Source organism: Daucus carota, chromosome 2 (genome assembly GCF_001625215.2).
Source record: "Daucus carota subsp. sativus chromosome 2, DH1 v3.0, whole genome shotgun sequence".
NCBI lineage: Eukaryota > Viridiplantae > Streptophyta > Magnoliopsida > Apiales > Apiaceae > Daucus > Daucus carota.
The window spans coordinates 53,426,895-53,554,305 of NC_030382.2; the positions used below are offsets into that span (position 1 = coordinate 53,426,895).

General features: G+C 34.5%; 19 protein-coding genes across 27 annotated transcripts; 7 read left to right on the plus strand and 12 right to left on the minus strand.

Moving 5' to 3' along the window:
• The first annotated feature begins 5,406 nt into the window (after positions 1 to 5,406).
• LOC108209960 (LRR receptor-like serine/threonine-protein kinase FLS2) lies at positions 5,407 to 9,245 on the plus strand. Its single transcript, XM_017381179.2, has 2 exons — positions 5,407 to 8,628; positions 8,727 to 9,245. The coding sequence occupies exons 1-2, from the start codon at positions 5,457 to 5,459 to the stop codon at positions 9,143 to 9,145; spliced, it is 3,591 nt and encodes a 1,196-aa protein (XP_017236668.1). The 5' UTR covers positions 5,407 to 5,456; the 3' UTR covers positions 9,146 to 9,245.
• A 257-nt stretch (positions 9,246 to 9,502) lies between these two features.
• Positions 9,503 to 10,536, minus strand: LOC108209961 (chlorophyll a-b binding protein, chloroplastic). The gene has a single exon (XM_017381180.2). The coding sequence runs from the start codon at positions 10,462 to 10,464 to the stop codon at positions 9,670 to 9,672; it is 795 nt and encodes a 264-aa protein (XP_017236669.1). The 5' UTR covers positions 10,465 to 10,536; the 3' UTR covers positions 9,503 to 9,669.
• Positions 10,537 to 11,572: 1,036 nt separating this feature from the next.
• On the plus strand, positions 11,573 to 12,540 carry LOC108205957 (chlorophyll a-b binding protein, chloroplastic-like). The gene has a single exon (XM_017376092.2). The coding sequence runs from the start codon at positions 11,639 to 11,641 to the stop codon at positions 12,431 to 12,433; it is 795 nt and encodes a 264-aa protein (XP_017231581.1). The 5' UTR covers positions 11,573 to 11,638; the 3' UTR covers positions 12,434 to 12,540.
• Positions 12,541 to 13,003: 463 nt separating this feature from the next.
• Positions 13,004 to 15,768, plus strand: LOC108206846 (uncharacterized). Of its 2 annotated transcripts, none has more exons than XM_017377264.2 (6): positions 13,004 to 13,171; positions 14,542 to 14,742; positions 14,845 to 14,984; positions 15,140 to 15,286; positions 15,376 to 15,457; positions 15,534 to 15,768. In XM_017377264.2, the coding sequence occupies exons 2-6, from the start codon at positions 14,601 to 14,603 to the stop codon at positions 15,587 to 15,589; spliced, it is 567 nt and encodes a 188-aa protein (XP_017232753.1). In that variant the 5' UTR covers positions 13,004 to 13,171; positions 14,542 to 14,600; the 3' UTR covers positions 15,590 to 15,768. The 2 variants fall into 2 exon arrangements, with proteins under 2 accessions (XP_017232753.1, XP_017232752.1); XM_017377263.2 differs by having other exon boundaries at positions 13,005 to 13,171; positions 15,376 to 15,435.
• A 5,010-nt stretch (positions 15,769 to 20,778) lies between these two features.
• LOC108206919 (two-pore potassium channel 3) lies at positions 20,779 to 23,613 on the minus strand. Of its 2 annotated transcripts, XM_017377350.2 has the most exons (3): positions 23,468 to 23,613; positions 21,959 to 23,100; positions 20,779 to 21,362 (listed from the first exon to the last, which is right to left on the minus strand). In XM_017377350.2, exons 2-3 carry the CDS (start codon positions 23,074 to 23,076, stop codon positions 21,215 to 21,217), a joined length of 1,266 nt encoding a protein of 421 aa, XP_017232839.1. In that variant the 5' UTR covers positions 23,077 to 23,100; positions 23,468 to 23,613; the 3' UTR covers positions 20,779 to 21,214. The 2 variants fall into 2 exon arrangements, with proteins under 2 accessions (XP_017232839.1, XP_017232840.1); XM_017377351.2 differs by lacking the exon at positions 23,468 to 23,613 and having other exon boundaries at positions 21,959 to 23,394.
• A 9,097-nt stretch (positions 23,614 to 32,710) lies between these two features.
• Positions 32,711 to 36,247, minus strand: LOC108206152 (uncharacterized). The gene is made up of 7 exons (XM_017376357.2): positions 36,089 to 36,247; positions 35,253 to 35,321; positions 35,082 to 35,131; positions 34,867 to 34,931; positions 33,256 to 33,347; positions 33,104 to 33,175; positions 32,711 to 33,013 (listed from the first exon to the last, which is right to left on the minus strand). Exons 1-7 carry the CDS (start codon positions 36,089 to 36,091, stop codon positions 32,975 to 32,977), a joined length of 390 nt encoding a protein of 129 aa, XP_017231846.1. The 5' UTR covers positions 36,092 to 36,247; the 3' UTR covers positions 32,711 to 32,974.
• Positions 36,248 to 37,602: 1,355 nt separating this feature from the next.
• Positions 37,603 to 41,597, minus strand: LOC108209942 (pterin-4-alpha-carbinolamine dehydratase 2, mitochondrial). The gene is made up of 7 exons (XM_017381161.2): positions 41,449 to 41,597; positions 41,299 to 41,345; positions 39,842 to 39,966; positions 38,938 to 39,023; positions 38,746 to 38,869; positions 38,455 to 38,523; positions 37,603 to 37,858 (listed from the first exon to the last, which is right to left on the minus strand). Exons 1-7 carry the CDS (start codon positions 41,485 to 41,487, stop codon positions 37,770 to 37,772), a joined length of 579 nt encoding a protein of 192 aa, XP_017236650.1. The 5' UTR covers positions 41,488 to 41,597; the 3' UTR covers positions 37,603 to 37,769.
• A 1,619-nt stretch (positions 41,598 to 43,216) lies between these two features.
• Positions 43,217 to 48,009, plus strand: LOC108209943 (coatomer subunit zeta-2). Its single transcript, XM_017381162.2, has 7 exons — positions 43,217 to 43,341; positions 44,520 to 44,679; positions 45,076 to 45,223; positions 45,363 to 45,440; positions 47,105 to 47,189; positions 47,541 to 47,596; positions 47,712 to 48,009. The coding sequence occupies exons 1-7, from the start codon at positions 43,339 to 43,341 to the stop codon at positions 47,713 to 47,715; spliced, it is 534 nt and encodes a 177-aa protein (XP_017236651.1). The 5' UTR covers positions 43,217 to 43,338; the 3' UTR covers positions 47,716 to 48,009.
• A 409-nt stretch (positions 48,010 to 48,418) lies between these two features.
• On the minus strand, positions 48,419 to 55,777 carry LOC108209185 (uncharacterized). 2 transcript variants are annotated; one of them, XM_017379968.2, is made up of 11 exons: positions 55,390 to 55,777; positions 54,496 to 54,539; positions 54,191 to 54,308; positions 53,989 to 54,115; positions 53,419 to 53,612; positions 52,524 to 52,889; positions 51,584 to 51,866; positions 51,216 to 51,501; positions 50,454 to 50,606; positions 49,540 to 49,998; positions 48,419 to 48,937 (listed from the first exon to the last, which is right to left on the minus strand). In XM_017379968.2, the coding sequence occupies exons 1-11, from the start codon at positions 55,571 to 55,573 to the stop codon at positions 48,653 to 48,655; spliced, it is 2,499 nt and encodes an 832-aa protein (XP_017235457.1). In that variant the 5' UTR covers positions 55,574 to 55,777; the 3' UTR covers positions 48,419 to 48,652. The 2 variants fall into 2 exon arrangements, with proteins under 2 accessions (XP_017235457.1, XP_017235456.1); XM_017379967.2 differs by having other exon boundaries at positions 49,540 to 50,001; positions 55,390 to 55,771.
• A 1,113-nt stretch (positions 55,778 to 56,890) lies between these two features.
• Positions 56,891 to 58,881, plus strand: LOC108208246 (carbohydrate-binding X8 domain-containing protein). Its single transcript, XM_017378766.2, has 4 exons — positions 56,891 to 57,049; positions 57,427 to 57,990; positions 58,215 to 58,257; positions 58,343 to 58,881. Exons 1-4 carry the CDS (start codon positions 56,989 to 56,991, stop codon positions 58,563 to 58,565), a joined length of 891 nt encoding a protein of 296 aa, XP_017234255.1. The 5' UTR covers positions 56,891 to 56,988; the 3' UTR covers positions 58,566 to 58,881.
• A 3,617-nt stretch (positions 58,882 to 62,498) lies between these two features.
• LOC108209532 (pre-mRNA-processing factor 39-2) lies at positions 62,499 to 76,841 on the plus strand. Of its 3 annotated transcripts, XM_017380489.2 has the most exons (13): positions 62,499 to 62,651; positions 62,827 to 62,871; positions 63,549 to 63,646; positions 64,783 to 65,012; positions 65,815 to 65,982; positions 66,482 to 66,842; positions 66,978 to 67,121; positions 67,761 to 67,913; positions 67,997 to 68,113; positions 69,802 to 69,882; positions 70,254 to 70,403; positions 71,252 to 73,174; positions 76,410 to 76,841. In XM_017380489.2, the coding sequence occupies exons 1-13, from the start codon at positions 62,609 to 62,611 to the stop codon at positions 76,641 to 76,643; spliced, it is 3,747 nt and encodes a 1,248-aa protein (XP_017235978.1). In that variant the 5' UTR covers positions 62,499 to 62,608; the 3' UTR covers positions 76,644 to 76,841. The 3 variants fall into 3 exon arrangements, with proteins under 3 accessions (XP_017235978.1, XP_063944284.1, XP_063944285.1); XM_064088214.1 differs by lacking the exon at positions 65,815 to 65,982; XM_064088215.1 differs by lacking the exons at positions 62,499 to 62,651; positions 62,827 to 62,871; positions 63,549 to 63,646 and having other exon boundaries at positions 64,869 to 65,008.
• Positions 76,842 to 79,046: 2,205 nt separating this feature from the next.
• On the minus strand, positions 79,047 to 84,386 carry LOC108210191 (uncharacterized). 2 transcript variants are annotated; one of them, XM_017381476.2, is made up of 7 exons: positions 84,295 to 84,386; positions 81,921 to 82,166; positions 81,667 to 81,797; positions 81,389 to 81,497; positions 80,817 to 81,290; positions 79,888 to 80,225; positions 79,047 to 79,484 (listed from the first exon to the last, which is right to left on the minus strand). In XM_017381476.2, the coding sequence occupies exons 2-7, from the start codon at positions 82,081 to 82,083 to the stop codon at positions 79,326 to 79,328; spliced, it is 1,374 nt and encodes a 457-aa protein (XP_017236965.1). In that variant the 5' UTR covers positions 82,084 to 82,166; positions 84,295 to 84,386; the 3' UTR covers positions 79,047 to 79,325. The 2 variants fall into 2 exon arrangements, with proteins under 2 accessions (XP_017236965.1, XP_063944286.1); XM_064088216.1 differs by lacking the exon at positions 84,295 to 84,386 and adding an exon at positions 82,837 to 83,342.
• A 1,343-nt stretch (positions 84,387 to 85,729) lies between these two features.
• On the minus strand, positions 85,730 to 92,915 carry LOC108209871 (protein MEI2-like 5). Its single transcript, XM_017381052.2, has 13 exons — positions 92,720 to 92,915; positions 91,365 to 91,407; positions 91,130 to 91,276; positions 90,565 to 91,031; positions 89,793 to 89,951; positions 89,592 to 89,708; positions 89,348 to 89,499; positions 88,608 to 88,699; positions 87,578 to 88,511; positions 87,408 to 87,492; positions 87,248 to 87,316; positions 86,555 to 86,734; positions 85,730 to 86,243 (listed from the first exon to the last, which is right to left on the minus strand). Exons 2-13 carry the CDS (start codon positions 91,393 to 91,395, stop codon positions 86,100 to 86,102), a joined length of 2,577 nt encoding a protein of 858 aa, XP_017236541.1. The 5' UTR covers positions 91,396 to 91,407; positions 92,720 to 92,915; the 3' UTR covers positions 85,730 to 86,099.
• A 2,401-nt stretch (positions 92,916 to 95,316) lies between these two features.
• On the minus strand, positions 95,317 to 99,123 carry LOC108206899 (pentatricopeptide repeat-containing protein At5g46460, mitochondrial). Its single transcript, XM_064088217.1, has one exon. It carries the CDS (start codon positions 97,718 to 97,720, stop codon positions 95,627 to 95,629), a length of 2,094 nt encoding a protein of 697 aa, XP_063944287.1. The 5' UTR covers positions 97,721 to 99,123; the 3' UTR covers positions 95,317 to 95,626.
• Positions 99,124 to 99,326: 203 nt separating this feature from the next.
• On the minus strand, positions 99,327 to 102,967 carry LOC108210259 (chitinase 3). Of its 2 annotated transcripts, XM_064088218.1 has the most exons (5): positions 102,603 to 102,945; positions 101,390 to 102,073; positions 101,205 to 101,332; positions 100,978 to 101,076; positions 99,327 to 99,628 (listed from the first exon to the last, which is right to left on the minus strand). In XM_064088218.1, exons 1-4 carry the CDS (start codon positions 102,676 to 102,678, stop codon positions 100,984 to 100,986), a joined length of 981 nt encoding a protein of 326 aa, XP_063944288.1. In that variant the 5' UTR covers positions 102,679 to 102,945; the 3' UTR covers positions 99,327 to 99,628; positions 100,978 to 100,983. The 2 variants fall into 2 exon arrangements, with proteins under 2 accessions (XP_063944288.1, XP_017237055.1); XM_017381566.2 differs by having other exon boundaries at positions 101,205 to 102,073; positions 102,603 to 102,967.
• Positions 102,968 to 106,430: 3,463 nt separating this feature from the next.
• On the plus strand, positions 106,431 to 110,659 carry LOC108209021 (putative disease resistance RPP13-like protein 1). The gene has a single exon (XM_017379702.2). The coding sequence runs from the start codon at positions 106,590 to 106,592 to the stop codon at positions 110,589 to 110,591; it is 4,002 nt and encodes a 1,333-aa protein (XP_017235191.1). The 5' UTR covers positions 106,431 to 106,589; the 3' UTR covers positions 110,592 to 110,659.
• Positions 110,660 to 111,729: 1,070 nt separating this feature from the next.
• LOC108209023 (protein SRG1) lies at positions 111,730 to 113,930 on the minus strand. Its single transcript, XM_017379706.2, has 4 exons — positions 113,543 to 113,930; positions 112,904 to 113,151; positions 112,327 to 112,651; positions 111,730 to 112,159 (listed from the first exon to the last, which is right to left on the minus strand). Exons 1-4 carry the CDS (start codon positions 113,825 to 113,827, stop codon positions 111,896 to 111,898), a joined length of 1,122 nt encoding a protein of 373 aa, XP_017235195.1. The 5' UTR covers positions 113,828 to 113,930; the 3' UTR covers positions 111,730 to 111,895.
• A 222-nt stretch (positions 113,931 to 114,152) lies between these two features.
• LOC108209022 (transcription factor GTE10) lies at positions 114,153 to 118,695 on the minus strand. 2 transcript variants are annotated; one of them, XM_017379705.2, is made up of 11 exons: positions 118,535 to 118,695; positions 116,862 to 117,843; positions 116,550 to 116,607; positions 116,334 to 116,480; positions 116,200 to 116,249; positions 116,057 to 116,111; positions 115,862 to 115,945; positions 115,650 to 115,768; positions 115,476 to 115,542; positions 114,851 to 114,972; positions 114,153 to 114,768 (listed from the first exon to the last, which is right to left on the minus strand). In XM_017379705.2, exons 2-11 carry the CDS (start codon positions 117,732 to 117,734, stop codon positions 114,538 to 114,540), a joined length of 1,806 nt encoding a protein of 601 aa, XP_017235194.1. In that variant the 5' UTR covers positions 117,735 to 117,843; positions 118,535 to 118,695; the 3' UTR covers positions 114,153 to 114,537. The 2 variants fall into 2 exon arrangements, with proteins under 2 accessions (XP_017235194.1, XP_017235193.1); XM_017379704.2 differs by having other exon boundaries at positions 116,550 to 116,610; positions 118,535 to 118,671.
• Positions 118,696 to 119,231: 536 nt separating this feature from the next.
• On the minus strand, positions 119,232 to 121,383 carry LOC108208401 (bidirectional sugar transporter SWEET2a). The gene is made up of 6 exons (XM_017378934.2): positions 121,210 to 121,383; positions 120,900 to 120,936; positions 120,575 to 120,791; positions 120,201 to 120,359; positions 119,992 to 120,111; positions 119,232 to 119,536 (listed from the first exon to the last, which is right to left on the minus strand). The coding sequence occupies exons 1-6, from the start codon at positions 121,268 to 121,270 to the stop codon at positions 119,423 to 119,425; spliced, it is 708 nt and encodes a 235-aa protein (XP_017234423.1). The 5' UTR covers positions 121,271 to 121,383; the 3' UTR covers positions 119,232 to 119,422.
• Between the last annotated feature and the right edge of the window lie 6,028 nt (positions 121,384 to 127,411).

The following is a 127,411-nucleotide window of genomic DNA, read 5'->3' on the forward strand; positions in this document are numbered from 1 at the left end:
TAATATATTTATATATATTATACTAAATATTATTAAAAATAGATAACTTTTATAATATAATTAAAATTAGAAAATGATCTTTATTTTTATTGATTGATTATAAATATATTGTAATATAATATAATTTAAATTGTCGTTTATTTATATTATAAATCAATTTTAATATGATTTGATATTGAAAATATAAAATAATATTATATTATTAGTATATTAGGAGTTAGTAGTTTGTTTTTTTTAATTAAAAATATATTATATATTATAAAATTAATATTTTTATTAAAAATTAAAATTCCCCAAATCCCCGCGGGGATCCCCGTTCCCTGTTCGGGGCGGGGACCAGGGAGAAAAATTATCCCCGTTCAGGGTTCGGGGCGGTTCGGGGCGGGATCGAGGAGGGATATTGAATTCGGAGATCGGGGTCGGGGATAGCACTCCCGACCCCGAAGTGCCCCCGAGCCCATCCCTAATGGTCCTGCTAGAGACAGTAAGTTTTCCATTATTAATTACTATATCATAATTTATATAATTGTAGATTGAAAAATATATATTTAAATTACTCAAACTCAACATATAAATAACAAAAATAATTTTTTGAGAAAATCACTACTTCATAGTACTTACACGTAATTTACTCTTTATATTCTAATGCTCTACTTTTTATTTTATAAAATTAATTTTTATGGATAGATTTACATTTCTGGTTAATTGCATTTCTATGTTATTATTCCATTGAATTATTGAATACATATAGCGGGTATTTTTTTTTCCTCATATTACTGTGTTTCTATTCTTTGTGATTTCCTTGTCTGATTACAGATGCAATGATATGATGAAAATAATTAATTGAGATATTTGTAAAATATTGATTGTTACATTTGTACATATTAGTAAAAAAATAAATCATTCAAAGACAGTTCCAGAGGATAAAATATTATAATTAATTAAATATAAATTAAAAGATTTACCAAATCATATTTTAAATACTTCTACGCAAAAACTTTCAAAAGAAAAATTAATATTGTTATTCGTCCAATTATATTATCTTGGAGAATTTTTAATTATATGTTGTAAAAAGCTTAAGTTACTAATTAAGAAAAATGAACAAAATTATTCAATAATATTATATTTGAGTTTTAAGATTTAGCTGGTCACCTGTCTCCCAATTGATTGTGTATGAGAAGAAATTTATTCTTACCAAAATTACGACGACGGTGTTTGAAGGTTTTAATTATAATAAAATAAATTATTTTAATCTCATATCCATTTAAATTATAATTTCAGTCAAATATGTTGGTGATAGTAGGTAATGCGTTAATATACAAATTAAGGGGAAAATGTCTGTAAAAAAAAAGAATTAAGTGGAAAATGTCCTGAAGTGAATAAATAATGGAAGCATACGAGCAGCAATGCCAACGATGGCACCAAATATCTGTACACTCGTAGCGGCACAGTTGTCAATTCTGTCTTTATCGACACTATTTAAACCGTGTACAGGTCATGGAATATTACTTTCCATCTTGAAAAGAAACAATAAAGAGGCAAGATATAATATACTCTATCTTCTTCAATAATGATTTTCAGGTTGCGTCTCTTTTTACATGATCAAGCTAAAGACCATATATATTCCATGATTATCAAGAGAAAATGTCCTAATACTCTATTAAAATTGAAAAATATATAACATAATATTAAGATATATACTGTAACATTATTTATATATATTGATAAACCAGGATAATTAGTTTTGTTAAATTAATTAAGCTTTTAATGATTTGACAATGATCATGTTGAAATGAATTTAACTGTTTGGATAAAGTATAAACCATTGGACAAATAATTCTTTAACTAATTTTTTATGATTTACTAGACACTAGCAATTTGACCCGTGCTTCGCACACGGGTAACGCTTGAATTTTTAATTTTAAATAATTAATTGTAATGTATTTTTAATTATAACATTGACTAATAAAAATACAATAGGTTCTCATAACGTTACGAATCACAGTTGTTATTCTTTGACCCATAATATAATATTAATTTTTGTGTGATTCGGACTTTAACGAAGTAAAGTTTAATTAATTAGACGAAACTGAATATCAAATGTTTTACACGGTGGAAGCATTAGCTTGAAACTTTAGACCAATTAATATAGTAAAGTGCCTGCAGATACAGGGCAAGATTGCTTCCGCATGTGTGCTAAAAAAGGTTTGAATTTTGAACAAAACTTCAGTTTAATGAACCGCATGAAACCCCTGCCTGAATATTGGAGAATAAACTCCAAGACAGATGAAAGAAATAATATTTCTCCTCATGGCATAAGTAGTTCATTAAATCTATAAATTTATAAGCTTAAATCATAATGCCCGTGCTTAGCACACGGTACTTTTATTATGTTTTTCTAATTAATTTTAACATCATTTTATTGTGATTAACGCAATATTTGTATTTTTTTACTATTTTATTTTATGTTTATCATCAATTGACATTTATATTAACAACTAATATTCAATTTGAATATATAACTATGTGGGAAAACGCTATCTACTATCAAATTTTCATTATTAATTAAAAAACTATGAATAATATTAGCAATTGTGTCATGTAATTTTATTTATTTAAATCATTATATATAATTCTCCATCTTTTTTAATATTCGGTGTTTTCCGAGTAAGTTCTAGAATTATGTCAAAGTTCAACACGGTGTGTTGAACACATTATATCTATTTATATTTAAATATTAATATGCGTAAATTTAGATTCGATTTTTATCAATATCAATAATTTTTTTATATTTCAATAACATTTTTTCAAAAAGACATTCTGGAAATTTCTAAGAAAATGTATAATAGTCATTGTTAAATTAATATAAATATATCGACCATGAAACATGTGCGCGATAAAACTAATAATCTTAACCAAGATTAACAATGTTGAAGCATAATCGACTTATAAGACATTAAAAATTCATAAAAGTTTCGGAAAATGTAGAGCAGACCTCAACGACCACATGCTTCAAATATCTGTATATGCTTAAGATGATAAAATTATTAACACTTTTCAAAGACTATAATGTTATAATAACTATATAATTAAATATTTTTATAACAAAGTCTTAGAATATGAGAAAAATCAAAAATAAATCAAGTACAACTCACTGCATATTGCATATAGTGCAAAGCAAAAGTATTCACTTTATTTAGTTAAAAAAAACATACATATTTTCATTGGAGAATTTTTTTTCTTTATAATCACCTTGGATTAAATTAACCCCAATATGAAAGTACAATTCAATCTACATAAAAAGACCAGAGTTCCTGCTTCTTAGAGCATACTACCATAGAAAAAAAACAAAGACAATTTTCACAATTTTCACTAAAGACCTGCTTTACTATTGTTATCGTTGATCAGCCTGCTTTGGACACTTCAGAACAACTCCCACATGCACTTTGCAACTTTTCATGCCCACCAACTTCATGAGTATTCAAAAAATTTCGATCCCCAGCTGCTAACCATCTCATCCCTGGTGAAACCAGTTTCCTTACGCAAACAATTTGCATCCTAACAGATGGCACAATTGCACAAAGAAGTTTCAGACAGAAAAGATATATGGTTCAACCTTACGAACAAAACATAATTACTACTAACCACCAGACCTTACAATAATTATATTTTAATTTTACCGATCAATAGAATACATAATTAATATAAAGTATAAATCATTGGACAAATAATTCTTTAACTAATTTTTTATGATTTACTAGACATATGTCAATCCTCTGACTTAAACTTTTTAATCAGTTCAAATCTCCAACTCCTTACTAAAAACTCTAGCTTTCTCACTCCCAAAATGGCCAGTATAGAAACCCAAAATGGGCAATATATAGAAATTAGCACCCCCGGATGCTATTATATTACGTATTCATTTTCTGACCTGAATATGCTATTATATCCAATATTATAATCATTTCGTGAAATTGCTGTCTTTATAGTTAGTTCAAATTTTCGCCTTCTCAGGCTTGCTGCCTTTCCCTGAATTCACAGTTAACCGGCTACCCTTAACAAAAAAATGTTAGACATGCTGCAATACGAAGTTTGACGTCCCTCCTGAATCCAGGTTGATCAGACTTATTTATCATGTAAAAGAAGCCTCGATGATGTAATAAGTTGGTACAAAATTCAACATTTACATGCACCCTCTACATAAAAGTGGACTTTTCACGTTAGTCGGTTTAATTTTGTGTGTAGATCCGCTCCTGTCCCCCGGCCATGTTTGCGGGATTCACTCCTTTTTTGAAATAATTGATGTATGCATGAATTACGATAGCGGCATAACTACCTCCACTGCACTCACAAGTGAAGTCGACTACGGCGCAACTATGTGTTGTGTGGAGCCTCTAGGTGCACCTGACAACCTCTTTCACAATAATATTCATTCAGTGTCTTGGTTTTTAGGCAGAACTCCCCCGTATCTTCCATTTGACTTTGACCCGCGCCAACTGGGCTACTTGCATAGTATCAAGTAGGCATGCATTATCTCTGACTTTTTTCCTACTACTGAGTTTGTTACATTATGGGGCCGTTTGGGTAAGCTTAAAATAAGTGCTTCTTGCTTAAAATAAATAAGTGGAATAGAAGTTAGAAGCAAGATAAGACTTATAAGTGATTAAAGTGTTTGGGAAATAAGTAGAAGCCCTGAAACAAAAGCTAGCATTCCTAGCTTTTTATAAGTGCTTCTTGACTTATTACACAAACGGTACAAATAAGTGCTCCTAGCTTATAATCCAGAAGCTGGACTTATAAGTTGGAAACAAACACCCACTATATTGTTTGTATTCTTCATAAAATAACAGTATGCTTGATTTTTATAACCCAAAAACTAAATACTTAGAAAATAAATTTTCTTCGCGCACTTTAAAATTTTAGATAAATTGATTTCCGATATAGTATCAAAATTGGTTCGTCGGAGTTCTTAAGTTCGACGTTTCGTCGTCTCCGAGATCCTCAAAATATAATATGGACACAAAAGCGGAGCTGAGAATGAGTGTTAAAAAGAACATAAAATCTATTCGGACATTTTTCTAACTAATTATCAACAATCACATAACATTTTTTGACATATTTCTTTATTTCGCGAACTGTAAACATTCTTCATAAAAGGAATGATCAAAATAATTCTCCAATCTCTATCCTTGTCCAAAGTAACCATGCTGCATATGGCCTTGCGTGCTTTGGATTCATCCTCAAGTTGCAGCTATGCATTTTGCTACAATCATTATCCTTTCACAACTAGATATAGTAGTTGCTAGGAGTCGTACACTTGCAAAATCTAACTTGTCTGTTGAGTCAAACATTCACATTACTATGTCAAGGTACAAAGAATGTATGTAATTTACATTTCCAGAAATTAAGAATAGTTCTGCAAGCTGAATATGCATATATAGTAGCATGCATTATACATGCTCATTACCACTTCATTTCATACAAGCATAGCTATGGGAATAGTACCACAAAATGTTAGCTTTATAGCACTTCTTGCTTTCTCAGTGCTACTTGGCACTGTGTTAACTGCAGAACCAAGCCTGGATGTCGAGCTTGAAGCTCTGAAAGCATTCAAAAATTCAATTACAGAGGACCCTCTTGGTGCTCTTCAAGATTGGAATGATTCTAGTCATCATTGCAACTGGACTGGGATCACGTGTGATACTTTTGTCGTCTCCATTTCTGTGGTCGAAAAGCAACTTCAGGGCTCCATCTCTCCATTCCTGGGAAATCTTTCTAATCTCCAGGTTCTTGATCTAACTTCAAACTCATTCACTGGTCACATTCCTTCACAACTAGGCTATTGCTCACAGCTTACTGACCTCATCTTTTATCAAAATTCACTTTCTGGTTCAATCCCACCAGAGCTAGGAAAGCTTGAAAATCTACACACTGCTGATTTTGGTAACAATTTACTCACTGGAAGCATTCCAGAGAGTTTAACCAACTGCACATCACTGTTGGCACTTGGCTTAAACTCTAACAACCTCACCGGTGAAATCCCATCTAGCTTAGGTGAATTGGTTAATCTACAGGTTTTTGTAGCTTATGATAACAGTCTAACAGGTTCAATTCCTCCTTCCATTGGTAACTTGAAATATATTCAAGATTTTGACCTAAGTGAAAACAAGTTATCTGGTCCAATCCCCCCGGAAGTAGGAAAATTGTCTAAGTTGCAAACACTGCAGTTATTCACCAATTCTCTCACTGGCACAATTCCAAAAGAATTAGGCCAGTGTACCAATCTTGTCTTGCTAAACCTTTATGGCAATCATTTCACTGGAGCCATTCCTTCTGAACTTGGAAATTTGGCGAGTTTACAAGCCTTACGGTTGTATGATAATAAGCTGAATTCTACATTTCCACTTTCATTTCTACGATTGAAATCATTGATCAATCTGCAACTTTCACATAATGAATTAACTGGCAGCATACCTTCCGAAATTAGTTCCTTGGCTTCATTGCAGATACTGATGCTGCATAATAATAGCTTTACTGGTGAGATCCCTTCATCAGTAACCAATATGACAAATCTAACTTATGTGTCGATGGGCTACAATCTTCTCACGGGATCATTACCATCAAACATGGGGGCACTACACAATTTAAAGAACTTGTCATTCTACTTTAATTTTCTTGATGGTGTCATTCCTCCTAGTATCACCAACTGCACAAAACTTCTTTCAATAGGGTTGTCTTCTAATAAACTGACCGGAAAAATTCCTTATGGCCTAGGGAAGTTGCCAAATCTCACATTTCTCAGCGTAGAAAATAATCATATGTTCGGAGACATTCCTGATGACCTTTTTGAGTGCATAGGTCTGACTACGCTCGTCTTAACTGGAAATAATTTCACCGGATTGCTGAAACCAAGCATAGGAAACCTCACTAATCTTGAGACGCTGCTTCTTGGTACAAATTCATTTTCAGGAAGGATTCCAAAGGAAATTGGGAATCTTACTCAGCTGCTTAAGTTATCCCTTCGGACAAACAAATTTTCAGGCTTCGTTCCTCCTGAACTGTCAAAGCTTACTCTCCTCCAAGGCCTTGCACTTGAAAACAATCTCCTGGAAGGCTTGATTCCAGGAAGCCTTTTTGAGCTCCGAAAGCTGTCTGTACTTCTGCTTCACAATAACAAGTTCACAGGAACCATCCCGGATGCTCTTTCAAAACTTGAGCAACTGACGGAATTGAACCTCAGAGAAAACAAGCTTTCTGGGTCAATCCCTAAGAGCTTGGCAAGACTGAACCGACTGTTGACCTTGGATCTCTCGCGTAATAATCTCACAGGATCTATTCCAGGATCAGTGATATCAAGCATGAGAACATTGTCGATGTACCTCGATCTATCACACAATTTATTTTCTGGAAAAATTCCACCTGAGATGGGAATGCTAGAAATGGTACAAGTCATTGACATCTCAAATAACAATCTATCAGGAAGCATTTCTGCGCTCAGAGGCTGCAGAAATCTGTTATCACTTGATGCATCAAGTAACAAATTATCTGGCCAGATCCCAACAGACATTTTCACTCAGATCACGCAGCTTACCAACCTGAATCTCTCAAGTAACCAGCTAGATGGGGCACTCCCTGAGAATTTGGCGAGCCTGAAGGATCTTAATTCGCTTGATCTTTCACACAATATGTTCAAAGGCATAATACCTGAAAATTTCACCAAAATGTCCACCTTGAAATACCTCAATCTTTCTTTTAATCAACTTGAAGGACGTGTTCCGGAGACTGGTCCATTCAGAAACATAAGTGTAGCCAATTTGCAAGGAAACCCATCCCTTTGTGGAGGCAAATTTCTCCAGCCATGCATCAACCAGAAGAAATCAAAAGGCCCTCTTTCCAAAAAGAGGCTGATCATTCTTGCTTCAGTAGGATCATTTGGCATAGTCTTGCTATTATTAATAATAGTTCCCCTGTTTCTAAGATGCATCAAAAAGAGTAAAACAAAAGAGCTCGAGGATGCAGCACCAAATTACACTTCAAAATCGATCCTCAAGAGGTTTGATCCGAAAGAACTGGAAGATGCTACTAATATGTTTGATGAGGTTAACATTCTGGGTTCAAGTACTATGAGTATTGTGTACAAGGGTACACTGGAAGATGGACAGCTAATAGCCGTTAAAAATTTGAAGGTGCATCAATTTGCTGTGTCAAGTGAAAAGAGCTTCAACAGAGAACTCGGAACACTTGGTAAACTGAAGCACAGAAATCTGGTGAAGCTTATAGGTTATGCTTGGGAGAGTTCAAAGCTGAAGGCAATAGTATTAGAATACATGGAAAATGGTACTCTGGAGAGCATTATACATGATCCAAGGGTGGATCAAGCACGGTGGACATTGTTGGGGAGGATTGATGTTTTAGTCTCAATTGCAAGGGGTTTGGTTTATTTGCATTCAGGTTATGATTTTCCAATAGTTCACTGCGACCTGAAGCCTTCTAACGTTCTTTTTGATGGGAAGTGGGATGCCCGTGTGAGTGATTTTGGGACGGCCAGAATTCTAGATATAGATTTAAACAGCAGCAGCTCTACCTCGGGATCAGCTTTTGAAGGAACTATTGGCTACTTGGCACCAGGTAATTCTCAGCTCTTCCCCTCCCTCCCCAGACTTAAGTACCTTTCCTCTGCTTTGAACCTCTACTAATTGAATCATTTATTATGTTTTTATTACCAGAGTACGCATTTATGAAGAAAATCACAACAAAAGTCGATGTTTTTAGCTTTGGCGTGATAATGATGGAGTTTCTCACAAGAAGACGTCCCACAGGGCTTTCTCTAGAGAATGGACAGCCAATCACATTGCCACAACTAGTTCAGAATGCTTCTGCAGATGGAAACGAACGATTACTTCATCTAGTTGACCCTCAGTTAACTTCAGATATCTCAAACAAACAGCAGCTGGTAGAAATCTTTAAGTTAGCCTTACTATGCACGTGCCAAGAGCCAGAAGGTCGACCTGACATGGATGAGGTGCTGTCTTCACTTGCAAAGATCAGCAAAATGGCAGCACAAAATGGGATCACAGAAGATAGCAGATCAAAAAAAGGTCAAACAAGCAACGCTGCCCCTCAAATTGTTCGCACTGCATCTTGAATCCTAGTTAGCTGTAAAAAGCAATTTTCAATTGTTTGCATTTCTTACAGTGCATCCACTGCTTTATATCATCGAGCATGTTCTTAAAGCATTTTGTTCAGTTCGTTTTTATTTTGTCTTTTTTCTTCCTTTTAGCTATGCCAAATTGTTACAATTACCAGAAATACTCGCGCATATTAAGCTGCCTTCCAGTTCAAATAAACGAGCAGGGATATGGAATAACTTGTGTATTAACAAAAAATGTCTTCAAATATGAAATCTTTATAAACTTTTCGTCTTCCAACTAAGAGTAATCTTCATACAGGTCTCAAGAAAAATAATCTGTAATAATCTGCAACCTATACGAAAGGAACAGGATGAAGAGAAGAAACTACAAGTATAGACATTCCACTACTCCAGGAGAGTTTTAGTAGGATCAAATTTACACTTTTCATTAATAAATTACACTACTTGGATAGCAATATTATGCACTACTCAAACAGAACAGAGAAAAAAAAATGAAAATTCAAAATCAGTACTCAGATTCACTTTCCGGGGACAAAGTTGGTGGCGAAGGCCCAGGCATTGTTGTTTACAGGGTCTGCCAAGTGGTCAGCAAGGTTTTCCAATGGGCCTTTCCCGGTGACAATAGCCTGAACAAAGAACCCGAACATAGAGAACATGGCGAGTCTTCCATTCTTCAGCTCCTTCACCTTAAGCTCAGCAAATGCCTCTGGATCCTCCGCAAGGCCTAATGGGTCGAAACTTCCTCCCGGGTATAGCGGGTCTACAATTTCACCAAGTGGTCCACCAGCAACACGGTAGCCCTCAACAGCGCCCATCAGGATGACTTGGGTAGCCCAGATGGCCAAGATGCTTTGTGCATGGACCAAGCTTGGGTTGCCCAAGTAGTCAAGTCCGCCTTCACTGAAGATTTGTGAGCCAGCCTTGAACCACACAGCTTCTCCGAACTTGACACCATTACGGGCCAAGAGCTCAGGGAATACGCAGCCAAGAGCTCCAAGCATGGCCCATCTGGAGTGAATGACTTCAAGCTCACGGTTCTTGGCAAAGGTCTCGGGATCAGCAGAAAGGCCAGCAGTGTCCCAACCATAGTCACCTGGGAATTCACCAGTAAGGTAAGAAGGAGCTTCACCTGAGAATGGGCCTAAGTACTTGACACGGTCAGGGCCGTACCATGGGCTGTTAGAAACTGGTGCCTTGACAGTCTTCCTCATGGAAACTCTTCCATTTCCAAAGAGCTCTGATGAAGATGGAGATACTTGCACCGCCTTTCCAGCGAATGATGGCGAAGAGAGAGCCATTGATGCAGTTGCCATTGCAAAGTTAGCTAGCTAATAAAAGAGAAGTAGTTGCTAATGTTTGTGAGCTTGAAATCAGTGAGTTACTGAGCTGTTTAGAGGAGTATAAATATACATGCGGGTCCTTATCTTTCGATATCTCTATCTCATTTCTCATTGGTTGATAATATTTCTAAGGACTTGATTTGATATCTAGTTGGAGATTGCTGAACCAGTGGCTAGACGCTTAGGTGTTTGGTGTCAAATAATCTAAATGTAGACAGAACTGCATGGGCTAGAATTAGCGACCATTTGAATGTGGTGGAGGAAAAACCTCTGTCTATGGCCAATGGCCTCTCTTATATCTCTCTGAAACTAATGAAATGCTTTTATAAAATTTAAGTCCAGCAACTACTACATTGTTCTGAAAACTTCATTCTTGCTTCCAAAACAACTAGACTCTTGTGACAATATAATTGTGGATTTTAATATAAGAAGTAATTCCCTGTACCTATATAGATTAATTACTCCCTTTCCTTGTCTAGCTCATAAATTATCGTTACATGGGGAAACTATATTTTTCATACTGAAACATCAGGGGGATTGTTGAGCTAGTAGTTGTGTATAGTGACCATACTTAATGCTCTGTTTCAGGTGATTACGGTTTCCATATAAATTTGAGCAAATTCTATTTAGTATAGACTCTTTCAAATTATTATGGTTTTCATATGAAATCGAGCAAAGTCTTTCTAGATTTTTAAACTTGTCAAATCAAACCTATTTTTTTGAAGTTTTCTGATATTGATGAATAAAGCTGTTAATGTTATTAAAGTTAACTATATAATGCTGTCACTAATCCAAAAAATCTAATGCAAAGGCATAAAAGATGATTTATGAAAGAAAAGATGGGAGCCCTGTCATCACCAACGACTAACTAAAAATATCTGTTGAAATGAAGCTAGTCCACTGATTTCTAAGGTGGGACAACATCACTCAGGGCCGTGCAATGTTAATATCTCAACACTGGTGGCTTAGAGGAATCCAGTGTCGATAAAGAATCCTGGAAGCCAATCAGAATGCAGATATAGATGTCATGAGATGAGCAAAGGGATAGCTCTAAGCTTGTATAAATAACTGCCAAAACCATGTTCTTCAGAAATCACTAACACCTTGTACAACTATCATTATTTCTTTCTACGCCTCTTTAATATAAATGGCTGCTTCAACAATGGCTCTTTCTTCGCCTGCTTTTGCTGGCAAGGCAGTTCAGGTGGCTCCATCCTCTTCTGAGCTTTTCGGAAATGGAAGAGTTTCCATGAGGAAGACAGTCAAGGCACCAGTCTCTAACAGCCCATGGTACGGCCCAGACCGTGTCAAGTACTTGGGCCCATTCTCAGGTGAAGCTCCATCATACCTTACTGGTGAATTCCCAGGTGACTATGGTTGGGACACTGCTGGACTTTCTGCGGATCCCGAGACTTTCGCCAAGAACCGTGAGCTTGAAGTCATTCACTCCAGATGGGCCATGCTCGGAGCTCTTGGCTGTGTCTTCCCTGAGCTCTTGGCCCGTAATGGTGTCAAGTTTGGCGAAGCCGTCTGGTTCAAGGCCGGTTCACAAATCTTCAGTGAAGGCGGACTTGACTACTTGGGCAACCCAAGCTTGGTCCATGCACAGAGCATCTTGGCCATCTGGGCTACCCAAGTCATCTTGATGGGCGCTGTTGAGGGCTACCGTGTTGCTGGTGGACCACTTGGTGAAATCGTAGACCCGTTATACCCTGGAGGAAGTTTCGACCCATTAGGCCTTGCTGAGGACCCAGAGGCATTTGCCGAGCTCAAGGTGAAGGAGCTGAAGAATGGAAGACTCGCCATGTTCTCTATGTTCGGGTTCTTTGTTCAGGCTATTGTCACCGGGAAAGGGCCATTGGAAAACCTTGCTGACCACTTGGCAGACCCTGTAAACAACAATGCCTGGGCCTTTGCCACCAACTTTGTCCCTGGAAAGTAAATTTAGATGGAGATAGGAGTGTCTTGCTTGTTTGATCTTGAGTTTGTAAAATTATATGTGAATTACTATGACTACTAGAAATTAATATCAATTGAACTTCAGACCCATTCCTTTGGTGCAAATTAAGCATACATATTTAGATTGATGACTGCTGTAGATGATCAAGGATTTCATCCTATTAACATGATTAAACTGAAACAGTAAATCTCTCAATGTGAAATTAACCAGCACATTATTGTTGTCTCAGAATTCTTACAAGTACTCTGTATTGCACTACATGTTTTGAAAGTTCTTTTACCAAATTACTTGGGGAGGACTGAGGAGATCTGGCAAATATTACTATTAGTATAAATGAATGAAGATCTAATGCATTCCCAAATAATTAAAATTATTATACATAAAGATCCAAATATTTTTCAAGGCATCAAGATCAAAATATTTTTCATATTTTATGTTATTTTTTAATGTTTTTTCAATTTCTTTTGGATTTTCTTTTATGACTATAGAAGTTTATATATTAAAGCTTTAATAAATTTTACAAAAATACAAAAATAGCACTTAAGGACTCAAGGGAGTGTTTAGTTCTATACATAGTTACCTATTTATTCCAGTGACCGTTGACAAACAAACACCAGACGGATGCTCAGAAATCACCTGCAATTAGCCGGAAAAGAACCTACCGGAGAGCGCCGGCCGATTAACTGAACCAAGATTCCGGCAAAGCTTCTAAATTTTAAGGTAATTGACTTCCTTTCTTGATAAACGTTAGTAATGTGTTGTAAGATTAAAAATTTTAACTTCGTTTACAAATTCGATTTGGGTGCTAATCTTTTTTAATGCTAGTTCTATTACAGATTAATAACTGTTTTTTATAGGTGCATCTTGATTTTATGGTTTGTTTGGTACCCATTTATTCATTGCTTATTCTGTGCCTTTCATTGTAGGTTTGTTCTTGTTCTAATTTTCTATTCATTAGAGTTGTTAAGGTGGGTGTTACTTGTTAGACATACTATAATTTTCACAAGTTTGCGAAAAAATACTAGCTTTTGCTTTAGTTCGAAGAGAGGGCTCTCTGAATTTGTTTGAGGTGTTAGGCTCGTCAGAAACGCGATCAAGTATCCTGCATTTCAGACACTTAAAAAATTAGTTACCCATACTAGGATCCCGTCAAATGTGTGGGTTTTTGAGAAATCTTTTTATACTGTAGTAATTTGGTCAGCATATCATCATATTTAAGTATCTTGGTGGATCTTTTTTTTGATAAGGTCTATAAATCAATGACATTGAGCCTAGCATATTCTTGTGCTTGTGATATTAGATGTGGTCATGACTGATGAGCAACTCAGCAAGTCAACAATTTTCTAATCTTGAGTGAGAATATAGCGAGACAATGGGAGATGACTAGAGACAAATGGTGGCATTAATACTAGTTTATGTGTATTAGATGTATATTAACGTGGATATGAGTGACAAATGCCTGTGTCTGTTAATTTTATCCTGAAAAACTATAGAACCAGGAACATCTATTCCAACTCAATAAGAAGAAAAAAAAGTTAAAGATGAGATGATGCAATGAAGGTAAAAAAACAATTGTGCAGACAAAGAAAGATTAATATAGACCTAGTCTGGTTAGATTATTGTGGCAATAAATAATGAATAAGGAAATAGATCTAGTCTGGGGTCACAACATGCAGAATGTGGAATTTTAATGCTGGATGGTGGACTTCCCCTGAAAATGATATGGATGTTAATATCAGAGGTGGTTTTCATGTTTCTGCTACTAATTGAGTAGTGATAGTCAGTACACAACTAGTGGAGATTGTGTTGGTCATTGAGGTCTTTTGGATGCCAGATAGGGAATTAAACTATAAGCTAGAGGATTAAATATTGTAGAAACATGCCTGAATATATTACAATACTGTCTATAAATATTGTTGTGTTTTCTAACTATTTCATTGGCTATTATTGAAACTGGGACTAATTATATTCTCATGTAAGATGCAATTGCTAAACTTTCCATTAGAGTCCATGAATTGAATTTGTAGATACTTTAAATCTTACGCTTTGTTCTCTAGTATTTACTGGTTTTTGTATGACAATTGACACAGGCGTTGAATGACTGATATTAGTATCAGCACAGAAATGCGATAGTTCTTCCCTTCACAATATGGAAATTAACGTGGTAACTATAATTACTGTATTTATCTCGTTAGTTGTGTTTCGCATTTGTTATGTCGTCTACTGGAGCAGCAAACCATTTCGAACTAAGTCTACAAATTCTCTTAGTACACTGATCATCCTGGGCTCAGGTGCGCTCACCTACTTTCTTCAAATCATGTTTCGGTTTATTTTTGGGGCAGGGTATTTTTTAATCGTTATTAATTTGGTCCATATTCTTTGATTATAATTAGGGGGTCACACAGCAGAGATGCTAAATCTCTTGTCGGTTTTGCAAGAAAACCGACTATATCCAAGATACTACATTGCTGCTGCCACTGATACTATGAGTCTCCAGAAAGCGCGTGTGTTTGAGGACTCTTTAGCTGATAAGGTGATTTTTGTTCTTGATCCCAACAAGTAAAAAGATAGAGCATGATTAAAATTTGGAAGACGGAAGATTGTATATTAGACAAATTTGTATTTGTCCAGATTATATTGGCTTCTCAATGGGAATAATTGATCTTCTTTTACTTTTCTTTTCTTTAGAGGGGAAGTAAGACAGAAGAAACTGCTCAGTTCATGCGGATATATCGAAGCCGTGAAGTAGGCCAGTCGTATGTAACTTCTGTTGGAACTACCATTTATGCAGTTGCTCATGCCCTGCTGCTGATGATAAAAATCAAGCCCCAAGTGGTACTCCCATTGCCTTCACCTTTATGATAGATCACTACCATTTTCTTGTATATATGAGTATTCAGCTCACTTGACATATCGCTGAACAGATTCTATGCAATGGCCCTGGGACTTGTATACCTTTGTGTGCAATCGCATTTTTTTTCAAGGTTCAGGTTATCAGAATCAAATGTATATATTTGTAGTAATATTCACTCTTTAGGATGGCTACAGAAAGCAGTACATAACTTTTAAATGTTGTACACAGGTGCTGGGAATAAGGTGGTCATCTATCTTCTATGTGGAGAGCATAGCACGAGTTAAGAGGTTATCTTTAAGTGGTATTATTCTCTACAAATTACACATGGCTGATCAGTTATTTGTGCAGTGGCCACGACTGCAAAGAAAGTATCCACGAACTCAATATGTGGGCCGTCTAATGTAATTGACTGACCTCGTCATTCCTACGATGACCACTTCATTGTATGAAACTTTTTGTCTGATATCCCTGCTTATCTTTCTGCCAATATTTAAACCTGAAAGTAAATATAATTGAAAGAAAAGCTGAGAGTCCAGCTCTAAAGAGGAATAATGATAAAAGTGGTGGTGCAAACAGAGTATATTTGTATATAAAAGCACATAAAGTTTGTTACAGCAAAAGAAAGACAGAGCAGGTGCTTATATAGCCACAACTTCTAACTGACTAGAGCACACCTAACTAACTAGAGCTGATGTGTACAACTTTACAGCTCACTACAGCTGGCAACACAGCTGGCACCAGTTGTCATAGAAGCATCTAGACCAGTCTCTCTAACAGCCCCCCTCAAGTTAGGAGCTGTGAACAAATTGCAGGCTCCTAACTTGGAGAGATGAGACTGTAACAGTGGGAAAGACATGGCTTTAGTGAAGAGATCAGCTGGCTGTGATGCAGAGGAGATGTGCTCAGTAGAAACAAGACCTTGCTTTAATTTCTGACGAACCAAATGGCAGTCAATTTCAATGTGTTTGGTTCGTTCATGAAAGACTGGATTAGAAGCAAGATAAAGAGCAGACTTGTTGTCACAATAGAGAGTGACAGGAGTAATGTTGGAGAACTTCATTTCCGTAAGAAGAGAAACTATCCAAGTAAGTTCACAACAAGTATCAGCTAGGGCCCTATATTCGGCTTCAGCAGACGAACGGGACACAATCAGCTGTTTCTTGCACTTACAATTAATCAGAGAGTCACCAAGCAGTACACAGAAACCAGTCAACGAACGTCGAGTATTAGGACAGCTTGCCCAGTCAGCATCAGCATACGCAGTGACAGACAAATCAGACTTAACAGAGAAGAACAAGCCTTGTCCACAAGTGCCCCGTAGATATTGAACAATCTTTACAGCAGCTTTCCAGTGACCTTCACGAGGGGAACACATGAACTGAGCTAATACATGAACTGGGTAGGAGAGCTCAGGTCGTGTGATGGTGAGATAGATGAGTCTGCCAATAAGTCGACGATACGCAGAGACATCATGTAAAAAATCAGAGGTGTCTTTGAGTAAGCAATGATGTTGGTCCATAGGGATGGAGGTGGCTCGAGACTCATCCAAGACCACATCTTTCACAATGTCCAAAGTGTATTTGCTTTGATGAACATAGATCCCCTGAGGGGAACGAGACAACTGGAGACCCAGAAAATATTGCAGGGTCCCTAAGTCCTTAACTTTGAAGTGAATGCCAATGAATCTGATGATTTCATTGAGCAAATTCATATTATTACCAGTAAGGAGCATGTCATCAACATAGATGAGAAGATAAGCAACCATATTGTTTCTCTCAAAACGAAGCAGGCTGGGATCACTCACCATTTGAGTGAAACCAAACTGAAGTAAAGCATTGGTTAAAGTAACAAACCAACGTCGAGGAGCTTGCTTAAGCCCATAAATCGACTTCACTAATCTGCAAACTAAGCGCTGATTGGGGAACTTAGCAAGAATATCTGCAGGAGGTGTGTAACCAGGCGGCAAAGCCATATAAACCTCTTCCTCTAGAGTCCCATGTAGAAAAGCATTAGCAACATCAAGTTGCTTTAACATCCACTGGTGTTTAGCAGCTAGAGCAAGGACAAGACGCAAAGTTGCCATTTTAGCAACGGGGGCGAAAGTTTCGAAGTAATCTAGCCCTTCAGTTTGTGTGAAACCTTTCGCAACTAAGCGTGCTTTGTACCGATCAACCGTCCCATTCTCCAGATATTTGACCTTGAACAGCCACTTACAGCCCACCAGTCTCTTATCAGGAGGTAAAGGTTGAACTATCCAAGTGTGATTGGCCTCCATTGCAGCTAATTCAGCACTTATAGCTTCACACCACAAAGAGTCTTTGATAGCCTGTTTGTAGGAGGTAGGAACAGGTATTGTTTCAGCAGATGCCGTGAAAGCCACATGAGTAGTGTCAAATGGCAGAGCTTGACAATAGTCTGTTAGCGTAGACACAGAAGCTGCAGAAGCATGAACCACTTGAATGCTATTAACCAAATGACTGGGAAGACCAGTAAAGTCTGTGAACCTGGTAGGTAGTTTGTGTTGTCTAGAAGGCCTACTGTGACCCACAGATGAAGTGTCAAGCACATTTGCAGGTTCAGATGTCCTTGTAGGTTCAGTTGTAGGATTAAAAGAACTTGCATCCATTAATGGAACAGGTGGCAAAGCATCTGTATCAGCAGAGTAATGTTCTGGAAAGAGATTGACTGGAGGAGGCTGAACTGTCTTAAAAGGGAAGATATGCTCCGAAAATTGAACATCTCTGGAGATATGGATTTGATTAGTACTCAAGTCAAGAATTTTATAAGCCTTTTTAGCAAAAGGATAACCCACAAAAACACCTTTGATGGCACGGGAGGCAAATTTATCAGTTGGATGTGGCAAAATTAATGCAAAGCATAAACACCCAAACACCTTGAGAATTGAATAATCTGGAGAGGAGCTGAAAAGAGCCTCATAAGGACTGCATCCTTTCAACTGTGGAGTTGGAGTACGATTAATCAAATATGTAGCTGTTAAAAGGCACTCTCCCCAATATTGAATTGGCATGGCAGAGTGAAATCTGAGAGCACGTGCAACATTCAAGAGAGTCCTATGTTTCCTCTCAACACACCCATTCTGTTGAGGTGTATAGACACAAGTAGTCTGATGTATGATGTAGTATGGATGATCAACACTAAGCGGAGTGAAAGTTTGCGATGTAGACGCCATGAGAACAAGAAGAAATGCAAAATCGAAGAAACGAAGAAGCACAGTAATGGCTAGGTCACCATGAGAGAGTGTTTGGCTCTGATACCATGATAAAAGTGGTGGTGCAAACAGAGTATATTTGTATATAAAAGCACATAAAGTTTGTTACAGCAAAAGAAAGACAGAGCAGGTGCTTATATAGCCACAACTTCTAACTGACTAGAGCACACCTAACTAACTAGAGCTGATGTGTACAACTTTACGGCTCACTACAGCTGGCAACACAGCTGGCACCAGTTGTCATAGAAACATCTAGACCAGTCTCTCTAACAAATAACCAGATAAAACCTTTGGCAAAAACATTGCAAGTGTACCCTCAACAAGATTTGATATATTCTTTTTTCTGCTAAATAAATTTAACTTTATGGCAGGATACTACTTGACACTCCATGGCCTTCAACTAACAAATATTGCCGATCATTATAGCCCAAGATCATTATATACCTTGGGCAAAAAATGTGCGTGATAAAATTTGTACAAATGTTACAACTTACGAAGACACTCATAAGCTAAAGTAATAATGGTACTTGTATAAAGGAATATTTTGGTTCCTCTTTAATAAATCCGGTTAAGGGATTGGAATCGTTCACGGGTTTTTGGATTAGTAATTTGTTATTTGGAATGAAAATCTCGATTTCATTTTGTGGGTAAATTATTTCTCCCACGTTTCTTAGAACATCCATTTACATATCCGTCATTTTCATTGTCCTTCCTATTGCCTTTTCAAACATCATTTAAATCTCTCCAAAATTGCTGTGACTGCTTCCCTTGTCCTTCACTCCGTTCAAAAATGCAAACAGCTAGGATCGGATCAATAGTCATGCCGGAAGTACTAATTACATGAGAGAACAAAGGAGATATCATGTAGATCAGACCCAATAGAACAAATTTGTCATGATACTAAGCACACATGCATATCAAGTATTATTTGACAACCTTTTATCTATAATAAGTAGGGATGAGCAGAAACCGAACCGAAAATTAAAACCGCACCAAAAACCGCAAAAACCGCACGAAACCGCACCAAATAAAACCGCACCGAATAAAAACCGCACCGAAGCTTTGGTTTTGGTTTTGGTTTCTAAAAATTTTAAAACCGAATACAAACCGAACCGAACCGCAATAATATTTATATTTATTTATTTTATATATTTAGATATAGTATATAAATTATATCTATTATAAAATATATAATTATATATATAGTATATACATTGTCAAGAAAGCTTTGCTTGGCAGACTGTCTACTAACTTTGACAATGCTCGAAAGTTTTACATTGCACACTCGCACACTCGTTTATGTCGGTCCATTTTTGTTGGGTTAATCGTTCAGGCCTATGGTGTCTGTTTATAAGTGAAATTTATGTGAATAAGTGAAGCTTGACAAGATAAGATGAATAAAATAGACTAGTTTTTGGCTGTTGGTAATTTTTGCCTACTGCCTTGACATCTAAATATGCATTAGTCTATCTGGTGCATGTAATGTTTCCGAATACGTTTATTGCTTTCCGGTTAAACTCTCTTATTATTTAAATATTACTGAATTTGGCATACTTATTGTAAAGTTGTTAAAGATCCTAGCATTCGAGAGTTTATCGAACTCTTCACGGTTTGAAAACCGAACCGCACCATGTAAAACCGAAACCGCTTATTTTTTAAACCGAACCGCACCAATGCTATTTGGTTCGGTTCCGATTTCGAATTTTAGAAACCGCACGTCGTGGTTCCGGTTGCGGTTTTAGATGTAAACCGCACCAAACCGCACCACGCACGTGCCTAATAATAAGCTGATTTATAATCTCTACATGAGTGAAATCTTTTATGGAAAGCATTTAACCGATGTATGCGTGTGAGCGCGTATAAAATTGAGAGGTAGAAACTAGAAAGAACAAAGGAAGGGCAGAAGAGTGACCAACTTAAATATGATATATTACCAACAATATCCTAAAATAATATCCTAAACTAAATTTAAGGTATTTAAAAAAAAAAAAAAAGAGTGCTTCAATAATGATACCGGGACATCCACCATGTGCCTAATTTTCTATATGTGTCCTAAACCATTTTTATCAATTAAAAAAAAATCAAATTTCCTCCCTTTCAAAACATTTCTCTCCTCCTTTTCACTTCCCTAATTCCTTCTGATAGTAATTCAAAATATTATTACTTGTTAATAAGCCGCTCTTTCACTAGTCAACAAGTTGCAGAGCATGTATAATTTGTTAGCATCTATGCAGCAGCAATGCGGAGGAGAAAAAATTTAGCACTCTGTGATATATTAGGCATATAGCATAAAGATGAGAATATCGTGTAAAGTGTACAGGAGAAGTACTCATCTGGATACTAAATCAGATCAAAGCCTGAACAATCAGACAGTTATGCTGAATAGGTTCCCCACACATATATAAGTATATAAGTATCTAAGGGAACTGTCTCATACTTATTCAGGGAAAAAGTGCGACTCAACTTAGCAATATTGGCAGAAAAATAATGTAAAGTTGAGTTCTTCAAGCAACTGCACTGGTCCCGTTCCCATTATGCATTCCGGGCTCAGATGATTCAGTTCTTTATGTCCAGAAGATAATGCTGATCTACTACTTAGGGATGAGATGTTGAGTGGCTCAAGTATACTTTGTAGTTATTTCTCTGTTTGATACCTCATACTACAAATCAGTTAGCTTTCCTAGTGATGATGTTGCATAAGATCAGCAAGGCTAATCTTTCCACAATTGCCAGTGTCTATACGGTCGAACGTCTGACTGATCTGCAAGATGTCTTTCTCAGACACTTTACCCAGCTCCTTGAGCTTGTATATTACGTACTCAGATTTACTGCAACAATAATTTGATACCTTATGCAATCAGTAACGGCTCAACCAGTAGGGTAAAACATTGTTTATAGCACATACAGAGAATATTTTAGCAATACTAGGGTGAATTAATAATATCACACACAATATATTGATCCACTGCAATATTAGAATGCAATCATGATATTACAATAACATATTTGATCATGAAACTGAAGCTCAACTATTAATCCTAGACATTCTAAACAAGAGGAGTCTGTCATCAGAAAGAAAATTGTGACAAGCTAAAACCTTTTGATGCAACCAGAATGTGAATATTGATATTAAGAAGAAAAACATTAAACACTCTCAACTTCAATCCTAATGCTCCTATGGATGTTCTCTGATTTTCTATGAAATAGAAACGATTTCAACATCAGTGTTGGTGCACAAAAGATCCGATAATGGATACAAAGTTCTTTTAAATCTCTACTACCAAGCATTCTTTGGAAAGATGCTCGAATCATAACACAAATGTTATGGATACCACTTATTGGTTTCATGCAGAGCAGAACTATAAAGAAGGCAGGTAATGCAACTACCTAAGAATTACATCAAGTTACCAACACATAATATTACCTCACAAAGCCATTGTTGTCAATATCAGCAGCAAGAAATTGGGAAACAGTCAAATCCTGACCAAGAACCCATTTCGCCATCCTCCTATGACGCTTATCCACTCTAGCCTCGGCCAAGTAAAGAAAGGCTCGAGCAACTGCAAGTGTTGATACTAGCAACCAAATAGAAGCAAAAATCCGACCAGCCATGGTAGTAAATGCCCGGTCACCATATCCAACTGTAGTAACTGACATGACTGAAAGATAAAAAGAATCTACCCAGCCAAGTCTCTCAACAAAATGCATAACCGCCATTCCAAGTCCAGTACAGAGAACCACAACCCCCAACGCTAGTCCCACTTTCATTCGAATCCTCATTCTCCCCTTTTTAAAATCGATTAAATACGATCTGCCATCATTCTCATGCTCTTTCCCAACTTTAGCAGTTCTCAAAAGATAGCTTTCTTGCAAGTCAAGAACATAACTAACCATCGCACTTAACAAAATATCAATGAATCCAAAACCAACCAATACAAACAAAACCGAGAAGAGCTTAGCCGGAGTGCTATTAGGCGTAATGTCCCCATACCCAATCGTACACATTGTCACAATGCAAAAATACAAACCATCAACAACCGGGTGCGTCTCAATTGCCATAAAATGATCTCTACAGAACCAGTATATAAGCACACCAAGTGTCAAGTACAAAATCAACAAAACAACAGCCTGCTGAACAATGGAACCAGATGAACTAAACTGAGGTTGTTTCTCCCTGGATGAAGGATGTGCAAAATCATTAATCACAGCCATAGCGGGAGCAGTTTTCGACCTATGAAGATTGGTTTTGTGCTTAGGGTAGTTAGGATCAACCAACCAAGATTGATGAGGAGTTTTAACATTTTCTGCAGAACTTGGAGTGGGGGATCTAAAGGATGAAGCCAATGCATCAACAAAATTAGAAGATGATGGTGGTGGCTCTTTCGGGGTCCCGAATATCAAACGTTCCTTAAACTCTGATGGGGTTAGAGGAACAGAAATTTCATTATATTCAGGGAGTGCAAAAAGGGGTGGTGGTATAGGTATTGGTGATGGTGGTGGTTTCTTGGGCTTAATATATGGCAGTAGTGGCTCTTCTTCCATAAGGGTCTCTTCTGAAAACCACTTCTGATTCACCAGAATGCCAGATTTCAAATAGGGTTACAAGAATCAGACAACATGATTCAAGAAAAACATAAAGATTGAAACTTTATCACTAAAATTATTCAAGAACAACATAAAGATTGCAACCTTATATTATCAATCGCACTAACTCACAATATACTAAAAAAAATCATTAACAGAGTGTTTTGATCATTGATGTCATTTTCAAGAACAGGAAAATAACTGATTTTTTAAGAAAAACAATTAAAAATATTTAATCGACAGGGAAAGTTAAAATCATGAGAGAAAATTTGACAAACAAAGATTTGGTGGAAGAAAAAACAGATTGTGCGTGTATGTATGTATATATTGTTACTGTATATGTAAGTACCTTTCTTGATTCGGTCTTTACGGGTGACTACAAAACATACATGTTTTTTCTCCCGGATTTGGCTGATGTTGATGAAACAGTATTCTTGTTTTTATATTAATCAGGATTTCATTTGAATGTGACTGTAGTCTGTACAACGTAAGTAACAGGAATCCCCGTCTGCTGAAGAAAGTTTAGACAAAATATTAAATCCCTCAAAATTTATTCTCAATTTTTTTTTTCAAAACTACTAAAACCCGGCATATGTCTGTCACGTCATTTAAAAAAAAAAGGGACAAATTTTAATGTCCCTAACGAAAAAATTCCGGAGAAATTTTGAGATAACATTAGCCTAAAGTTTAAGAATATTTCTTTTATGCATTTTAATTATTAAAATATTATCTGGACATCTGTACTCAGTTAACGTTAAGATTTTTCTTTCCAACCAAACAATTATTCATGCATCTCATGAACAAGATTTTTGTGTGAAACTTTAAATTTTAATATATATTTATTCATAATCTAGATTGCTTTTTTTTTTTTTTTTTGAAACAAAGGTGTTAATCTAATAATAAAAGGCCATACGGCATCTACACCAATGATCGAGTCGAACAAACAGTAAATTGCAATCGCCTGTTCTCACAAAGAGACAGTTAAACAATATTTTGAAGAAAATGTATGTACAAATACAAGTACCCGCTTCATGCATTCTCGTTAAATTACTGGTACCCTCTTCATCATGCCCCGATAGAGCTATCGTTTGAGCTATCGACCAGAACTGCGATTCCATACAAACTTTCATCACCAAATCAAACCCCGCTTACAATTAAGAAGCGAAAAACAAAGCTCTCACCAGGGAAAGAAAACAACCTTAGATGAAACCACAGAAACAAGGGGAATCCGACTGAAAATCCACCCACTTGAAATAGAGGAGAAAGCCAACGAAATCTCCGATGGTTTTAGATCTAAGAATCCCCCGAGAATAGATCTGGAGCAGAACCACAAAAACAAGAAAAATCGGACTATTGCTTTTATAAATTGATATTATCTCATCGTAATCAGTAAATATTCTGATGATCATATTTATATGTGAGATCTTGCATATTCAATTATTCATGATATAATCGGTTTAGATTTTCAAAGATAATTTTGTCAGAGATATTTAAAGATTCACCGCACTGGAATCTTTGATATTAAGAATAATTTCAAATTTATCTCAATGATAATCTGTTCTTCTTTTTTTGAAACCAACGATAATCTGTTCTTAAATAAAATTTAATAATAATATTTATGTCAATCTAAAATGTACTACCTCCGTCCCATTTTATGTGAACGGATTTGACTTTCACGGAGATTAAGAAAAAGATAGTAAATGTAGTTGAAAAGTGGGTAAAGTGGTGGGACCGATCAATATTTAATACTCCCTCCGTCCCACCCAATTCTTTACATTGGGTTTGGGCACGGAGGTTAAGAAATATGTATAAAGTAGTGGAAAAGAGAAGGAAAAGTGGGTGAAGTGGTGGGACCCATTGATTTTTAATATATAAAAGGGAGTTGGTGGAGTAAAAGTAGTGTGAAAAGGAAGAAAAAGTGAAAAAGTGGTGGGACCCATTAACTATTTTAGGAAAGTTTTGTGATGTAAAGAAATGGGTGGGACGGCCAAATAAGGAAACTGTAAAGAATCTGGTGGGACGGAGGGAGTATAGATTTGAGATAGTGCAGAAAAGTAGTGGGTGTAATAGTGTTTATTTAATGATAAAAGAGTATAAAATATAGAGTTAGTGGGTGTAATAGTGAAAAGCAGTGTTCAGAAATAGTAAGTATTCTAGGTTCATTCTTTTTGGGACGTCTCAAAAAGGAAATGAGGTCACATAAAATGGGACGGAGGGAGTATCATGTTTCTCCGTTCATAGAATCCGACGAATCCTACGCACGACAGAGGTGGAAGGTTCTCCTGGACGTCAATGTTAGATTTCTAGAATTATATATTTCATTATATCATATCACCACACGACCTCATCGCCTCATCGGCTAGTTTTAGGGAAATTTTTATTTCATATTAGTCCTGTCATAGTCGACTAGTGGTACTAGGCACCCCCGCGGGTCGGGTTGGGCGGATTATAGGTTAAACCCTAACCCAACCCATTTAGTTCGGTTTTTTTAATTTTTAACCAAACTAAAGTTCGGTTTAAATTTCATCGGGTTGGGTCAGTTAGGATTTATTTCGGTTTGGGTCGGTTTGGGTCGGGTAGAATAGGTTACTAGAAAATAAGTGTGAGGTAAGGTCACTTAGTTTTGTAATTTCACAATTTTTTCGAGACAAGTTGAGCTCATTATCGAGTTTGTTTGCCAATAGCTTAGTTCTTATTAAGCGGAACTCATGATTCGTTCAAAATAGAAATTGTTTCACGCATTTATTATAAATTTAAGTAATATGTGATATATTTTTAGTTTAGATAGAAAGACACCTAAAATTATTTTAGTAAAAACAAATAAAATATATGAAAATTAAATAAAATATGCGGGTCGGGTTAGAATGGACGGGTTATAAGCAAAACCCTAACCCAACCCATTTAAATCGGTTTTAATAATTTTCAACCCAATCAAAATTCGGGTTAAATATTTTCGGGTTGGTTTAGGGTCGGGTTGGATCGGTTCGATCGGTTTGGGCGGGTTTTGATAACCCATGGGCACCCCTAAGTGGTACTACTTCTCTCGAGAACCTCAAAGTAAAGTGCCCAAAGTAAAAAAGGCTGAAAGAGGCGTAAGGGAAAGTTAATCTCTTTCTCACAAAAGAACCTATTTTTTTTTGCCCGTGCTTCGCACACGGAAATTCTAGATGTTCCATTTAATTGTTTAGTGCTTTCGATGGTGACGAAAATATATATCACAAACGGATATTAAGAGTTCTGTAAACACGTACCATAAGTTCCATAGATATGTATTGGTAAAAACTGAAGAACTAAAAAAACCCACAAAATACAATAAATGTCCCGTATTTTTTTCATACTCTATATTTTAATGACATGTTTGTTTTTTGATTTATAGTATTTTTTATCTTTTATATGTTGTTATATAAAATTTCATAAATTACTTTTAGTAAAATATAATTATAAAATCACTATTTTAAATATAAACTCTATCATATTTGTCAAGTCTCTCCAACCGTCAAACTCCGTTTTGAAAGTGTGCAAATCATGATTTGCACGCCTTTTCTTTTAGTTTTTTATTTACTAAAATAAAAGTGTGCAAATCATGAAAGATCTTGGTCAGTGTTTGTTCAAAATATTAAGATATGTTATTGAGAATTAGTTTCTGAGTTAACAATATAAAATTTTTATTTATATATTTATTAGGAAAGTTAATAAAATCTAAAATATATCATTTACATATATTTATATATAATCATTAAATAATAAATAATTATAATAATATTGTTAATGTCGATATCAAATACAGTCCAAATATCAAATTTTTATATCAATAAGTCTAATCTTATTATGCATTAGAAAATTTGAAAATCAATAAATCAATTACTATTATATATAAGAAAAATTGATTTTCATGTTCATATATGATTTTAAATATTTTTTCATTAAAAATCCAAACTGCGTAAAAAAAATATAAAATGTGATAATCTAATTTTGAACATTATTTATTAACATGAATTTGTTTATCGCCACACATTAAATAACACCGGTTGATATGCCCGCGCTTTTCGTTAATTCTAATTTTTAATTATAATCCCGTCAATTATTATTTTAAAATTTTATATATTAGAAAACGGTTGAATAGATATATTCTACAACCTTTAACATGAGATGACTTGTAAAACAAATAGACAACAGTGAAACATGAAGTAATATCATTACAGATATTGAAATGCAAGAATCCAAATGTTTAAGAAAAGAAATAGATGATTTACAAATCTTCGCAACCTTACATTCTAGCTGACTAAATGCACTGCTTATAATTGACCATTTCCTTCACAGTAGTCAGGCCTCATTTTGCCCTGTCAATGTGTTTACTCTGCTGAGCATTTTACTTCTGTCTATAGGTCCCAATGATTGAAATACTATATGCAGGGCATTAAACTTCCCAGGTGTCTTACTCTCATATGATTCATATGACTGATCTGTAATGCTCCCTGAAGTAATTTTCTCGAGCTTCACTGTTGTAGCCTTCATCACATTTGCTTGGGTATCAGCATCAGCGGAGACATTAGTGCGAGCTTCACCAGATTCCTTGCTTGGAGTTGGATCACCGAGACATACTTCATCAGTGATGATATTTGCCGGAGTCAAGTCGGAGGAATTCTTTGAAAGAGGATCTTCAGCGATCAAAATCTTCTCCCTCTCTTTATTATCCTCATTAGCATCTTCCGGGCACAATAAAGGACCCTGATGCTCTTCCTCATCAGACGGGTCTAAAGGTGAATCCCATGCTGGTCCTATAACAGAATCTTCTCTAGTTTAGAGTGTCTTTGAAATGAGCGCCTTGAGGAAGTTCATAACTCATACAACATACATCAATGCAGTTAATGGATCTGCCATCTGCAAACACAAACATCACAAGGATCCTTAAATAATGTATATGGACTATCCATGAAAAGGATTTAGGTTGGTTGTATTTAATTTCGGAATAAAAGAAGAATGTTATAGAATAGACGAACACTGCTCAATATCATTTAAATTCAAGACACACACACATATCTGTTTATTATTAGTTCATTTCTACATAAAACTTCAAATTCTCTGCTTTTCATAAGTTACATGCTAAAGTGTATTCTATTTTATATCAAGTACATTACATGCTAAAACAGAGAATGTCACCTCCCTACCGATGGCAAGTACATTACATATCTATACAGAGAATTACATAACAAAACTGATAAACAACACAACCTGCATGATATACTAATGAGACAAATTATATCACGCCAAGAGCAAGAAATATTGATCGCAAAACCTGTAATTTGAAAGTTGGGATTGGAATTTTCAGAAAATGTGTCTCTCGCTTGCATGTCAATGTCAAAGTAAGTTGGGATTGGAACACCTTCATGTACTTTTAATCATATATTTACTTCAGTTGAACCTCCTCCTCCAGCACCAACAACTTTTGTCCTAAATACATTATAAATATTTGAGCTTAATGAAATAATGTATGCAAAGAGCAACTCACATAAAGCTTGAGAAAGAGCAGCCCAGGGGCAAAAAGAACATGAGTAAAGAGCAACTCATTAATTATGGGTGACCATGAACATTCTCACATATTTTAAAATCCTAATCTGAGAACTCTCTCTTTTTTTTTTTTTTGCTAATACCCCCTTTAGAGTTAAGAAAAACCAAAATTTTCAATTAGCATATTCGTGATATTGATATATTGAGTCACATATCAATAATGACTTTGGGATTAGTAATGAACAAAGGATTAAGAACTTTAACATTTGAAACTCGAAACGATCGAAACTAACCACCGACAACATCATGCACAGATATACCATTATTATTAGCATATATTGAGTATGCAATAGTTGATTTAGTATGCTAATTATTTGAACAATAAGAATGCTAATAAGTTGAGCATAAAGATAAAAACAAATGAACATAAAGAGAAGAGAAAGATGTGAATTAAAAACTCCATACCTGAAATATTGCAGAATGCTACAACAGCAAAGCGAGGGAGATCATGTTTCTTCTCCTTCCATCCCTTTCTTTCTCTCATTAAGGTCCAAGCACTATCCTCTTCCGTCCGGATCTTGTGATCAAACAATAAGCAATTATCCATAGTTTAATTGACCTGTGGCATCCATTAACACCGAATAATATCTATACATGAACAAACACTAAGCCAGAATGCCACATTATACTGTATCATAGATTACCTCAGGAAAACAAAACATATAATATCTCATTGAAACATCAATCGCAAGAAAGCTCAGGGATACAAACACTTAAGACCGTGAATAATTTAGTGAAGAAAAAATATTGAGAAACAAACATGTATACCTGCTAATAGAATCTGATCGAGCACATATGTTCGAAGATATTTTGAATGCGGAAGTAAACTTCTTCATTGCAGCATTTTATCAAACAGTAAGATGGAATAATGTATATCAAATTATGAACGGAAGAAAATTTAGCAATCAACATTCATAATAATGATAATATTATTATATCATAAAGGAGGAGATGAAGTAGGTTGACAATTAATAATTTCTGCACCTTCGCTTTTCAACAATTCTGTAACTTCTCTTTTTCCCAGATTCATGATTCTGCAAAACAAAAACTTGAATAGGTAAAGGACGGTAATGAATCAATCGGATAATATCAGTATCAATGCGTTTAGGAAGAAGATGACCATAGATGTGAACTGTGGATTATATTGGAAGGCAGAAAACCAACCGGACATGTCGGTGAAGAAGCCCGCAGGGACCTGTGATTGATCAGAGAAGCCACCGGAATGTGCTGCAACCGACGATAAAAGTGAAAGGTATCAAATCAGGCCTCCATGAATCAAGAAATTTGAAATTCAAACTGATGAGAAGATAATAATCGTGTGAGGAGAGAAATCAGTTGAAACCCGCAAGGACATGGATAATCCATCATAAGCACCAAAAAAACTGAAATGGACATGGGTTTGACCCGTTTAGGGATGGATGATCCAAGGATAAGTAAAAAGTCTAAAGTGTACATAGAGGCTAATAGTAACTCAATTTCACGAAGGGCAGAATTAGTCATTTGGAAGAGGCTAATGCTAGCACAAATTTAGAATATATTGATTGATATATTGATTGATAGAATTTTATAAGTTTGATTCATTTTTATTAGCTCTCATATCTTCTCATATCTTAATAATAGTGGATCTTCTCTGCATATACAACCACACCACCGATCAAAATCTCTGAAATATATAAAATTCCTCCCTTAGCATGTGTCCGTGGACACACACTAGACAAACTCTAAAAGAAAACTTAATTTCATATTCTTTTTAAACGGATAAATATAAATTATATATTATATAGATAATTTGGTTGAATATTGATGGTCTTCTTACGAAAATCTTATCATATGTTGAATTGTAACTATGCTGATTTTATTTTCCCAGGCACTTGTCAAGTTCGATAACTATAATGCCTTAAAACTGTTTGCTTTGTAAAGATTTTCATGAATAACAATTTTTTTTCCGTGGCAAAAAGAAACAACCGAATTAACTATAATTTCTTGTTAAAATACAATTATTCATTTTTTACTGATTATTTAAATTGATATAACTTAAAAATGAGTATTAATTCTGATACTAAGAGCAAGTCCAAGAGATGCCCTATCTCATGTCCTAAATTATAATTTAGGGCAATTGATGAAAAAACTTGATCCAACAATGTCCTAGTGATGCCCTATATCACTAGGACAACCTCCCCAAGCCCTATTTTTAGGACACATCTCTCCTTGCCCTATTCAATATTTTATTATAAATTCTCATCAACACTCTCTTTCTCTCTCTACTTTTATATTATGTTTTAATGATGGAAGAGAGTTTTTAATAATAAAATATTAGACATATTGTGAGAATAAGGCACATTGTTGGAGTTCAAATTACTAAAGTATGTCCTAAATTACTAGGACATAATATTTTATATTATATTTGGGGCTTGAACTAGGACACTGTTGGACTTGCTCTAAAAAACCCATACTCAGACTATCTAGTCTCATCGGAGTATTAATTTAATTAGGCCTTAAATGAAGCCTTATCCGATAAAGACCTGACAGCAGCATGTACCTTAAAGCTAAATGCATATTAGAAGGCATCACGCTAACCTGGAATCCTGCGAATTCAACAACGGCTCGTCTCTGACAGGTGGGAGTTGCATTTATGACTTTCGTTTCTTTCCTACGTCTGAGGACCATGTCAATTTATTCGGCTAAAAACAGTTGAACACATTTTTAAATAAATTGACCATATTATAATTACCTAATATTTTTGTGAACTAAAATTTTAATTACATATTTTTATTCAGAAAAAAATAATTTAACTGCAAGGCATCTCACTTAAATGTATGAGGCAAAAATTAAAACATTACATGAAAAAGGCAGCAAGAAAATATTACTTCTACTCCCTCCGTTTCAATTTATATGTCCACTTACAAGAAAATTTTTTGTTTCAAATTACTTGTCCACTTCAATTTTCAATGCAAAATCATATTTTCAAAATCAATTCTACTCCACATATCTCTTATTTATATTTCCTAAATCAATCTCACTCCACATATTTTGATCATTTAATGTAATTAATTTGTAAACATCCACTTTTCTTAAACTGTTTGATTTTTTTAAAGTAGACATCTAATTTAAAACGGAGGGAGTATTTTCTTATGACAGTTCAACTAACTTGCTCAATATTTTTAGATGAGTTGACCGTATTGTAAAAAATATTATTTTTAGTTGATATTTTTGTAAACTTAATTTTGATTACATATTTTTATTCAGAAAAAAAAAATTAAATACCTAGACAAATCACTTTTAAGGGGTCGAACATGATAATAACTATAACAGCCAACCTCAAAAGCACTGGAGAACAATGTAACATGGCATGAGGGATAACATGTTAAGCTAATTTCAGATGCAATAATTCAAAATCTAATCAAACACATAGGACATATATATTATTTAATATGCGCTAAATGTACCAATCATCACAAGAGACATGAAAGGGCATCAACAGCTGAAAAAGAAAAACACACGTTACCTACTTTATTACTATCAAATAAAGCAGAGGTGCAACATACAGTATTAGTAGCGTAGTTTCCTAATCATGCAAATGAAAATTTAGGCAACAGTTCACATACTTAGCATGATTCTGCTCAACAACAAAGTGTAGTCAACTTGCTGCAATAAATGTGGCAATAGCTTGATTAGTACATCTAAAACAGAGCTACTAAGGGTATCACAAGGATCTCATCTCCAGCAAGGTAGAGCCAACCATAAAACTAAGACAGGTGCATGATCCAAGGAACTCGAGGATTGTTTAGCACCTTATCTAAGATATAACAGCACAGAGAAGTACAATAGCTTAAAAACGAGTAAGCACTACTGTGTAATCATCCGAGGTGAAATATAAAGCTCCTACAAGACTATCCTGATTTAGAAAAAGAACTTGTAGAGAAGTAGATTACGAGAAATCACTAATTAAGCCACAAAACATGACACTGATTTAGTAAGAACTAAATAAACAAAGGCCTCTTTGTAGAAATAAAACATCATGGTATACCAATGACAATAATTCTTAAAATATCAGCAAAATGTTAATGGGGGTATTTTCTTGTGCACCATAAACATATTTGTGCACTAGCAGGATGCTTAATACCAAAATCACATTAATGGGTACCCAAACTCAAATAAGTGATTACACAAAAACAATTTGGGAAGGATAGCAAAGCCAAGTACGCAATTAAAAGTCTAACACCACCAAACCAAGTGCCTGATATACATTACAAATGTGAAATAATAACTATGTGTCAAATAATCTCAGCTAATCATCATCGTCAAGAACACTACGGCGCCTCTGGATCTGATATTAAAAAAAGTACATAATAAGTGACTAAACAGATAAAATCATGCAGTAAAGAAGCAGGCCAATCAAATTCACAAGGTGGCTTACTGTGACTCTGGTTTGCTTGGTTGTCTGGGTGTTAATTTGTTCCAGCAACGATATAAGCCTCTCTTCAGAAACCTAGAATTTAATAATCAAGATTAGAACTTGTGTGTACCAACTGTTACATATGAAACATAATAAGATTGTACAGCCAGTACTTTTTCAACAATCTGACCCATTTGGGCAGCTCTCAATATAACATCTTCAACTCCTCTGGCCTTTTCAGGCTTCACCAACGCAATTCGAGCAACTGCATATATGACATGAGATGTTTTAAACAATATCTCCTTGAGAAGTGATACAGAACGTGATGTTCCATTTCCAAATAAATTCCAAATGCTTCTTCCTCTTACTTTAAGTTGGTCAAATATTTACTTAAATATATATTCCCAACTATTTTGCTAATACTGTCTCTTTTGTTATCTCCATAACCAAATTTTCATGTCTGTAAAATCTGTATCATGCCTATGTTAATGCTTAAAAGTAATTTTGCCAAATTCTTTCAAATTAGTGCAACACCTTGATGTCTTAATCCTAGAGAAATGCAATTAATTTAAAATAATAAATAAATTATCATCCCTTATCGATATATCTGACATGAAAGTATGATAAACAGATCCAAAGTCTTTAAATGTTTTAGAAACAGAGATCTACCTGACAAAATATATGGACTATTATACATCAAAAACTTAAGATTGAGGCAAGATTAGGTTAAGAAAAGATGGATGAAAAAGAAGAGAATAAGGGGTGATAGGACAGAACACATCCCCATAAAGGAAAAGTAGAAACTCGTATCAAAAGCAGCTGAACTTAATATGATAATTACATTGAAAGAAAGTAGTGCAGAAGGCAGGAGCTAAATGTTAACTTCGGGAAATGATTAATTTTCAGAAAGTAACTTTCATGCCGCAGTGATCTTGTTCTTCTCTTGGAGCCCTAATGTGATTCACTCTCATAATGTTCAATATTTTGTCTTTTCATTGTAACTAAGGCATAAACAAACCTACTTTATAGTCCCGGATCCTAATCCATCACAGACCCCGAGCAGAATTATTAAGTGCTGAAATGGCTCTCTGTTTAGGATTGAATAGTGAACCGTTTCTATACCAAAAAGGCAGTCAATATAGGGGTTACCCTAAAGTTCTACAGAAACGCAACATTCACAGCTTCTGTACAATGTCATGGGGATATATGCACAAAGCGTTACCTAATATGTTAACATTATTAATCAACCCAGCAGGACCATGTGTAGTAACTCATTTCTCAGCTTGCAGTATATATGAAATATTATAGAAGATCACATCATACAGAGTAGTAAAACATGATATGCTAAATTAATTCCACAAAACATTAATATCAAATTAATCTGCAACACTTTCAACTCTTGCACTAACATAAGTGTGTTGACCAAATAGAACAAGAACAACCTTTTCAGTATATCCTACTTAAGATCTAGTAAAAACCTTAAAACTTGATAGCAATTATTAGAAGCTATGCATAGTGGACAAGGAAGCAACTAAAAGTCGATGTAGTGTCATATGCCCACATGTTACGTATAATCATCCAAGAATGCAAGTTACCCCCAGCTAAGTCAGACAATGCAGACATTATTATAAGTTGCATACTGAGGGAGCAGAACACTGATGTATTTCACATTAAACAAGAATTTTTTAATTATAGCCTCAGAGGATGTCGATTTAGCCAAAAAAACAGTTCCAAGGTATTAAGAACCATCCCAATCTATTGATATGTCAAATGTCATAACATACTTCTTTCTCGTGCTTCAGATGAAACTATCTGATTAAGCATCATCTGTCGCCGCTCATCTGCCTCCCTGCGTAAGTTAATTAGTAAATATAGTATTATAGATCAAGGTAAGAATAAAAAATGAGATGCAACATTGTAATCTGGTATTGCAAACAGTACACAAACAAGTGCCACGCCAATAATAAACTAACACCAGGAAAAAAAAACAAAGAAATACCTTTTAGCTTCCTCCTGGGCGTTCTGCTGTTCAGGGTTAGGCTGATTTGCCTGTAAATCAAGCAGTTAAATTCAGTGTAAATATTAAACTGTACTACAAACCCTTAGCATATATATTGATACACAACATATGTAAAGTGACAGATATAGATCCAAAGAGCAAGTCACATACAGCGCCTCCTCTCTGAGCCATGAGCTCCTGCATTCTTCTTTGCCTGATAGCTTCCAGCTCCGGGTCAGCCTAAATTACAGTGACAACAAGAAACCAACTATTAACAAGTAAACCTTGCAACACCATTATAAAATAAGAAACGAAACGAAACTCTAGCTCTAGAACAATTAATTGAGTAAATTACAGAGTGGTGGCCATATTTTACACAATATTTAAAAGAAGTGGCCAAACTTGTTCGCACATCAATGGCTAGCTATAGTTTTTGCATTTTAAGATAATGGTGTTCGCTAGTTTTTCATTCGTTTTCTTCTTAAAGGATGATAAGATTTTATTTTCACTTTCTGAAATTATGGCTAATTCTCACACTACAAATTAGCAAGAGCCGTTCTTTAAAATATGGAAATAAAAACTGGCCATTGATTAGTGAATTTGAAATTTTGGTCACTTTTTAAAAATTTAGTGAAAAATACGGCCAGCACTCTGTAAATTTATCTAATCAATCATTAAAGTCTACTAATCCTTGATAAGCTAATAAAAGTGTGAATGAAGGCCAAATAAACGAATCCAACTCAATCGATAATTTCCCCAAAAAAGTAAACCCAAAATCACACATACAAACATTCTACATATGGAAAATTACTTCAAAACAGAGTCACAGACAGTGTAACACAGTAGATACAGGTAGTTCCAAACAGAAATTAAAGGTCTTAATCACCAAATTAAACTCAAAAAGTTAAAGAAATCACAGTTGTAACCCTAGGATTGATACATATACAAACACAAAAATTGAGCTAGTATATACAAGTAAAATGCAGAGAGATAGAGAGAGTAGTTACCATGGAATTGAGTAGCAGAGTGATTGTATGTTTGCCTTAATTTCACGCAACAATGAGAAAAGGGGATTTTGCTGATTAACGCAACCAAAAGCAAATTCGGGTTTAACTCGGGTGACCCGTATTTGTTTTTAGTCAGCTTTATATTATTATATATAATACTCAGTGTTGGGACTTCGAAGCAATAATATTTATTGGGTTGAATATATAACAGAGGTAGCGAATTTTTTTCTTTTTTAAAAAAAGGTAACGAATTCTTTTAAATAGAAAGTAAAGAATTTGAATTTAATTTATTGAATATCAGATATTTTAGATTTTATCATGAATCTTTTGTATATAGATTTTATATTATTTAAAGGATTTAGAAGTTACGGGTTACCATACGTCTTCTATACTTCACTAGTTTTAGAAAATAATATGTTTTATGAATTGTTTTAACTCATGTTTATATTTATATCCTTAATAGTTTTATGAAAAAATACAAAAAATATTTGATATACCTTTTACACAATAAACAAACCTCAGGAGCTAATCGCTTATGTAACAAGTTCTTTAATATACTTTCGCAGGTTCCATATTTGAATAACTTTTTTTACCGTTGTCCAACGGCCATCAAAGCTCTATTTGTGATGCAGTGAGGTTGGGATTCAGATAATTTGTTCGTCTCGTTTATTTTATATTTATTAGAATGTTATATCTTTTTCTAAATCAAAATTTTAAAATACATGTCGAGTCTTTTATTTCAAATGTATACAATTTGCTAGAGACACGGAGAGAAGATTATAATCCTTTTTGAATCCAGACTTGTTCTGGTTCTCGAACTTCAAATTATTAGGAATATCATGATTAAATTTGAAAATTAAGGAATTTGGATTTCAAAATTAAACAATTCATTAAATCCTGACATTTAAATAATTACTGTACTACCATTTCCATATATGAAGTACTGGGACATATTATTGTTTTTCCTTTCTAAGACAGCTTAATTAAATAATAATATTGATGTTACATTCACAACTAGAGTTTATAAACAATACAGTGTGGTCTATGGTCAGGAAAAACAATTTGGCAGGTTTAATTTGAATATAATCCGATCCCGAATCTGGACAAGTTTTTTTTTTTGAGTAAAACAAGTTAAAAATAATATAATCCAATACTTGAGCAAATAATACTCCGTATTACCAGCAAACATAGCACTGGATGGAAGGTAGCAAACGAGCACCTATCATTTTACAGCCCTTCAAATCATCATACTCTAATAGTCACAGACAACCAACAAAATTTCTTTCACTCTAGTACCAGTGTGCCAAGTGCCAACACTAGCATATAAATATATTACCGACCACTCTGTTACACCAATATACGTATATACGGGTTATCTGGGTTCGAGCCTCACCTTACATAATAGTAGATTAATATATGTGATGTAAAATTTGAAGTCAAAACTATAATAGTATGTGTGCCAAATACAGTTAGCCGTTGAGGGGTTAGTTTTACAACTGAAGGCTAGTTGGAAGTTAAAATCAAAAGAATGACAAATATAAATTCAAACACGGACAAGAGTTTAAAATTTATTACCAGTCATGTCAACTTCTATATTAAACATTAATCCATCATATCTCAGGTGGTTACACTTCCATAGGTATTACTTAACATTCGCTTCCTGAGAAATTTGTACACCTGCTCATTTACCAGCTTGTTTGCGTAGAAGGTGAGGCAAGTTTAGCCCACTGATCTTTGCAGCAAGTATAAAATCATTTTCCGTCAGTCCAGCTGCAAAAGCATAACATATCTTTTAGTAAAGCAATCTTATGAGTAATTTATTTGCGAACCAGGCATGATAGTCCAACGTTTCATGAGGATGAGTCATGCCGTCAATTAAGGTGGTATCGTAGATAAGATCTGAAATTTTAATCAATCGTTGAGGCTTGTAGTCCAAGAAAGTAGTATTACACAGAAATTGACTTGACGCACAGAGTAGATTGGTAAATGTCGTATATCATCGAACATTAGTTTTAAAGGATTTTTATTATCAAGTCTAGCATAATCATAAGAGATTAAGAGGCCACGATTAATAACCTTAAATAAACCAGTAAATAAATCAAATATTGCGGTTGGAGCTTCACAGAAACCTTTGATACCAAACTGTATAAGAATCACCTTTTGCATACGATTTAGTTCTTATTTTTCAGTTGTAAACCAAATCATTCTTCTAAGTTCAAATGAGTGATAGTAACTAGTAAGATATAAGTGTTTTCTATTATCAAGTATCCTATGGTGACAATATCAAAGTATTATCATTGTTTTAGATAATTCATAAACTGATTTCTAGGAGATTGCTTAGAGATATTAAGAGAAACCATCCATACCTACAGAATGTGTCCAGATATCTATTTTCACGTTGTTCCATCCAACAAGATGAAGATCCGGGTGATGACCTGCATTTAAGACATGCCAACTGGTCAAATTAAGAAAACTACAGTAGACAGAGTTTGCTATTATATTTGTCGGGGTATATGACAGGTAAACATGATCCATGAGATCATGAGGCTCACCAGCATTCATCTATACAGAACATATATGTATTAGTAAACCTTTAGCTAGTGAAAACACACGTACCGAGAGTGAAATTTGGATCATTAAGACTGTTACTAACATACCTTCTGCTTCCGCAACATCAGCTACAGCTTGAAAAAACTCCAGCCCTTTCATAAAAGTCTTCGCTTTCCATGATCTTTGAAGCTTTAAGATGCCATCTTGATTGATCAGGTTCCATTCAGGGACCTAGCAGGAGGTAAAAGAATTAAGTACAAACAAAATGAACCATGTCTTGAAGCAGACTGAAACAAGACCTGGCCAATTAATGTATTTGCAGCTTCTTCGGTCATGGCTTTCAACGTGTCTGAATTGCATGGCACACATTTCTTGGTTGACAAATCTGTCATAGGCAATTACAGACAACAATTATCAGCAATGAAGATCAACAGCCTCTCCTATTAAATGTTTCCTATTCTCTGCTTCATATTATACATTTCTAAATATGAAATTGGCACATAAGGGGGCACTCCCAAACTTTATTAGAAACAAGGTTCTAAAGTATTACAGAATTTGGTAACATTTGCTGTTAGAAACAAATTGGGTAACCAATTGGGTAACCTATCCTATACCACTAAGTCAAGGTAAAATCCCTCCAACATTTGCTGTTAGAAACGAATTGGGTAACCTATCCTATACCACTAAGTCAAGTTAAGTGGCTATAACCATAGAAGCACCATTACAGTAAATCTCATCAAAATCAACTGACCTAAAACATTCTCCAGAGACTGTAAAAGGAGGAATGTAACTTTTTAAGAAACTGCAAAATATAGTTTCAGTTAATTAGTTGTTTTAATTGTTGTACATATCTATAACATTACAAGTTAAAATTGTTAGTGTGACTTGATTCATTTATTTGAAAGGGTGATTAGAGTATCGCCTGCATTGATTTCAAAAAGATTGAAATTATTTGAAAAGAAACTGTTAGCATAATAACCCACCCATTTATGATATTAGGTTCTTATGTCTTCCTGATTCCTCTTTAATCGACATTCCAGACTTTATCCCACAATGCAAGGAATCTCAATACATAAGCATATGCTCGCATTGGCAATTTTTTATACTGACCAGTGAAACTTTAACTGTGAAAATATTCTTCGAGTTTAGAAAAAGTCGGACTATTACTAAGAGATTCTAAATGGTCTAAAATTTAACACGCACCTTTTACAGTACAAAAACTCCTAAAACCACCAAGTCTATATCTATCTGATGAAACTTCCTGAGTGCCCCAGGGGATCTGAGTTACACAAAAGCTGGAGCTGTATGACGGCGTGATGAATCTCAACCTAATATAATAGTTCCAAAAACTCAGGTAAGGAAAATTAATGTATTCAGCAGAATGGGGAAAAAAGACCCACAGCATTTGCAAAGATATATCCGACCCTCTAGGAAATAATGGCACAACTTGGAAGAAAGTTTGATGGTTCACATGTATCTATGGTTGGGTGGGTAGTCAATAGACTCAATACTATTCAGAAAATAGGGTGCTTAAAAACTTCAGAACATTAACATAAACACTTTCTCCAAAACTGACCTGATTGTATAAGATTGAAAGGACCACCTAATGATATTCAAATTTCACATCCCTAGTTAATTAACATTAGACGCTTTAAGAATTTGTTTTACATATGTGAAGTAATATAGAGATTTGTTTGGGACAGTTTACTGCAACAGCTGAAACTTGTTGTGTTTGGTAGCGGAGGATGGAACGAAATGAGTAAAAAGAAAATATAAGAGGCAGGAGGAAAGTTTTGATAAAAAAAATGAGATGAGAAAAATATTATTATGAGGTTTGAGAAGAAATTAGCTATAGGAGAGAATGGAACATTCCTTCTTAAATTGGGGGTGTGACTTCTAGTAGAGGGGGTAAGGAATGAAAATTTCAAACAATTGTCCGAAATATAGTTCAGATTTCATTATATTCCGTCCACACTCATTCACCCCAACCAACCACAGCATATGTTTCAGGATGTCAGCAACACAAAACAGAAACAGAAGCAAGACATAACTGAGAGTATTAAGTAGTTTTCGCAGGTGTAAGAACATATTGTCAAAGGCTGAAGTTCAGACATGCAGATATAAATACAACTCCACATTCATCATCATCCTAAAGTATATATCTACGAGTCAAGGCATAACCACAGACTGATATTGTGTAGTTATCTATATTAGCCTAATCAATTTCAGATTAAACAAAAGCAAGCAAGCTTTTGACAGGCCTACTCCCTCACAGTAAATTACCAATATCTACACAACTTTCATAACATAATACTCCAAATATTCAACTAATAACACCTTGAGTTGCCCTTCTCCAAATAAGTTTCATCAAGATAATCACTCCCCCTTTTGCACTAAAAATCTTAACCACACCCAACCCAAATCTTCAAATAATTCAAAAAATTACCAAAATATATTCAAGTGTCAGTGAAACATTACAGCAAACACATAGCCCACATGAAACCAAAGGCGAATTACTAATAGAATGGGCACAGTAATGATCAATACAAGTAAGTGGGTCTTGAAAAATAATAAATACAAGCAATCATCAGTATACGCAAGTGCAAAATCAAATTAAATGGAGAGAACAAGATTGGGTGCTTCAAATGATCAAGATTTACCTTCCATGTGGATTGTTTAGGCTTTGCTGCAGTGTCGCTAGCTGAACCTACAAAATCCAAGAGAGGAATTAACATCATCACATATACATACACACACACATATATATGTCTATACACATATCATAGAGACAGATAAAGAGAGGGGAGTACGCGTGAGAGAGAGAAGAAGCGAGGAGAGATGATGGGCATTGTCTGTCTGCGACAGTGAACCAAGAATATCTGTCCGTTACCAGGTGTACGTGTACCACTGCTATTTGATAGTATTTGATTCGGAGGAGTTAATTTGATTGGGATTTTAATGAATTGGTTTTAATTTATGAATTTTAATGGATTGTATGTGATTTTGATTTTATGCGGATTTTTGATAAAATGTGGCAGAGTTGATAGGATTTAAGCATAATGGTTCAAAATTCCATTGATTTTGGTAGGATTTCAAAAAACTTAAAATACACTGAATAATGCCACAAAATCCATTATTTTATAAAATTCAAAAAAATCCATCAGCATTTGAATACCATCAGATTTTAGAGGGGTGTATTCGATTGGGATTTTAATAAATTGTTTTTAGTCTGTGGATTTTAATGGATTGTATGTAATTTTGATTTTGTGCGGATTCTTGATAAAATGTCGCAAAGTTGATAAAATTTAAGCATAATGCTTCAAATTCCAATTGTTTTTGGTGGGATTTCAAAAAACTTAAAATACACTGAAAAATGCCACAAAATCCATCATTTTATGAAGAGTTAATGACACTTTGTAACCCCTGAGTTTGCTCCAAATCGCAATTTAGTACCTAAACTTTAAAACGTGTCAATATGCACCCTAAACTTAACATTCTCGTGCAAGTTGTAACCCCTAGTCACTATTCCGTTCAAATCTACCGTTAACTTTAACTGTTTGAGCGGTAACTGTGTGTATATCAGTTTCCAACAGCTACTTTACCCACTGTGACCCCTCAAAAATTATGTATTATATTTTGAAATTATTTCTGAACAGACACAACGATGTAAAAAAAATTTAAAATAATTTTAAAAATATAAATTTTCAGATTCTAAATCTAGATACATATTTTTAAAATTATTTTAAATTTTTTTTACATCGTTGTGTGTGTTCAGAAATAATTTCAAAATATAATACATAATTTTTGAGGGGGCACAATGGATAAAGTAGTTGTTAAAAACTGATATACACACAGTTACCGCTCAAACAGTTAAAGTTAACGGTAGATTTGAACGGAATAGTGACTAAGGGTTACAACTTGCACGGGAATGTTAAGTTTAGGGTGCATATTGTCACGTTTTAAAGTTTAGGTACTAAACTGTGATTTGGAGCAAACTTAGGGGTTACAGAGTGTCATTAACTCTTTTATGAAATCCAAAAAAAAACCATCAGCATTTGAATACCATCAGATTAATAGATTTTAAACAATCTCAATTGAAAACTATCGAATTTTAAAGTATAATTTAAAATCCCAATCAAATATCACCAGATTTTGTAGTATAATTTAAAATCCCAATTGAATACATCAAGATTTTAATGGATTTCAAACGATCTCAATCGAATACTCTCGGATTTTATAAATACAAAAAAATGCTTTAAAATCCCAATACAATACACCTCTGTTAGTTTTTTCAAGGTTTATTGTGTTATTAATATATATATATATTAATATTAACATATTAATATATTTTTGTCATAATGTATAATCTATTCGCACAAAAAGAAAATGGGTACGGGGATAAATCTTTTATGTGATATTTTTATAAAAATATGATTTGATAAATTATTTAAAATATATTTAGTCAAGATATAATATTTAAATTTTTATAAGAAGGAAAAATATTAAATATTATTTATAAAATTATGTTTTATATATATATTATGAATTGTGATTGTGAGTGAAAAAAATTGCAAATGAGAGAGAGAGATGCGTGTGTGTGTTTGTGAACATAAAGAGGTTAAAGTCCGATATATATTTTAAGTTGTAGCTCTCCGACTTTTATTCTACCCCTTTGTTATTCTCTCTCTCTCTGCAAAGAAATGGTCAGTGTTATTCTCTCCGACTTTTATTCTACCCCTTTGTTGCGTGTTTCTTGCATTCTATTTCTGCTGATATATTAACAATCCAACCCATCACTTTTATATCGGCTTTTGCTGTAATCTCATCTAATCCCCATTACGATTTCTGGGTTTTAGAAAGTGTTCTTGTTGTAGTATTTACTTATTTTCTTACACAACTTTGTAATTAGTTGGATTAGATATGTATTTGCCCCTTTGCTTAAGATCACTAGATTCAGATCTATTTGATCGTAGTTGCTTCTCTTTAGTGTAGAATTGATTTTGAAAGATTAACATTATCAAGTTATATATAAGGCGTCCAACTGGTTGTGGTTGCGGGGTATCAGTATGAAATTGGTAACTGGGGAAAGCTTATTTTATATGCAACGATTAGTTATGACTGGGAATTCTATCATTTTGTCTGCAATCAGAGTAATGACATGATTGTTGAACTTCTTAGAGATTGAGTGGAACAAAATGAAACATGATTGTCATCAAAGAGAAACTCAATAATCAATATGGATAAAATTGAATCACTGCATATATCAAATAAAATCAACCAAATTAAAACCCAACAAAACAATTCTAAGTAGACCGTAATTGTCTGTTCAACAAACGTAACTTGCTTTCACAAATATAAAATAAATAGACATATCAATGAAATCAAGTTGTCTTCATTTGCCCGTCACCTTCTTAAAATTTCTAGAAATTTCCAGCTCTAGTTGATAAATTCAATTTTTTGTTGATTAGAATTACTGCCCTGGCAAGTTCTTATCTTGTAACACATTCCCCCCTAAGGGCGCGTAAAAAGGCACCTGCTTAAAGTGGGCTAGGCTTTTTTAAGAGCACGGCATACATGCACACTTTGCTGGGATTTACTCATTTTTACAATTATGATAATCACTAAAAAAACTTTATCCATGTATGTTGATGTGAAAATTGAGATTCTATTTTTATAGATTTCTTTCAAACTTTGCCATAATAAATATACTGAATCTCATATTAAATTTTGAGCAGTAGATACGACAGGTTCTATAGGGGCTAATTCTTTGGAAAATTTGCAAGAGTTTGATTTATGTATCATTAAGATCATGTGATACTTTGATATAGCAAAATGACCAACAAGTGACTTTCATGCTATATTATTAATATGCTGTTTGTAGGAGGCCTGCCCATCTGTGAAAAATATTCTTCTTCTAGATTCTGAAGGAAAACGTGTAGCTATCAAGTACTATTCAGATGACTGGCCTACAAATAGTTCAAAGGAAGCTTTCGAGAAATCAGTTTTTAGTAAGACTCAAAAGACAAATGCGCGGACAGAAGGTACATTTTTGTTTCTAGTGATATTCTAATTATCCTGGTTTCTTTTCAATTAGTATTTCTTTCTATAAGCCAAATGAGATGGGGGAATACTGTTTCTTGAAGCTCTTTAGTTTATTTTTGCAATGTACTTCTATGCAATCCCAGCAGACCCGCGAGCCTTACTAAAGTATATCTCTAAGTGTGTTCCCCTTGTTTGATGCATAACATGGTGATAAAAGCTTTCAAGTAAAATGCCAACTCACTAACACCAGTTCTTGTACACTCTTTAGAGGGAAAATTCCTAAAAAATGATAGAAAAAGGAATCATATGTTTATAATTGAATCATGTTTTAATAATATGTGAAGCAAATAATAACTGAATTTCTTTGGTTTTCTAAACTATGTTTATTTCTGCAGCGGAGATAGCAATGTTCGAGAACAATATTGTTGTGTACAAGTTTGTGCAAGATCTTCACTTCTTTGTTACTGGGGGTGAAGATGAAAACGAGCTAATCTTGGCCACTGTTCTTCAAGGATTTTTTGATGCAGTTGGCCTTCTGCTTAGGTATTACAATATAATATTTTTTTCTGTTTTTTCTATTTAGTTTATTATAATATTTGTTTCTGTTTTTTCTATTTAGTTTTTTTTATGTTGGCATCGTTGTGATAGTTTTTCTATCTTATTGTGTATTTTCGTTTGTTAGGGGCAATGTAGAAAAGAGGGAGGCACTTGAGAATCTGGATCTCATTCTTCTATGTCTTGATGAAATTGTTGATGGCGGGTACGTTTGATAACTAGAAGTTTTCCATAAAAGTGTAACTTGTAAAGTGAAATTTGCTTGTACATTCAGGTGTTATCTGTTAAATGGAGAAGCTGATACATGATAAGTGATTAATACTCATTGCAAGACTGATTATGATATGTTTCATCCTTCTGTTTTCTTCATTGTTGATGTTGGTAAAAAAATGTCAAACTTTAACTTGTAGAGTTTTTATAATTCAACCTAGAAATAGCCATGACTTTAGGAAGATTGTTTGACATTAATTTGTAACGATAAATTGCTTCGAATAGTGGGACTTGGTTGTATCACTTCTTTTACTGTGGTCCAATCCTCCAAATTAATAAACAAAGAGACAATAAATTTGTCCCCAAATTATTAAATTTTTTTAACATATGTAGTAAAGGAACATACTTGTCTCTCAAAAAACAAACATGTCGATCGACGGCCACAGGCTTCCTTATGTTAATACATGGGGATTGAGTATAACTCCCTATGCTTTTCTCATTTGTCACTAAACTAATATTCCTTTGTTAAAGGCAAAGATAATGTGATTAAGTTTCTCACTTGCAACCAACCTCTTATTATATGATTCCAAACAATGCCTATTGTAATCATTTTGTTTAGATATTCTAGAGGTACCAATCTCCTCTGCAATCACTGCACAGTTCAATAGCTGATGTTTCTTGCAAAATTGATTAGACAGTTAGGCTAGGTGATGAGGGACGGGACAGTAAAAAGAAAAAGAAGGCTTTTATTTATATCATTAAATAATTTAATTCTTTTTTTTTTTTGACGAATAATTTAATTCTTTTTAGTGTATGGAACTTAGCATATCTAATTATTGTTATGTAGGGCTAGTTAACAAGCCCAATTGTTATGGACCTTGGTCCATTAGGGTTATTAATTAAGTAATCTATTCTCCATGTATAATGATGTGATTCCCACATTAATTAGCTTTGATTATATAGTTTTCTTGGGAAAATTATTGTTTGCGATCAATTGTTCTTGGGAATTATACTGAGCAGTGGTTAGGTTGTGAATTAATCACCCATGAATGTGTATTCTTTGCTTTTGCTATCTTGTCCTGCATCACTAGGTGGATCATGAACCTCAGAATAAATGCTTTCAGATACAAATTGAATGAGAAAAGCCGACTCCTAAGAGCATCTCCATCCATGAGAAGCTTTTAGCTAAAAACTTAGTTGACATACCAAATATAAAATTATAGCCAACACCTTCAAAAAACGGCACTCCAACCATAGTCATCCCTTGTCTATAATTATAGCCAACCTCCTATTGATGGCTATATTTGTCGATCCACTACATGTCTGTAAAAAATTTGTAAGAATATTACACATCACTTGTTACCATATTAAAGTGATAGATTCTATTTATAACAATCTAAAATATTAATAACATACTATTTTTAAATTATAGCCAACCAATATAGCCAATACCATCGAAGAAAAATGTCTTACAGCTTCAGCAAATTTTACATAATTGTCCTACAGGTCCAATTTAACCAACCATTACAGCCAACCCCGTTGGAGATGCTCTAACTCTACAACACATAATTTTGAAGGCAGGCTCGGCCTTGATTAATATAGTCATATTAAGCTTAAGAAAAAGTTATCATAACATGTCTACCTTCATATATGGTGCAGTATTGTTCTTGAAACTGATGCAAATGTCATAGCTGGGAAGGTTGCTACGCATAGCGTGGATTCAGGGGCCCCTTTATCTGAACAGGTATTACTCTATAAATATTTCGTCCCCTACAATCGTCAGTAGAAAAAGAAAAGTGAACATTGATTTTATTTGTTTTAATCTTCTTTGAGCCAATTTATCTTTGTCAACACTCAATAATGAAGATCAGACCATCTAAAAATCCCCTCCATTATACTTTTGTGGGGCTTTTGAACACACACTGGCTATAATTTTGTAGATCTAGATTCTAGTATACCTTTTTTCTTTTAAAATAAAAAAGAATATTCTATGGGCTTGCTTAAACTTAGCCATGCACTTTAACCAAAACCATTAGAAATCAGATTTTTTGTCATGGAAAATATGTACATGCTTATGTGAGGTTCTCCTCTACAGACAATCAGTCAAGCGCTGGCAACAGCACGTGAACACCTTGCAAGATCTCTGCTGAGGTAATGATATCCCCTAACATTCAAAACAGAATTGAGACAAATTTCCTGAATTTGCACTCAAATTTAGGGCTCTACAAGGCTCATTTTTAATTGAATTTTCTCTTATTTCTTTTAGCTAAGGACGCCAATTGGTCTGAAGACAAGGATTATCTGGTTGGAAAGTGGGCTGTAGCTGGTCTATTGACATATATTGTATGGGGTAACCTGAGATTTGTTTGTCTGATGAGTATTAGAATGGTAATTCATAAAAAGACAGCTAATGGTGCTTCATCACCGTCGGTCCCTAAACCGGTGTTGGAGGATGTTTTTTTTTAATATACTATGTTTTAGCCAGTTTTTTGAAGTATATAAACATATAAAGTGTACTTTATCAGACCAATTGTGTGCATAGAGCTGCTATATTTTTGCCTGGATTTCATATTTTATGATTGAGCTTACTTCAAGAACTAATCTCTAGTACCAAATTAAACACAACAAATGACTAGGAAATTGCTCGTACTTCTGTAAGAGGCTGCGGACAGGAGACTCCATTGCGAAAAACTCCAAATCAAAATTACGGCCATGTCTATCGATTAACTAAAGTATATAACTAAATAGCACTGTGATCATATTGAATTTAGGGAGTCGAGCTAAAGATTATATGTTAATAGATAAAAAGACGGGGTAGGGGTGTATTAGTTTCAATCAGCCAGCTTGCTTATACGCTTAGTTTATGGCATGTTTAACTGACTAAATAAAGATCAAACTTGCACCGATGCTGTTGTAGGACATGATATCAGACTATATGAAACCCAGGATAATAAGATCAGAAAGGAGACGAGCTAACAAAAACATTAAGTTATATGTTAACTAACTCAAAAATTAGCAAACACTCACGGTCGTACCTACGTTACATTTAACAGACAGAAAAGTACTTAAAATACAACCTCTAAAGGCACAGGGCAGCAGCAAATCACTTCTCTCCAAGACATTGATATATTATTCAACCAACAGAAATGCTTAATAGGCCACTTTCACACTCGATACAAGACCCTGAGAAATCAGAAGGTGACCAGGTTAGTAGCCGTTTTGCCAAATTTGCTGAGACTGCTTTGGTTGGCCTTGAGATCCACTAAGAGCCCCATCTCTAGGGTTTTGTGGCTGATGTTCCAATGGTACACCAGTCTGAGAATGGTAAAAATTTGGGTAGCCAAGATTTCCGTAATTTTGTGAAGGCTGTTGACCTTGCCGATAACCACCAGGCTGCTGATTCTGCCCCTGAAAGCTGTAATATGTACTAGCTGGAACGGCTGACATTGTTCTTGAACCAGGCCCATGAAGCCACATACCCGGGTTATCATTCTAAAGAATTTAAGAGAAAAGGGGGTGTCAGACATATAAACACATCTTTTGAATAAACGAACTATCATATGCATCAAGTAAATCAAGGGTAATGTAGCTGTATCTGATGGACATCCACATACAATGGATGTAAAATCCTCTCTTGCTTATTTTCCGGTGTTCTATCCATCAGTTTTTGTTGAAAGGTGCCCCTAGCACATAACAGATCTTTTCGAGGAGAGGGGTTTTGGGCAAAAAATTTAGAATTGGTATCCCCAAAAGTGGTCAGAAAGTCTGGAAATTTTTAGTGCATGCTCCAACAGCCAACTACCTTTTATACAGGTCTATAAATCGTGCCACATATGTTCAATATAAGGTGTATCCATCAAAACATATTAAATGACTATAAGGAAGATCTCAATAGAAAAACAGAAACAGATGTCAACGTTTATGCCAAAACAAATATTATTCAATGGCATTTTAATCTTCCCAGAGCTATAAGTTAATTAATTCTCTCAAATCTGCACTATTATCTAACACATTAATACTTTTTAACAACGAATGAAACAATCATTAAAGACATCAATACAATGTAGCGGTATACAAAGTGCATACTAGCATACCTGTTGAAGGGATATCAAATGATTGCTATCCTTGTACTGAGAACTCAGGATGTCATCGTATCCCATGGTTGATCCTGCTGGGGAGGCAGCCGTTGGGTTCATAGCATAGTTTGCTGGAATGGCTGTTGAACTCCCAAAGGCACCATAACCAGAAGGAACAGCAGCAGACTGAGGCAAGTTGCTGACTGATGCACTACTTTTATACTGAGGTAAAACAGCTGCCAGAGATTGGTGGTACGTGTTGTTACCAGCGAATGCTTGCTGGAAACCAGATGGCATATACGTATAACTCTGCGGCAAGAAAGGATAGCTTATCATATTGGCAAAAGGTCCCAAAGGAAGAGTAGGTTGGGAGTAAGGGTGCACAAGGTGTTGAGGTAGTGCAGGTCCTGTGGCAACGCTGGTTCCAGATGGGGTCTGTTGAGTAGACTGCACTGACTGAAAACCGGTCTTCAGAGCCTGCTGAGCAGGAATGTAAACCAACAGGAAGATTAGACAAAAACAATGAATCCCGAAATTATATTATTTTGTATTTGATTTTGGTAAGGAGCAGAATTCAATGATTTTATTTTTGCTGGCAGAGTAATATATGCACTGTTTGATGATAAATCATGGAATTTTAAAAATTCCTAGACCATTGGTGCAGCTATATAGTATCTAAAAAGTTCATAGGATTCTAATGTAATAACTATAGACAAAAGAGTACTCTATACATATCTATATATAGTAATACGAGTAGGAGTAAACTAAAGAGTGATAAAAACAAAGTTCAAATAGGAAAGAGGGGTCCTTGCAGGAAGAAGTAGGTGAACACTCGAGATCCAATTTCTCGTAAATGATAGTACATGAACCAGAACTTATCAAAATATGAATATATCAGGAAAACAAAGTTTAAGCAAAGTTGAAACACACACCTCTGCAACAGAGATCGATGAGCCACTAATGGACGATACAGTGTTGCCATACTTATTTGGCACCGATTGTGACATAGGGAAAGGCGAGTATGGTAGTTCAGACTCTCTTGCAGGATGAACATTTGCTGCCAACAGAGTATTTGGTAACGAAGCCTGCCATTTCCAATAAATGAGGTAAAAACTAAAATAAGACAACTCATAACTTATCTAGTAAGAGAGAGATGTAAATATTTAAACAAACAGTATTACAACAAAAATACAAAATATAACCCACACATACATGATTCTCATAAAAAGCACTAGAATCAGGTGTATACAACACTTTATAAGAAACAAAACTGGTCTTATCTTTTCTGACTCCCAACTCCTAAGCAACACTTTGTCTAATTATTAGATCAATTGCAACTAATGTAGCTATGTAGTATTCTATATAACATTCGTTCCTTAAAAAGATTTTTCAGAGGACGATTACAAGCGAAGTTATTAGCATATTTTTTTGAACCAACTTTGTAAGTAATTTAATAAAATGGTACAGGAACAGATTCTAGTATATATCATTGATATAAAGTTTCTGAATTCCGGTCTATCTAAATATCAATGCATGCTGAATTTTCTACCTAAAAATGCTCCCATATTTGCGGATTCCAAATTTATCTATAAGACCTTTGATATGTTATTTCTTTAAACATGCTTGATCTCAGCATTTACGAGATGAAAATGGATGTCATAACAAAAATGCAAGCAGAAATATCAAATATTTACCATTGAGCTTGAGAATGGTAGATTTTGCATCTGTGCACTTGTCTGAGAATAATTATACGAGGCATTCATGCCGTTCAACTGTTGCGCACTTTCAAAAGTATAACCAGTTGACGATGAGGGAAAGGCATACTGATTCCCATGTGCCACTTCAGAGTGTTCCTGCTTCAGCAATTCTTCTTGTGGAGCAGATGGCGAATCATAACCTGCAGCATCTCCGCTAGTTCTATGAACTAAATTTGCATCTGCGGCGGCTCTAATAGACTCATCTCCATAATATTCAGAATTTCTGCACAGAAAAGCTCGTTTAGGGAGACATCATATAAAAATTATGACATAAATGAACAACTATTCATGAAGATAGTAAACACCTAGTATCTGAGTGCCCAGTTGCTGGAGCATCTGTCTCTAAATGTGTCTCTTCAATGTTACCTCTAGAGGACCTAGATGCAAAAGGGTCAGAATAGCCTGTAAGAGCAGATCCAAAGCTACCAAAACTCAAGTGTGAGCAGTCGGCACTCTGTACTTGCAGGTGATCTGGAATTACAACAGAAGGGGTGTCTTCCTCATATGCTGCCTCATGATCTTCCTCATGTATACTTAGTTGATGCATGTTTGCAGTCTCAGCTGCCACTGAGGTTTTGGCATCTTCCACTGTAAATAAGTCACACGAACGATTTCTATTAGACTATATAATTGAACAAGCAAGCAGCGAGTAACCCATGGAAATAAAAACTAATACACAGCGGAAGTGAAACTATTATCACAGAACTGAACAGCCATTTGATTTCATCTAATATTGCAACTCGTTCACCCACAAGTTATGTATCTATATATTCGATGCATCTAATTTTTTATAATCATAACATATAACGTCACACTGAAAACATCATATAAAATGGAAGCATATATCATCTAAAGTCTTCTATGTCCGCAATGTTAGTTCTTAATTACTATGGACACCAATAATACTATTTACAGATGATGAACTTAATAATCGAAATGCAGGGTGTTCAGGTATACACACAAGTTATCAATCTGAACAGTGTGAAAAAGAAATAGATTTATTTGGTCGATTAACCAAACAGATATGGGAGTGGAGGAATCCAGAAAACCCCAAACATCTATTTTTAACTGCAAATTTAATATACAACCTAGCAGTTGCAGATTGCAACCCACAAGAATGATTAATAACAAATACTTTCATCAGAGAAAGTTTTTATAGCAAAATCTAGAGTTCATAAGCCAAATTAGAAGAATATACAAAGACACAAGTAAAATATTGCAGGGGATAAGGGGAAAAGTGCACACCTTCCTCACTCTGGAAAGCATGGTGATTTGACTGGTAGGAGTCAATCTTTTCATACATGTTATCAACTAGAGTTGCATCTCCAGGGTTATCCACCTGCAGGTTCCCACTGGACATAGTAGCAGATCCAACATAGTCAGGATTTTCAACCGAACTATCCTCTTCTGTCTCAACCTCATCAGGCTCGGAATGAATTTGCAGATTAATCTTATTTGAAAGCATGTTGGATTGATCTGGATGCGGCTGGGAATCTGTGTGAGACTCCAACCCCAGTGTCAGACTTGCTTGGGTTGGTTCAATTAATGGCCATTCATCAGGCGCAGCCCCTGGCTCCACATATAAATCTGGAACCTTAGAGCCTTGATCCCCTGAAGATGATAAAAAATATATAATATGGTAAATAGAGGTGGCTGATGTAGGAGATAAAGCAGAAACAGAGATGCATGGGATAATAATAAAGATAGACTTCAGTGGAATGAGTGCAGAGAATTCACCTACCTTATGGATGGATAAGAACCAAGGTAATTCAATTGTGTGCAGAATAAACACTAGCACTAAGCTGTCCCAGTCGCGGAAGGGAGAAAACATAACGCAACCCATAAAAAGAGAGAAACATTCGCAACTCAATTGTTTAATAAGCTGTGATAACAATGATGCATTGCATCTATATGTGAAGGAGAACCCTAGAGACTAATCCTAAGAGTAAGGAAACTATTTAAATCATTATTTGCTTCCTACTACCAATCAAGAAACAACTTTTAACACCCTACTACCACAACATACAATATTCATAACAATCCGATTAATATAATGTGACCAAAAATTGTAGCAAATTATAACATCAACTGAAACAAAAATTAATCTTCTAGTTTCCAGCTCCATATCATTGATGCTTACCACTATAATGAGATGATGTCGGTGTGCTGGAAACCTTGCTCTGTGGCTTGCCCATCTTAACAATGTCAGCCATCGATTTTTGTCCATGAGCCCCCACCCAAGCAGGTTGATATCCAGTAGAAGGTTGTGAAGCTGATAGATTACCATCAGCTCTGCTTAGTGTTGATGCTTTCTTTTCATCAGCCACAAAATCACTAGAGAAAAGATGCAACTTATTATCAATAAAAAGGCAAGAACTCCTGCTGAGGGTATAGCATAACATGAAATATGACATGATCACCAGTAATCTAGTTCATATGGCATAAAAGTCTAATATTGTCTGTAAATTGGTGTAGCCATATATTAGTTTTGAGAGTTTGTGAGATAAAATTCATAATTAGTACTCTTTATGTAAGTTACAGCTAAGTAATATATCACCGAATAGATGATGCATTCAGGAAAAAAAATGCACCGCTGGAACTCTTGAAAGAAATATCAGGTCATAGTCTCAGGTCCACACATGACACATTTACTACTCTTGACAAACAGACAGATATCAGGTCATGGTCTCAGGTTTACACATATACTAACCTGGGAGCTGGAGGATGCTGAAATGTGCGATGTGCTGAACCTCCCGGTGCTGTGGATGAAGAACTTGTGTAGGGGTTTGTTCCATTTTCCTTTCTGTATGCAACTTTTCCATGCGGGGGACCAGAGTCTGGTCATGAAATTAATAAAGTTTCAAGTTTGAAGAAATAAATTAACTGCAAATCAATGATATTAGCATACATACCAGAAGAACTAAATTGAGTTGAGCCACCACGTCCAACATAGCGATCCGTACCACTTCTGGCTCCACGATTAGAGGTGTTACTGCCACTACGAGACCTTGATTCTGCTGAATCCTTATTCTGAAAATAATTGGAATTCAAATAAGGATAAGCAGTTAGCAGTGTCACTTCATGAAATCATAAAGCTTAATGAAATCACAAAGCTTGCACAATATTTTGCCCAAACATAAAAAGCAGTGTCACTGACATGACATCTCCTAGATTTGACTTAAACAATTGATGCAAAAGAATATATATATTAGCATACCTCTTTTTTCTTATCTCGTTTGCTCTTCACCTCACGGAAAGGATCTAAAAAATCACAAAATAGGTATTAGAAACAAATTATGAAAGGAAACCAACATTGATTTCTAAGTGTGGCATGCAGCAGCATAAAACAACTATAATCAGTAAACTAATATCATATAAGACATAAACTAATCAAAAAAAAAAAAAGGAGAGCCGTGTCAAAAAAACATGATTGTAAACATGGTACAGATCTGTATGACAAAAGGTACAAGCTTGGATATATAGTTCATAAGCATAACAAGTAACATCTAACTCTAGCAACTTTACCTTTACTGAATGCTAATTATTAATGTTTTAAGAGGCGGGTTGGGTGAAAGTAAACACTCCCCGGCTTTGTGAAAATTGGACAACCAGGTATCTTTTTGATAAAATCAGGATTAGGCGGGAGAAGGGAGAGGGAGATAAAATCAGGTGGGAATAAACTCAACATTAGAAGATGTCAGAATCAATACAGCCTAACCCTAAAATACCTTCACCAGCTAGAGCTTTATTTAACACTATTCACATAATCTAACAACATTAATCAATTTAAACTAATATTATATCCAAAGTTATTCGAATAAAAACACCAGTCTTCTGATAATCTACAACTATATCAATATTAAAACAATACGCAACCCCTGTTAAACCCTAAAATCCCCTAAATCACTAAAACCCTCAATACACAATCACAACCCCATTAAAAAACCTAGAAACTCAATCAATCCAACCAAACAATCAAAAACACACAAAACCTACACACGCATGGACAAAACATAGATAAAGATTGAGAGAGAAAGAGAGAGAGATAGAGGCCGAAAGGGAAACAGAGACAGACAGAGATAGAGATAGATAGATATAGAGAGAGAGGGACCTTGAGAGAGAAGCCTATTAACCGCTTCATCTGGGTCCATATGAGAGTCCTTGAGAGTAGCGTAGATCTCCAATTCAGGCCGATTAACGATCTCCTTCAAGCTCTGCACAATCTTCCTCGCCGCCGGTGGGATTGATTGAACGCCGGCGCCGCCGCCATTGTTACTGCCTCTGTGACTACTCATACTCTCTCTCTACACTTCTCGTCGCTCTCTCTCTAGAATCAATCAATCGGATCTATCGCAAAGCAACTTCGCTATCGATTGATATGTTTATATAGATGTGTGTGTATGGAAGCTCTGCAATTACAATCCGCCGCGACGAGAATTAGATACAACCCTCTCTCTCTCCGTCTCGCTCTAGAAATTATTCTATATATAAATACGTGCGATTTATTAATATTTTTAATTTAATGCTATTTATGTTTGGAAATTGGAATAGTGGATAAGTTTTTCTTTTAATAAAAAAGTTAGGTCATACAAAAAGTGATACAATCAAGTCACGAGTTTTTTACAACTATAGCATTTAATGTCATTATATTCAAATGCTAATTCAAATTATAAACGTTTGTTGGTTTTGTATGAATATTATAATGATGAAATATCGAATAATATAAAAAATAATTATACATTTCACTATGCAATCAAAATCTGATGAGAAGTATAAAAAATCAAATGTGGCAATATAGGATGATAAATAAATTACAGAAAGTGTGAACGAAAAAGGAATGGGTAAATTGTGGTAACTTTGATTTCACTTTGGAATGTATGGCTAATGGGCGCAGTACCTCTAGGCTTTTGTGTAACGTGGTGACAAATAAACATGCGGATCACTTGGCCCAACTTACACATGGGCTGCCCACTCCATGCATTAATGACTCGAGCCCGCCAACAAAAAATAATCTGGTTTATCTCTATTGTCTTGGGTCGACTCTCTCAAAATATTCTTTGATGACTGATGATTGGTTGTTTTCAATTCATTTATAAGTATGAACAGCTTAAATGATTACTCATACTAATATATCCATAAATGTGAGAGATTCTGTGCGCAGATTACAGAAAAAAGTACAATCACAGAAGCATTCAGGTGTTGCTACAAAGAAAAACCAAGAGGATCAAAATCATTACTTTTTCAGAGATAGATTTAGTACCATGAAACAGTCAAAAGACAGGTTTAAAAGGGTAAAAGAAGATTCCAAATATCTGACAGCTGAGTTTGCATAACAAGTTAATTAATCAACATTAGCCTGAAAAAACAGGATTGAATCTTAAGCAGCTCACTCTCTTTTTCTTTCTCCTATTCACCCACATTTTTATTTTCTAGCTTTCTTTTGACACCTCTCTTGCTTGCACTCTCCAACAACACAATGCCTCACTTTATACAAAGTATTATGATATTCCCTTCCCCCACTCCTCATTCTTTGAGGGACAAGAAAACTCAAGATTCTTCACTAATACACATACACATCCTTGTATATTATATAAGTCTCTTCTTTAGTCTTTACATTCTTACATTGTTCTGACAATTGGAGTCTCAGCCTCGCATTTTTCTAGAAAAAGAGCAAGTTCAGATAAAGAGTTCGACGGTCAAGCAGGAGACGATGGGTACTAGAATTCTTCAGTGCTGCATGTTGTTTATCTTATGCCATTTTGTTGTTTCAGGTGAACCTCTCTTTCTTTGAAGTTTCAAATTCTAACATGTTCCTAGATAATAGCTGTTTGGTCATTTTAAACTTTGTTCAGCCCCTCTCAGAAAAAAGGCTTTTGATTAAGGCTTTATGATGCTATGGCATTTTAACTTGATTAAATTGAACACGCGTGTCTTCTTATATCATTTCTCAAATCTTCACAAAATTATCAATTTTGGATTTATGTCGGATTTTATCTACTGATAGTAGGATGATCTTTGTGAACTGAACATCGAAAAACTTGATATTACTTTGATTTCTAGCATGACATTGTGGCCGGGATATTTTTTATTCAGTCAGCTAAAATTGAACAGAAGGAATAATAGTGTTACCTATATATGCTTTCTTCAGATTCAAGCTTTGCAGAGAAACCTCATTCAGAAGCAATGTGGCAAAATAAAGTACTAGATAACCAGGAAAACAAACTGTTGTCTTCCTCAGAATTTGGTACACAGCTTGATACAATTCCAATCATCAATCCGACAACTCCCTCGACGACAACCCCCATAATAAATCCTCCATCACCAACCACTGCAACTCCTACATACAATCCCACTCGACCGCCACCTGCAACTCCTACATATAACCCCATGCCACCAGCTACCACAACTCCCACATACAACCCAATGCCACCAACAACCACAACTCCGACGCCAAGTGGTCCTACTTCGTCTGGAGGATCTTGGTGTATTGCAAGTCAAAGTGCTTCAGAAACTGCTCTACAGGTAGCTCTTGACTATGCATGCGGTTATGGAGGTACCGATTGTTCTGCAATACAACAAGGCGCGTCATGTTACAATCCAAACACCCTCCGTGACCATGCTTCGTATGCATTCAACAGCTACTATCAGAAGAATCCTGTTCCTACTAGCTGCGCATTTGGAGGAGCAGCACAACTTACCAATAAGGACCCAAGTAAGCTATCCATTATCCGATATCCAAATTAAACTTACACATAAATTAAGCTAAAAGAACAACTCTGATGACTCAATTTTAAATTATTATGCACTGGGGGTGAGCTACACAACAGAATTATCCTGCTCTCTAGTTTATAATAGTATCATATAAGACCTTAACTGAATTAGATTTATCACAGCTATTTTGTTGCTCATAGACTATCAAACATTTGGTCATTACAGGTTCTGGAAGTTGTCGCTTTGCAACGCCTAGGACCGCCCAAAGGTAGTTCAATAAATTTTTAAAGCATATCTTAAAATTTGGTGCCCGTAAAAAGCCTAATAAAAAGTATGCATGTTTATGACTGCAGCACAAGTCCACCAGCCAATCCTTCACCGATCAATCCATCACCAGTTACTCCTACTCCTCCTGCTCCCAGTACACCCACAGGATCTGGCTCTATGCCAAGCCCGACAATATTTGATGGATCAGAACCAACAGCTACTCCGAATTCAGGAGTTCCTCTGTCTCTTGACCTGATGCTGTTCTTCACAGCAACTAGTCTACTTTCCATAGCAACAAATCTTTTCTGATTCTAAGAAATCGTCTTCCACAGCAGAGTACAAGGTCTGACATGCACCACTACCAATGAGATCTCGAGCACTTTCCTTGCCATTAGACAGTCGTTGTAATTCATTTGTTAAGTAGGGAGTTCTATAACAGATTAGGAAAGCAGATAAAATGAAGCGTAGCACCATAAATGTAGTGGCGTCTTTATGGATAAACACTATGTAGATTAGTGGATACTTCGACAGGGTATTGTACTACTATATAATGTATACTTATACAGAGAATAATTTCCGGATTAGAGGTTTATATATAGTTACTACTACTTACTAGTTACTACAGAGTTTTTCTTTTGTTCTTGGCATCTGGCATAGGAAATTTCAGACAGCTGCTAGTTTAGTATATAAACAGCACACTCTATGGACAGCTGCATTGGACAGGTCACCTGTGTTGGTCTGAAAATGTGAGAATTGAGCTTTGGGCCTAGCACATCTCTTGGTTCATCCTGAAAATGTTGGTATGTAAACCCAAGAACTAAGAGCAACTCCAATGCAATGCTATACTTGGTTCTATTGCTATATTATAGCATCAAAAGTAAAAAAACTCAACTCCAAAGGGGTGCTATATTTGGATGCATCCATGCATAGATGCATCCTTGGTTCTATATTTGAAACCAAGGATGGATCCATCCATGTTGCCACATCCTTGGTTCTATATTTTATTTATAGAAGTTAGGTAAAAGTTAATGAGTTGGTTAAATTTGAAACTAGTTATGGAACTTAGCATTGGAGTGCAAGTTTTATTTTAGCACCAAAAAACATTTTTTGATGCTATATTATAGCAATAGCAATAGATATATAGCATCTAGCATTGGACTTGCTCTAATGCAATATTAGATGCAACTTTTTTCCTCTTATTTCATTGCAATTTTGGAATATAAATTTTGCCCACTTTAGCATCATTAATTCCGATTGGGATTGGGGCAGAAATTCAAAAAACGTTGGCCTCATTATCACAATTTGAAATATTAATGTCTCAAATGTTACAATCCTAAAAAAAAGTCCCTCACCTATTAACAATGCAGTGTTCGGCTAAAAGAACAAAAAATTATTTCGTATCACACAAAACAAATATTAAAAATTTTATAATTGACCAGGATGTGAAGATTTATTTTTAAATTAGAAATATTCTGGCTTAATATTTTCTTGAATATACAATCTCATGAAAATATATTAAAAAATAATTATTTCCTCCATGTCTGCTTAGTTTATTGTGAGAGAAGATATTATGTTTTAATGAAAATGAATATATGTTCTACTTGGGTAGGTGGAAGAGGTATAATTTCATAAAGTCAACTAAAAATTGATTGGAATATGATTTTATTTTAATTTTTATATTTAAATGAAATAAAATAAATTTTCAAACAAAAATAGTCTAATATTAAAATTAAATGAAATGAAACTTAAAGAACTAACATACATTTAGTTTTTGAAAATGACAATATATTAATTCCCAATAATATAGTTGGAAGTCTCATAACTCAACCGCAACATATATTTTGAAATTTATATATAAGACATAAATATAATTAATGTTTCTTAACAAAAAAAATAAAATAAAATTAATGTTTAGAAATCCAGAATAAAAGATAGGAAATGCAGAATCAGTTCACTGGATGGAGTAACAGTATTCAGACTTTCTTTTTGTTATTGTGTTTCCCAGATCTGCAATCAATCAATATACTTATATAAAGGAGAAGCGAGGGGCGTTTAGGTGGCGCCTCTCACATCGCTCCGTTCTATTTTTCTAATTTTCTGGAATTTTTGGATGAAAAATACTAAAAATTAGAACTACTTTTTTTAGTTTCGGATATATTAGAAGTAAGTTTCAGAATCTGATTTTGTTTCAGATTATTTATGGAATATAGTAGCTTGAAAATTTTAATTTGATTTTATTTCCATATAATCTGATTTTGTTTCAGATTAATTTGATTTTATTTCCATATAATCTGATTTTGTTTCAGATTATTTATGGAATATAGTAGCTTGAAAGTTTTAATTTGATTTTGTTTCTATATAAAGGAGGAGCGAGGGGCGTGTAGGTGGCGCCTCTCACATCGCTCCGTTTTATTTTTCTAATTTTCTGAAATTTTCAGATGAAAAATATCAAAATTTAGAACTGTCTTTTTTAGTTTCGGATATATTAGAAGCAAGTTTTATTTTTCTAATTTTCTGAAATTTTCAGATGAAAAATATCAAAATTTAGAACTGTCTTTTTTAGTTTCGGATATATTAGAAGCAAGTTTCAGAATCTGATTTTGTTTCAAATTATTTATGGAATATAGCAGCTTGAAAGTTTTAATCTGATTTTGTTTCAGATTATTTAATTATGGGAAAGAGTAGCACACAAGTCTCTCTGCACCTATAAATACCCTTATAGGTTGTAGGGTTTTGGATCATCTTAACACAACCTTCTCTCTCAGTATCACAACTCTAGCTCTCTCTGGTGATAGTTCTATTGCTCGATTTCTAACTCGGTGTTGCCGTTCCTCTGGTGAAGGCTGTTTATACAGTATTAAAAAAAATAAAAGTTGTTGTAAGCAAAGGTAGTTATAGACCGCTATGTGGGAGTCGACAAATCCAAACACGGTAGAAGAATATAGTCTTGACATGATATTGATGTATGATATCAATAAATTAACTATTAGTGATGTATGTTTGTTGGTTATTCTTTTATAAAATTTGTTTTGTTCATCGGACATGTTTGTTGTTAATTTTTATATGATTTACTTTGCACACAAGAAAATATTATTCATGCATTATCTGTTTGCTCCGTTCAAACAACTTTTAAGTGAAGACTGTTCATACAGTATTAAAATAAAGGTTGTTGCAAGTGAGGGTAGTTATAGACCGTTATCGCACGAATTTAAGTCAGATGTTTTTGTGCACAATCAATCAAAAAAATTGGAGGAAGGTGACAATGTAAGAACATAATTACTTTTCAAAAAAAAACACAAATAAAATTAAGATTTGTCGTGCTTTAAATTGTTAATTACGTGTAGAAATTTATTTTCATATTTTCAACATGAATTATAGTCTAATTTTGCAATTTTATATATTAGTATTGGCATTACATTAAGATTTTTATAATATAAAATTTATTTTATCCTAAAAATTTAATTTTTAATCATTAATATATTTTTTATATACAGCCACAAAATTATTGCATTCTACAAATATTAATATTAGATCGTTGATATAATTTTTATAGGCCGCCGCAACGCGCGGCTTCTCAACTAGTTTAAATAAAAAAACAAATAAATGCGAAACTCATTCTACTCCTGCATCCAGCTAATAAAGATGTGGGTGTCTCTGAATATAAAAGATTAAACTATTATCAAAAAAATAATAATTAAACTAGAAGCCTTACAAAAAAGAAAAAGAAACAAGATTAAACTAGGAGGGGTGTATTGGATTGGGATTTTAAAGCATTTTTTTGCATTCATGAAATCCGACGGTATTCGATTGGGATTGTTTGAAATCCATTAAAATCTTGAGGTATTCAATTGGGATTTTAAATTATGCTACAAAATCTGGTGGTATTCAATTGGGATTTTAAATTATGCATTAAAATCCGATGGTATTCAATTGGGATTGTTTAAAATCCATTAAAATCTGATGGTATTCAAATGCTGATGGATTTTTTTTCATTTCATAAAATGATGGATTTTGTGGCATTCTTCAGTGTATTTTAAGTTTTTTGAAATCCCACCAAATTCAATGGGATTTTGAAGCATTGTACCTAAATCCTATCAACTCTGCGACATTTCATCAAGAATCCGCACAAAATCAAAATCTCATACAATCCATTAAAATCCATAGACGAAAAACAATGCATTAAAATCCTAATCGAATACACCCCCGTAGATCTGGATGTGAATAAAAATTCAAAACCCCAGGCCCAATCAACCAGCCCATATAAATATCTATAAGCCTTCCTCTCGTTCTGACAAGACGGTGACCCGAACTGAAAGCCCATAAACAAGAACCGTTGCGTTGTTTCTCCGACCATGTTCTCTCTGGACAGTGGACACACACAAATACACAATACAGGTACGTTGTATTGAATCCATATTTAAGTTGCAATTTAGCATATAAATATATATATAATATAATATGTTATATAAATTGTTGTAATGTATTGTGATATTAATGGTGAATTGTTATATGTATATTGACATGTGATTCTGCACACTTATATTACTAAATCTATGTGAATATGACACAGGGGAGTTGGTTGCCATGGAAACAGAAGTGGAGGTTTTTTCGGAAGGTGAGTTTCGAATGATTCTCGATTTTTTCTTGATGTGATAGGTTGATAAATTATTTTATTTATTGTTTTAGTGATTTCGAAATTACACGTGTTCTTGATTTGGAGCTACAATTGTCGGACATGTCTCGTTTTTATGTGGATAATTAATAGAAGTGTTTGGATGGCAAGAGAAGTGGCTTTAGTCTAATAGGTTGTTTGTTTAGTGTGAATGATGTTAATTAATTTACTCTGTATCTTGATTATCAATGTACTTGAATCTTGTGGTGGCTTGCTTGAATCTTGTTTGGTTCTGTAAAATGGGGAATTACGGGATGTGGAAGAGGTTAGCTTGGGTTATAGTTTGGACAAGTTTTTGGTATGCCAGATCTGTTAATGGGAAGATAATTAGACGGTTTGTTTCTCTGCAATTTAAATTAGGCTTACATTGAAGACTAAACCATCTCACATGAGTTGATGTTGGTATTGACAAATGACGTACACTTAATAGTTGCTGGCTGTCAACAGGTTCAATATATTTTAGCTAACTAATGACTATCTCAAAAAGCAATCCGGATTTTTTGTAAGACAAAAATAATCATTTCTGTGTATTGGGAATGACAGTCTTCAAATTACGTAAAACATAAAGTACCTAGTCTGTCAAGATGCAGTATAATCTTTTCTGTCACTTTAATTTGCAGGTGAATTTCAGAGACAACTCCGAGAAATGATATGTAAAGGTTCATTGGATTTTGATGCCTGGACTGCAGTTATAACACACATTGAAAAGTACTATCTGGTTAGTTACTTTCCGCTGTGTGGAAAACATGTTATATATGTACCGAAGTTGATGATGTTTGCTCTTAAAGACAACAGACGTGTCTTCTTGGCACAAATTTCTAATGATTTGCTATTATATGGTTTAGTGTATATGTTAACTTCTTTGGGTTTAATATATTATTATTGTGTTAATCCCCTACTAATAGAATATATTAAAGGACATAGAATGAATGACTGCACCCTTCAATTACATCCTGGGGCTCTTTGCAGTCCAATGTAATGTGACACTGCAGACTTTGTGTCTTTTTATGTTTTTGAAGTGAAAATTCCCATACTGTCACGACCTAACTGACTCTAGAGTTATACTGTTATAGATATATTAATATTAATATATTATGAATAAGGACTTTTCAGGAGGTGATTGGTCAAACAACAATGATACAAGTATGATGTTTTAAGTTCTTTCCCCCTTTATTGGCCTACATTAAAGGGTATTGGCCGTTTGGGTGAGTTTAAAATAAGTGGTTCTTGCTTAAAGTAAAAAAAGTGAAGTAGAAGTTAGATGCAAGGTAAGACTTATAAGTGATTAAAGTGTTTGGGAAAGAAGTAGAAGCCATGAAAAAAAAAGTAAAAAACTATCCAGTTCCTCCACCACCGCGAACCCCAGTTAGATTCAGGCATGCTACACTTTTTAGTTATTGGGAGAACCCAAGTACTCTCTTTCGGATTCAGGAAACAACTCTCAGAGATCTTTTTTCCTTTTGGAAGATACAGGAGGGAAACAATCTAGCTTTTTATAAGTACTTCTTGACTTTTTACACAAACGGTACGAATAAGTGCTTCTAACTTATAACTCCAGAAGCCGGGCTTAAAAGCCCGGGCCAAACAGATAAGAATATCAACCTGCATAAATCACTATTTTCAAGAGAAGCATTATCCTAATTATATACCAACCTGCATAAATCCGCTGCTAGAACAATCAGATAAGAATTTTACCCATCGATTCTTAATATGCTATTATTTTAAAAATAAAATGTGTTAACATGTTAGAACCCTTCTTTTTTGTTATAGTCTGATCACAATATGACACTTTACATGGCTTCTCAGTTTATAAGCCTGCTTGTGGTGATAATATCCTCAATATGACTAATGCAGGATGATATAGATACAATCTCTCTAGTTTATGACTCCTTTTTGTCCAAGTTCCCTTTGTGCCATGTATATTGGAAGAAGTATGTTGATCACAAGACACGTCTATGCTCAGTTGACAAGGCTGTTGAAACATTTGAACAGGCAGTGCAATCAGCAACATACTGCGTTAGTTTGTGGGTTGATTATTGTACCTTCAGCATAGCTGCATATGAGGATCCATCTGACATTCGTAGGTAACAAAACTGTGGAAGTATTATTTGTCTCTGCCTTTTCAATATTCTGTATGATAATATGGTAATGCAATTTCGGCTCTCTTTTTGTTTATCAAGGAAAATGCAGTTTTCAACTATTAACAGTGTAGCAATATGATACTATAAATAATAGTTTTGTGATGAAATTTCAAGTTTTAGTAGCTGTCTAGCTAGCTTTCCTAGAATTTTCCTTTTTGGTACCATAACATTAAAGTATGCTTGTTTTCCTGCCCAGATTAGTGCATAGCTGCTCCAACTGGCCTTTTAAGTTGTGCACTTATGCCATTGGTTGCCCATGATGGATGTTGTCGAGTAGCATCAGTATTTTACACCTATATATCTGGCTTACAAAAATAAGCACTTTGTGCCCTTTCTCATATAGATTTTTTATTTAAATATAAGGTGATTAAAAATGAGGTGACATTCTTTCTGAAAGAAAATTATGACTTTTGACTATCAAAACCATGGGACCCATATGTCAGATAATAGTTCAATTATCAGTTGACTTATTAAATAGGGTGTTGCTATTGATATTATTTTAGATAGATCTTCTTTCTCAGGTTCTAGGAGCTGTAGTTATCACTAATTGAACTACTGTTTGTCATTCTCGCCAATTGAACTGTAATATCTTATCCGGGTAAATATCCACTTGCATGTATTATCATCTGATATTCAAAAAGAAATATTGCACCTCAAAATGTATTAATATGATTCATTCCATAAGACTGTAAATTTCATCTGCTGTTTTCCCCAATTTTATAATGCTTTTAAATGCATCTGGCAGATTATTTAAGAGAGGCTTGTCCTTTGTTGGAAAGGATTACTTATGTCACACCCTGTGGGATAAATACATTGAATTTGAATGTTCTCAGAACCAGTGGAGTTCTCTTATAAGAATTCTGATTCAAAGTTTGAGGTTTCCAACGAAAAAGCTGCACAATTATTATGATAAGTAAGTCTTACACCACAGTAGTATAATATTTCTCTTGAAACCTTTTGCAGTATGGAATGATCGCTACAATATTCGCTTCCTTTAGATGGGGTTGGACATGGAAAGGCTATATATATATATATATATATATATATATATATATATATATATATTCAGAATTAGTACTTATATTTCCCCAGTATAAAGGTGCTAGTGCTTATGATGTTAGGTCTCATGCTCTGTTAATGTTGCCTGTTCCTGAATCCTGATGGTCCTTTTCACACCCGCACTCACATAAATTGATCCAAAAATCGGGTTTTGGTGTCAAGAAGCTTGCTATTGATTCTCCTATAACCAAATTAATTAAGAATTTACAATCTGTTAATTTATGGGTCCTAATTGTTTGGTATTATAACCTTTCAAGGAAGTGTGAAATTCTTTTGTAAGCTATTTTTATGAGGTTTTGAGGCTTATAGAAATATGCCTCTAAAAAATCTGCACTGGTTTAACACTTCTTCAGTTTTAAAAAGTTTGCTGCAATACTGGACGAGGAGAGGGAGTCCATGAACATTAGCAGCATGGAAGTAAAAGCCGAAATTCTCCCCTGTGGCACAATCGACATGTCCGAAAGTGATATCGATAACATCATTAAAAACATGCAAGATCCGTCAAATAACTCTGGGTGCACCAAAGCTCTGCAGAATTATCTTGCCACAGGAGAGCAGTTTTATCACAAAGCATGCCAGTTGGAGAAGAAAATACATCACTTCGAGGCTTCTATAGGAAGGCCCTTTTTCCATATGAAGCCCCTCGATGACAACCATCTTGCAAGTTGGCATAGCTATTTGGATTTTGTCGAGAAACAAGGAGACTTTGATTGGGTCTGTCGCTATTTATTTGCAGTGATTTTATATGTGTGTGTGTGTTATATATATATTTATATATATTTAAGTGTTCCTATTATTGTGTTGGTTCTCTTCAAGTCATTACTGTATTTTAAATCCGTCTGATTGCAGACTCTGAAAATTTACGAGAAGTGCTTGATTCCGTGTGCAAATTACCCTGAATTCTGGATGCGTTACGTTGAATTTATGGAAAGCAAGGGAGGACGTGAACTATCGAAATTTGCCCTAGAACGAGCAACTCAAGTATTTTTGGAGGTATGCCTTTGATTGTTGTTGCTCTGATGCTAACAGAATTGTCTCATATAAGCTCTTAAATTATTCTCCCTTATATAAATTTGATATTTCTTCTATATAAGTATAGTTTTTTGATAATAAGGTGTAATATAAAGACAGGGCACTTTTTTTTTTGGTTGAAATACACACATTTTTAATAACAGAATTTCTTTGTGTTTACCAACATGTTGCTCCTATCATTCCTCTTCTATAGGGTTTCAGTTTTTTTGTACTTAATGATGGCATATTGAAAAATTGGCGCTAATTGTCTTGTCTGCATAATTTTGTTAAAGAACCTGGCTAATTTAGAGTTCAGCAGTTGTTATGGTTATTTCATCTTGTAAGGACTCATTTCTATTCAAATCCCAGTTGGCCTGATCTCAAACAATATTTCTAGGATTCTAGGGACGGAGTTGGTGACTAATACGATTAACTGCTTGGGAGACTAATACATGGTCAATCTTTTTTGTTTTCCGCTTTTCACGTCTGTTTTATGTACCTGTATTTGCACAACTAATGAGTCATTTTCCTTTTGTGGGAGAAGGTACGAAGGTGCCATATAGTGAATTGCTTATCAGATAACTATTTTTGTTTACAGCCTAGCCAGTGTATTTTCTGCAGAAAGCACCAGTCATCCATATTTTTAATGCAAGGTTCAGGGAGCATATTGGGGATGTACATGGTGCACGTGCTGCCTTTCTCCAAGGTGATAAAGATTCAAATTCCTATTTTGTTGAAAGTGTCATAAAGGCAGCGAATATGGAAAAACGACTGGTATGCATAATGCACCTGTTCTTATATTGGTTTATGAATGTGTATGGATGTTTTCTCGATAATTTTTTTGTCAAAACTTTCAGGGAAATTTGGCAGCTGCTTCCAGTATTTATGAGAATGCACTATATATGGCAGCTGAGAGGCAGAAATTGCATACTGTCCCACTTCTCTATATTCACTATTCTCGTCTTAAACACCTGGTAGGCTGGCAATCCATTCACATGTAAAAGCTTTAGCACAAGTACCCTAATAACTGATCTTCGATCCAGTATGCAATTCTTTACATGAGAAATCCATGAAATATGTATATTTCTTTGCATGAAAGTTCTATGATATCTCTTCTTAGGCTCTATATTGGATTTTCTTATACTTCTCTCTTGTGTCGAGAAATGGCACTATATTCATTATCTTTTGCTAAATATTATCTGGTTTTCTATAGCAATAAATAGCCTTCCTTCAACCACTTTTTTTGAACACCTACCACACTCTTTTAATAAGGCATACATATTCTTGCAAATTATAATGTTTACGAGCCAACTTGGCCAAATGTAGGAATGTTAGAGAATTATCATGGTGACTAACCCTTTGTCTCCATTAGTAAGCACTTCTTATCTGTATTTTGAAAAGTATTTTTGGTGTTACTTTAATGTTGTCTCTAGTCCATTCAATTTGATCCAGGTTTCTGCAACTAATTCAGTTTTGCTTCATACTGATTCTGCTCAACAAAAGTATCAGACATGATGCTTTCTATTATTGAGAACTGACTGACATGTATTTCATGTCTGCTGGTCATTCCCTTTATTCTTCTGTCAGTTCTGTATAATTGAGATTACTTTCTTGATATTGAAACGTGAAAACGTTGTTATGGAGGGGTTGATAGAATAAAATTAGGGTAGATAACACACTTACATTCAGATCACCTCTTTTCTTTTGAGCAGAAATGAGGTACATTGATCACATTATATGTAATATGTAAAACAGTTGAATCGAAGGAAACAGTCGCGCTACATGAACCACCTATTCCTGTTTAAAAAGTCATAGATTTGGACGGGAATTTGTTTTTGACCCACTTGAATCTCATTTTCTTCATGCGATTACCAGAAGCAAAATATCTATTTTCAATACACTATTTCTTGCCCCCAAGTACATAAAAATAAGGTGTAGATTCAACCCATGAATTGATCTATGTCAATTACTTTTATATTCATAACGTAAAGTCTCTGCAAGTGTAGACTGTTAGGATGCAATTAACAGCTGTAAATCTGGGATGTTAATATGTATATATCATCTATATCTAGGATAGTGAGATGTTATTCAAACTGATTCTGTAAGTGGGATTGGGAGATTTGTGGGGTGATGCTGATAATTGAGGCGTTGAGCAGGTTGTTTAATAGCTGAACTTAGCTCGAAATATACAGGTAATCTTTTGTAAGAAGGATCATTAAGAATTCTCTCTAAAATAAGAGAAGCATCAAGAGTTTAGCAAATCCCCTCACTCTGGTCTGATGTTTCTGAAAACTGCCACAAATTGCAAGACCTAGGTTGTGCCCTGTATAATCTTATGTTTTGCTGTTTCAGAGAGCGACGGTCTAGCTTTGCAGTGATCAATTAAGATATATTGAAAGTTAATCTAGATTCAAATCCACTCTGGAATATTATATATGCTTGTTTGTGTTTTGTTACTTTGAGTCTTTCTTTAGTAATGTCTTTGTTACCGATTGCCTATTATTGACTAATTGTCCCTGACAACATAGTGACAGACCAAAGTCCTCTTAGTCTAGCGGAATCTCCCTCAATCCCTTCACGGGATGTCAAGAATCAAGGGTCCGAATCTTGGCATCAAGATGTTCTAGCATTTACTGTGTTTTTTTTTTTTGTGATTTGTTAGATTGCTGCAAATGCAGACAAGGCTATTGATGTGATGCTGGATGGTATTGGGCATGTGCCCCATTGCAGATTACTTCTAGAGGTACCTTTATTTAGTCTCTTCATTCCTTGTCTGATTTTCAGAAAAACAAGAGCCTTAGCTTGGACTTGTTTATATTTTTGAGTGGTGAAGGCATATTTCATTCATATATTTTTTCTAATTTCATTAAAATTAAATCATTAAGCCATATCTTCCATTCTAAATATATAAGTTAAGAAACAGTTAGCCAGCTGGTTATTTTCCTGGACAGTACAAGAATTAACTTTTCACATAATATGAACATTTTAGTGCATTTTTGAACTGGTAAACATATTAAGTTATCCACTGCAATATTCATGTGGCCTATAACAAAAAAAATGATAGTATATTGTGTTTGTCATATATAATTTGATAGTTTTGTGTTACTTGTGCAGGAACTATTAAAACTTTTAATGATGCATGAAGGGTCAAAATACATGACTGTGGTGGACTCCATTATAGCCAACACAATAACAAGCAGGCCAGATATCTCTCAAAGTTTAAGCACTAAAGATAAGGAAGAACTATCATGCTTGTATTTGGAGGTTGGTGCTGAATTGGAAGTTATCTTTGTTTTTCCTAGTCATTAAGTTGACCATTTGGAAGGAAAACTGAATATCCCATGCTCTCTCTTCTATGATTTGATATTTTCCATAGCCTTCACTATGCATTCATTTCAGTCTCTAAACTCTTTATAATTTCATCCCGGCCTTTATTTTTGAATATGCTTCTGGTCCCTAAAGTGTCTTAATTACACGTCTGATGCTTGGTTGATATCTGATGATTAAACTGCATGTACCGTGAGCCTGTGCAATTAGTTGAAGGCGACGTGTCTTTGAGATGAAGGTCCTCTTCTTTATTTAAGACTAAAGTCATATTATGCAATAATTAAATATGTTCAAGAGCGGTTTATGAACCTGATCGAGGATATGTCAATGCTTGTATACGTTATCTTTTAAGCATAAATTGCACATCTCTACAGACATTTTACCCCATCTATTCAGGCATGTGTTTATTTTTCTGAATAGGGTCTGTATAAGGAACAATATTAAGAGCAACTAAGGGGGCGTTTGGATGGCGGGTGGGAATGGGAATGAGGTGTATGGGAATGGGTATCCCATGGAGTGTGTAAGGAATGATTTACCCACCAAGTGGGATTAAGGTTCCCATTCCATACAAAGAAGTTACTAATCGAAACACCAACACATGGGTTTGAGGTTTTGATTTCTGTTAACCGGGCTCATTAACCATGATCTAAACGCCCCCTAAATATTGCTGTATTTCTGTTGTATTCTTCTTCTACTTATTATTTTCTAGAGCTTCTTTAACAATTTTCCAAGAGCACATGTATGTATTTTTTTTTTCTAATAGTTTAATTTTGCTATTGAAACAGTATGTTGATCTTTGCGGAACCAATGATGATGTAAGGAAGGCGTCGAAGCGTCATTTAAAGTTGTTTCCACACTTAATACGAACAACTACCTCTAATAATAATCCCAATGCAACACATCAGTTGTTACACATGGCCATAGAAGCTAGAAAAATGAAGACTTTTTATCAGCTACCCAAAAGTAATGGTCCAGGCCATCTGATCCAGATCCCTGTAGAAGAACAAGAACTTTCAACACCAGAAAGTAATGGTTTCGTTCCTGACCTGGTTGTGGCAGAAAAAGTGCCAAAAGGAGATGGCAATGGTGCACAGGAGGAGCACTTATCCCTTGGAAATGAGTTGCTCTCTATAGAAGATGTAGCTGAAGTCATATCAAAGCAAAACTTCGTGCATCAATCTGACCATGATTTCATTGGAGCAATGGAATCAACTCAGGATTTGACATGCAATCCTAAAATAGATGAATCTGAATTACTTAATTTTACCAATGGTTCAGCAAAGCAATCTGAACAAGCCACATCCAGATCAGAAGAGTTGATTCCGGAAGTAGAACAGTCCAAAGTAACAAACATACCATCAGAATTCTTGCAACAATGCTCTAGTTCTTCAGATATTCATGAGATGGAAGCTAATGAGCTAGAAAATCATCCAAAGCCAGTTCATATTATGGAGAAGGCTTCCCCAAGTTCCTGGGAGAAGGAATCTCATGATATTACAACCATGGAACTCCAGGATCATGGTGTAGCCCAGAGAAGTTCAATTTCTGATGGACAAATATTAGAGATTGGCCGTTTAGAAGAGATTCATGTTACATCTAACGCAAAAGGCTCTCCACCTACTAATCCATCTAGTATAAAAAACAATGTTCAGAATAATGACCCTGTAAACCTCTTATCTTCAACAAGTCACCAGAGTCTTATCCGGAGACAAACAGAATGTGAGGTGCCTGCAAACAGTGGAGAAAACAGTCCTCAGATTTCTATTAGTAAGGCGTCTGGTGGTACAAGTCCTGAATATCACGAACATTTAAATGGTGTACGACAGCATGATGATCTCCATGAACAGTGCTCAACTGACAAAATGGCTCATATTTCAGCACTTGATGTTAACCAAGGTGGTCATCAGTATCCCTCAGGTGCTGCTCCAGGAAATGTAACTGGTCATGCCAGGCCAGTAAAAAATGTAGAGAACCCAAGCCATGTATCTGCTCCGCTTTCTGAATCATCGCCTCAGCATGTTGTTTCCCACCCTCAAGCATTAATTACCCAAACTAGTGAATTGCACGGGCCTATTCAGGACAGCCAAGAATGCAATCAGATGTTGCAATATCAGTTACAGCAGCAGCAGCAGCAACAACAACAACAACAACAACAACAACAAATGCTTCTGCATCAACAGTATCAAAACCAGATGATACAATTACAGAACCAATACTTTCAGCTGCAACAGCAAAATAAACAACTCTATCAGCATCAGCTACCTCTGCCACAGCAACAAAATCAGCCACTGCCACAGATCCAACACCAGCACTATATTCAACAGACACAGCAGCTGCAACAGCCATCTTATCAACTAGAGCAACAACAGTATCTATTCTACCAACAGCAGCAGCAACAAGTGCTGCATCAACAACAAATGCTGCAGCAACTACACCCTGGTCAGCAGGAGCAGTGCACTCAATTGTCAGGACAAGAACATCAGACTCAGTTGCAGCATCATAACTATCAGTCTGAGGAGAATGTCCGTCAGCACAATGAACAATATCAACTACAGTGGCAGCAGTACCTGGTGCAACAACAAGCATATCAACAATATCTACAGCAGCAGAACCTACAACAGCAACAAGCATATCAGCAACTTCTGCTGCAAAACCAAGCACAGTTGCAGCAGTCTATTGCTTCAACAGGCACAGGCAACTATCTACAGGTACTTCTATGAAACCTTATTATATAAAATTCATGACCCATTAAGTACAAGATTTATTTTTAATCAGGGGTTCCACCATTTTGTGGGAGGTGGGGAGGGGCAGACTTGTATAAGTTGTATGGATTGTAAAATGCGCGGACCTAAAATCCATAACAATGAGACTATCTCCTGAAAACATATTGATGCAATATTTTTTGAGTGCCATAAAACCTTGATAAATGAATATTCGATAAATTGATAATCTCAATCAAATATTTATTTTTCTTGGTCCCAGATTGGGCCAATGGGATAAATTAATATTATTGCTAAATGCGTAAGATATAGTAATATTTAAAGAAGTCCTTAAAGGCCTAATAGAAATATAAAATAACAATTTCATTGAATATATTGATATATAACACTATAGGGTCGCGCTTAGTGGAGAACAGTTTTTAGCGTGAGAACACTGAGAAGACTATTGTTTTGCTGCAAAACAATACAACATCAAAAAGTGAAATTTTTTCAAAACAATTGTTCTGCACTTTCTAAGAAGTGTAGAACTATATTATTCTCACTGTTTTCACAAACAAAATGTTCTCACCTGAATCACTCACTATATAACACATAATTAATTTTATATATCTATACTATACTACTATCCAAGCCAAAACATTAAATGTTTGGTTGGTCGGTACTAAGGCTTACGGGCCTACTTAATTCATAACATGTTTTATTGGGTCTTTTTAATTGTAATTAAAACCCATTTTAATATTCTCATGAAAACATATCTCTTCGAGCCAATTTTTAATTAGCTTTTTGACGGGCTTAACTATTAAGAACTTATTTAAAATGTTAAATATAAATATTTATTTAACATACCTAATAAAAATATTAACCCAAATATGTTTATTAATTATTAGAAAACTATTTTAACTAAAAAATATCTTATGTGGTATGAGCTTTGTAATGTGATATACCCTCTCCTTATTACTTAATGGGGTCTGACAGGGTTAAATAAAGAATAATATAAGGTTTAGTCCCCAAGATTGTTCCAACCTCAACTTCTCTTCGAGCGAAATACATTTAGAGGGGAGACTTGAAATTAGGTGCGTTTTCTTCATACAGTTTTATTGTAACCTTGATAATATCACATAAAATGATCCTCAGTCTTAGATCTAAGAACTTATTTAACATGTCAAATAAAAATATTTATTTAACCCAAATATTTATTTAACATACCTAATAAAAATATTAACCCAGAGTTAAGTTCTATGGAGTACAAAAAAAATTGGAGTATTGGAGTACAAAATTTGATAAAATGTAATCTAGTCATCTAAATTTCAATTTTTTTTTGTCTAATAATATTTGTAAATATTTGACAACCTGCACATTATGTTCTGCAACATAAACATCGTGATCAAATGGTGGAATAATTACTTTTTAAATCATAGGACTCTATATTCTGCAATATAACTAATAAGCAGAACAATAATCTTAATACTTGTTAAAGTTGAAAGATATTAATGATTAATTGACAATTATGTGCGAGACAACTTATAGATGATAGATTATATCAAAATTTGGATAATCAAAGATATTATATAGGATCAAACTAAAAAATTATGATTTGTACTCCAATACTCCAATGTTTTTATGTACTCCATAGAACTTAACTCCCCAAATATGTTTATTAATTATTAGAAAACTATTTTAACTAAAAAATATCTTATGTGGTATGAGCTTTGTAATGTGTTATACCCTCTCCTTATTACTTAATGGGGTCTGACAGGGTTAAATAAAGAATAATATAAGGTTTAGTCCCCAAGATTGTTCCAACCTCAACTTCTCTTCGAGCGAAATACATTTAGAGGGGAGACTTGAAATTAGGTGCGTTTTCTTCATACAGTTTTATTGTAACCTTGATAATATCACATAAAATGATCCTCAGTCTTAGATCTAAGAACTTATTTAACATGTCAAATAAAAATATTTATTTAACATATGTAATAAAAATATTAACTCAAACACGTTTGTTAATTATTAAAAAACTATTTTAACTAAAAGATGCATATCATTTTAGCATAAATTTATCTTTACAATAAAATTAAATATTAAATATATACGATAAAGTTAAATATATTAATTTTGATTTTGGTTCATGAACCAATTAATTGACTATTGTTTGATTCATGGACCTATAAATTTTTATGCATGTAGCAATATATATTTGATTTGTCATGTCTATATGCATACTAGATTTGGAAGAAGAAAGTCATATTGGGTATAATATATTGTGTTAATTAATAAATATTAATTTTATTAATAAAATAATAGAATATTCATTAATCAATATACTAATAACCTCGTTAAAATAATAAATTTTTCCAGACCCAAGGATATTAATATATATAGGTTTTAGTGTACATCGTCCTTGATGTACCAAGCTTGCTATTCTAGGAAGATAAATGGTCTGAAATCATCTGGCCAGGACCATAGGAAATTAATAAATGCCAAAACTATAATTTGTTTATATGCTTTACAAATTACACGTACTACTGAATTTGAAACAATTGATTCCGGTTGCTGAGCCAAGACTGGTTGTTTGGTACCAACTTGTCCCCATTAATATTGAGTTGAGCAAAATAAGGCCCACCCAAATTTTTGTATTGGCCTGCTTTTAGGCTATCTCCTGTTATTCTGTCAGAGATGAGACTTGAGAGGTGGATACATCATTGTAGGAGATTTAGGGTCCCAAAAAGTAATGAGTTTTCTTGCACTACAAGGGAAGATGGTTACACCCATTAATATGGAAACCTCCTTGGCCACTATCCATCTACATTTTACTTTATTCATCTGTATCTGTTTTGCTTCCCATTTTCTACAAGCTAACTAGTTTTAGTCCACTACCTTCTTTGAAGAAAAGCGTGCTCTGTATTTACTGTCACAAACCTAGTTTCTTTTCTCTACATAATAACCAGATAAGACAGGAGCTAGATCAGACAATTTTGTATAAACTTTGAGATGACAGCTTTAATTTACAATTTACTTGGTAAGTAATGTAGAGTGGTGAATTAAGTGTCATATTCTTTTCACTGTTTTTGCATGCCATATGATTTCGTAGGGACCTCCCACACATGTATTCTACATGGTTGGTTTTATATGTTTGTTTAGTTGTTCCTTGCTACCTCAAGGTGCTGCAATTCCTCAATTCAGGGTTATAGGATTTCTAACTCGTATCTTACTATATGTCATTCAGGGCCAAGGGCCTATCCCGCAATGTGATACAGATGCAGCTGGACTTTCTGAAGATCATACACAAACCTCCCCAGAGGGCATGGAAGAACCACAAAATGCAGTTAACTGCAGGCCTGATTTCTCTCTGCGTCCACGACGCCACAACCAATCCTCACACAGGGCTTCACGAACGGTCAACACACCTCTCTCGCCCACTTTAAGTGATCAGTCCCCTCTCAGTCGATCGAAAAGTTAGATAATGGCCCTCCTGGTCTTGTATGAGTTATTTAATCTGTCAATTAAGGTGATTGAGTGTGGAGCTGTGGCAGTTGGAACTTCTACTAATGTTCAACGATTCATATACATAATATTGCATGGGGGTGCTGCTGCTGATACCTCTTGTTGCCCTTTACTCGCATGTCAGTATCTCAATATATCTTTAACCTTGAACATAGACCGCTTGCAATTAGGGCTGGCAATTTCGGGTTTCGGGTCGGGTTCGGGTCGGGTTGACAGTCGCGGGTCAAAAAATTTACCCAACCCGAACCCGACCCGAAATTGCCAACTCTCATTACATTACACACACACACACATGCATATTGAATAAAATATGTCAATATATTTTTAAAATGCTATTTTGAAGTAGTGTATGTGAATAGTAAGGTATACCCAGATTTTATTTATAATGTCAGAGCAAACTAGCAAAGTGGTTTATGCTACCACTATTCTAACATGTTAAATTAGTAAGTACGAGTATATATTTTGGAGAACTTCGGTATATATTATGTGGGTTTATGTACACTTTTTTTTTTACATTGTTAGAAGATTTTGATTGGTGAAGTTTTTGGGCCTGCATGGATTTTTGTTATTAATAAGATTAGAATCTATAAAAAAAATTCGTCATTTAAACAGCTGTAATTGTGTATTAATGGACTTACATCGACTAAAATTGATTACTACGATAAAAAGAGAGGCTATGGCATTTGACATGAGTACATACTATATTGCGTTAGCGCTGTGCATAATGTAAATATGTCAATGTCGAATTAAATTAATCACTTTGAGATTGACCGGATCATTGGTTATTTTGTATTATATATCACATGCGCGAACTGCTCATCATATTTCATGGTATATATAACTTTAAAGGTACGCGTGTTGATATTTCAAAATATTAAATTTTTAGGTGTGAGACTGATATCCCGTATTATATAATTAAAGTTTAATTCAATTAATCTATATTTCATGAAATATTTTTATATAAAATACTAATTCAAAAATATATAAAATATATACATATTCAGTTAGAACTCAATACAAAAAATTTGTATATTTTATATGCTTAATATGTTGTTGGAAATATAAACCTCCAAGTTAGTATCTTTAGTGCTTTCTTTGAGAACAACTTCTGCTACTGTTTAAAAAAATATTTTCATTAGTCTGTTTATTAAAATAATCCGGTCTACACAATTTAGTTTATATTGAAGAAATACCCTTCACCCTGCCGAACTACCGCAATTCCTGGTATATGTAAAACTAGAATTTGCATGTCCTTGTTAGAGCAACTCCAATGCACCCACTCCTTACCTATATTTAATCTACATGGACAATATTTGAGGATTGAGAACAAAAAACACAACTCCAACGCAACTCCCTATCCCTCATTTATTTTAGGTGAGACAAAGTTCAACCCCATATTTGAGGGATGAAAAAGCAAACCCCTGTATTCTCCATGTCATCACCAGCTCATATATCCTCTTGTTTTTCTGTCATTTACCACTGCAATTTCTCTCTCTATTTCGGTTGCATATGTGAATTTGAAATATAGGAGATCAATATAGAGAATACCATTGGAGCAAAACAATTTTTTGGTCCCCTATATATTAAGTAACCATTATTATATAATATTTTAGGGGTTGAAAATAGGGAATTGCATTGGGCTTGCTCTTATAATCTCTGTCGCTTTAATGATTCACAAAATATAATATATATAACACTGTAAATTGGAAATCATAATATAACAAGTTCAAGCCCTCATTTTGTATACAAAAAAGTGCGTGTATCGCTACATTGACATGAGTGCTGCAATTGAACAAAGTCAGACGAATTCTATGCATCGAATAGACATGACCACAACCTTTAGCCAAAACTAAAAGGATTTTATTACCGGGACATGAGTTGCAAACACATTGCCAAAAAGTTCATATGAAACAAGTAATCCATCTACCCGCAATACATTTGCAGAAAAAATCTGTTAACATCTTCATGTGCACGCTAGATGAGAAGACGAGGCAGGTAGATTTGTAAAAGCAGGTGTTGTGGAAATGCAGAATTAGTATGAGGCGATAGTACGCTGCTGGTTTATGCATTTTCCACGGAATATCATCTGATTTTTCTAATATAGCTAGATGGAATAGGTAAACAGATAATCTGGGTTCATATAACATATGTCAAGGTCAATAGAATATTCGAAGTCAAGATCAAAAACAACTAGACGCAAGAACTTAAAACGTACAACATATCTTTTACATAAATCTATATAGAAACAGGTGGTACACTTATGGGTACAAATTATCAGCAAGTAATTACACACAATTGCAATTACTATCTAATAAGTGAAATTTACTGGACAAAAATTATAATCAGAAAAACAATTAACTGCACACCAAACTGATTTTTACTTTGTATACACACCTTAATGTTAAACAAGGTTCTATAACTGTACATTGCCATATATAATCCTTTAAAATACTGCTCACTTTGTTATATCAATGCCTAATGGGATATTCTAGGAGTTGTTATATCAACTATTTATTGCAGATAATATAAATGAGAAAGAAAATTGAGTATTGAAGACGTGAGATCTTTTATGCTAATAAGACAACCGGAAGGACCAGTTAAGTTGAAACAATGAGAATTGATGAATGGCTATGGATTCTTATTCCATGTTACCGAATTTCTTCGCTATGATGGGGCGTACATCTTCAGCATCAACCAGGGTCTCTAGGAAGGAGAGTAATGAAATTAGTGCAGAGTCTGATGGGTCACCAAACCAACTCTTTATTGGGATTCCATTATTTACTTGCAAACGGAAAACCTGGAACAATCACAAGAAGCCTTAGTAACTGGAAAAAATTAGCAAGTTCCCACGAATTTTAGTTCTAGAACATATGCAAAGATATCCAAGCACATAATTTCATCAAGTTTGTCGATTAATTATTCTTCAAAATGCTTCCACCAGTTGCATCAGGCAGCAATAACCAAAAAAGAGAAAACAATCTAACCACTTATGACAACTGATATGGACAAAAAGCAATCCAAGTATGTTATGAATGGCTAATGAATTATCAGTAGTTTTTTTTATCCTCGAATTTGCAACAAATATAGGACATGACCAACCAGTGGATATAGAATAGGTTTTAATTATTAATACACAAGGGAAAAAGAAAAACAAAGTAGCTATTAAAGGAAAACTAACAACGCTGACTTAACAAAAGTACCTGAGGAGAATTATCAATTATGGCAATCTTTGCAAGATCAATACCCAAGACAGTCAAGTCTTTGGTGTAACTTCCATCTGCAAATATGCATGATTCACGATAAGCTCGGCGTGAAATAATGTTTTGATTTGGATCCAATATATCAAGAAGTTGTTCAGCATAGATGCTTTGACTGGCCGTAAAGACTATAATTTTAAACATCTCGGCCACTTTCCCTAAGAATACGTGGAGGTGAGGCCTCTTTTTCACATAAACAATGTGCTCTTTCATGTTAAAGGAGACAGGAAAGGTAAAATCCGCATCATCACAATGATCCAGTGTGGAGTGGACAAGTGTTTCTGTATACATAAAGCAAGAACAGTTAGATGTTGCAAAGAACTAATTCTAATTAATTTTTGCACCTAATTTTTTCATGCAGGTAAAGTATATAGCTCGTCGACGTTCGAAAACAAACATCTAAGAGTAACCTAGACAATGTAAAATATATCCATAATCAAATAAAACTATCATATGATCTCTACGTGGTCAATAAAACTATCATATGATCTATACGTGGTCACAGCTACAATAGTTCCAACCAAGAACCCCAATGGAAAACTAATATAAATAAAAGATAATAAGCAATTAACCATGAATTAAAACCTCTTTTCATTTGAGACTTCCTTTTTTCTATCACAGCCTGACTTTTATATATTTATAAATTTCACTATTCTTTTTTAAAGTTTTGAATTATATGCATTTTTTTTTTGTAATGATATGTATAATATGATTCAGTTATACATTATACTATTAATATTTGATAAAAAAAATTATTACACAATTAAACTTTAGATCCCGTGTCGGTTTACCAGAAAACATCTACTAGTGTAAAAAGTAATAATGTTGTTGGATTGAACCACTAAGAAGATCTAAAGGGATCACTTCCATACCATCCAAGTCGAGTACCAATGTGTTAGACTTCTTTTTTAACAGTTGTTTCGGAATTGTGGTCGGCCAAGGATTTGTTCTGAAAAAAATGTCAGTATCCAAGCACTCTACTTGATCCAAATCTTGATAGGTATTAACAGATTCCTGATTGCTTTTCGACAGATGGATCGCCGAATACAAGCTTGAATCAACCGAGTCATCGCATAATGAGCTATCCTGCACATTGTTAGTTTCCAGGGAGTCCTCGAGGAATGGTAGTATCATGACTTCTTCATCTAAACATGAGTTACTCTCATTGGATTGGTAATCATGATAGGTAGCAGATCCATTCAGACCATATAGACAGTTGTTTATGGTAGGTAATTCAGAAAAAATCAAGTCTGAAATGTTGAAATCTGATATGTTGCAAGTTTGATTTTCATATAAACTTCTGCCATCCACTCTCGGTGATGAAATGCCAAGATCTTTGTCATTGCCTAGATAGAGAAATGCAAGAAGTTGCTTTATTTAGTCAAATAAACAATCCATCTCCCTCAGTATTGAAGGCATGACAATGGGTAAATATTGATTTTACCTCCAACACTAAGAAAATCTGTTTCCTTATGTTCATCACTGGACTGCATATCGACCGAGAAGATTGTTTCCAAGTTCGATGTGCAAGGAACTAATGCTGAACCCAGAATCTGCAGTAAATTGTGCCATCATTTGCATTTAATTTTTATTGACGAGATCAATATCTATTAGATGGCATCATGGAAGTGAGAGATAGGGAAGATGAATTTTCCATACATGTATCTACCATAAAAATGATGACTATTAACTTTTTAAAAGTATAGAATATATAGTATTTACCATTCCCAAATTAGTGTCCATGTCATTTAACGCAGACAGCTGTCTTTGAATCTCAAGATTTTCTCCATTGGGCATTGTATTGCATCTAGCTTCACCAGTGTCATGTAAGGATTTTATATTGGTAGAGAGAACTACAAACAACAAACACAACTTAAAAACCGGACCTGGTAATAAAACTAAAACATAGGGAACAATGGCCAAATATACTTCAGAATAAATCAGGTAGCACTTAGAGGATACAGATCAATACTCACCATCCTGTTTATTTTGAATACTCTCTGAATCTAACTCTTGTTGAGAAATATGGGAATGGGAGAGAGAAGTCTTTGAAATCATGGATGTCGGACAAATGTGTAAGCCATTTTTATCTCGTTGACATCCTGTAATCGACTTGGTTTTCATTTTCCGTGATGGCATTTAAACACTTTAGATGCATACAACAATTGCCACTTTGGAGCATCAGTGTGAAGCCAGATTCCTTTCAGCAATCAATTGAGTACCTGGGGACCAATCCATTTTCATAGTTAAGATACGAAAAAATTCCATTGAGTAACGAAACAGTAATACGTGACAGACTGACGGTTAAATATCTGTTGCAAGAAAGGAAACTGCACATATGTTCAAATACTAGAGGTACTAGCAAGTAGAAAAATTCTTAGAAAATGCTTTATGTAATGTCTCAATAGGGTTGTATCTCTGTAGCCAGGAAAAGTACTGAAATAATAATTCAGAAGCTTTAGTATGAAATAAGTATTGGACCGGAGTTTCTATAGACAAGCGATCTGTGATATGGTTATGTCCTGCCACGTAACTGCAGGTTTTCTAGGGGACAAACAGAGTGTGTCTGATCAAGAGGTATCTGTAAGTCGCAAAGAAAACCTAATGATAGGTTACTTTCGGAACTTATTTCAGTTCAGGTGGGTCTTTTTATGCCTTACAAGTTACAAGTAAGTTAAATTAAGCAAGCGGCCCCGAGCACTAAACATCTGAAATATTGACAACAGCATCCATAATACACAGATTTTTGCTAGAATATTTAGTTCCGGTTTTCCAGTATTTCTTAAAATGATGCCAAAGATTACCCCACTAGAGACAATTTAGTTACCGCACATGATATCACCTCCCTGGAGACAATATAGTAGTAATATATTAATTGATTTATAATTTTACCATAGCTATGAAATGTTGGCTGAATCTCTGACAAGGCATGTCAGTAATGATCATACTTTTTAAATAGGCTTTTAACTCCATCTAATAATTTGAAGGGGTTGATGGGTCTGAGACTGAGAGTGCCCTCGGGTAACACCCTGAGATTTTAACAGGTATAATTATAAAATGAGGGATATTGTTGTGAATGCAGGGGGCGGGGGTTTCTATTTACAAATATACCATTTCACCCTCAGGGCCATTTTCTCTAATTTGAAATGAGTGCATCAAGAATCTTAGGGTTTTTAGGTCAAAGGATAAACTATGCAATTATACTATAATTACATAAAGCATGCTTTAAAGAATCAAATCCACATATAAAAATAAGTTCTTCAGTAAATTTTAAATACAATACAAGTCCGAAGTATAATACCCCTAATTGTAGCAAAATGAATATTACAATTACAAGATATACACACAATCTGATGGTTAACAGTAATTGTTAACACTTGCTATGATGGAGTGCCATTACCATAATATACTAAACAGTATAGTAGTGTTCTAAACTGCCCCTTAAGTATACTGGCATCATACCTACATGCCAGAGATAAACCAGGCACTGGTGTAAGAATTGCATACAAATCCCGATGTCCCAAGTTTTCAAAAGAATTGAACTATAAAAGTGTGCCTCTCTGTCAGCCTCGTCTACCAATGTATACAACCAGGGGCAGAAAGAGAAGTATTCATGTTTAATGCTAAAATTCATGAGAAAGAGAGGATTCTTTTTATATGGTAGCACGTCACGCTTTTTGCTGAAATCTTGTCAACCCTAGTTCCTACAAAGTAGGTTCTTACCCAATGCAGATTCAGTTTCTATTTAACAAACCTTTCCGCTATGCTATCTAGACACAAACAATACCTCTTATCCTCTACGATTCGACTATTTCTATACTGGGTTTTTGCTCCACCCATCAAATTAACATTACCACAACGTAGAGCATTGACTACTTACATAACTACACGAGTAACTCAACTTGCAAACCAGAATCTCAGTTTAACCATATTATAGTTCTTAAGTTACCAAGATTTAAGTTTTTTGCAAGTACAAGTAGAAACAAAGAGTACCAAAATGAAGTCCACAAAACCCAGATCAAACAAATCCAACCACAGAAAGCCAACCAATTCAAGAAAAGCTAAATTTCAATCAAAAACTAAAAGTGAAAACAAAAGTAGCTTCATAATTAAAAAAGATTCAAACTTTAACTAACAAATCAAAAGTAATTAACACCCATAATTAAACCCCTAGCAACAAGAAAAACACTTCTAAATTCCAAGATTAACCTACAAAATTAATTACCCAACTAGTATACAGTAATCAATCAAACAAACAATAATAATTAACAGCTTTACATAAACTTTAATTAATGGTAAATTATATAAGTACATGAACTAAAGTTCATTACAAAGAATTAAGAAACATACCTGTGTGTGAATCACCAAAGTCTTCTATCTGAGACTTGTTTCTCTCTCTTCTAATTAATGTACACATATAATAATGTTATTGTGTGTGTTTGCATTTATATATGAAAAATGAGATGAAAGAATTTAACGGCCAGGATTGAATATACAGAATTGAGATTAGCTAGTAAGATAGTGCCACGTGGAGTTCAAAGCAGGTCACCATAGCTTTCCGACACGTGCTGTCTGGGGACAGATAGATGTCGCGGGAGAAAGGCGGCTTTACGTGTTTTTTAAACGCGTGTAGTGTACGCTTTAAATATGGGCGCTTAAGATAAACACTGGCTTCTCCCGCTCAGGGTAGTTTGGACATTCACACTTTCAATTTTCAAAAGATAATATTTCTTACAAATTAAATATATTATTATTATTATTGGGTAGAATATCTAACTTAAAACTGGAAATGGAAGCATTTAGGGAGGTACATATCATCAGTCAAATCACCTAGGACCAATCTGAAAAAAAATAAATGGAAAAATAATTCATAGTTAATGAGTTTCGATAAAGTAGAATTGGAAACTCAAGCATGTTAATGTTAGTGTTTGGATTAGCTATTTTGTAATATTGTACGGAACCTTCCCCACTTGCACGATTTGTCAGTTTTAACCTCATTCCCACATCATGCACAAATCAATCCCCCGCAGCTACTAAGATATTAGTTCTCATACCCTTTATTCTCATTTCGCCCGTTGATACTATTAAAATTACGAAGAAGTTGTGATGAACAAATACATGATTTCTTTCCCATATTTTCCTACCCTTAAATTTGGGCATTCTAAAAAAGAAACAGTGGAACCTGAACATCCCTCAGGCAACCGTCAACATCCTGACGTTAAATAGAATCATAAGAGCAGGGCTCCTTGAACAACACTCTTTATTTAATTCTAGGAACTCCGGTCTCATGCCTATTTATCTGACCTTAGTATACGGAGTCTAAGCATCTGAATTGAACCAACACTTGGATCCATACTCAATGCAACAGTACATATGTAGATAGAACGAACCAGCCATCTGACCATCTGTTCTATTTACAGAAGCATAGAACATATGCAGATTCAAAAATCAAACTCATATCTGACCATCTGTTCTATTTCCGCGGAAAGTAAGAAATCCGATCCGCGGAAAATTATAGCGGAAGGCAAAAAAAGAAGTTTGAAACTGCACCCTTGAAATTCAGATCTAACGATTCTGAAACTATGTGTTGGTTAAGGCTTATATGGCATATAGGGGCTATGGAACAAAATCCCTAGACCATAAACACTTTTTCACTACTATTTTTACATGCCTGTATAATGACTTCCTTCTCTATCTGACAAGTCAAGACAGAATGAAGCCTTCATAGATGACTGACTATCAATCACCAGCATATGTATAGTGCAATCAAAAAATAGAAGCAGCAGAAATTAAACAAGTCACCTAAAATAATAATATACAAAAGCCAGTTAAACTGGTATTTGCTCAGGTATCAAATCTCTGAAGCGCCCCAGTTCTAAATTATGACCAAACCCAAAATTCCGACTTGCCAAAGACATATCCCAAGATACTACATAAACTACATTACATAGAAATCAGATTTATTCTCAGCTGTTTCTGTCAAAGCCCGGTTATCATCTCAGCATCAATCAGAAGCTTTTGTGTTTTTTTTTTTAAAAATTATACCTCCCTCCTTTTCACTGTACTTGTACAAAGCCATTTACTTTGCTTACTTCCTATTTGACACATATAATATATACAGGACAGCAGCTGCTAGCTGCTTCCATGCATCCTCTTTAGATTTCTTCTATAGAAGAGTTCCCCCCACCTGCACCATCCTTCACAGCACTACCAGGAGATTCTCTCGGGCCTGACTCTGACAACTTTGACCGAGCTATTTGAACATTAAAGCTACTTGATGGGAGAGAGTCTTCATTGACCTGTAAATCATGGTCAACTTAATCAGCTGCAACATTAGCAGACTGCAGGATGATGCTCATGTTAAATCCTTATACTTGCTGAAAAGCAATAACTACATACTTTACAAATTATTGTAATTAAATTGCGGAAAATTAAACTCATATCATGAAATTTCGTATCCCATATATACAACAACGTAATTTACAAAGACAATAGCAGCATAAGCGAAAAAGACTATACATATTACTAGATAAGTCATGCTGAAAAAGCATATAGCATCATGAAAAAATAGTGCAAAGACCCTCAATACACAACACTATCAATATATTACCTGTTCACCAGCCTCTGTGCCGTCTGAATGAAAAAGTATAGGCCTGCAGCGTTTATCTTCATTCATCAAGCTCGAGTTTTGAAAGTGGGTTGCAAGGGCATCCTTGCCTTGGATTCGAGCATATGCCAAAAAAGCAACCTTCTCGCTATTAAACTTCTCCCACCTCTTCCCGTTAAATTCCTGCATGCGAAATTTAACATATGTAGGGTAAGAAAGGATTTCTTGAATCCTCATTGATGCTATTAATCTGCCAATTAAGCAAGTGGATACGGTATTGTCAATTTTCCCCGAGCACTCAACTTTTCGAGGACAAAATCCCAAAAACAAACCACAGTATACCACCTGTCAAGAACCTAAGTTTTGGAAACAATGACCCCTATAAATCAAATACTACCTACTGCCCCTACTTGCCACATTTCCTCTCTTTCTATAAATGTATTGTCATAGTCTATTTTCCACATGCATACCAATTACCAAGTATTTGCCACATGTATACTGCATGCACTACTGATAAAGAACTAATTGCTTTACTTTGTCACGATGCCTACTCTCTATAGTCTTTCCCTCTTGGTAAAATCAAATCGTTCTTTATAAGTCTATGAAAATAATTATAAAGCTATATGCATCATTATGGCAGGAGCACCAAAATAATCATGGAAGTCCTGAATATCAAAATCTCACACAGATACTGACCTGGTAGAATGGGATAATATGCGCTGGGGACCGCATGTTGATAAATGCATAACCGACATTGCATTTGTTCTGCAAATAGTTGAAGGAAAGAATGCTCTTAGCGAAGCGAATTTGAAAGCTTGAAGTGGAAACTTACAACTATGGCATGAGAAAAACTAACCTTAAAATCAATGGGCAGATAGAAAAAATCATAAGTACCCTTGTGATTATCATCAATAGCACCTAGCAACATCTTTGAGGTGTACCTGCAGGAAATACAGTGGGTGAACATATTCCAAATAATTCACATATCTCATATTAATTTATTCATCACAGGTACGATGCTCTCACTTGTTGGGGATATTTTTAATCATTAGAGTTGTCCTTGTATCCCCTCCATTAAGAATCTTTTCCAGGTCCAACTGAAACTGTTTCTTGTTGTCTATCTGGCTTGCATTTTGATCTAGACGCCTGCTCCTACCACGTTCAGTTGAAACTTCAGTGTTGATGGGTGATACCCCTTGGTAATGACCATTTCCAAGGAACATAGGATTTGGCCTTGCAGAAGACACCATGCCGAAACTTGGGGAACCGTTTTCTGGCAAGAAGGCATTCCCAGAACTACGGGGACCCATAAAATTCTTATCAATGTGACTCAAACCCGTGCCTCCAAAAGCAGGACGATTCATAAATAAAGCGTCTGGGGAGTCCTGGTAGGGACTAAAATGCCTTTCAAAAGGAACATTAGAGGGAGCCGATCCAACATGGTGAAGATGATGCTGTTGAGGGGGCTGAGATGAACCGATGATAGAACCACGATTGCCAGCATATGTAAAGCCAGGATACTGTCCATTAGAATTAAATGGTTGGTTTACTGGTGGTGGTCGCCACATGGATGAATTAGACTGCTCTGCTGTCAAGTTAGGACTTCCCCAAAGAAACTGTGGACCAGATAATGTTCCAATGCCAGATCCATTTGAAGCACCAAAAGCGGATGTGGCTGAAAATTGATTCACATTCGGCTCTGGAAGTGAATGTGAATGTTGAAAACCAAATCCTTGATTTAGGTTCCCATTTATATAAGTATGATCTCCATGACTACCCCTTCCAAGATCCTTGCCAATTGGTGCTATCTTTCTGGGGTTTGATAACTGAGGATGCAGAACGGAAGCTAACTTAGGTGAGCTATTACCAACAGCAGGGCTCATTGAAGCAAGAACAGGTGATCTAGCAAGAGATTGTAGAGAAGTGTTCTCGATGGGTTTGTCGTATAGGGACCAATTACCTGATAAGACATGAAAATTTTGACAGATATTAAAACAAGTATATATAATAAAGAGAAGGGCTGGAATATTGTTATGACAGAAAGTGAAGGCATCACCTGGCGGAGAGTTGGTTATTGAGGGGCCCACTTGAAGTCGAAAACTCCGAGAACCATCATGTTCGAGATCTTGACTGAGTTGCAACATCAGGCTAAGGGAAAAGGTACAAACCACAAAATTATAATTTACTAAACGGTTTTTGGATAAAAAGAATACTAAATAAAGGGAGAAAAACTTGCAAAGATAGTTTAGCTATTGGAACCACAGAAAAAAGTTTGAATATTAGTGGAATGATCATCAAAGCCAAACTTATTGACAAAAATATTTAAGATGCTACTTGAAAGCTATATATTTTAACGTGTAATTGTATCTAGCGACTAGTAATACTACAAATGGTTACTTGTACTGTTATGTCATAATGATCAAACAAGTAACAAATCGAAGAAATCTATCATATAGAACAAAACTAATTATCTACCAGTCTGTATAATTTTATAAGCGCACACACACACACTCACATACGATGGTGTAACATTTCAACAGCCCAACATTTTACAGTTTGAACGGTAAGAAAGCAAGTATCTGCGAGCTATAACAAGTCAACATTGTGTATGTCAACAACATACAACATTGTTTAAGTTTAAAGGAGTATGTAAATTAGTCACGTTGAGAGGTCAATATCTGTTATGTGAAACAAATAAAAAGCAAAAATTAGGAAAGGTGCATATCCAAACTTCGGGAATGCATAAAAAAGGTGAAAAAGATATAAAAACATTGATTGCATGAAAACCATACTCACTTTCGACGAGCTCCTCCTGGTCGACTAGGTTCAAGCTTTATGCGCTTCCCAGCAATGTCACTCCTGTTTAGGGATCTAAGTGCTGCTTCAGAGGCTCTAACATCGAAAAACTCAACAAACTTATGATGCCGCTTGTGTGGTGTTTCCCTAATCTGTTATTCATAATTAAAAATGAAAACAAATCTCAGACACCAAGTATATTTGTGTAGCATGAATTGAACGGAGTTACTCAAAAGTTAATGACCTCTTTAACTTCGCCATAAGCACCAAATATTTGAAAAAGGTCATCATTTGAAACTGATGGTTCCAGATTAAAAACTACCAAAGTCCCTTGATTCATGTCCTTGTCTGAAGGGTTATCCTGGTATTGAAATTCATGTTCAGTCATGGGTCAGTAAATGATTTTGTTGTATGACAAACTTCAAAAGAAAAGAGTTGTTTCAACCTTTGGGATTGAAAAGTGAATATCCAGCTTCCTTCCTCGTAGTGGCTTGTTTTGTAATGCCCGCATAGCAGTACGAGCAGCACGAATATCGTAGTAAGATATCATCACAAAACCCCTGTGTTTGCACGCAGTGTATAGAGTCCTTATATCGCCATATTGCTAGCATTGCAGATGGAAAGTTTAGTCGGCAAAAAAAAAGTTTCTTATATAGTAAAGAATAAACCAGATGTCAAATAGCACATAGATAAAAACAAAAACAAAAAAAACAGAAATATTTGATGCATATAAAAAACAATCAAAAGTCACCACACTGTGTAAACACATAAATCACATAAAGCTACAAACTATTTAAAAATATTGGGTTTAGCCATGCACCTAAATTTTTTGGGACCAATGAAATATAAATAAGCTAAATTTGCTAAGTGACAATACATAATTGCAAGACTCTTGATAACGTGCAGTAGACGAACGACACTATCACCACAAATTTGATGACTTTCCATCTATGTTCACTGTTACTACCACTGAACCTTTTTGTCTTGTTTAGTCCCGATGCTACCAAGCATAGAATATGTATCTTCTTTTTTTAACCCTGGTAAGTAATATCTAAAAATTATCATGCAAGTTAAAAATATTTTAAAAGATACAAGTCAGTTCCAACTTACGAGAACCAAGCAGGATTAAAATGACTTAGTAGCAAGACAGAAAGAATAAAGCTGGAGTTTCTTAAATAATATAACAGCCTACTTTAAAACCTTGTTGTTGGAATTACCTCAAACATTGTTCGCAGCTCTGAATCTTCCACATTACTATTTATGTTGCGAACAAATAGAGTTCTCGAAGGGTGCTCACCATATGGATGCTCTCCAGCAACAACTCCCACACCATTTGAGAGACTGTACTGAACCATCCCATTGCCAACGAGACTATCGGACAAACCGATTCTTGATACTCCCCGAATCAATTTATCAGGTGCATCAGGTTCCAACTCTAAACCTCCTCCACTTCCAAAAAGATCATAATCTTCCAAGTCATCCAAATGTTTAGGAAAGCCAGAGCGGTCATAACCATCAATTATACCAGCTAAAAGCTCATCCTCATCATCAGGAAGCAAGTTGCCAATTGCATGATCTTCATCATTTCCAAGAAATTCTGGATCTCCCTCAGTGATTACTTTGTTCAAGGTTGAAGATATATCATCAACAGATTGAAAACCATCTTCTGCATTATTTAGTTTCACTGCATGTGCATCAAGAAATGAATAATTAAAACTAAAAATATTTCACAGTGAGTCAGCGACTCTGAAAAACAATCACAATCCATCAACTTAAGCTTACATTTTCCATGCGGAAGAACAGGTAATGAGCTTGAGAAAAGAGTGGTGTCGCTCAAGGCATTATAACCGTCAGACCCTGGCAATATTCCAAGTTCTTCAGGACCACCTTCCTCATTAGATACTTTTATTGACTTGATCTCTGAAGGACCTGCAAGAATATTTTCAATTGCATTATAGACCAATATACACCTTTCAATAAACATTAAAAGACATACTATTAAGGATTAAATAATTACCAAAAGAGGAGTTGCCGGAAGAGTGTTGCATTGCATCACTTTTCTGTCAAATACAAAACAAAAAAAAATAAAAAAATTGCAACCATTATAGAACACACTGGTCACCTCAAAGATGCTAGCACGGTAATATTAACATGCAAATGACAAGAGGCATCATGACTGTATCTGATCTAAGGGAAAAACAGATGATGGGGCCATTTGTATAAGAAAAAGGTAGAAAGACACTATAACCAATCGTGTCTCAAAAAATTTTACTTTTAAATATCCTCTTAAATATGCTAAAAATAAACAACTATCAAGTGCAGTTTATATAACACGATAAGGTGGTTTTAAATTGTTGTACTGACCAGGATTACTGTACACGTAACACAACTGGACTAGATGTGCACGCAAGGACCCAAAAATGGTATGGAAAGTATAAAAGCTCGTCTAAGTACTAATCGTTTAATACATAAAGGCAGGGTAATAAATGCGCTAGAATAATATTCCAGTGAAATAGATATGCTAAAACCATAATTTGACTTAACACACTTGTCAAAATCCCATTGTATTAATCGAAATCCAAAATTGGAGAAACTTCCATTCTTGCAGTCAAAAGATTTTAAATAAAACCCTATCTCACAGAAAAGAATCTTTAGCCTAACTCTGACACATATAAAAGGCATATCTGTGCAAAGTATATATACATATCAAATCTTACACCATTGAAAATTCGATACATGTTGAGTAACGGCGGAAACTGCGAAAACCTAAAGACAAATTCCATCAGATAAAAAGCATTTGTCTTTACGAATAAGGGACTGCGGGTGACCGCAACAACTTAGCCAATACACAAACAAATCAATTCAACATATAAAGAAGGAGAAAATTACAATCAGAGAGTAGTTTCCCCAAGTCATACAAGGATAAAAAAAATTACTCACGTTGTATCGCCATAGAAGATAGAGAGGAAGATACCAATCAAGATACAAACGTCAAATTTTGTAAAGCCATGTAAGGAAATTAACAATCAAGATACAGACTTTAAATTTTGGAGAGCCACATAAAGAAGTTTGATCAAGATACAAATTTCAAATTGTGTAGTCATTTTTAATGATTCTCATAATCAGCATAAACACTTATACACTAATCATCATACAAGTCCGTATAAAACCAAGTCACAGACAACTATATGCACATACTGAAACCCCAATTAACCAACTAAACACTTCAATAATTACCCTACACACATAAAAATCACATATTTACAACAGATTGAAACTAACTGAATTGAAATTCAACAACCCAAAAGGCTAAAATCAACAAAAATGCATGTACAAAAAACACAAAATCAAGAAGAGTGATAGATGCATTACCAATAAAGATCAAAGCTTTAAGCCCTTCACCAAACCCTAGAAACCCTGAAAATTAAAAAACCCAAATTGAAAAACTTAAATTAAACCTTTCAAGAATTTACATCACCATGATCGAGAGGAGTTATATAAACTCTACAAGAATGATTTTTTTTCCCACTCAATCACTCTTTACTCCCTCTCTAGAACACACAGGGGCATCGTTTATATAGATATTACAGTGCGGTAATATTTTAAAGGTTACAAAAGAAAAACGGCCATTTCCCTTTTTTAATTAAAAAATAATTTTATATAATATCCCGGGTCCTTAAATGCACCTAGGCAGGATTTTGTGTAGATTAAGATCGTGTTTGTATGGGTTTTTATATTCAAGTTTTATGTTATTTTTAATTTTAAACGGAAATTTTTTATTTGTATGGGAGCAATTTCAATCATCAAAATCCTTAACTAATAAATAAGTGACATACTAAAAAAAAAAAATATAGATTATCTTGTGAAAAATTCACACTCCAATCATATCATTTTCTTATCTATAATTTTAGCAAAGCTCGTGTGAATGACTATATTTGTTGAATGAGTACAGATGTGTAACAAATATCATGTTATCAATTATCATATTAAAACAATTAAAACAATTCATTCTATTTATAACATTTGAAATAATATTAATAACATATTATATTTAAAAATGATCTATCAATATAGACAGTGCCATCGAAACTAAATGTGTTACATGTTCAACAAATTTTATATAATGTTAACATCTCCAACGGGATTGACTAAAATTGATTGGTTAAATTGGACTTCTAGGATTATGTAAAATTTGTTGAACATATAAGATATTTTGCTTCATGATACTGGCTATATTGGTTGACAATAATTTGAAAATATTGTTTTATTAATATTTTATAATGTTTAGATAGAATATATAATTTTAATATAGTAATAATGATGTTAAATCTTAATACTGATTTCTTACAAACGTATAGAAGTTCAACAGATATAGCCAACTTTAGAGCATCTCTCATCATAGAAAGCCTTTAGCTAAAAAGTGAGTTGTCATGCAAAAAAAATATATATATAGCTAACCTATTGAAAAAACCACACTCCAACCATATCCATCAGTTATTTATAATTTTAGCCAACCTCCTATGGATAATTATATTTGTCGAACCTCTACAAATCTGTAAAAAATCTGTAGGAAGATTACACATCATTTATCACCATATTAAACTGATATATTCTATTTTAACAATCTAAAATATTAATAACATACTATTTTTAAATTATAGTCAACTAATATGATCAATACCATTGAAGTACAATGTGTTACATGTTAAGTAAATTTTACCGAATGTCTTACAAGTCTAATTTAGCCAACGATTATAATCAAACTCATTGGAGATCTCTTGAGGCCGCCTATATTTAACTATTTGGGGGAAAGTAGAGTTGGAGTTGAGTCTTTTTTACATGATATTTATATTTTTTATTTATAGTATGTATTAATGAATTTTAGCTAAGGTTTGGAGATATTCTTACAAGTCCAATTTAACCAATCTCAATCTCATTTGAGATGCTCTAATAAGTTTGAAATAGATTTAGAAATAGACATAAAGTCCGAAGTGTGTAGGGTATTTTTTTGTTCAACTTATTTTATCTGTCATAATTTTTTAACAAAATCATTCAACATTAAAAAAATAATTTAAAATTTTAAATTAAGCACATGTCATTATAAATTATACGTTATTATTTCAAATCCATTCAAACAGACCATAAATAATACATTCATCATTAGTGTAGTGTAGAGATAAGAAACGTGCATATCCAAACAGATCATGTTAGTGCAGAGATAAGAAAAATGCATCATCATCATACGTTATTTAGAGATAACGTATTGTATCTTTCTGCTCAAGAACAAAATTAGAATTCTTTTTATTTTAGTTGATCTAAATTATATTTTATAAGTTATTATTTATTCTTATATCTAATTAAAAACATCAATTAATAATATTATTAATATTTTATTCTAAACTGAATAATAGGATGAAATTGTATTAAGCCATCTAATTGCACGTTTATGCACAATTATTTAATTTAATTTAAATAAAAATATATAATACTGCAACATCTATATTAATACTGAAACCTGCACATCCATGTATTTTTATAGACCTCCGTCGCGGATGCTTCACCAAAATTATTTAGGAACAAATTTCCTAAAAGCATTATATGGCCTCGGTATGCTTGATCAATTTACAGTTGCCGACTTATTTTTATAGAAAAAAAAAAAAATTATAACCTAGCTCGTCAATTTAGGTGCTTTTTAAGAAATCAAAGTTTACTCTTTAACATGCATTTGTAGCTAAAAAAGATAAGTTAATGGATGATAAGTTGATAACTGAACGTTTACTTAAACATTTAGATATTAACATTTTAAAAATTGTTCCAGAAAAATATTATTTTAAAACATGTTATAAAATATTAGAGTTCATTTTGGCGGGTTGAGGACAAAAGGAACCAGTATTGGGATCGTTTGGACAAGTTTAAAAAAAATATTCTCAACTTCTCAAGTTTGAAAAAATAAATAGAAGCTCTGAAGAGAAGTTAACATTCTCAACTTCTTAAAAGTTTTCTACTTATTTAGACAAACGAGTCAAAAAAACAGAATCTAGAAGTAGCTTTAGCTTCTTGAAAACAAACAAATGCAATGCAGGTAGATTACATATATATCGTCCAAACCAGACTTGCTGATACGATAGACTCCATGTCTCTCCAACATGTCAAGTTTTACTTTAGAAGTGCATAATGTTCTACTTTCTTGACCTTGTAATTTGGACAAGACTTTTGTGCGATTCGTGATTGCAACAGCAGATTATTAATTATGATGTTTAGGTGATCCATAATTTTGTGCTACCAGTAATCCCCACAAGAACAAACACCGTCCTTGAAATGATGAAAACGAGTTGAATCTCTTAAGATAATCTCACGCTTAACTATCTTTGATATCAACTTAATAGCAGAATGGCAATCCCCACATACACGAAGATTTTTCATCACTGTCACTGTAGTGCCATCCACTGTGCAAATCAGTGCAAAACCTATAGCAAGCCTCTCACTATGATAAGACAACATTGCTTCCTTCTGTTCTTCCTCAACATCGTGCAAAGCAAATCTTTGATCTGGGACATAACCAAATTCCTTCAACTTTTCTCCCAACCAATCAAGTTTTTGGTATATTTTCTCGCATAATGGATGTGATCTGTCCCCAGATAGAAAAGTATGCTTCAATCCTTTTAGAGTTATCCAACTACTTCCAGTCTGTTTGACAATTCCCATTGTTTTCATGTTCCCTCTTACTCTTGCAGCGTCACTCCATCTACCAGCAAAAGCGTATAGATTGGATAGCAGAATGTACGCGGCACTACAATTTGGGTCTAGATTAAAGATGTTTTCAGCTGTCCTTTCCGCTACTTCTAAGTTAGAATGCATTCTGCACCCATTAAGCAAAGAAAGCCATATGGACAGAATTGGTTTGATTTTCATACTATTAATCAACTCCTCTGCTTCCTCCAACTTACCACTGCGGCCCAAAATATCCACCATGCAGGCATAATGCTCAAGCTTTATCTCTGTGGATCTGCAGTGGAAAAAGTATTTGTACAAGCGCCTTCCTTTTTCTAACATCCCGGAATGACTACAAGCAGAAAGTAGTCCAGTGACTGTGATACTGTCTGAGTCAACCCCAGACCGCAATAGTCCACTGAACAAGGTCAGTGCTCCCATGCCACAACCATGTTGTGCACATCCGACAATACTTGTGTTCCATGAAACAAGGTTTTTCTCCTGAATATCTTTGAATATGGACAGTGCAGCATATATATCCCCACATCTAGAATATAACACTACAAGGGAATTACCCACAAAAGCATCAGTGACAAGCCCTAACACAATTGCCATCGAATGAATCTCTTTTCCTCGATCAGATGCTTCTAATTCACTACATGAATTTAAGGCACTGGTAAAAGAAGATTGATTTGGGAGAGCCCTCATTGACAACATGTCACCGAAGACCTTCAATACAATATGATGCTTGCCATTTACACTATATCCTGTCAATAGAGCTGTCCACACTACCACATTTACATGTAACTTCTCGTCAAAAACCTTGCACGAATCATCTATTCGTTTGCAGTTTGCATAAAATGTGATTAGTGAAGCAGTAACATAAACATCAGAACCAAAACCAAGCTTGACAACATGGCCATGAACCTGACCACCAAAACATAAATCAATTGCATTTGCACAAGCTGTCACCACACAAGAAAACGTGTTTGCAGTAGGTTTTACACCGGAACCCATCATCTCGCAAAAGAGACACAAAGCCTTATCACTCATCCCATGCTGATCAAGCCCACTGATCACCGAAGTCCAAGAAATCACGTTAATGCATGGCATCTCCTCAAACAACCTCATACCATCCTCGACTCTCCCATTACTAAAATAGCCATGAATCATAGAATTCCAAGCGGCCATATCCCTCATGGGCATTTCCCGGAACATCTTCTCAGCCAATTCAACTCTCCCAACCCGCAAAAACCCATTCAACATCGTCGTCCAAGAAATCACATTCCTTTCAGGCATTGCATCGAACAGCTCCAAACCCATATTCAAATCCCCATAATCTAAACACCCTTTAATCATCAGGTTCCACATTACTGTATCCCGAACAGACATTTTATCAAACAGGTTAACGGCCTCACTAAGTCTACCATTTTCGATAAATCCGGAAATCATCTTGGTGCATATATACACATTTGGAGAAGGGATCTTATCGAAAACTGAAAGGGCTTTGTCTAGTTTGTTGTTATTTAGATGATCATGGAACAGTGAGTTGTAATTACAAGTACTGTAATGAGAGTGATTTGCTATACATTTGATAAGTTCTGAAAAAGTCAAAAAAATTAGGGGTTTGACTTTTCGAATAATGGCGGGAAACAGGAGCATGATAATATGTTTATGAATTATGATCACTGATCAGAGTAGCACCATCGACGGTTTTAACTGTACAGGAGTACCTAATAAGAACAGTGTTTTTCCTAATATTTGTTAGGTGAAGAGAGTATTTATATTAAACAATGTTGTCTTAGACTTGTTGGTTTCAGATATTGAAATATATATAATGTGGTAAGAAAACACTTGTTTTAACGTGAAAGAAGCCCCCTTTTGGAGTTTAACTGGCCTATGCCATGCTCTTGCAGAGTTGAAGCAGACATCCCTGGCAAGAAAAGAACCAAAAAGATCATGTGGGATGAGCCTTTAAGACTTAAAAAAGTACTCCACATCACAACTAACATGCTTCGATCCCCGTTTCTTTGTTCCGAAAAATGAAGGTGGTTGCATCAGTTCTTCTAGTCCTAAACTTGTGTATGTATGTTATAATCCTAGGAATTGGTGGCTGGGAGATGAATAAATCTATCAGTCAAGGATTTGATCTTTCATCTCAATTATCGCGTAATTATTATCCTGAAGAAAATACTGCAACTGGATTGTTTCTAGTATTTGGTTTAATAGCGGGGTGTGTTGGTTTTGCATCACTCATCTCTGGATTAAACCATGTTTGTTTGTGGAGTAACGATACCTTGCCAGCAGCCGTTTCTGCTGCCACCGTTGCCTGGGCTCACACTGTCCTTGCCCTGGGGTAATTACTCATCCATCTTTATCTCCTGTTTGATTTACATATGTAGTAAGTAGTAACAATATTATATGTTCTTCGTGTAAATGCAATATGTCTGTTTGATTTATATATGAAGTCACAATATTATATGTTATTCGTGTAAATGCAATATGTTTGCGTAGGTTTGCCACCAAAGAAATTAAATTGCACATCAAGAATAGTAGACTGGTAAGTACAAAGTGCAAACTTACTCTTCATTCATTCAGCAACCAAGAAGCAATTTACATACGAGCCTTTAACTTGCACATTCACTTGTATTTCTAGAGTACAATGGAAGCGTTCATTATCATCCTTTCTGCTACCAAGCTTCTATACATATTTGCCATTCATGGTGTAAGGAAATAAACTAGTTGAGCAGCGTTTTTGGTGGGAATTTTCTTTTGGCCTGCCCAAGAAGTTATGGCAATGAGCTTCAGTTGGTCTGGAAATTTGGTGGTTTGTTTTTCCGAATAATGGCGGGAAATAGAGCAATATTAACGCTTAATGGTTTATAGAGGTTTTCCTAATATTTGTTACTAGAACAGATACTTGAAAGTAAATTTATTATATTGGTTAAGTGACTGATATGTAAATTAAAGTCACGTTCCTTTTCAACAGGTTTGCAATTTTTTGTTTAAATAATGAAGAGTTGTATGAGATAACTAAATATTGGATGAATTTTTTAAACTTCGAATAAAATAATAAATAGATATAATATTCTCTTAGTACCATTCATTTCCTTATAATTTTTTCACTCCCTTGCATGTATAAAAAATTATGAACAGTGTTGTTTTTAACAAACAAAGACATGTCAAAACCAGAAAATACTTGAAACAGCGATTTTGAATGGTTTCATCTATTGCACGAATTTATTTACTACTTTAAAGAATAAATGTCTTATACTGAAAAAGACAACACAATCATATATAAAGTTTGGAGAAGATGAACAAAAAAGAGGTGAAAGCACAAAAACTTTTTAAAAAGGTAGAAAAATAATAATACAGGTCTATTGAACTGCCTCCCAGAGTAGCATTACCGTTGCTGAGAACCTAACTAGTTCCTCACAGTCCCAGGATCTTGCCGATTATCTTGAGAGGAACATATGGAGCCAACTAGAGCAAAGCACACACACTGCTACGAAACACTTCTTGTTACTTCACATGCTTCATCGCCCAGTCAAGCTCCTCTATGCAATGTTTCTGTTGAAAAGTTCCAAGGCTTGTAAGCTTTTCACTTTTTGATAAACATTTCATAATTTTATGTGAATAAAAGGCAGCATCATATTCATATAGAATTAAGAAAGAATAAACGACGTGACCAATAAATAAGCATTCTCTTCATATCTTTCTAACTTGGAGAGATGATAATATAGAAAAAACACTGGGAAAGACCCCACAATCATGTTTGGGCGAGCAAGACCTCACAATAATTAAGCAAGACACTAAGACCCCCAGGAGGGGATACAAATTCTTTTTACAAGAACATAGAGGGGGCCATAAGACCAGGCATTTAACGTTATGGTGGGCTAATGGGCGACAATGCACTTCTCCAAACTGATAGAATTGTCTCATGTCAGATGCCTTGTTTTTTTAGGAGAGCACAATCTGGTTTTCCACCTCATATAAGATGCATCAGACATGTACAAATGGTGATTTGTAAACTGTTAAATATTTTCGCTGTTTGGAGTGTTGCAAAACACACAAGGGAGAACCTCAACCATAGGGTCGCCCATAGGCCAGTTGTCTACAAAAGCAATGGTGGTCATGAATGAGACTGCTACCGAGAACACCATTGCATGCAGAGAATTACAGCCCATGTTCCAAAACTTTTTGCAGGTCAATGGCATATATGTTGCCTCTTAGAATTCAGCTTTTAAAAAGCTGGTGAGGTTATGATAACACTCTTTGTTTTTCACATTGTAGTTCTTATTGTGCACTGCGAGAAACCTACTGTGACCCCCCCCCCCCCCCCCAAAAAAAAAAAAAAAAAACAGATAAATTGCTATCCAAGAGAAACTTCTCATTGATCTACAAAAGGAGACAATCTTTTTTCATCTAACACTCTTACACATTGCAGAATTAGTCTGGTCTTGAGAACATATATGTTTTTCGATTAAAATATTGCACAATGTATTCTTTTGTTGAACATGTTATATAGAGACCACTATTTCATTGAAACTCATACGAATTATGTATGTTCTATAAGTAGAACATGTCTTGTAACTTGCAAAACATTGCAATATATTGCTGGCAAAACTTGCATAATTTTCAAGATATTTAATAAAATAGTGGTCTTCCTAGACTATGTTCTATAAGAAAATACATGGTTTCCACCGTCTTCAATGAAATAGTGGTCTCCGTAAAACTTAACGGAATATATAACCTTATAGAAATTTATATCTTGTAAGCAGATAATTACTTGACTTTAGAAAAACAGACGAAATACTATATGCAGAAAAAGAATAATCCTAAATTTGAAAGCAGCAATTCCAGTAATGCATGTGCAAATCTTCTGCCTCAGATGTACATAAACATTTAATATTACCCACCTGAAATCATCTGTCAGAGCTTGTAAATAAGTCAAAGATTCCACAGCAACTCTTGAAGGACGTTTTCTGCACAACTTGTGGAGCTGAGGCTACAAGAGGCTGCAAAATATTCAAAATATTTAACATGATTTCTGAATCCTTGTCTTTTTAGATCTTGATTCAAACTTCATAATATATCTAACAAAACACATACGACTACTCTCCTACAGTAACCCACAAGTCATTACCTGGCTGTCAGAACATTCAGGACTCTCAGATTCTTTAATGTGATCTCCACCGTTACTTGTATGGACATTAGGAGCGTTGAAGGACAGTACAAGTTTTTCATCTTTGTCTTCAGTAGCGGAATCCTTTACACCCAGGTAAGCAGATGGATTTTCCTCTGGTGTTGAAACTGTGTTATCCTCTTTATCCCATGATTCCGAATCCATCAGGACTGATGAAATTCCAGTATCGTCACCAGAGCTGGGTAACCCTTTATCAGAGTTTTGTTGAATTTCCACTTTATAAACCATATCAGAAGTCATGGGATAACCACTGGAAGCACTTCCATTTACTTGAACCACCTCTTCAGTCAATGAAGTCGTGCCTGGAGTCACCACAGGGACAGTTTCAGCTACTGAAGAACTGGTTTTTCCCGCTGAAATATTAGTATCAGCTTGACTTGCCACTGTGGATAAAGAATCAACCATCTGTCCAGTTTCAACCACTTCCGTCTTCTTCTCAACATTAGACTCATCATCTGAACTGCTTCGACTACTATTACCACTACTGCTCGAGCTAGAGCTACTGGATGAACCCCCAGTGTGCACTTCCTTGGATTCAATACTTCCCTCCTTGCTTCCATAATCTTCCTCCGATTTCAATTCCCATTCAATCTGAACAATATTGTCGCCCATCTTCACATTCTCTCCAGAATTAACTCCTCCTGGATAACTCTTTTCTAAAACAACCGACTGACCAGATGAACTACTTTCTTTTTTCTCAACCTCTTTACCATCTCCCTCGGCAAATGAGTGCTCAGAGCTATGGTGGTCCTGCGACGAAGAACCACCATCACTCTTTTTGTCATCATAATGTTGTGCGTCATCACTTCCTACAATAGTTTCATCCATGGCAAAGAATTCAATACAAAATTAAACCAACAAAAGTACCTGAACATATATGCTAATTACCAAAACAAAAAACAAAATTAATAGGTTTGACCGAACTAAACCACAAGCTTACTATAAAAAATCAATAAACAAACAGAAATTACATATACCCACTCAACCACTTGACATATACAAACACAGATTCAGACATAAGAGAGAGGAAAACAACATATATTTAAACTTGTTACACACATACATACAAATTACAACAGCTAAGAGCCTAAGATGGAGATGGGGTAAAAGTAAATTTCACAAAACCATTAAAGAACACATAGTAACAACACAAATTCAGATAATTAACAGAAAATTAGCATATACCCATAAATTCAACCACACAGAGAGGGAGGGGGAGAGAGAGAGAAGGAGAGGGAGGGGAGGGGGAGAGGGGAGGGGGGAGGGAGAGAGAGAGAGGGAGGGAGGGGGAGGGGGAGAGAGAGGAGAGGGGGGGAGAGAGAGAGGGAGAGAGATTACCTTGAGAAAGAGAAGAAGATTGCTGGACGACCTTTTTCTTCTTAGCAGCTTTTCTCTTTTTAGCACCTGAAGGCATGACTTGATAAGTACTACCACTCCTAGTTGATAATTAGTCGAGGATTGATAAAAAAACCGCACAAATTTTATGGGTTGTTGGATTGGGGGGTTTCTGCAAATCGAGAGAGAGAGAGAGAGAGAGAGAGATTTGAAATAAGAAAGGTGGAAACTCAAGTGAGACAGAGCGAGTGCAACGAGGGGAGAAAATAAAGGAATAAAAAAATGGGGAAGAGGCAGGAGATTGGTGTGAGGTGAGCGTGAGGAGTGTGTGTAGGCAGCTGTAGCCTGTATGTATGTACTATGTAGTATGTCTGTTTCCTCATCGTCTTCAGCGCCTTTCATTTTTATTATTCATATTCACTCTTTTTTTTATAAAAATAACTCTCTTATTTTTTCCCCAACGGTATGGATGCAGAATGACAGAGGTAACACGTAACAGTGTCAAAGTATTTGTAATTAATATTTAAGTAATACAAATTCGAGCTTATTTTCCCTCCATCCCAAATTAGATGAGTTTTTTGGGAAAAATTTTTATCCCAAAATTATTGAGCTTCTCCCTCTTCGATGCATATTTATCAACCATCTTCCTTCTTTACCCTCTCATATTTATTATTCTAATGTACCACTAGCTAGTACTACAATAAGAACAATAAGAAGTCAACACAACAAATATAGGCAAAGAAGGAAAAAGAAACAAAAATTTAATACTTCTTAATATGTATGAAATGAGCAGAAGACTCATCTAAATTGGGATGGAGGGAGTATCATATTTCAAAAAAAAAAGTATCATATTTTTTGATGATAATATAAAATATAACTCTCAAAAATTTAAATGATATATTTTATATAAAAATTGAATTTAATATATATTAATGTACTCCCGATATTCTCACTATTAAAAAACTGTCATCAATTTTCTATAAGCAATCCAACAATTATTTTGTTGTTGATTATACCAATGTCCCAACTAATACAAAATTATATATTTTAATTTTAATGATATAGAATAAAAAATTAAATGATATAAAATAAAAAAAATTATTGATGTAAATTGTTACTGCTTTTTTCTGTTGAAATATTTTCTCACTCAAAAAATTTAAAATTATTATACTAATCTATATTAAAATGAATTATTGTTAAAGTATATTTATAAATAAAATTACTTACGTTTATAATCCTTAATTTCGATGAACACATATATTTTGAAACGTGACATGTCAAAACTTCACCGTGTTTGCATGTTAGTACCCCGGTCCCCAAAACACCCATTTCGTTAGAGAAGAGACATTAACGTGAAGTTGGTGAGAGAAGCAGGGTGTAGTTAACACAAACGCACTTTAGGGGTAATTTAGGTGATCTTAAAATAAGTGCTTCTTGTTTAATATATAAAAAGAAAGAAGTAGATGTTAGAAGCAAATTAAGACTTATAAGTGATTAAAGTGTTTGAGAAATAAGTAAAAGTCCTGAAGCAAAAACTAGCATTCGTAACTTCTTTTAAGTGCTTTTCAATATCTTACACAAACAGATCAAGAAAAACATAAGCTGGCTTCTTGAAAAAAGAAGTGCTTATATTGGGCACCCCTGGCTTCTTGAAAAAAGAAGTGCTTATATTGGGCACCCAAACAGACACTAAAAGTGAACATTGCGGCGGGGTGGCAATTTCGGGTAACAGATCGTGTTCGTGTCAGCAATTGGGTCGATTTCGGGTCAAGCTAAAATCACTTAAAATTAAATAAAATTGAAAATTTAAATTATTAGAAATGAAATTCTAATTTCGAATCATTTCGTGTAAATCAGGTGATTTTCAAGTCATTTTCGAATTTTATCTCAATAAATCGAATTGCGGGTTCGAGTAAGGTATATTGCCAACCATAGATTCTCACACCCCCTAATTTTCACTTTTCACCGATTCTAGAAATTCCTGACTTCCTGTATCTCCGCACAAAACAAAATCCTATATCTCCGCACAAAACAATCGATTCTCTTGCTTCGCTTTTCCATCCCCTCAAATTATAACCGCACTCCTCTCCAAAATCCAAATTCTGCTCAATATCTTTCTCAACTCCTGCCTTTTTGTCTTTTTATAAAAACTATAATTTAGATGATATATATATTTACTAATGTTCTAAAAATCTCCAATTTAACCGATTAATTCCCTGCAAGGTCGGCAATCGATCCGATTTTCAAAATCCGATTAATCCTTATATATATTTCTTAATCGAAGTATATGTGATAAATTATTAAAATTAAAATACTATATTACTTTATATATGAATAATTATAGAGGTTATGAATATAGAAAATATATTAGTTACTAAATAACTAATATAATAATAACTAAATATTAAATAATATTTTAATATTAAAATAAATCTGATTTTAACTCCGATTTCCGATTAATCCTTGAATCGGTAGCTCAACCGATTAGATCCGATTCCCGATTTCTGTAACACTGATATTTACTATAAATTGCACCCCAATTTCAAATTAAAATATTATTTTAACAAAATTTGAATTAGGAATCCAAAAAAAATTTCAAAAATAAAATACAAATATCTAAATTACCCGCTCAAACGGAGAATAAATAAATGAAATTACATATTTAACACGTACTATAAGCAATTCAAATAATTGCATTAAATTCAGGTAATATTATAAATAATATTATTGTTCACAAAATTATAAAATCAACATAAATTCTGAATTATTTGAAAAAATCATTTTCTTTGCGAATAATAAAAATAACTAGTTACAAGATTCTGAATATTTATCAATAATTCAAAAACATAAAAAATTAATTGGATAGATAATTTATAAATAATTTAATCGATACAAATAAATAGAAAATAAAATTCTATATTTAAAACATAATTCTGAATTATCTCAAAATTACAAAATAATAATTTCAATAAAAATCAACAATTATTTCTTAAACGCATAATTATTATTCACATAATAAAGTTCTCGATATCCTACTGACTTGGAAGATAATAATTAATTTAAAAAATTACAAGATTAGATATTAAATTTTTTCCTCATAAAAATATTATTAATGTGAGCTGTTCTACTGCAATTAACTGCACTTAACTATACAAACTGCACTCAACTCTTACAAATATTCTAAACTAAAATTTAAAAGGTTTAAACCAAAATTTAAGTTACCTCCAGTATCTCTAACACAATCCAAAATTACTAGTAGTAAATACTAACATAATTATTATACTATAATGATTCGTACATGATTGATTCATCTGTTTCACAAGTGTTGCGCTAGCTGATCTACATGTGAACAATATCACAAAATTCTGATGCGTACATGCAATTAATAATATGGCATGAATTGTATGCCTTAATTCTTGATAAAAATTCTGATGCGTACATGCAATTAATAATATGGCATGAATTGTATGCCTTAATTCTTGATAATGTATCGAATATTTGTGTTACTCTTGTCAACATCTGGTTTGTAACCAGCATGGTGCTTGGTTGAAATTTAACCGAAAATCATCAGCAAAAACTAAAAGTAAAGTCATCGAATCATTTCCTATAAAAGGTGGTTATGTTTTGCTATTAGCTTCATGCCTGGGAGCTCTGCTACCTTCTGATTTGGATGCTGCCTAAGGTGGCTAATGTAGAACTGAAATAAAAAAGGACTAAAGAGGGGCACAATAAAGTTCTTTAAATAAGTCATATTTTCACATGGATTAGATTAATCAAACTAAGGTCCACTGTATAAGACAATAGTGGCCTGCATAGAATGGTTTTTGTGGCCTGTATCATGCAAATTGCAAACTATTACTTTGTTTCTCCCCCACAAAAAGTCAGAATAGAAGGCTTGATTGCTTCCTTGACTCCTTCCTCTTCTGGTTCATCTCTTTCTGCAATCTGTTTTTATCCCACAATATCTTCTCTTTCCCACACAAAGTATCAATGGCAGATATCTTTTTGTCTGCTTCAGTTACCGTGCTCTTTGATAGGCTGGCCTCGGCTGATCTGTTGAGTTTGGCCAAACAAGTCCGAATACAAGACGAACTCAAGCGGTGGAAGGATACCCTTTCAAGAATTCAGGTTGTTCTTGCTGATGCAGAGGAGAAGCAGTTTACCAATAGATCAGTGAGGCTGTGGCTGCTTGATCTGCAACATTTTAGTTATGATTTGGATGATACACTTGACATCTTGGAAACTGAATTATTGCAACGTTCAGTGTCCGGATCAAACAATAGTTTCAGCCTCATGAATGTATTGTTTGATCATTATGCAGGGTCCAATATAAGTAACATCTCTACCAGATTGGATAACATTATCAAACAAAAAGATGGTCTTGATTTGAAGGAGAATGTGGGATTCACACCAATATCTGCCACATTCAGAAGATGGCCTTCAACTTCATTGGTTGAATCCCATGTTTATGGTAGAGAGAAAGATAAGGAGATGATCATCGACATGTTAATGAAGGATGACGGAACTGACTCAGACAAATTTGTGGTTCCTATAGTTGGTATGGGAGGGCTTGGTAAGACTACACTGGCTCAACTTGTATATAATGATGAAGAAGTGGATAGAAACTTTGAACTTAAAGCTTGGGCATGTGTGTCTGATAATCTTGATATTCCTGGAGTCACCAGGGCAATACTCGAGTCACTTGCTTCACAGTCTTGTAACTTGAATGATCTGAATACGCTTCAAGTAACCCTCAGACAGAAGCTGTCAGGAAAAAAGTTTCTACTTGTGTTGGACGACATCTGGAGCCAAAATTATGAAGAATGGGATCTCTTGCGCCGTCCTTTCTTAGCGGGGGCTCCAGGAAGCAAGATTATTGTCACAACCCGCATTTCAGACGTTGCAAAGATGTTAAGTCATAATGGTGCACACCATCTGAATCAATTGGAGCCCAGCCACTGCTTATCCTTACTTGCGCGGCATGCTCTTGGAAAGGACAATTTCGTGGAACATCCGGATCTTAAGGAAATTGGTGAGAACATACTTAAAAAGTGTAAAGGACTGCCTCTGGCCATAAAAATGCTCGGGGGCCTCCTGCGCACTAAACAGTTTCCAAATCAATGGGGGGATATACTAAAAAGCAAGATTCTGGACTTACCGGAACAATCAGGTGGCATTCTTCCAGCTCTACGCTTAAGCTACCGTCATCTACTTCCTCATCTAAAGCAGTGTTTTGCTTTTTGCTCAATTTATCCCAAGGACTATGAGTTTGACAAGGAGAAGTTGATTAAGCTATGGATGGCTGAAGGTTTATTGCCCCAATCAAGTACAACAAAGCAGAGTGAAGACTTTGGTTGTGAATACTTTGATGAATTGTTATCAAGGTCATTCTTCCAACAATCAGCTACATGTAAATCCAAATATGTGATGCATGATCTCATAAATGATCTGGCTGTATATGTTTCTGGGGAAAGATGTTTCAGGTTAGAGGATAACTGGAACAATACTGATGATCCTCGAAGGGTTCGCCACTCATCATACATTACTCAAAGGTTCAACAACTTCGAAAAGTTTGAAATTTTGCATAAATTCAAATCATTGAGAACGTTTATACGTTTAGACATACACTATGGGTATACTACCCATTTGTCTAACAAAGTTTTGAAGAACTTACTGCCCAAGTTGAAGTTCTTGAGGTTGCTATCTTTGAATGGTAACAATATAATGGCTCTTCCAGCTTCCATTGGAGATCTAAAGCACTTGCGCTACATAGATCTGTCTTATACATCAATTAGAACGTTGCCTGATTCTGTGACTGCTCTCTACAATTTGCAAACACTTTTAGTACATGGTTGTAGAAATCTCTGTAAGTTTCCTGTAGGCTTTGAAAACTTAATCAGCCTTCGGCACCTTGATAATGCTGATACTGGAGAATTACTGGAGATGCCCTGTGGAATTGGCAAACTTACGAATCTGCAGACACTGTCAAAGTTTGTGGTTGCGAAAGGAGGTGGGCTAAGATTAAGAGAATTAAGAGACCTGAAGTTTTTGCGAGGGAAGCTTTGCATTACAGGATTACACAATGTGACTGGTGCTGGAGATGCAAAGGAAGCCAGATTGGGGGATAAGCAAGATCTGGATGAGCTCATTCTGGAATGGGGTACAAACTTGAATAAGTCCAGCTGCAGGAATCTTGATATTGATGTACTTGGGGATCTTGAACCTCAGAAAAACCTGGCGAAGCTCGCAATTTATTACTTTTCAGGCATAAGACTACCGGACTGGATTGCTGATCCATCATTCACGAAATTACAGGAGATTAATCTTATTGGCTGTTGGAGATGTGCATCTTTGCCCCCACTGGGCCAGCTACACATGCTTAAAGTCTTGAGCATTCGGGAAATGCCTGAATTAAGAAGTCTTGGTGTTGGTTCTTCAGGACTTGATTTTTCATCACTTGAGAAATTGACGTTTGATAGCATGCCAGAATGGAACGAATGGTTTTATTTTGACAGGAATGGCGAGAAAGTTAGCCCCCAATTTCCAAGCCTTCGCGAGCTCACTCTTCAAAAATGTCCCAAGTTAATCAACATTCCGAAGTTGCCACTTCCCTCTCTTTGCTTATTAAAGCTTGAAGATTGTCCTGTAAATATACTCAAAAGTCTTGCTAATTTCACTTCACTGACTACATTGACTATCATTAGCATGAAAGAGCTGCCTTGTCTCTCTAAAGAATATATGCAGTTCTGTGGAGCACTTACATATCTAGAGATAAACAATTGTAGTGAACTGGTGACAGTGTGGGGTACAGGGGTTGCCTTCGCTGAGCTTTCCTGCCTAAAAGAAATGAAGGTTGTAAGTTGTCGAAGGCTCATATCATTTTCTGAAACAAGGCAAGCTTTTCCGCGCAATCTTAGAAGTCTGAGTATACTCCAATGTGATCATTTAAAGGATTTCCCAGATATGCCGTCTCTCATAAAATTGTCAATTGAGAAGTGCCAGAGTTTACACTCCTTTGCTGCGGTGACATTGCCCATGCTTCAACAACTAGATATAAAGGATTGCGCGGCTTTGGTGTCTATGCCTGATTATGAGCCTGGCATATCTTGCCTTCAAGAGTTGAATGTTTCAAAATGTGGTTCCTTGCGATGGTGGCCAATGGACAAGTCACCTACCGCCTTAGAAAAGCTTTCTATAAGCAAAAACTGCAGAAACCTAGAGATAGGGATAGTGCTGCAGTGGATGACTACTAGAATGCCGTCGCTCTTGGAACTTGACATACGTAATAGTGGGGAAGTCCTGGTGAAAATAGTTAATTCTGAGCAGCACAGGCTTGCAAGCCTAGTTAAATTGGTTATCAGTAAATGCAAAACTTTTGAATCTTTCCGAGCAAAAGGCTGGCCTCCCATTCCTCATCTGAAATCTCTATCCATTGGTTCGTGTAAAAATCTCAGATATATTCCATTAGATCAAATCCAGAGCCTTGAATCTCTCGACATATGTTATTGTCCAAAACTGGAGTCCTTTCCGGATGGTGATCTACCTCGAAAGCTAACCAAACTTACCATGCGAGGGTGTGGAGAATTATTAAAGCCACTTTCAGAATGGAGCCTCCACAAGCTACCCTCTCTCGAAAGCTTCTCCATCTCTGGTGGATTTTCCAGGTTGGTTTCAATATCAGACGATAAGAGTGATGCATGGCTTCCTCAATCCCTTAAACAACTTAGTATAGGGGAGTTTGAGAGTCTGGAAAGCCTGGGCAAGGGTCTCGAAAATGTGAGGTCTCTAGAACATTTACTTGTTTGGGATTGTCCTAAGCTGCGGTGTTTGCCTGGAGGAAATGTGGTGAGCTCCCTATTGTCTTTGGAAATCCGAGACTGTCCTATTCTGGAAAACAAATGCTTACCCGAGAATAAAGGATCCTATTGGCCCATTATTTCTGACATTCCGAGGGTGAAGCTATCTCATCGATACATCCACGATGAAGAATAGCTGTAACATAATACATAATACCTTGTTAGGTACTCACTCATCCTTGTGTTCTAAGCTCATTAAAATTGTCAATTCAAGTCATAGTTTCGATACTACAGTAATAGTTTTCTTTTCGGTACTTTAAACTATTGAATGAAATTGCTTGGTATTTCTAACATTTCATTTACGGCCCGGGAGGCTGAGAACTGGAGTGATAAAGTTTTAGGACCATCTCACCTGTTTAGCTAAAAAAACTTGTTTATAATTTAATTTATGATATTTTTTTCAACAAATTATTATTCTTTAAATTATAGTATAGATTTGTTTTAAATTTAAATTATAATATTTTTAAATTTTATGTTAGATTTACATGTTAAACTGTTTTAACTTACGTTGATTTAGGTGTTTTATAAATTTGAACTTAAAAATTATATTATAAATACAAAATATAAAATAAATAGAATAGAGAATATATATTAGATGAACATTTAACCAATGTTCCCAATCAACGTGGTTTCCTAAAATTGCACAAGCAGTTTGGTGTCTTAATTAAATATCAATACATAAAAATTATATAATTAATAAAAAAAAGTTGAACTATTTTTTGAAAATAAAGAAAAAGAAAAATGTATTGACTTATTTTATTTATAATAATATGTAAAATTATAAAATTCAACTTATTAGGATTTTAATTAAAACTCATATATTATATTAATTTAATTATTATTATTATTTAAATAATGAGCACAAAACAGGAGGAGCACAAATAAGAGGATGAAAAATAATCATATCGACCTTTTTATAATAATTAATATTGAAACTTTGCTATCCAACAAAAATAATGACACTTTCTCATATTTACTAAACTTCTTCTTAAAGTTACTTACAAAAGGAAAGAAGATAACCACATCATGATCGGAAAGGAAGGGGTTTTATAATCTTAGTTTACTCCAACTTTTTATCAGAGTTCTATATACTTCTAGATATTTTTAGGTTTCTTATAAATGAAATATTTGCATGACTACTAAATTACATGATTACTTATCAATTAAAAGGTAATAGTACATGACTCCTAAAATGACAGATGTGTGAGGGCAACATGTAAGATGTAAAAAAACTCACTCGGCGGCCAGTGCTTCAGCAACAATGTTGTATGTTAAAAAAAAAAAAATGCTAATTCACCAGATAAAATGCTGTTCCATAACTGTAATAAATGTAGTTTATTTCACCAAATGTTCCAAATATAAGGCAAATATTCTATTTCAGTTATATTAGGATTACCCCTTTTCCTTTAGTATTGGTATAGCATCATCGACAACCGAGGTTCAAGTTGTCGCACCTTCGACCTCAATTTTCATGAAATCCAGGTATGCTTTGCCATCGAGCTTCCGAGCAAAAAATTCCATAAAATACTCGTCAATGGGTACTCGTCGAAAAACTGCTGGTCTATCTGGACGTACAAGGCTATTTGCAGGGCCCAACTGGGAGTCTAGATTTGAGCTGTAAAATGTTGCAATGGACAGTCTCTCTTTAACTGGATTAACAGTTGCTCTATGCTCAATGCTCCGATACACTCCATTGCTTACAATCTGAAAGAAGTTTATGGGACGTATGGTTTAGTAGATACTTTGACATAAACATAACTAAAAAATCTGATATGTACTAACAGATGTAATAGTGTCACTTATAATGTACCACAATGTTCATTAAGTAATATGTAAATGTAACACCATACTAAGAAAATATTCTGAATTACCTCCAATATGTCTCCAATGTTGACTACAAAAGCATTTGGTAGAGGTTTAATGGGAACCCATCTTCCATCTTTCCGAATTTCAAGCCCCTCAGTCTCATTGAGCTGGAACAAAATAGTAAGGGCATCGGCATCAGAATGAGGAGTGAAGCCAATGGCCCTTTCTGGCTCGGGGCAGGGAGGATAGTAATTCATCCTCATTGATTGCACTCCGTCACTAAACAGCTCTATCATCTCTTGACCGTCCATTTCGAGAGCCCTGGCAATAAAACCAAGTATTTTCATGGCCAGCTTTTTTGCTTCTAAAGAGTAAGCTTCCACTTTCTCCCTGATCAAAAATCAAATCACATTACGTGTTAGAATCATTGGTTCGCTTTTGTACTGAAGTACTCGTGGATCGGAAAAGTGTCTAGAGTAATGTGAAGACATTTATTTAACTTAAACGAATAAGTTCTTTTCTTTTTCTTTGGCTAATTAAGATAACTGATGTTTAATATCAGAACTGTACATTTTCATACATTATGTGCTCAGTGATCAGTGTTGGAGGAAAACACGAGCGCGCACACACACACTCACACACCTGAGGATTGGAGGTAAATTGTCGAATAAGTGAGTCTTCCTTAAACTCACAGGGAGAGTAGTAATGTAAAACATATCAGACCAGTCAAGCTTCTGCTCTTCGGATACAACAAAGAGTTGTCCAAAGCCTTCATGGTTGTCTTCCTGTTGCCACAGCTTCTTTTTTTCGTCGAGAGTAAGCTTAAAGAAATTAACTATTTCTCTCTTCAAATCCTCAAGCAATGAAGCACCTACCCCATGATTAACAACCTAAAAAGAACTCCAATAAATTAACATACATAACAAAATGCATCACAATTCACAGCCACAGACTATTTGTTCAACAATCATGCCAGTATACGAAATTCTGAATTTAAGCACTTAAAGCCTCATCTACCTGGACTCAGCCGAAGCATCTAAAATGGATAACGTGAGGGTATTGTATCAATACTTAAAGCTCAAAGCACTATGCAACTGAGTACTGGGAGCTGAGGTGATATGTGGGATCTCGGGGGCTTAATTGCATCATATTCAATCAAGGATCATGCCAAGTAATAAAATTCAATATCAACTATGAATATTCAATCAAGGATCATGCCAAGTAATAAAATTCAATATCAACTATGAATATTTTGATTATAGAACTGGAAAGTCAGATTACCTGAAAGAAACCCCATTGTTGACAAGCATTGTGAAGCTTTTCCAGTTCATGATCATACAAGGAATCTCCAGAACTCAAGTTGTGAAAATCAATGATCGGTACAGATGGATAAAGAAGAGTGGAAGAATCCTGCTGAGGACCATCATGGTGCACATACCTAGGTGGAATCTTGATGAGGGGTTGCTTGGCTAATTCTTGAACACTGGGTACTATCAGAGATCTTCCAAAGTTTACTTCTACTTCTTCAGATGATGGCCGCTCCATAGAAAATAGAATCGCAATCATTCACCTCTTTGTAAAATATTGAAATTTGTCAGGACCATTATTAAATAAAAAGATGACCCTTTGATATCTACACCCTACATGTGCTGATTCAGAATTTTATTACAAATCTTTTACTCTACATAATACTCTATAATTTACAAACTCACAAATCTATATACTGGCCTTCAATTTTATTAATCTGACATTAAACATACATTTAATATAATTAGCAGTACAATATTACTGTCTGAACTCTATATATCACTTGTAGAAAGAAATGGTTACAGATGCTGGTGGTCCAACTTAGGCATTTAGTAGTTAATAATTGAGTCTAAACAGCAGTAAATAAACACAACACAGACAGAGTGTAAAATTAAACATGTTCAGTATACAAGATTACAATAAACTCATCTCTACTCCCAGCAGGCCAGCCCCCATTAGAAAAACTAATATTCTTAAATTCATTATACAAACTACAATATATACACAAATATTGATAAACTACCCATCATCTAAAAAGGAGGCTTGTCAGCTCTTAATATCCCGTAGCCAAGCATGCAGTTTTGCTCACATACACTTTCCACACTTTTATCTGCCACTGTATTAGTTTCAGATAAAATAATTATATTTAGGAAACATATTTGTGGATTCATAAGCAACAACACATGTACAGACTATAGTTGTCTATACAATCCTTCTCCGAACAACTGAGAAGAATAACAAGATCTGGGCTAGGAGCACACTAGTCCCTCCTCCCTATCATGCAAAAATAGTCCCTCTTCCTCATCTTCATAATCCATATAATCATCCTTCATGTAAAGTCCAAGATGTTCCAAAATATTTCCTAAGTGGCCACCCTGACTCGCTTCAAATGGTACTAAGGATTTATCTGACCCACGACTAAACATGTCGAATTCTTTCAGAATATTCAGATTCTCATCTATCTCAACAGTCTTTTCCATCTGAAGAGAGAGTTAATTGTGTCAGTGGCAAGCAAAAGGACAAGGGAATATCTAAATTTTAAGTACAAGCAGGCAATCAAACCTTCTGTAATGCAATACGAGCTTCATCTCTTTCTCTCTCCCGCCGTATTCTCAATTCCTCTTGAGCTCTTAATGAAGAGGCAACTTCAGCTGCTCTTATTTGTGCTTCAATTCTGGCCTTCTCTGTTAAGGAAATTCCAAGTATAAGCATAGATTTTGTAATTCAGCACTCGTCAGAGATAGGAAATTCATGGTTAAACACTTGTTATTGAAAACTATAAACAGAGAAAACATGTTAGTTTTACTGCCAAACTACACGAGATGATCTCAATTATACAGTAGTATGACCGAACAGATATTTATCTCAACAGAGTATATGGACTAAATGCATAGCAGGAAGGTTACAAGTGCGCAGGAGATATACAATTTATAGTAATAAATGAAAGACTTGACTAATTTCAGGTGACTAGGTCTCCATAATTTACCAGGTAGGATGAAAGACGCATACACGAGGATATTGTTTTTGCGAGCAAGCATGCACACACAGAAGGGAGGGGGAGGGGGGACAAATCAGACATAAGCTTAAAACCTCAATATCTAAAAATAAGCTGTAGGCAAGATAGAGTGTAGAGGATAACTTAAATTAGAGATATATAAGATGCGGTTTGGAGTTTGTTTTGGCTCACCTGCTAGTTGTTGCCTCTCCAGTTTTTCTTTTTGTTGCCGAAATTTTACGGGATCCACCTTCTCAACCTGGATGTCACAGTAAGAAAAATTATAATGCTCCAAAGGCACTTAGTTTAATAATAGCAATCTGAACATAGATGCCAAAATATATCAAGAAATGGCTGTTGTAATACATGATCAAGAAGTGTCTTCTGTTTTGCTTTCAATATAGTGTCAACAAAACGGCTTTTTAGCATTGCAGCACGAAGAGCTTTCTTTGGAGACAGCTGAAGATCACTATCAGTCGTCCAACCTATTATACAGTATGTATATTTCATAAAGTTAATAGAGTAGAGATAAAAAGGCTTGACTAATTGACATCGTTGTGACATAAATACTAAATAACCTTCAGCAGCAACACCAGTTGTACCAACAATAGATGTTTGAGGACTGGAACATATCTTCTGTTCATCCAACACACTTACAGCCCCTTCAATTCATGTCACAGTGTGTGAGTTGCCGAATACATCAGTGCACAATATTTTTGATTTAATGATAAAGGATAACTAAACATCAGAAGACAAAACAGATTTATCCTCACCATCAGATTCCGGATCAGATTTACAGGCATCAGAAATTAAGCCGCTTCCATGCTCCTGGACCATGTAGAATGCATTTAGTATACAAACAAATCATATTAACAGAGTTATATCACCCAAGCAACAATAGTATCGTTGACTTTACCATTTTGGAACCATCACAATTTTGTCCCATATGTCTTTCTGAAGCCAAGTCTGAAAAAAAATAAGAGGTTAAATCTTTAAACCTCTATAAAATTAAGAAAGGCAAAAAAAAAGACTCCATAGGTTTCAACTTACCCCTGGAGGATGCTGCACAGGCATAACCATCCAGCGGGCAGCAATGGCACTCCAGACTACCACATGAACTGCATCGAGTAGCAACCATGCTCGCCGAGGGCATGGTTTTAGCAGTGCGACAAGTACTTCTACTACCAATGGCTATGCCTATAAGACACATTCCCGGTTAGTGCCTATAAACAGGCATGAAGTGGAAGAATACCTGCCACTGCATACCTTTTTGCAAAATCTTGTCTCCAGGGGATCTGCTATTTTGTATATTTTTAGCAGGCTCCTGCTGTCCATAGAACATATACACATGAATTAGAAGATTCCCAGAGAAAGCAAACAGTTACATAATTAACATAATGCATATACTAACATTTCAGAACAAAATAATTAAAGAACCAAATATCAAACAGGCATGCGGCATCTGAAAGTATAAGCCAGGCACAAAGCCAAGTCTTAATAATCTACACTCTGCAAATAACCTTCTGAAATTTGGGCATAATTAATCCCTACTTCTTTATAAATATGAGAGTAACTTACATTTGCAGCTCCGGTGTTTAAGATCATCAAGTTCTCTCTTATTTTCGGCCTCGTTGCTACAACAAACTCCTCTGTAAGCTTTCTCTTATCCTCAGTAGACATAGATATCGTAGGAGCTAATCCACTATGCACAGAAGATCTTCTACGGCAGAGATACTTTGTTTCTGTGGTTTTCCTTTCCCTTCCACTAGAATGAGAATTCTGTTTGGGATTCATGCTCTCACACTTCAATCTGGCATCCAGAGATTTCAATTTGGTATTGAAGATGCCGTCTAGTTTTTTTGCATTTCTATTAAAAATGTTATCAGAAGGATTGTACAGCATGGCATTAGAAAAGGTCAGCCTGACGTCATCCTTGAATTCCTCAGTACTGAAGTACATATCATTCTGCAATTTGGATCTTACTGTTCCCAAATCCATAGGACTAGAGACTACAGAGAAATAATCAGGAATATTGAACTTTATAGGATCAACTGGTTCACTGAAACCCAGTGCAGCCGGATGCTTAATCAATGCTTCCAGAATGCTACCACAATGCTGCTTTAAACTAGGATCCATCTTCTGTCTTTTATTCATAGCAGAATCTATCACCCTTAATAATCCGCGCTTCCTAGAGCTTTGACCAGGAGATGCAACATTGGAGCTATCAGCACCATATAATATTAAGCTATCTGAAGCGTGAGGAGCAGCTTCATGTGATTTCTTCATCGTTGATCCCCTGTTCCCATCAACAGATATATTCTGAGCACAGTCCTCATTCATAAACGTCTGCTTCCTAACTTCAGAAGACCCACTTTTTAGCAAAAGATCAGCATTCTTAAAGGAAAACTTGATCTTCAACCTTATTTTGGGTACATCATCTGATGCAGTCATGATGGATAGTACAACCACCGAGGAGAACGGCTCAGAATTTATAAGAATAGGTCAATATCCAATCATATTAAAGACCGCCATTAAGCCAAACAAACAATGGGATACATAACTGCAAAGAAGATTCAGCTTAATATCAATTTCTGTCTCGAACTCCTCAACCCATAGACCGAATACATGAAGACAATGATGATGATAAGAAACTGCATTAAATTAAACCAAAGCAGAGCATATCTTACTTATCTAATAAAACTCACACCCCTGAAAAAGATAATGTATCCCAAACTTTAAAACTAAACACCCTCTAACACCAACGATATATACTATGCATCATATTCTTCTTCCCCGTCTATAAGAATCTCAAGGCTGAAAGACTAGTGAGCATATCACATAGGCCACAACTCACCGCAACTTTATCCAAGTATTGTACAATTATCACAAAACAAAGAACTAGAGATCAGTCATAACAATTACTAAGTACCCTTGTCCTCTAAATTCAAACAAGTCTCTAAGTACTAGTTAATATCAATAGTTAAAGCCTTAAAAGGTCAGTTCTGGGTTCAATTCTCGCTCTCTCAACCCGAGATTTATTATTAGAACATATACCAAATTCCAAATTAATGAAAGAAGCATGGGCTGACCCAATTTAGGAAAATTAAAGAAAAGGGTAAATAAAGCAAGTCAAGTGAATCGACTAACAATATGATAAACCACAATCAACAGAGCAAATCACAGCTTTTACTTATAATACAACTGGAAAGAAAATCAGAGTATTTTGAGAGTTGAAATTAAATAAAACTTACAAGAAGCCGATCAAAGTAGGGTTCTGAGAACTGAGATAAGGTTTAGGAGAAAGCGGTAGAGAGAGAGTGTGTGTGAGAGTGTTTTTCTAGAGAGAGAAACACACTCACTCCCGCTTATTGTTTGTTTCCAATTTTAGGGTTAGTATGTACTTGTAGATTGTGAATCCTACTGTTATTATTACAGTTTTGCCCAGCTGTAAATCGTGATGCCATGATTTTCTACAGCTGTCTAGTTTTGTTATTACAGTTTGGCCAGCTGTAAATCGTGTCGGCTTGATTTTCTACCGCTGTCTATTTTGATATTGTTTATACTCCTGTAATATACTAATTTTTTTAATGAAAATTTTATTGGGTTAATATCTATAATTTTATTAATTTGATAATATTAAAAAATATTTTGTCATCTCAAATAACTTTTAAAAAATCAAAATAGTAATTATTTTTTTGGGGCACAATATTTTCGTAAGTAGAGTAGAATTATCCACAAATTAACATTTCTTGAGAGGATGGTTTTGAAATAGTTACAAAAATCAGGATTTGTTTGAATTAGTTGTTTTGTTGAGTTAAAATAAGATCAAATAAATTATATATTATATTATATTATTTTTTTTATTTTATATGATATTTTCAAATGCAGAGGACTGCTCATTCTCTCTTAAAAACAATGATGTAAATGAATGGAAAAATGTATTTAAAGTTTTCAACATACACTTACGACAAATGTTTTCACATCACCCCTGACCTCATTGTCTACATTGAGGATCCCCTCACTTCCTCAGCAACTCAACAAACCAAACAATAGAAAAGAACTACAAAAAGATAATCCAACTGAGAATTTTCTTCTTCCCATCACCTGAATGCTTGACAGTCTTGTACTCCCAAACCTTTTCAAGCATAAGAAACTAACAATGGCTCTGTTGATTCTTCATTAGAAAATCTGCTATAGTATGTATACAATGCTAATTGTACGACTCCCAGAACACTTCCAACTCCATTAGGCACCTGGTTTAACAAACATATCAACGTTAGTTACTGAATACATTCATGCACTTGAAAAAGTGGAATATTCTTGCATTATATTCGGATTTTGGTAATTTAAGACTTAACCAAATCTCAAGTTGAAGCAAAGGAAATTCTGCGCATCTCACTCTGCAGGCCTAGTGCTCAAGTCTTAAAGCTGATGGTAGCAATATTACAATTTCAGTGCAGCGAATATTATCATCAGATCATATTTATTTTAAAGAACCCGTCGGTTGTATTTAAGGGAATAGCTCACAAGACTAAGAATGTTGAAGTTAATTCTTGATACCAACAAATAGTCAAACCACTGGGAAAATATTTAAAGTTGCTATAAATTTTACTAAAATTGCTCTAGTTTGTACTGAACGATAATCTTGATATTACAGGAATTACAAGGAGAGTAAAAGCGCCTGTAACTGCAAGGATTGGATACTTACAGAAATGAATGGATCATGCTTAAACATTCCATAAGCAAGGAATGATAGGCTCATCAAAAAGGTTGAAAGCGAAAGATAAAATGGCATGTATTCCACGCTCTTTGTCTTGATCACCAGATTCTGCGATCCAAATTAAAAGATTAAGAATTATAGTGGTAGAAATCACGTGAAGAGAAGGTTAAGCGCGTTGAGTTTGAGAATTTACATACAATAATAAACAGGGGAGAAGCAAACATGGATATGAGAGAAGCAACACTCAGATATCCAACAAAAAGTTGCCGTGAAGGGGGGTCAAATAGCTTGATGCTAACAAGTGCTATGACAATAAACAGAGCAAATACCCCTAGCAGCAGTCCCAGCATTTTTACCTGGGAGCGACATCAAGATTAGGTTGAAAATTGGTATATCCAGAATTCTTTCTTATGCTGTTGATATAACTATAGGTAATTGCTTACATATTCCACGGTTCAAACGCAACTGATTTATCATTTATTTCACAAAAATCAGATACTTAATTGTATTTATAAAATTGTACTGAGGCATTTGGTTAAGCAAGACAGATTGCTGCATAGAGTTTATATACCTTTCGAGCTTTCTCTGCACATGTAATGAAGATGCCAATGTACGCTAACTGAAAAATTGCTCCCACTGAATTGACTGTCGCTACCAGGATGATACCCGGAGTGACAACAGGCAAGCCATACCATAGGCAAATCAAACAGTTCAAGAGGGAATATATGTAGGGCAGCCCTGAAAACTGCTCTGTCGAACGATTTTTGATAATTCTTCTAAATGTTGGTCTGAAATAGATAATGATATAAATATATGAATTAGCAATGAATATATGAAGGTTGCATTAGGGTTCTTGAAAGACTCGATGCTTAATGCAGTACTAACATACTACTTACATCGGTGATACAAATAGCACAATAGCCAAGATGTTTCCTGCAGCAAGCAATAGGCACAAATTTTTAGTATTTCAACAAATCCAGGACTAACATACTCGAGGAATTGAATAAATGTGTATATTATAATCAGAACATCCTGATCACCATGGAGTATTTTGTAAAATTATTTCTCCATATCCTTTGCTTCAACAATTCTTATAATCAAGATCACAAAATTTATGCAACCAAACAGAAGACTTAATTAAAATTATTTATGCAGGTAGCTATAAATCACTGCAAAGCATATCTAGGAGATACAAGTAATACATACCTGCAACTCCAGCTGCATCACTGCAAAGAGAATAAGTAGAGAAGAGTCCGTTTGAAGCCATTTTCTTTCCAACCCTGTTGTTATTCACAGCTTATTAAATCATCAACGTAATCAATCAAATTATTTCTTTCGTTATTGTGACTCTGAGCACAGAAAATATGAAATGAGGAGGGAGCTATCAAGTCCTTGCATATTAAATTCGATATTATAACATATTACTCTTAAATTTATTATTCAGGAATGGAAAATCTAAGATTCTCGCATTTATATCCGGATATTAAAGATTTTTTTTTGAATTCTACAATTTTGAGAGTGTCTAATTTTGATTGTGGATAATGCATCAATACAATCAATATTTTATATCATACTTCAAAATGTGGTATTATTCTATTAGGTTTCATAAAATATATTAAATTTAATGGTATTCAGATTTAAATTTTACCGGAATTTGATGGGCTGCTTTTATTTTTTATATATGTTCATTTTTATATGTGTTTAAAACAAACTAAAATTTATACTCCCTCCGTCCCAATGAATAATATACATTGGGATTGGACACGGAGATCAAGGAAAAGTGTAAGAAATGAGTAAAGTTAGATGGAAAGTGGGTGAAGTGGTGGGTCCCACTTATTTTTAATAATAGATTTGAGATAGTGGAGAAAAGTAGTGGGTGTAATAGTGTTTTTATTATCGGTCTTTCTAATGTGTGTCCAAGGGGACACAATAATCACTAAATTCTATAAAAATGGCCTATTCTGATTGGTGGAGTTGATGTGAATGCAGGGGGGCCATTATCATTTATTATTCATCCACCAATCAAAAGGAGCTATTTTTATTGGAGTTAGGGACTATTGTGTGCCCTTGGGCACACTATAGAAAATCCCTTTTATTATTATAGAATGAAGATGGTGGAAAAAGTAGTGGGTGTAATAGTGTTTTATATTATAAAATGTTGCTATTTTGGGAATGTATAGAAATGATAGGACGTCTAAAGAAGGAAACTGTATACAATTGACTGGGACGGAGGGAGTAATATTTAAATTTATGAAAATAAAGTAATGCTGCAATATGGTTGTTTTCTTTGTAGTCTGTTCAGATTTCACATTTGGGTCCAGATATGTACAAAAAATTTAAAATCTTAAATATAATCTGATCATATGTAGAAAAAAATCTGAAAAATCCGATAAAAAAACTGGCTCCGCCTGGTCCAAGAGCATGAAACAATAACTAGAAGTCATATTTGACGATAGTTTAGGGAATAATAAACACATAGAAATTTCATTAATCATTATTTTGTTTTTATAGTTTATTAAATATTGTTGGATTATTAGAGGAAATATAAGTTTATTAGTGAAACCGCAAAGAACATAAAATCTAGTTGGATTATTTAGCTGATAGCTCTTAAATATACTATGAGTACGGTACCTACACCTTGTGGATCATAATCATTATATAAGTTTTAAATAATTTTCATCTAAGAATATATCCATTTATTTTCTCAGGGAAAATATATTTTTTTGTCACTCAACTTATTGTATTTTTAGAAACTTACCAACCAACTAAGTTTATTTTCCTTTTACTCACTAATGTTAGGTTTGGATTTTTTTTTAGCCACCAACTTAGGTTCGGATTTGATTATTAGTATTATGATAATATTTTTTGTCACTAAACTTATTGTGTCTTTAGATTCTAACCACTCAGCTATAATTTTTTTATTTTACTCACTAAACTTATTGCTCTTTAGGTTCAGTTTTTCTTTTTTGTCAGTGAAGTTAGGTTCGGATTTGATTATTAGCATTAAATTAATTCTGTGTAGCATTATTAAAATATAGTGGTAGTCTGTAAGGTTTTTATGATTTGATAGATGTATGTATTATTATATATAGTATTCCCCCAGTCCCTTTTTAGTTGTCACATTTCTATTTTTATTGGTCAAATTGACTAATTTTTGACCAAAGATTATAACTCACTCTTTCACTATTTTAAAAAATTGAAAATTACATCTTAATATTGATTAAAAATTATTTCGGTGACATATTCTTTTTATTTTATCAATTGATAAAATATTAATAATTTTTCGTCAAATTTAGGTCAATTTGACCGACCCACAACCAAATCTATTTATCTATTTATCTATTTATATCATAATTCCTGAACGATGCCACGTCAAGAAGTCCACATAATTCGTAAAATGCCACGTCATAAAGCCACATATTTTAATTATGCCACATCAGCAGCGCCATCTAATCAACTGATTTATATAAGTCAAGTTTTAGACAGTCCCACGAATTATGCATGCAGTCTTGCTTTTGATTTTAATTTTCTTAAATAAAAATCATTCCATTTCTAATTTTTAGCATATTTTTTAAATGTAGTTATTGACTTCCTCTATCTCTAATTTATGAATGAAAAGACTTCTCAAGTACTCTCCAATATATGAAACTAATCATCATTAATTATTTCTAGATTCAAAATCAAATCAATTCTTATCATTTATTTTAAATATTCAAATTCATCTTACCATTTATGGGAAGAATTCCTAAGCACTCTGAAGATTTATTGTACGATGTTGCATGAAAAATTAAAAATTTAAAAATATAATCATCTCTTAAATGGCTGATTGCCTTTTCTTAAAATATTTAAAATTAAAATGTATTTAAAAAAATTTCAAACAATAATTTTCTTATCTTTATACATTTAATTTATTCACAACTACATGTATATTTTGTATATTAACCTATTTTTAATTGTAATTGTTAGCTTATTATCACTTTCGAATTAAATATGGAAATACTTCCTAAGCACTTAGAAATTTTTTTGTATGATACTGCATTAAAAATTCAATATATTGAAACAATGATTACTACCTTTTAAACTGCTAATCGTTTTTTCTTAAAATATTTAAAAATAAAGTAATGTTAAAATATTTTCATAAGATTATACAAAAAAGAATAAGGTATTGATGCACCATTAAATATGTTATACTTTAAAAAATTATGATTCGACTATTGTTTTGTTAAATTTATTTATGTGTTATTGTTTTCTTCATTATTTTATTTTTTTTCAATTTTAATAAAGTAATTCTTATATATACAAATTTGAGATACGTCATTATATATGTTTTACTCTATAAAATTTTATTTTAAAATAAATATGAAATTAGTTCAAATTTATATATCAGAGCAGTAACAGAGCATCGTCATGGTAAGGTGTGTGAAGCAGCATTTAGTTGATATTTAAGCATGCTCAGTCAGCTGCATAATCGGTGTTTTTTAAATATTTAATTGGTTTGAATTTTTTTTAATTTTGTTTGAAGAATAATATCTTTTGAGGATCAGAAATTGTAAGCAATTTAGAAGACACGCGTGTAGTCAGTATGTAGCTGCTTGATTATATGCATGATTGGTGCTTCAGAATGGGAAGGGAGTGAATTTCATTTGTTTCTCTCCATTACCATCTAAAAATTTGAATTCAAAGTAAGTATTTGCAAAATTGAAATCATATTGGTTGTCTCTTTTCAATTTGATATTCAAATTTCATTGATTATAGCTTTCGTTGAACAATAGTATGACAAGATTTAAAATAATGATTTTATTTATGATAATTTGTTTGATTGATTTCATATCTATTTATATGTATATGTCTATATATCTATATATTTGGTAGAGAGTGGGTATATATATAACCGTTATCAAGACCTCATGCTCATATCTTTGATTGTTTGTATTCGTCTTTGTTTTCCTTTTTCTTTTTCTTTTTTGACTTTATAGTTTGAGATTTTCATTCTTTTTTCTATATCCGTAAGCAATTCTTTTAAAATTTCAAACATGTTTTTAATTTACAAGATACGTGGATGTGAATGTTAATGAAATCTCTTTTTAATGAAATTTCAAACATTACAATGAAGAAAGCATGGCTGAGATAAGTCGTGAGACTCAAATAACCTAAAGGCATCGTATTTTCTACTACATTCAACTCATTTTTGGTGTTATCATATTTTTTGCTGGCTTGATTATCATATTTATCATTTAATTGACACTAATTATTAATTTTTGTATATAAAATACTTCAACTACCAAGACGATTAGAAACGGCGGTGATCTTGGTTCTAGCAAGTATGAAGGTTCAAATGTGTGAAGGTTGTATCATAATTTTCATTCGTCACAATCATATACACATCTAAATACATTTAATTCTCAAACATGTTTGGTGACAATCTATACAACTACAAGAAATATCAGCTTTATCAACACACCGATATCAAAAGTCGATGTTAATTTAAATTTGAGTGCGGTATATAGCATGAGACATAGTTATTTATTTAATTTGCTCATTTATTCACACAGAATCGTATAACTATATATTTCATATCAAAATAATATGAGAATAATTTATAATTTTTTTATATTGTTCCAGACTTGATCGTGATGGATATGTATAGCTTCCAGATCTCTGATTATAACATCTCCAAGAATGTTGAATAATCGTACTATAATATTTAGATTTTTATGAAATAATAATATAATAAGTATTTGAGATTATGCTCAAATTCTTTATAGACTATGAGGTTATCATCTGGACTATGTTTATTTTGGATTATATTTTTTTTAAATTTTATTCTTCATTTGGGATTATTTGATAGTTTAATTTTCTATTCTTAATTACAAAAATTATTTTATAACGCCACAAAAAACCAACTATAATATCAAGACGCCCGTGCGCGGAGCGCGGGCAAGAAAAGCTAGTGTGACAATTAAAAAGAGACGGAGTGAGTACTTTTTATGTCCCACCTTGGGTAATAAGAATTTTACACGCATTTTATGACTTTTAAAAGATGTAGTTTCATAAAAAAAAATTATTTTTTTCTTCCGAATAAAAGTTCAGCGTTTGAAATTTTACACAAAAAAAATCACAAAAATAAGTTATACAACTATGTTTAAAAGAGTACTAAGATACATGCTAAGCAGTAGAAAAAACTGTAAACTAATGAGAGGGACGGAGGGAGTAATAATAACATAAAATGATGTATTATTTTAGAGGACAATCATCGAAAATTAAGTTTTCTTCTCTATTTATCTATCTTAAAAAATTGTACCTAAAGACGCAATAAGTTTAGTGAGTAAAATAAAAAAAATTATAGCGGAGTGGTTAGTTTCTAAAGACGCAATAAGTTTAGTGACAAAAAAATTATCATAATACTAGTAATCATATCCGAACTTAAGTTGGTGGCTAAAAAAAATCCAAACCTAACATTAGTAAGTAAAAGGTAAAAAAAATTAGTTGGATGATAAATTTATAAAAATACAATAAGTTGAGTGGCAGAAAAAATCTATTTTCTCATTTTCTTAATTTAGGCAAAATAAACCGCGTTTAATATGTGTAAGAGTCTTTGAGCAGACTGTCATTATTCATTAACGAGTCCAAGCCCAACTCTGGATCTGCAGAAGGTACTCTCTGTCATCCGTTTCAGCCGGGCTAGAAGCCCCAAGTCAGGCGCGGCCCATTTTCACGAACCTGTCTGTCCAGCGTCCACGCTTTGGAGCAGGAGCCCAGACCATGATTTAATTTTAGAAAATATTATATTATTTTTTTATTATATTTTTACAAATTATATTTATTTGAGATGTAAAATGTATCCTGAAAATATTTTACACGACGTCGAAAATTCTTTTAACGATGCGAATATACTCCTTCCATTCCAAAATAATAGTCGCTTTGACTTTGTGCACGTATTTTGAGGTGTTAAAAAACCATACTTCCGCACATTATTTTTGAAATTTTCTTTTTCTGAATAATAATTTAACATCTCTATTTTTATTCAGAGAAAGAAATTTTTAAAAATAATGTGTAAAAATACGCTTTTTTACACCTCAAAATACGTGCACAAAGTCAAAGCGACTATTATTTTGGAATGGAGGGAGTATTATAAAAGCTATTTCTGAAATCTAATTTTTTAAACTATCAGGAGATTTTTGACAAAAATGTTATCAAAAAGAGCAAGGAAAATTTTACGAGAACAATTTTAACCGAGAAAGTTTACAAGAAATTTTTCTGAATTTTCTTTTGAATATTTCTCGAATAACGTTTTTGAGAAATTTATTAGAGAACTGTTCAAGATTTTTTCTAGGAATACTTTTTTGAAATTTTTAGAAATATATTTGTTCAAAAAAAATTTAAAATGTTTCTTAGAAAATTTTGAAAA

Bases quoted from the DNA above. Each gene is read 5' to 3' on its own strand.
- LOC108209960 (XM_017381179.2), top strand. From the start codon at position 5,457: ATGCTCATTACCACTTCATTTCATACAAGCATAGCTATGGGAATAGTA. The intron at 8,629-8,726 runs GTAATTCTCAGC...TTTTATTACCAG, and splicing joins TATTGGCTACTTGGCACCAG to AGTACGCATTTATGAAGAAA.
- LOC108209961 (XM_017381180.2), bottom strand. From the start codon at position 10,464: ATGGCAACTGCATCAATGGCTCTCTCTTCGCCATCATTCGCTGGAAAG.
- LOC108205957 (XM_017376092.2), top strand. From the start codon at position 11,639: ATGGCTGCTTCAACAATGGCTCTTTCTTCGCCTGCTTTTGCTGGCAAG.
- LOC108206846 (XM_017377263.2), top strand. From the start codon at position 14,601: ATGGAAATTAACGTGGTAACTATAATTACTGTATTTATCTCGTTAGTT. The intron at 14,985-15,139 runs GTGATTTTTGTT...TCTTTTCTTTAG, and splicing joins AGGACTCTTTAGCTGATAAG to AGGGGAAGTAAGACAGAAGA. The intron at 15,436-15,533 runs GTTCAGGTTATC...TGTTGTACACAG, and splicing joins CAATCGCATTTTTTTTCAAG to GTGCTGGGAATAAGGTGGTC.
- LOC108206919 (XM_017377350.2), bottom strand. From the start codon at position 23,076: ATGGAAGAAGAGCCACTACTGCCATATATTAAGCCCAAGAAACCACCA. The intron at 21,363-21,958 runs GTAATATTATGT...TTATTGTTGCAG, and splicing joins GACAACAATGGCTTTGTGAG to TAAATCTGAGTACGTAATAT.
- LOC108206152 (XM_017376357.2), bottom strand. The intron at 34,932-35,081 runs GTATTTCTTTGT...TAACTTACGCAG, and splicing joins GCCCAGGAGGAAGCTAAAAG to GGAGGCAGATGAGCGGCGAC. The intron at 33,348-34,866 runs GTATGTTATGAC...TCATATATGCAG, and splicing joins ATCTGAAGCACGAGAAAGAA to TTGCTCGAATTGCGTTGGTG.
- LOC108209942 (XM_017381161.2), bottom strand. From the start codon at position 41,487: ATGCCCATCATCTCTCCTCGCTTCTTCTCTCTCTCACGC. The intron at 39,024-39,841 runs GTGCGTGTTAAA...TGCCTATGACAG, and splicing joins GAGTTTTTGTACTGTAAAAG to ATTTGTCAACCAAGAAATGT. The intron at 38,524-38,745 runs GTATGTTAGTAA...TCTTAAATGCAG, and splicing joins TGATGTTGCGGAAGCAGAAG to GTCATCACCCGGATCTTCAT.
- LOC108209943 (XM_017381162.2), top strand. The intron at 44,680-45,075 runs GTACATTTTTGT...TTATTTCTGCAG, and splicing joins GACAAATGCGCGGACAGAAG to CGGAGATAGCAATGTTCGAG. The intron at 45,224-45,362 runs GTATTACAATAT...TTCGTTTGTTAG, and splicing joins GCAGTTGGCCTTCTGCTTAG to GGGCAATGTAGAAAAGAGGG.
- LOC108209185 (XM_017379967.2), bottom strand. From the start codon at position 55,573: ATGAGTAGTCACAGAGGCAGTAACAATGGCGGCGGCGCCGGCGTTCAA. The intron at 53,613-53,988 runs GTTAGTATATGT...TCTTTTCTCTAG, and splicing joins CAGCATCCTCCAGCTCCCAG to TGATTTTGTGGCTGATGAAA. The intron at 50,607-51,215 runs GTAAATATTTGA...TGGAAATGGCAG, and splicing joins TACCATTCTCAAGCTCAATG to GCTTCGTTACCAAATACTCT.
- LOC108208246 (XM_017378766.2), top strand. From the start codon at position 56,989: ATGGGTACTAGAATTCTTCAGTGCTGCATGTTGTTTATCTTATGCCAT. The intron at 57,050-57,426 runs GTGAACCTCTCT...TGCTTTCTTCAG, and splicing joins ATGCCATTTTGTTGTTTCAG to ATTCAAGCTTTGCAGAGAAA. The intron at 57,991-58,214 runs GTAAGCTATCCA...TGGTCATTACAG, and splicing joins ACTTACCAATAAGGACCCAA to GTTCTGGAAGTTGTCGCTTT.
- LOC108209532 (XM_017380489.2), top strand. From the start codon at position 62,609: ATGTTCTCTCTGGACAGTGGACACACACAAATACACAATACAG. The intron at 62,872-63,548 runs GTGAGTTTCGAA...TTTAATTTGCAG, and splicing joins AGTGGAGGTTTTTTCGGAAG to GTGAATTTCAGAGACAACTC. The intron at 67,914-67,996 runs GTATGCATAATG...CAAAACTTTCAG, and splicing joins CGAATATGGAAAAACGACTG to GGAAATTTGGCAGCTGCTTC.
- LOC108210191 (XM_017381476.2), bottom strand. From the start codon at position 82,083: ATGCCATCACGGAAAATGAAAACCAAGTCGATTACAGGATGTCAACGA. The intron at 80,226-80,816 runs GTATGGAAGTGA...TTATGTATACAG, and splicing joins ATTGGTACTCGACTTGGATG to AAACACTTGTCCACTCCACA. The intron at 79,485-79,887 runs GTACTTTTGTTA...TGATTGTTCCAG, and splicing joins TAATTGATAATTCTCCTCAG to GTTTTCCGTTTGCAAGTAAA.
- LOC108209871 (XM_017381052.2), bottom strand. From the start codon at position 91,395: ATGCAACACTCTTCCGGCAACTCCTCTTTTG. The intron at 91,277-91,364 runs GTAATTATTTAA...ATATTCTTGCAG, and splicing joins TTCCGGCAACTCCTCTTTTG to GTCCTTCAGAGATCAAGTCA. The intron at 87,493-87,577 runs GTGAGAGCATCG...TATTTCCTGCAG, and splicing joins ATTAAAAATATCCCCAACAA to GTACACCTCAAAGATGTTGC.
- LOC108206899 (XM_064088217.1), bottom strand. From the start codon at position 97,720: ATGCTCCTGTTTCCCGCCATTATTCGAAAAGTCAAACCCCTAATTTTT.
- LOC108210259 (XM_017381566.2), bottom strand. From the start codon at position 102,678: ATGCCTTCAGGTGCTAAAAAGAGAAAAGCTGCTAAGAAGAAAAAGGTC. The intron at 102,074-102,602 runs GTAATCTCTCTC...AAACTATTGTAG, and splicing joins ATCTTCTTCTCTTTCTCAAG to GAAGTGATGACGCACAACAT. The intron at 101,077-101,204 runs GTAATGACTTGT...AATATTTTGCAG, and splicing joins CTGAATGTTCTGACAGCCAG to CCTCTTGTAGCCTCAGCTCC.
- LOC108209021 (XM_017379702.2), top strand. From the start codon at position 106,590: ATGGCAGATATCTTTTTGTCTGCTTCAGTTACCGTGCTCTTTGATAGG.
- LOC108209023 (XM_017379706.2), bottom strand. From the start codon at position 113,827: ATGATTGCGATTCTATTTTCTATGGAGCGGCCATCATCTGAAGAAGTA. The intron at 113,152-113,542 runs GTAATCTGACTT...AGTTCTTTTTAG, and splicing joins AACAATGGGGTTTCTTTCAG to GTTGTTAATCATGGGGTAGG. The intron at 112,160-112,326 runs GTAATTCAGAAT...AACTTCTTTCAG, and splicing joins ACATTGGAGACATATTGGAG to ATTGTAAGCAATGGAGTGTA.
- LOC108209022 (XM_017379704.2), bottom strand. From the start codon at position 117,734: ATGACTGCATCAGATGATGTACCCAAAATAAGGTTGAAGATCAAGTTT. The intron at 116,481-116,549 runs GTATGCAGTGGC...TGTGTCTTATAG, and splicing joins AGACAAGATTTTGCAAAAAG to GCATAGCCATTGGTAGTAGA. The intron at 115,769-115,861 runs GTTATTTAGTAT...ACTGTATAATAG, and splicing joins AACTGGTGTTGCTGCTGAAG to GTTGGACGACTGATAGTGAT.
- LOC108208401 (XM_017378934.2), bottom strand. From the start codon at position 121,270: ATGGCTTCAAACGGACTCTTCTCTACTTATTCTCTTTGCAGTGATGCA. The intron at 120,937-121,209 runs GTATGTATTACT...TGCTTGCTGCAG, and splicing joins TGATGCAGCTGGAGTTGCAG to GAAACATCTTGGCTATTGTG. The intron at 120,792-120,899 runs GTAAGTAGTATG...TATCTATTTCAG, and splicing joins GTGCTATTTGTATCACCGAT to ACCAACATTTAGAAGAATTA.